General features: G+C 46.4%; 5 protein-coding genes across 10 annotated transcripts; 3 read left to right on the forward strand and 2 right to left on the reverse strand.

Annotated features, from left to right (window-relative positions):
* Positions 1-7,562: 7,562 nt before the first annotated feature.
* On the reverse strand, positions 7,563-16,712 carry ndufb9 (NADH:ubiquinone oxidoreductase subunit B9). The gene is made up of 4 exons (XM_080007371.1): positions 16,557-16,712; positions 13,863-14,055; positions 8,588-8,701; positions 7,563-8,217 (listed from the first exon to the last, which is right to left on the reverse strand). Exons 1-4 carry the CDS (start codon positions 16,643-16,645, stop codon positions 8,086-8,088), a joined length of 528 nt encoding a protein of 175 aa, XP_079863497.1. The 5' UTR covers positions 16,646-16,712; the 3' UTR covers positions 7,563-8,085.
* Positions 16,713-16,851: 139 nt separating this feature from the next.
* Positions 16,852-30,841, forward strand: tatdn1 (TatD DNase domain containing 1). Its single transcript, XM_080007357.1, has 12 exons — positions 16,852-17,661; positions 22,229-22,294; positions 22,564-22,613; positions 22,737-22,800; positions 23,688-23,831; positions 26,590-26,632; positions 27,113-27,198; positions 28,290-28,330; positions 28,685-28,761; positions 29,613-29,683; positions 30,009-30,135; positions 30,571-30,841. The coding sequence occupies exons 1-12, from the start codon at positions 17,640-17,642 to the stop codon at positions 30,668-30,670; spliced, it is 891 nt and encodes a 296-aa protein (XP_079863483.1). The 5' UTR covers positions 16,852-17,639; the 3' UTR covers positions 30,671-30,841.
* Positions 30,842-33,577: 2,736 nt separating this feature from the next.
* On the forward strand, positions 33,578-54,729 carry rnf139 (ring finger protein 139). Its single transcript, XM_080010210.1, has 8 exons — positions 33,578-33,858; positions 35,434-36,089; positions 44,053-44,200; positions 45,259-45,365; positions 45,541-45,792; positions 49,666-49,899; positions 50,860-51,063; positions 51,673-54,729. The coding sequence occupies exons 1-8, from the start codon at positions 33,696-33,698 to the stop codon at positions 52,036-52,038; spliced, it is 2,130 nt and encodes a 709-aa protein (XP_079866336.1). The 5' UTR covers positions 33,578-33,695; the 3' UTR covers positions 52,039-54,729.
* Positions 54,730-55,323: 594 nt separating this feature from the next.
* Positions 55,324-80,070, forward strand: tmem65 (transmembrane protein 65). Of its 6 annotated transcripts, XR_013844165.1 has the most exons (10): positions 55,324-56,070; positions 56,209-56,698; positions 76,400-76,444; positions 77,013-77,080; positions 77,461-77,515; positions 77,906-77,948; positions 78,763-78,868; positions 79,035-79,166; positions 79,486-79,607; positions 79,709-80,070. XR_013844165.1 is itself a non-coding variant. In XM_080000777.1 (9 exons), the coding sequence occupies exons 2-8, from the start codon at positions 56,470-56,472 to the stop codon at positions 79,143-79,145; spliced, it is 657 nt and encodes a 218-aa protein (XP_079856903.1). In that variant the 5' UTR covers positions 55,324-56,070; positions 56,209-56,469; the 3' UTR covers positions 79,146-79,166; positions 79,486-80,070. The 6 variants fall into 6 exon arrangements, 4 of the variants coding, with proteins under 4 accessions (XP_079856903.1, XP_079856904.1, XP_079856901.1 ...); XR_013844164.1 differs by having other exon boundaries at positions 79,035-79,607; XM_080000777.1 differs by having other exon boundaries at positions 79,486-80,070.
* Positions 80,071-92,544: 12,474 nt separating this feature from the next.
* LOC307241385 (uncharacterized protein) lies at positions 92,545-100,370 on the reverse strand (the record flags this gene model as incomplete). Its single annotated transcript, XM_080015448.1, has 4 exons — positions 100,075-100,370; positions 96,535-96,924; positions 94,425-94,841; positions 92,545-92,726 (listed from the first exon to the last, which is right to left on the reverse strand). The coding sequence occupies exons 2-4, from the start codon at positions 96,812-96,814 to the stop codon at positions 92,545-92,547; spliced, it is 879 nt and encodes a 292-aa protein (XP_079871574.1). The 5' UTR covers positions 96,815-96,924; positions 100,075-100,370.
* Positions 100,371-144,179: the final 43,809 nt, after the last annotated feature.

Here is a 144,179-nt window from a genome sequence, read left to right on the forward strand (position 1 = left end):
TTTGGAGGAGATGAGCTGCCCACTGCGCTTCTGCCCCAGCAGCTGTTTAGTAACCTGAATGGGTAGTGAGTTTCATGCGGAAGATGTGGCACAGCTCTGAGAGAACGGCCCTCTCCTCCTTAGTCGTTTCCTTGTAATGTGGCCTCAGGGTCTTCAGCTCTTTCCTGAGCTGGTGGATCTTGGTTAATCTGTTGATCATGGTGTATGGGGCCTTTGCTACTTTCCTTTCCTCCAGCCTGAATCTCTCCGCTGCTCGGAGAGACAATGAAGGTGGTCATTGATTGCTGGCCCCTGTCGGCCTCCGCCTTGGCTATTGCTCCCAAGATTAATCAGCGTCTATGTAGAACTGGAGCCACTCCTCCTCCTTGCTAGCTTGGGGCCACTTGACCTGACAATGTTCTGAAATGCTTGGGGCCGTGGCTTATGTCACCTGGAGGTTCTGAGCACTGTGGGTTGACTCCAGGCCTGGCTCCTCCTGCATCTCACCAGCAGTTGCTCCTGTGCGCTGTGACACTTGCACCGTCTGCACACACCCCATTTTGGCCTGGTGGATCTTCAGGCGATGCGGGTTCTTGCAAACTTTGCTGAAAACACAACGGAACGCGGTTGTTAAGTGAGGAACGTGGTTGTTAAGTGAGGAGAACCTGTATATAAAAAAAATTTGAAAAGCTACTACATGAAGCATGTTGGAGAATTCTCACTGCGTGGTTGGTGAGGTAAACCCTGTGTCGCTACGGAAAACAAACTGAGAGTAAACTAACATTGTTTATTTTGCAGAGTAAAGAGAGATATACAGACACACTTAAAAGCAGTGAATGGCTGTAACCTCTGCCTTTGCTTCTGCAGAGGAGAGCCTTATACTGTGAGGGGTTGTGTGTCAGTGGTTAGGTGTAGGTTAGGTTAGGTGTCATTCAATAGACGGGTGGCACAGTGGCGCAGTGCATTGCACTGCTGTCTCACAGCAAGAAGAATGCAGAGGCCTCATTTCACCGGCCACCATCCAAAGCGTGTGTGTACATGTGTTGTAGTGTGGTGTGTTGCATGATAATCAAAGATTCTTCTTTTTCTTATTCTTCTTGACAATGCCGCCCAATCACATATCACCTGGCGTTTCCCTCATACAATTACCACCATGGATCTGGCCAGTTGCTACCACCAGGTCCTTGTGACAGAACATGACAAAAAGAAGACTGACTTTAGCATCCCTTTCGGCCTATTTGAGTTTCAAATGATGCCCTTTGGGTTATGCAATTCTCCCAGAACTTTACAATGACTGTTGGTGCGGATGTTTGGGGACCAGCATTGTCGATCACTGTTGCTCTATCAGGATGACATTGTTGTTTTCTCCTCCATCGTAGATGAGAACATCAGCCGCTTGGGCCTGGTTTTAAGGCGCTTTGAAGAGGGAGGGACTCAAAGCCAAACTCGAGAAGGGCCAGTTCCTAAAAAAAGGAGGTACAGTACATGGGGCATGTAATCTCTGCCATAGGGGTCAGTGATCCAAAGAAGATCGCTAAAGTTGTTGACTGGCCAACCCCATCAAATGTCCCCGAACTAAAGTCTTTCCTGGACTTCGCAAGTTATTATAGGCGGTTCGTGGAGGGATTCTCCATCAAATTGTGGCAGATCTAGTCGGGACAAAGAAGCGGCGGGGCAAAGGGATTGCCTTACAAGGGGCATGGACTGAGCAGCGTGAACAAAGTTTTAAGGGCCTTAAAACAAAGGTTGTGTCCTCACCTGTGCTAGCCTATGCTGACTGTCTTCTTCCCCTCATCTTAGAGGTGGATGCAAGCCATGGGGGGTTGGGGTCTGTCCTCTCTCAATGGCATCAGGGAAAAGTCAGGCCCATCGTATACGCAAGCCGAAGTCTGCACCCGTCTCTAAAAAGAACTACAGTTCCATGATACTAGAGTTCCTGGGGATCTGCCAGGCCAGAACTGTGTTGTCTGGATTGACAATAACCCATTGAGCCACCTACCAAACCCCAAGCTAGGTGCCACTGAACAATGCTGGATGTCCCAGTTGCCTGCCCCCATTACACCATCCGTTACTGTCCGGGACACACAAACCAGAATGCTGACGCCCTGTCCAGACAATCCAAATCATCAGTCACAGTGAATCTACAGGCCCACTCCCGAACCCCCCTACCTATTACCATACAGCAAGCTGCACATGAGATACCAGCCCTTGATGCCCTTCCAGAATGGTCAAATGCTGACTTGACCTACAGTCTGCTTGTCCATCTAATGGTGCTTTCATTTCTTGCTGGAAGGAACAGCGAATGCCTGGGCACATTGTAAGGCCTTCCTTCTGAAACTCTGGGTTTATTGAGGCAATAGGAATGTCTCATGTTAGAGGACGGGCTGCTGTACAGGGTACAGAAGGCCTGATGGAGGTAACCAAGTCCACCAGCTGTTACATCCATAATGTCTGAGGGAGGAGGTTTTCCACCAACTACACCACAATCGTGACCATCAGGGAAAAGAGCACACCACTGAGCTGATCTGGCAGAGGTGCTACTGGCCATTTATGGGGCAGCTGATCAAACGTTAGTGCCAACTGTGTGAAAGATGCTGTCTCTTGTGAGAGAAAAATGCACATGATCAATCTTGTGAACGATGTTTTACATGTTTTATCTCTAACAATAGTCTTTTGTATGTTACGTAACTTTTAAAACACATTGCTTAGTTTTTTTTTTATAAATGAGATTCAAGATTCAAGATTTTTATTTGTCACATACATATACTATACATACATATAAATGAGTCTCTGGAGGTGGCAGGGTGGCCCAGTGCATTGCACTGCTGCCTCACAGCAAGAAGGTCCTGGGTTCGATTCCCGCCTGGGGTGCTGTTGGCACCGTGCTCCGGTGGGTTATCTCCCAAATAGGAGCCTTTCTGTGTGGAGTTTGCATGTTCTCCCCGTGCTCACATGGGGGTTTCCTCCACCTAACGTCAGTAAGAACCCCCCCCAAAAACATGCACCCATCATGGTCTGACCAGCGATGGACACTTATCACCTGGTCCCCGGGCGCGTCCACGTACGCTGCCCACTGCTCCTGCTGTGCCCCCAGAGGAAGGACAAGCCAGGATGGTTAAATGCAGAGCCCTCATTTCACCGGCCGCCATCCAAAGCATGTGTGTGCGTGCATGTGTTGTAGTGTGGTGTGCTGTGTGACGATTAAAGATTGTTCTTCTCTTCTTCTTCTTAGAGTTTATATTAGGGGATGTTTTCTAAACAATGCCTATTGTCATATTGTAAAAACCAATTACCACTCAAACTTGTGTGGAGATAGTGGTAACTCGCCAGAGCACTGTGTGTGTGTGTTTTATAGCAAAGTCAGACTGTACCTGTGACCTCAGTTTGACTGTTAAACCATTGTATGAGCTCCTGACTTATTTGATTTAATTATTGTCAATCAATATTACACAAACTATCATCAGTATAAAGCCCTCTTTGTCAGAAGTAAGAATAGACTGGTAGCAGAACACTTCTTTGGAGCAGCTCTGAATCTTTCCCTTTATTCTGCAGAATAAATATGTTTAATACTCTTTTGTTTTCCTGTAGCGGGCAGATTAACCCCAACCACCACACAGGAGAATTTCTCCAACACTCTCCAAGGACACCCAGCCTCGGGTTAGGGCCCCTATGTGTCATTTGTTGGCATCCAAGCCTAACCAGGTATTTCTCTTAGAACACACTAAGAATAGGAGAGAACAAGTGCTGGTTTTACCCAACGTATTGTCCCAGTTTACACAGGCCGTCCCCACCCAGCCCAGAGAGCATCGACTGTGGTGGAAATATAAGTATGGAGTTCCAGCCAGACTCCATTCTGAGCAGGACCGAAACTTTGAGAGCGCACTTAGGGGCAGTGGCTCGTTTGGCAGGAGCTGAACTAGAATAGAGAAGTAAGATGTCTCCTTTCCTCCACTAGTCTGGGGGTCCACCTTGGGCAAGTGATAGTACCCCCCCACCCCCCTTAGCCCCCCTGCCTTGGTTTACAGGCCGGGCAAGAGTATGCCAGGGGCAGGTGGGGCTCATAGCCTTGGATGACCTAGGAGAAGGACACTCTGAACTAAAACCAGGACTGTGAGGAGTTGCACCCCACAGTCCTTTAATCAGCATTGTTAAGCCTACCATGGAGTACAAAGTCATCCCAAACCCTATACTTCCAGCGGCGGGAGTCCGCAGGAGCATCGCAGCGGACTGTGGTGCTGGTCCTCCTCCCGGAGGACAGCATGACGACAGGACCTCAAACCCTGGGAATGTCCCAGGGAGGGTCCTGTCCGGTCACAGCACCCCGTCCATTTATAATGGGGACCTTCAACGCATGCACAGTCAGAGAATGCGGGAGGTTGGAGGAACTCTCACACTGTGTGGAGGGCAGAGGAGTGGAGATCCTGGGAGTCCAGGAGCACAGAAGGGTGCATGCCGAAATCGTCATCAAATACTGCAGGGTTGACAGTTACACCTTCGTCACCTCCTCAGCGTGGCGAAACGAAGCCCAGGCAGCAACCGGAGGTGTAGGGCTGCTGTTGAGCCCCCGGGCACGCAAGGCGCTCCGGAGAGTCCACCGTTACGCAGAGCGGATCCTCACTGCTGAATTTGTTGGCAGCCCAGTGACAACGACCATGGCAGTGTATTCACCCACCAACGTGGCTTCAGCCGAGGAGGCGGAGAAGTTCTACGGGGACCTGGCAACAGCAGTCCGTAGCGTCCCAGCTCACAACTTCCTTGCGATTATGGGCGACTTCAATGCAAGACTCAGTCAAAGTGATGCACCTTACACCTTCCATGATGACACAAACCGGAACGGAGCATACCTTGCCGCCCTACTCCTGGAACAAGATCTACTGGCTGCAAACACCATGTTCAGGAAGAGAAAAGGCAAAAGATGGACCTTTCAGGACCGGCCCACTAGCGTCAGCTTGACTACGTTCTAGTGAGACGGAAGTGGAGGAACTCCATCTTGAATGCGGAACCCTGTAGCACCTTCAACTCTGTGGGTTCTGACCACCGGGTGGTATCCATGAGAGTTCGGCTGAGCCTCAGGACCCCAAAACCGAACCCTAGGGTGCGCCATGACTGGAGTGCATTCTCTACAAATCCTGAGCTACAGGCCAGATACACAGCAGTAGTAAGGGACCGCATTCACATACATGATGTGAAGGAGGAACCGGGTGCAGGGTACATGAAGTTCATGGAAGCAAACGAAGTGGCAACATCGAGGTGTGTACCGGTAATACAGAAGACCAGAAGCCCCGCAAGATCAAAGCATCCAGATGTCATGGCAGCACGTCAAAAAGTAAAGGACGCAAGCCACGCATTGGGTCAAAACCCGTCCACAGAACAACGTGAGACCTTGAAGGAGGCCAAGCGTCTTCTCTTTGCCGAGTATGAAAAAATTACAGGTGAGGAGCTGATGCAAAAAGTCCGCAGAGTGGAATCTGCCCAGGGAGAATAACAATATAGCGAATCATGTAGGGTGATCAATGAGATGTGTGGAAGGAAATGACCGAAAGAAGGACAGGTGGCAGGAAACAGCCCAGAGGAGAGTGACCACTTGGTTAACTCACTTCAGGAACCTCCTTGGCACACACCAGGCAGTGGAAGGTGCTGAGCAGGAAATACCTGCAGTCCTGGGGAATCTCAACATCGATGACGGCCCTTTTACATCGCAGGAATTAGCCAAGGTCAAAGCCTCCCTGAGGCAGGGGAAAGCGGTCGGACCTGACAGCATTCCCCCAGAGGTTATCAAGAACTGCAATCTAGATGACGTCATCTTGAAGGTCTGCAACCAGGCTCTAATGGAAAAAGTTATGCCGGAAATATGGTCACTCTCACACATCATCCCGGTACCAAAATCTGGAGATCTCTCAAGACCTGACAATTACCGTGGTATCAGCCTGACCTGTATCATTGCAAAAATGTTCAACCGCATGATACTAAACAGGATACGGAGTGCTATCGACCCTCACCTCAGAGAAAACCAAAACGGGTTTCGAGAGGGTAGAACCACCTTAGCCCAGATCCTTGCATTAAGGAGGATCATTGAAGAGTTAGAGGAACAACCTGGCTGCGGTGATGTGTTTCATCGACTTAAAGAAGGCCTTCGACACCATCCACAGAGGAATGATGTTGAGAATACTCAAGGTCTACGATGTTCCTCCCAACCTACTCCGTGCCATAGGGACCATGTACACGGGAACGAGAGCCCAAGTGACAACGCCGGACGGTAACAGCGAGTAGTTCAACATCCAAACCGGAGTGCAGCAGGGAGACACCCTAGCCCCCTTCCTTTTCATTATACTATTGGACAATGCTCTGAGACAAGCCATCAAAGGAAGGGAGCCAGAGCTCGGCTTCACAATCGCACCCAGAAGGTCCACGAGACACCCAGCAGAAACCCTGACAGACCTGGACTACGCTGATGACATCTGCCTGCTATCTAACAATGTGAACCAGGCACAGGATCTCCTGACCAGAGTTGAGCTAGAGTGTGCTAAGGTCGGCCTCATGCTAAACGCAAAGAAAACCGAGGTCATGACCTACAACTTCCCCCAGGAACGCCCACCCCTTATAACAGAAGGCTCAGTGCTAAAAGAGGTCAATGACTTTAAATACCTGGGCGTGTGGGTCAGCTCCACGGAAAAGGACCTTAATGTGAGGAAAGCACTTACCTGGAGAGCACTTACTGGCATGACCAGTGTGTGGAAATCCAACCTCCCCCGACACATCAAGATCAGTTTCTTCTCTGCCACCGTGGAGTCTGTTTTCCTATACGGCTGCGAGTGCTGGACACTAATAAAGGCCCTGCAGAAGTCCCTGGATGGGTGCTACACCACAATGTTACGTGTGGTACTGAACATCAACCAGGACCAACACATTACCAACCAACGTCTGTATGGGGCACTACCCAGTGTATCAGAGAACATAGCAGTAAGGAGGATGAGACTAGCCATTGCCACCGCCACCGAGAACTCCTGGCCAAACAGCTTGTACTGTGGGAACCAACACACAGGCAATGATATAGGGGACGTCACGCATCTACCTATGTGGACGTGCTGAGGAAAGATGCTGGTGCGGAAAGCACAAAGGAGCTGGTCAGATGTATGGAGAACAGGGATGACTGGAGACGCCGATGAAAAGCTGGTCTGCGGATGACGTAGTGAGATTATCCAGCAGCTGTGTGCTGGATAATCGGGCTCGGGCTCTGCCGTCCCCTAGGCTACGTGGTCCCCTGAGCTATGTGGTCCCCCTGGCTCCGTGAATTTGCTAAGCCAATGCAATAAAGACCCAAAGTAGTAATCATTTGTTCAGTGTCTCTTGGGAACAGGTTTGAGTTTTAAAACTTCCTATTTTTAACAACATTTTCTCACCATACCGTCTTCATGTCATCATATCGAGATGGCTTTAAATATCGTTTAAAAAAAGGTAGTCATCAAAGGTAGTTTAATTGAAGAAACTATTTTAGGAAACTTCACATGAACTAGCCGTGTCATAAAACTTCCCACCCCAGTCAATGGAGGCCCCCTGCAGTACTTGGTAAGAAGGAATGAGGGTTGTAGGGTTCAGCAGATTTATTCGTTCACTGGGAGTGGTTGTTGTACAGGGACAGCTTTTCAAACTCCATTTCCACTCCAACACAGGAAACTCTTCACACTCGGACCTGTACCTGCAAACACCCGGAAACTCCAACAACAGAACTAACGTTCACCGACGTAAACGTCTCACACAAACACTGTAACTGTATGATAGTCGGAATGACCGCCTCCCCCCACCCGGAAAATTAAATGGCACCATACAAGATGTTCTCTTTTTATGCCATCATCCTCAGACATTTTTAGTATTAATGAGAGTTTGTCCATATAAGGGCATACTCTCTAAGTGAGGGCAATGTTCTCCATATGAGGTGATATTCTCCATATATGGGCATATTCTCCATATATGGGCATATTAACCATATGGGGTGGTTTTCTCCATATAAGGGCCTATTCTCCATATAAGGACATATTCCCCAGTTACTGACATATTCTCCATACATGAGGTTTGGGGGGGGGGGGGGGGTGTGCCGCAGCAGAGTGTTTATGTGGGCCGCTCCCTGGGGCGGGTGACTGTCTCCCACCACAGAGGGGGGAGGTCGCCCTCCTTGCGGGCCGGAGGGAGGGCCTCTGACCTAGCGCCGCCTGCCGGGGTCTCGGCCTCCAGTTGAGCCACCTGCCAGACGGGGAGGAGGAAAAACCATCAGAATCACCTTTGTCTCAGTGGGCAAGAGCATCAAGGTTGGAATAATAACTATAAAATGTTAAGGTGCTTTATCTACGCAGAAACAACATGTCAACAAACAGGCAACGAGGTCAGTGTTTACAAAGATTAGGACATAGGTCCAGAAGGCTAGAGCGGGGGAGTAGGTGACGGCCTGTCGGTCTGACACACTGCTCCCCAGCTGGCGCCCAACCGCAGTTTGGACAACATGCTACACCGGGATGCAGGGAACCGCAGTTTGGACAACATGCTCCAATGGGATGCAGGGAACCGCAGTTTGGACAACATGCCCCACTGGGATGCAGGCAACAGCAGCGCGCACCTCTCTGTCCCAGCTCTGCTCCCTCAGCTTCTTCCACTGCTCCCTCTTGGAGAAGTAGTCGGGGTACATGGCTTTCTCAGAAGGGTGCCAGTGGTCCAGGACCCACTCGGGGACCTGCAGTGGGAGGAAGGGGCTTGTTTTAAAAACAGACGACACTTTGATCGGGGGAAGAGGGTCAGGAAAATTTTCCAAAATATCATTCAAACAAAGAAAATAGTATGATTGTCCATTAGGTTGTAATGAGCCTGAATTATGTTAAATGGAAAAAAAAAAAATTCTTGCAATACTGTAGATGTAGATTATTGCTAAACCATAAATATACAGCGAAAAAAGAAATTGTTTATTGTATATTTGCTCAGTTTTTATCGTTATTTTTTTTCCATTTTCAGGTTTATATTTATTGTTTGAATCATTGTTTATTAATTTTCAATGTTGTTAGTTTTATCTTTCAGCCTCGGTATTAGGGCCGGGAGATATATATTAAAATCGCAATATGACACAGAATATCGTCTGGGATTCTTGTTCTGGCAAGATCAAGATATAGTTAAATAACGTCTTTTAGGGTGCATTACAGTAAATTATTGCAATTTCCTGTGTTCTAATCAACGCCGGTGCCTGCTTGGTTAAAATATCCACATTACCAATCCTTGTTTTTCAAGTATTTCTTGTATGTGAATATCTCATAAAAGCACCAACAGTCATAGCGAGACATATCGTTAAGTTTTCTACCTTGACGACGGTAACTAAGTAGTTAAGTTACCGTAAGGAGGCCTGTTGTTATTTTGTTCTGTTTACATTTTTATTGTTATTTGCAAATCTCAGCCGAAGTTACCAGCAGGTTGGTAACTTCTCAAGTGCTACCTGTGAAAAAGTTAGTCAGGAGCTCTGCAACAATTAAAAAAAATAATGACAACAAATTAGATAAAAAAAAATTCTGAACTTAAATGAACATTAAAAAATAAATGACAACAGACGGGGTCATATTAAAGTCTGGTCGTTAAATTAAAAGTGCAGGTTTTGGTGTTTCCGACTCGCTGTCGGAGAGAAGAGTTGCAGACTAGTCTGCAGACATTTTGTCCATCATCCATCTTTTATCTATCATCTATGAATCTACTATCCCTATAACTATTACAGTGGGGGAAATATTTATTTGATCCCTCACTGATTTTTGTAAGTTTGCCCACTGACAAAGAAATGAACGGTCTATAATTTTAGTGGTAATTTTTGGTGGGTTTATTATAACAGTGAGAGACAGAATATGAAAAAGAAAATCCAGAAAATCACATTAAATAAAATAAATAAATTAATAAATTATTAAATTAATAAATTATTTTGAAATAAGTATTTGATCCCCTATCAAAACATGACTTAGTACTTGGTGGAGAAACCCTTGTTGGCAAGTACAGAGGTCAGACGTTTCTTGTAGTTGATGACCAGGTTTGCACATATCTCAGGAGGAAAGTTGGACCACTCCTCTTTGCAGATCCTCTCCAAATCTTTAAGGTTTGGAAGCTGTCGCTTGGCAACTCCAAGCTTCAGCTCCCTCCACAGATTTTCTATAGGATTAAGGTCCGGAGACTGGCCAGGCCACTCCATGACCTAAATGTGCTTCTTATGAGCCACTCCTGTGTGGCCTTGGCTGTATGTTTTGGGTCATTGTCGTGCTGGAAGACCCATCCACCACCCATTTTTAGTGTCCTGGCTGAGAGAAGGAGGTTGTCACCCAGGATTTCCCGGTACAGTGGTAGCTGGACTTAGGACGGTCATTGGTTCTATAGAACGCTCGTGTGTTAAAACAGTCGTATGTCCAAGCAGTTTTTAATATCAACGATGACATCATGAAGGGTGAAAATAAACAAAATACACAAACACAGTAAATATGAAAGAAATAGCTGACTGGCTGACTGGCCACCGACTGCAAATTTCCACGGTTGTATCTTGGAGCAGTCGGTCGCAAGTCGATACAAGTTTTTGCGACTATCGCTGCTGGTATCTTGGATTAGTCGTAAGTAGATGCAGTCGTAAGTCGAGGTACCACTGTACATGGCCCCATGTGTCTTTCCCTCGGTGCGGTGAAGTCGACCTGTCCCCTGAGCAGAGAAACACCCCCAAAGCATAAAGCTTCCACCTCAATGCTTGACGGTGGAAATGGTGTTCTTGGACTCGTAGTCAGAATTCCTCTTCCTCCAAACACGGCGAGTCGCATTGATACCAAAGAGCTCGATTTTGGTGTTCATTGGCAAGCTTCAGACGGGCCTGTACATGTCCCTTCTTGAGCAGGGACCTCACGGGCGCCGCAGGATTTTAATCCATTACAGCGTAGAGTGTTACCAATGGTTTTCTTGGTGAATGTGGTCCCAGCTGCTTTTTGATCATTAACAAGCTCCCCCTTTGTAGTTCTGGGCTGATCCCTCACCTTTCTCATGATCATTGATACCCCACCAGGTGAGATCTTGAGATGAGTGAGATTGACGGTCATTTTGTGTTTCTTCCATTTTCGAGTTATCACGCCAACGGTTGTCTCCTTCTCATCCAGCTTCTTGCCAATGGTCTTGTAGCCAATCCCGGCCTTGTGCAGGTCTACAATCTTGTCCCTGATGTCCCTAGACAGCTCTTTGGTCTTGCCCATGATGGCGCGGTTGGAGTCTGATTGGTTGATTGATTGATTCTGTGGACAGGTGTCTTTTATACAGGTAACAGGTTGAGACAGGTGTCTTTTATACAGGTAACGAGAATTAAGAAAAGATTTAAGAAAATTAACACTTTAAAATTATTTTAATTAAGAAAATTAACACTAAAATTATAGACTGTTCATTTCTTTGTCAGTGGGCAAACTTACAAAATCAGCGATGGATCAAATAACTATTTCCTCCACTGTATCTATCAATTAAATTTCAACCATCCCTACACCTATCTATCCAGCTACCCATCTATTATCTATCCATCTTTTATCCAGCTATCCACCCATCCATCCATCCATCTAGATATCGATTCACCCACCCACCCAGAGCGGGTCGTCTAGTAAGTGGGAGGTTGCCGGTTCAATCCCAGGCTCCTCCTGGTAGCGTGCTGATGTGTCCTTGAGCAAGACACTTAACCCCCTAACTGCTCCCTGGTGCCTCTACATGGCAGCCACTGCTCCGAGATACAGTGGGGCAAAAATAATTTAGTCAGCCACCAATTGTGCAAGTTCTCCCACTTAAAAAGATGAGAGAGGCCTGTAATTTTCATCATAGCTACACTTCGACTATGAGAGACAGAATGGGGGGAAAGAATCCAGGAAATCACATTGAAGGATTTTTAATGAATTAATTGGAAAATTCATATTAATATTTGGTTGCCTACAAACAAGCAAGATTTTTGGCTTTCACAGACCTGTAACTTTTTCTTTAAGAGGCTCCTCTGTCCTCCACTCGTTACCTGTATTAATGGCACCTGTTTGAACTCGTTATCAGTATAAAAGACACCTGTCCACAACCTCAAACAGTCACACTCCAAACTCCACTATGGCCAAGACCAAAGAGCTGTCAAAGGACACCAGAAACAAAATTGTAGACCTGCACCAGGCTGGGAAGACTGAATCTGCAATAGGTAAGCAGCTTGTTGTGAAGAAATCAACTGTGGGAGCAATTATTAGAAAATGGAAGACATACAAGACCACTGATAATCTCCCTCCATCTGGGCCTCCACGCAAGATCTCACCCCGTGGGGTCAAAATAATCACAAGAACGGTGAGCAAACATCCAGAACCACACGGGGGGACCTAGTGAATGACCTGCAGAGAGCTGGGACCAAAGTAACAAAGGCTTCCATCAGTAACACACTACGCCGCCAGGGACTCAAATCCTGCAGTGCCAGACGTGTCCCCCTGCTTAAGCCAGTACATGTCCAGGCCCGTCTGAAGTTTGCTAGAGAGCATTTGGATGATCCAGAAGAGGATTGGGAGAATGTCATATGGTCAGATGAAACCAAAATAGAACTTTTTGGTAAAAACTCAACTTGTCGTGTTTGGAGGAGAAAGAGAACTGAGTTGCATCCAAAGAACACCATACCTACTGTGAAGCATGGGGGTGGAAACATCATGCTTTGGGGCTGTTTTTCTGCAAAGGGACCAGGACGACTGATCCGTGTAAAGGAAAGAATGAATGGGGCCATGTATCGTGAGATTGAGTGAAAACCTCCTTCCATCATCAAGGGCATTGAAGATGTAACGTGGCTGGGTCTTTCAGCATGACAATGATCCCAAACACACCGCCCGGGCAACGAAGGAGTGGCTTCGTAAGAAGCATTTCAAGGTCCTGGAGTGGCCTAGCCAGCCTCCAGATCTCAACCCCATAGAAAATCTTTGGAGGGAGTTGAAAGTCCGTGTTGCCCAGCGACAGCCCCAAAACATCACTGCTCTAGAGGAGATCTGCACGGAGGAATGGGCCAAAATACCAGCAACAGTGTGTGAAAACCTTGTGAAGACTTACAGAAAACGTTTGACCTCTGTCATTGCAAACAAAGGGTATATAACAAAGTATTGAGATGAACTTTTGTTATTGACCAAATACTTGTTTTCCACCATAATTTGAAAATAAATTCTTTAAAAATCAGACAATGTGATTTTCTGGATTTTTTTTTCTCATTTTGTCTCTCATAGTTGAAGTGAACCTATGATGAAAATAACAGGCCTCTCTCATCTTTTTAAGTGGGAGAACTTGCACAATTGGTGGCTGATTAAATACTTTTTTGCCCCACTGTACATCCCTTACTAGGATGGTAAATGCAGAGAAATTGCAAATTTCCCCGATGTGGGACTGATAAGGGTTTATCAAAAATCTATAATAATAAATAATTATAGTAATAACCGGCTATCCACCCATCCATCTATCTATATATCAATTGATCCATCTATTTTATATCCATCCATCCATCCATCTATTTTCTACCTATCCATCCATCCACCTACCTATCTATTATCCAGCTATCCATCCATCCATTGTCCTTCCATTCATCGATGTATCGCCCAAGTGTCTTTAAGCAAGACACTGAGCGCCTAACTGCTCTCGGTGTGCAGGCGTGTGCCTTGCATGGTTGCCGCTGCCATCGCTGTGTGAGTGGATGAATGTGAGGCATATACTGCGGTCGCAAGATGAGAAAAGTGCCATATAAAATTGCAGTGCATTTACAAATTTTATCTATCCATCTATTACACTATTTTACATTCCTCAATAATATATCCATCCATTAGTTTATCTGTCTACCTGTTTAAACCCAACAGCAGCTACTTCACCTTGTAGCACTCGTATCTCTCGTAGGACGTTCCCCCGGGGGAGTCGGGGAAGAGGTAGGGCTGGGGATGCTGGTTGGCCCAGAACTCTTCCTCCCCGGCCTTCAGCATCATGGTGGCCTTGACCAGGTCCTTCTCCTGCTTGTTGTCGTCAAAGCGGCCTCGCAGGACGCACGCGTAGAAGCGGTACTTGTCCCTGAAGAAAGCAGGTCAAAAAGTAATATTTGGTATCGTCTGGAATACTGGTTCCGGTAACCACAGTGATGTAGTTAAATAACGTTTTCAAGGAGCTTTTAATGCAGTTTTCTGCACTTCAGAGACTGTTCTAGATTTTTTGATCAATGCTTTGTGAGTGTAAATATCATATGAAAACAACAATAATCATACAAAAGTGATTGTAAAATTAACAATATTTAGTCATTCATCAACATTAAAAGATATACCAAAAAAATATCGCCCAGCCCTACCATGCAGCACAAAACAAGTTGTTTTCATTGATCTTTCAGTGGCTGAATAGGGGTAGATGGAAATCTCAACAAATGAGGAAAGGGCCAAAGTTGTCAAATAACAACCTATTTTCCCCGAATTTGTGCTCTGTTCCATTCCAAATATTAAACCGATGCGTATATACATGTGTATTTATTCTGAGGAGTGTAATGATCCAACTCTCTGTAATGGAAGTAAAACTAATTAACAGGTGAAAAGGAGAGGAAAGGGTCAAATCTGGTACTAAAAAAAAAAAAGAGATAACTCAAAACATAAAAAAATATTGAATCCTGAAGATATTAGGGACATAATAGAAAATGTAAATGGTAAACAAACTCAACGCCTCCAACGTAATTGGGTACTACTAATAAACAGTAATAAGTAAAACAATAATTATAGTTATAATGATAATACTGTAGCGCAGCGAGGGGGAGATGGAGAATGACTCGGACGAGTTGTTTCAGTGGTAAAACAAAAATGTGTTTATTTAACAAACACTTAAACAACTCCTGATGAACTTCGCCAGGAAGCACGTCTTAGCCAAAAAATACACCCCGTTCCCCCTGGTCACCTCACCTCACCTTCTCCCCCTTCATCCAGGGGCACCCTGGGAAATGCAGTCCACCAGAAGACCGGGAGATGCGCTCCACTGCCCCCACCGAGAGGTTAGCTGTCCTCAGCAACCCATGAATCAAGTACAAAGTCCCGTGGTTGTCGGGGAAGTGGAGGCAACAGAGGTTGGAATGGTCGCACAGGGCTGGTCCCCAAACTCCAGACACCTCCCTGGTGGAAGCCATGGGCCGGGAGGGAGTGAGCCGGTCAAGGTTGAGGGCCACCACCCGGTTCCGTTTGACCGGCCGCAGTCTGTACATCACGTCCCACAATTGTTCCAGCACCGAGCAAGGCCCAACCCACTGGCTCGACAGCTTGGGGGAGAGGCCCTTCTGTCTCTCTGGGCAACGGGTGCAAAGTATGTTAGCCGGCAGCGCGAGCCATAGGCCCGCTTCTGCCGGGACTGGGCGTGCGTCAAGGCCTGCCTGGTGGACCTGTGCACCTCCCGCAGCCTCTCGCAGAGGTTGTGTAAGTAGCGCCGACTGGGCTCCCCCTGCCCTGCCTCTGGCTCCGGGGGCGGCCTCAACACCAAGTCGACCGGGGAGTGCACTCGGTGGACTCTTGAACTGCCGTCCGGTGCACTCACAGGACCAGTGGCAGGTGGAGGTCCCAGTCTCGCCGTCGGCGGCTAGTCAGGAGCGCAAGCTGCGGGGGGCTAGCGTAAGGTTGAAAGGCTCCCCCAGCCTATCGCTTTGTGGGCGCAGAGGCGTGGTCCTGGTTTTCTGGACTCCAGGCCGCTGGCAGACACAAACGATACTGTAATGCCCTCTCAATGGCTGGCCAGTCGTTACCCCGGCTGCAGGTCTTTGAGGAGTTGTGGCGCTTTTCCTTCCAGGGAGAGGGCAAAGTGAACAGCGGTTTCCTCTGACACCCAGGAATTAAGTTGCGCAGCCAGCCAAACCTGGATGAGGTGGGTTTCAGTGGGCTCCTCTCCACCAAACTACGGCAATTTAGTGGCGCTCCACTCAATGAGGACCCCATCCTCCGCCACTCTTGCCCATCGCAGTCTAGCGGCGGGATCCTCGGCTCCCCTTCTCCCGGGCGTCGCAGGGGTGGTGACGTTCGATTCACTCGCCGTCGGTCGCGGGGCGCTGGACCCATCTGGTAGGTCGCCGTCATCTTGCCCTCCGCGGGGATGCAACTCTCTGCTCGGCGGCCCCGGGGCTGAGCAGCCCCTCCCGTGTCCGTGTCCGTGGCCTGCGCTCGCCGACTTGTGGGCGCTCGAGAAATTCTTCTATCTCCCTGACTGTGGACAGTTCTTAAATCCCTCCAGATCCCCCTCACCTCTTCCCCCTCCACCCCGGGGCACCCTGGGTAATGCAGTCCACTATTACCCCCGGGACACTAGAATAGAAAGTAACGTTTTTTCCCCACGTTTCTAGGCATTTGGGATTTTAACCCGAAAATACAATAAAAAAAAACCCAAAACAAACCAAAACATGTTACTATGAGCTCAGCGCGTTAGCCTTCCGCCCCGTTCAAAGTCACCTGGCTAGCGCTTAGCCTTCAGCCGCTGGCGGGCACAGCGGGCCGCGCGTCCCCTCTTTACAACACCGCCCCGGCCCCTCCTCATTTGTCCCATTCGACCCCGTAGCTCACCGGAAGATGCACCACGACTCCAGGTGCCGCAGGGACTTCTTGTAGAGCCGCAGCACCTTCTGCTGGTGGGTGAGATAGGGCGCCGCCATGTTCACCGTCCGCCCGTCACCTTCCTCTGTCCCTCGCGGCGCGGTGCATCCTGGGAGCTCGGGGAGACAGACCCGCTTTACGCGTAAGAGACGCGCAGGCACATTTTGGGTCCTCAAGATTCAAGATTCAAGATTTTTATTTGTCACATACATGTACATACTTTCATACATGTACATACTTTCATACATGTACATACTTTCATACATGTACATACTTTCATACATATACATACTTTCATACATGTACATACTTTCATACATGTACATACTTTCATACATATACATACTTTCATACATGTACATACTTTCATACATATACATACTTTCATACATGTACATACTTTCATACATGTACATACTTTCATACATGTACATACTTTCATACATGTACATACTTTCATACATGTACATACTTTCATACATATATGCAGTGAAATGTAATGAATAGAGAGGATTCAAGGTCCGAGGTTCATTAGTCACATACATGTACAAAGGGTTATGTGGAGGAAAAGTAAAGAAGCTGATATTATTATATTCAATAAAAAAACACAATGATAAATGATACGTATTTACACGTTTATATTGAATGTGTAGCATCAGGTTTATTGTTCACGACCAAATCTCATCATTTTTTGTCATCTTTGGCCTCTTATTTGACATTAACCAGGGAAATACTACATTTATTAGAAATCAAACCAATTCCCAATCGACTCATCTTCGAGCTCGTGTTTAGCTTTATTGCGCCGCCTGCTTTTCGGATGATTGTGACCTTGACGTTTGCGTATGTCGGTATCCACGTCGTTCCGCGCACCCCGTCCCCCTCGTCGACTCCGAGGTGTCCTGGACGTCGCCGTCATGTCCTCCGCTCTGCGTCCAGTTCCCTCCTCGTCGTCGCCTGTTTCTCAAGGCGTCCACCATCAGCTGCGTTTCACTTCGCACACGCGCCTCTCCTGCGGCCCTTACGGTAGCGGGCGTCGGGCGCTCGGCAGCTGCCATGGCGTCGTGGAGGTTCATCGGTAAGGCTCGTCCGCGCCGACGCGGAGTGAACACACGCGTTGAAACAGTACCGCACGTCGACGAGCGCGGCGTGGCGGCTTTCTGCGCTCGGTGACGCGCCGGGCGGTCCGCTGCGTCGCTCGCCGGACCCGGGGCGCTTTGGCGTCACATTAAGGTGGTCATCCGCGACGCGCGTCCAGCCGAGGCGACCGCCCTCTTTCAGGAAGCGACCTTCCTTCTGTTTGAAGTCAACCGTCGTGCTCGTCGTCATCGTCGTCGGGGTTGTCGTGGTGTGTGGTCATCGTCGTCGGGGTCGTCGTGGTGTGTGGTCGTGGTCGTCGTTGTGTGTGGTCATCGTCGTCGTGGTGTGTGGTCGTGGTCGTCGTGGTGTGTGGTCGTGGTCGTCGTGGTGTGTGGTCATCGTCGTCGGGGTCGTCGTGGTGTGTGGTCATCGTCGTCGGGGTCGTCGTGGTGTGTGGTCATTGTCGTCGGGGTCGTCGTGGTGTGTGGTCATCGTCATCGGGGTCGTCGTGGTGTGTGGTCATCGTCGTGGTGGTGTGTGGTCATCGTCGTCGTGGTGTGTGGTCATCGTCATCGGGGTCGTCGTGGTGTGTGGTCATCGTCGTCGGGGTCGTCGTGGTGTGTGGTCGTTGTGGTGTGTGGTCATCGTCGTCGGGGTCGTCGTGGTGTGTGGTCGGGGTCGTCGTGGTGTGTGGTCATCGTCGTCGTGGTGTGTGGTCGGGGTCGTCGTGGTGTGTGGTCGGGGTCGTCGTGGTGTGTGGTCATCGGGGTCGTCGTGGTGTGTGGTCATCGTCGTCGTGGTCGTCGTGGTGTGTGGTCATCGTCGTCGGGGTCGTCGTGGTGTGTGGTCGTGGTCATCGTGGTGTGTGGTCGTCGTGGTGTGTGGGCGTTGAAACGGTGGTCGCTCTGCGGCGAGGCCGACGGTGCGTTCCATTTGAATCGGGAGAGGGGGAGCTTCCGGCTTCCCCAGGCCGGACGTTTGCGCTGGGGCGCCGGGTGCAGCGGTGAAGCGTTTTTGGGCTTGAGCAGTTATGCCGGTTATGAATTCGGAGCCGGGCAATACCGCGAAACCTGACTTCCGTCCGGTACCGGGCAGGTGTCGGGCAGAATCGCCGATTCCAGGGGTGATCTGGGATCCTCCATTTATGTCGTTCCACTTCTGGCTTTGACATTTCGGCCATGTTCAGCCATGTTTTAGGCTGGGATTGGAATGTGTGCCTATATATCACTACAATTAGCCAACGTAGTCATACTGAAGCTTATCGTTTCCAGAATAGCTTAAGGCACATGGGGAAAACTCGCGGCCCGCGGGCCGGATCCGGGGCCCGCCACATCATTTTATGTGGCCCGCGAGAGCTTAAAAGGGCTTGAAACCAAAAAAGGACATCTTCCACAACGCACATCCAGTTTGTAACCCGCGCACATTTCAGCATTTCTGGAGCTTACAGAGCTCCTTGCGCGTAGTCACCGGGTGTCGCGGCATTTCACTGCATGTATGTATTACCGTACTCACATGTATGTGACAAACAATCCCTTGAACTGGAACTTGTAATAACGGCATCCTGCCGCTGGGTTGCAGCGTTTCCATATCTGCCTTCACCTCGAGCGGTTTTCTAACAAGTGCAGGAGTTGGAAAAGGTCCTGCAAACAATCCCAGAATGTCCAACGAGAGAGAAATTCATGCAGGGGGAAGACAAGTGTCGTGACAGATGGGAAAGTGAAAACGTGTTTGTGCTTGAAGGAGAACGGGCGGTGTGTCTTATGTTACGAGGCGGCGGCGCTGACGGAGGAATACAACCCACGTTGGCATTTTGACACCGAACACGGAGCCAGGTTTGATAAATTCAGCCTCCGAGAAAAAACATAAAATTGTCCAGGAATCAAGAGGCAGACGCTGCGATGGCAGCGGAACATGTTTACAAAAGCTTCGGCCACAGATGATGCCGCAGGGAGAGCTGGCTTCACGGGGGCTGGAGAAACCTGCCACCTGTTTTTCGGAGGCTGCAATTTTTGAAGCGGGAAAACCCTTATTGTTATTTTGAGTGAATTACATGTTCTGCTCTGTATGTGTAGCAATGTATTCCATGTGTTTACAGGTGTATGTGTTGATGCAACCAAATGTTTACTTTCATCAAAACCATCTCTCATGAGTTGGGCGTACGCCCGCTGCAGGGCCGTCTGCAGACATGTGTTTTTGTAAAATGACACATCTGTCACACATGTTCTGAACGGCTCACAAGTATTTGTTGTACCATAGTTCTGCCTCTTAACTGTGACAAAAAAGGTTTGAACAAAGTTAATGTAATAACTTCTGTTTGATGATATCTGTCTTTGCTATTCACTTGATGGAGTAATGTGGGTTTGTTAACCTGATAGATTCAAGGGATTTATGTTATAATAACACGGAGCAATGTGCTTACATATATTTTTACATTTATGTAAACGCATGTACAATATTTGTACACTTGAATAAATAATAATCAAATGCAGAGACAGTTTTTTAAAAATATGTTAAAGAGTAGTGATGAGAGCACAGATGGGTTCAACCGCAGGGCATCTCTGCCTGAAGCACCTCCGACAGTGCCATTGGGTCGGCTGCCAGGTCGTCCGCCAGGGGCCACCCTTCGCTGGTGTTTGGCTCCTTTAAACCCAGAACACCTCCAGGTGGTGGAGCCGCGACCGGGACGTCTCCCTGACGCTCCTTGCAGCCGACCCTAAGACCCTTGCTTTCCCCACACCTTGTCCTTTCTTTGGAGCCAGAGCCAAAAGCTCCCTTGTTCAGCCTCCTCTGCCAGGTCTTTTGTGGCCTTCCTGAGTTTGTTTGTACCAGTGTAGGTTGGTGGGTAGTGTACTAGTGTAGGTTGGTGGGTAGTGTACTAGTGTAGGTTGGTGGGTAGTGTACTAGTGTAGGTTGGTGGGTAGTGTACTAGTGTAGGTTGGTGGGTAGTGTACCAGTGTAGATTGGTGGGTAGTGTACCAGTGTAGGTTGGTGGGTAGTGTGCTAGTGTAAGTTTTGGGTAGTGTGCTAGTGTAGGTTTTGGGTAGTGTACTAGTGTAGGTTGGTGGGTAGTGTACTAGTGTAGGTTGGTGGGTAGTGTACCAGTGTAGGTTGGTGGGTAGTTTGCCAGTGAAGGTTTGTGGGTAGTGTGCTAGTGAAGGTTTGTGGGTAGTGTACCAGTGTAGGTTTGTGGGTAGTGTACTACTGTAGTTTTATGGGTAGTGTACTAGTTAGGTTTATGGGTAGTGTACCAGTGTAGGTTTGTGGGTAGTGTACTAGTTAGGTTTGTGGGTAGTGTACCAGTGTAGGTTTGTGGGTAGTGTACTAGTTGGTGTACTAGTTAGGTTTGTGGGTAGAGTACTAGTTAGGTTTGTGGGCAGTCTACCTTGGATGGTTACCACATTATGGCTTATCATCAAAACCTGGATCCACAATATGAATGGGATTTTCACTTCTGGAAACTGACTGTTGAGCTCTATTCATGCCATGTTTACTTATCACCTGTTTATTCATGTGGTACTCATGTTCTCTCTAAATGCTGTTTCCTAACATTTAATCCACACTCACTTTTGAAGGGTTCTAGTACTCATATTTGAGTAACTAGTTGCTATTCCCACAGTTCTTAGTAACTTCAGTTTTTGAGTTTCATCAGTCAAAATGGATTAGGTACTAGTCATTATTTAATAGGTACTAGTAACTATTTCAACAGTAACTGTACTAGTTACTATTGGAAAAGTTACTAGTAACTCAAACGTAATACTACTTTGTAGTAGTGCCTTTTCCCATTGTTACAAGTAACATTTTTAGTTTTACCAGTCAAAATGTATGAGGTACAAGTAATTATTAGATACTAGTAACTATTTCAAAGGTTACTGTACTAGTAACTATTGGAACAGTTACTAGTAACTAAAACATAATACTACTTATTCATTAAGAACTAGTGCCCTTTCCTGTTGTTAGTTTTACTTTTCATTGACTTATTTTGGTTACTAGTAACTATACAAATGAGAACAGATATCTTGGGTATTTACTAGTGTGTACTTGTGGTTGCTGATCCACTCTGTATATGTACAGTATGTGACAAATAACCTCGTGAATCTGGCTCTAATTAGAGTTTAACTTTTATGAGCTTTCCTTTTGGGTCCTCAAAGGAAGTTCAAAATGATTGTTTTTTTCTCTTTTTTATTTTTTTACCTCCATTTTGTTTTTTCTGTTGTTTTGTAAAAATTTCCCCCCAAAATAAGTACATATGGATATATAGACAAACCACACCAATCGTGTGTATTTTGTTATGGTTTGAGATTTGCACCTTTTCTCGGCGAGCTTTTAAAGGTGCAGTACGTGCTGCGCCTTAGAATGAGGCGTTTTTTCATCCGCGCGGGGGGCGGGTGCGCCTTCTTAGAGGCTGCCATGCTGCGCCGCCGTGTTTCTACAGGAGCCCAGAACGGACAAAAACAAACGCCGGCTCTCCACGGGGCCTTCGTTTTTTTTCCGCGGCCACAGTCGTAACCCCGCAGTAAATACTGCTCGCCCACGCAAAACCTGAAACCATCCTCTTTCCTCCGCAGATATCGGCGTCAACCTGACGGACCCCGCGTTCCGGGGCCTCTACCGGGGGAAGCGCAAACATGAAGGTGGGAACCGCGGGGCGGAGCCAAAAAGCAAACCGCAGCTCCGGGTCCAGACGGAGCTGCTCCGTTGTTTATCTACGTCGCAAGACTCGTGTAAAAAAAAAAAAACACAAACAAAAAAAAAAACGACCGGTTTGGGTAAATGACGACCGGGTGTCACGCAAACGGAACGCGACTGATTTGCACGAATATGGACCTGGTCCAAGGGACGGAGGGCCACAAAGCCCCGCGGATCCTTCTGAATCTTCTCACTGCTTATGTCACCCCCGCAGATGATTTTGATGAGGTCGTCGACCGGGCCGTGCAGGTCGGCGTCCAAAAGGTGCGGTTTGGTGGAAAAAGAAAGTCAAATATTACACACATTTATTTTTATATATATATATTTCTATTTGTGTGTGTGTGGTTGAAAGATCTGAGCGTAAATGAAGTGTTGTTTGTTCCACAGTTTGTGATCACAGGAGGAAACCTTGACGACAGCAAAGAAGCTCTGAAACTAGCACAGAGCAGAGGTACACAACCACTGCCTTGTACATACACTATACTACTTACTGATACTACTGCTAACTGATACTACTAATTACTAATACTACAAATTCCTAATACTACTGCTAACTAATACTACTAATTACTAATACTACAAATAACTAATACTTTTAATAACTAATAGTACCACTAACTAATACTACCACTAACTGATACTACTACTAACTAATACCACTACTAACTAATACTACTATCAACCAATACTACTATCAACTAATACTACTGCTAACAAATGCTACTGCTAACTAATACTTCTGCTAGCTAATACTTCTGCAAATACTAAAATATTACGAGTATTTTAACATGGTAACTGCAAAATGAAGGGTTGAGTTTTGAGATGACGGCTTGAATAAAGTGTTTGACTTTATTCAAGCCAACGTCATCTCAAAACTCAACCCTTCATTTTGTGAGGGTTTGCATCGTTCCCTTGCATCATATTTTATTTGACCAGATGATATCATGTATCATATTTATAGATGATATATGATATGATGATATATATGATATATCGCAGGGATGGCAGCTCAGGAGGTAGAGCTTGTGGTCTAGTGATGTAAAGGTTGCTGGTTGGATCCCAGGCTCCTCCTGCTAGCATGCTGTAGTGTCCTTGAGCAAGACACTTAACCCCTCATTGCTCCTGATGGCTGCGTCCGTCGCTGTTTGAATAATTGTAAGTGGCTTTGGATAAAAGCGTCTGATCAATGTAATGTAATATAATAATAATAATCATGTATCATATTTATAGATGATATCATGTATCATTTGTATATATGATATCATGTATCATATGTATATGTGATATCATGTAGGTGTAGGGTATACCTGTGATGCTGCTGTGGCCCCGCCCCTCCAGGTGCGTTCTACAGCACGGTGGGCTGCCACCCTACGCGCTGCTCTGAGTTTGAGCAGAGGGGGGCGGAGCTGTACCTCTCCCAGCTCAGCGACCTGGCAGCCCAGCACCGCGGCAAGGTGGTGGCCGTGGGCGAGTGTGGACTGGGTGAGGACATCTTATATAGTATACTGTATATATAGCTTATACTGTATAGCTTATTATATATATATATATATATATATATATATATATATATATATATATATATATATATATCTCTTATACTGTATATCTTATATATATATATATCTTATACTGTATATCTTATATATATATATATATCTTATACTGTATATCTTATATATAGCTTATACTGTATAGCTTATATATATATATATATATATATATATATATATATATATATATATACATACAGTGGGGCAAAAAAGTATTTAGTCAGCCACCAATTGTGCAAGTTCTCCCACTTAAAAAGATGAGAGAGGCCTGTTATTTTCATCATAGCTACACTTCGACTATGAGAGACAGAATGGGGGGAAAGAATCCAGGAAATCACATTGTAGGATTTTTAATGAATTAATTGGTAAATTCCTCAGTAAAATAAGTATTTGGTCACCTACAAACAAGCAAGATTTCTGGCTTTCACAGACCTGTAACTTTTTCTTTAAGAGGCTCCTCTGTCCTCCACTCGTTACCTGTATTAATGGCACCTGTTTGAACTCGTTATCAGTATAAAAGACACCTGTCCACAACCTCAAACAGTCACACTCCAAACTCCACTATGGCCAAGACCTAAGAGCTGTCAAAGGACACCAGAAACTAAATTGTAGACCTGCACCAGGCTGGGAAGACTGAATCTGCAATAGTTCAGCAGCTTGTTGTGACGAAATCAACTGTGGGAGCAATTATTAGAAAATGGAAGACATACAAGACCACTGATAATCTCCCTCGATCTGGGGCTCCACGCAAGATCTCACTGCGTGGGGTCAAAACGATCACAAGAACGGTGAGCAAACATCCCAGAATCACACGGGGGGACCTAGTGAATGACCTGCAGAGAGCTGGGACCAAAGTAACAAAGGCTACCATCAGTAACACACTACGCCGCCAGGGACTCAAATCCTGCAGTGCCAGACGTGTCCCCCTGCTTAAGCCAGTACATGTCCAGGCCCGTCTGAAGTTTGCTAGAGAGCATTTGGATGATCCAGAAGAGGATTGGGAGAATGTCATATGGTCAGATGAAACCAAAATAGAACTTTTTGGTAAAAACTCAACTTGTCGTGTTTGGAGGAGAAAGAAAGCTGAGTTGCATCCAAAGAACACCATACCTGCTGTGAAGCATGGGGGTGGAAACATCATGCTTTGGGGCTGTTTTTCTGCAAAGGGACCAGGACGACTGATCCGTGTAAAGGAAAGAATGAATGTGGCCATGTATCGTGAGATTTTGAGTGAAAACCTCCTTCCATCAGCAAGGGCATTGAAGATGAAACGTGGCTGGGTCTTTCAGCATGACAATGATCCCAAACACACTGCCCGGGCAACGAAGGAGTGGCTTCGTAAGAAGCATTTCAAGGTCCTGGAGTGACCTAGCCAGTCTCCAGATCTCAACCCCATAGAAAATCTTTGGAGGGAGTTGAAAGTCCGTGTTGCCCAGCGACAGCCCCAAAACATCACTGCTCTAGAGGAGATCTGCACGGAGGAATGGGCCAAAATACCAGCAACAGTGTGTGAAAACCTTGTGAAGACTTACAGAAAACGTTTGACCTCTGTCATTGCAAACAAAGGGTATATAACAAAGTATTGAGATGAACTTTTGTTATTGACCAAATACTTATTTCCACCATAATTTGCAAATACATTCTTTAAAAATCAGACAATGTGATTTTTCTGGATTTTTTTTCTCATTCTGTCTCTCATAGTTACAGGCCTCTCTCATCTTTTTAAGTGGGAGAACTTGCACAATTGGTGGCTGATTAAATACTTTTTTGCCCCACTGTATGTATGTATGTATGTATGTATGTATGTATGTATGTATGTGTATATATATATGTATATGCATCTTATACTGTATAGCTTATATATGTATATCTTATACTGTATATCTTATATATATATATATATATATCTTATACTGTATATCTTATATATATATCTTATACTGTATATGTTATATATATATAGCTTATACTGTATATGTTTATTATCTTATGCTGTATATGTTTATTATCTTATGCTGTATATCTTATATATATATACTGTATCGTATATACAGTATATTATACAGTATATCTTATTTCCTGTATCTTATATATCGTATACTGTAAATCTTATATATATTTTACTGTATATCTTATATTTTGTATACTGTGTATATATATTTTACTGTATATCTTCTATATATTTTACTGTGTATCTTAGTTTACAGATATTCACTTTAAAGTGTAAAATACAAAGACACTGAACAGTTGAATGATCGGAAGAGTCTGAAAAGTTGTCAATTTTGGCCTTAAAATTGTATTGTTGTTGCTGTTTTTTAATCAGTTATTTCATTTCCTCCGGATCCTTGTTTTAAAAATCTAAATGTGTAACTGTAAACTCCTGTAAGCTGTAAGTTCCCCGGGTGGGAAAAGTCCACAACAACATTTTGCAAAGAAGGAAGTCAGTGGTACTCAGGCAGAGAAAAGGCACAAAAGCACACGCTCTGAATCTCACCACTTCAACTTCCCTCTTTCGTCCAAGTCTTTCGGCCTTTTAAAACTCGCCTGGTGTCGTGTTTCCCGGCGCCGTGAGTACTCGACGCGTACGACAGGTGCCCGACGCCGTTCACCGGCGGCGTCGGCTACACGTCACCGCGACGAGGCTTTGGGTGACGAGGCCGCTCTCACCTGCTTCCTTCCTGCCGCAGATTTTGACCGGTTGGAGTTCTGTCCCAGGGAGACGCAGCTGAGGTGAGTTTGGCTTCCGGGTTTCCTCGGTGATCCGCGGCCAGAGGGGTTCCTCGCCTCTTCTGGTGCAATTTGGGGGATTGGGGAGGTCAGTTTGCCAGAGCCACCAGGGGGGAGGCTCGAAAGCTGAAACCGAAAACAAAAAAGAAAAGTTGTTGTCAAGTTATTAAAAGACTTTTATCGTTCTCCTGGGGGGTCAATTCGGGAAAAGGAAACCCTTTACTCTCGGGGGCAAACTCCCAAGGTTTCCATTTGTCTGTTTTCGTTGTCGGGTTTTCTGACGTCCGTTCCAGAGCTCAAACACGTCGCTTCACTGTTTTGTTTTTTTTTGTTCGTTTTTTTTCCATGTGGCGCCAGAGCCATGCCGTACCAAAAAAGACGTTTTACCCGACCAGACCGTGGATGGTTGTTTTTTGTTGTTTAAGGTGGTCGCCGCGCTGGGCGTTGTGTGTACCTGCCCTCATCCTTGTCCCCTCTCGCCAGGTTCTTCGAGAAGCAGTTTGACGTGGCCGAGGAGACGCGGTTGCCCATGTTCCTCCACTGCCGCAACGCCCACCACGACTTCCTGCGTAGGACACCGCTGCCGCATACGAGAACAGTACCCCCAACGAGCAGTGCCGATGGAACGGTGTAGAAAGATCCGTTCTTCCCCCGCGCCGGTCTCCGGGGTCCCCAAAGCGTGTATTTGAAGTCTGTTTGCTAAGAATCCCCGCCCGGGATGATGCATTCTAGCCGTTATGACATGCCCCCACGGGGCTGGAGGGCCGTGGTGTCCCGGTTGCCCCCGGTAACCTCGTTTTTGCGCCGTTTTGTCCTAACAGTGTGAAGGTCAGGTCCTTAGCGAGCCGAGCTGAAACAGCCCCCCTTGGCACATCAGGACTGGGGCGCAGCGCCTGTCAGGGGCACGTGCGCGTACTGCGTTTATCGCGGGCGGTGTGAAGCCGCATGTGTCGCCAGGACGCGCCCTGCCCCAGACACGGCACTCAACCCGAGACAAATTAGTTTTGAGCCACGTTTGTTGACGTTATCACCGAGGTGTTGTTCCATCACAGACAACCAACCTTGCCTTACTAACCAACCTTAATGAGAACTCATTAAGGTTGGTTAGTAAGATAAGGTTGGACCGACTGCACCGACTGCCACCGACCTGCACGGACCGCCACCGACCTGCACCGACCGTCACCGACCGCCACCGACCTGCACCGACCGCCACCGACCTGCACCGACTGCCACTGATCGCCACCGACCTGCAACCGACCGCTACCGACCTGCACCGACCGACCACCGACCGACCAACTGCCACCGACTGCTACCGACCTGCACCAACCGCTACCGAACTGCACCGACCGCTACCGACGTGCATCGACCGCCACGACCTGCACCGACCGCCACTGACCTGCGCCGACCACTACCGACCGCCAACAACCTGCACTGACCTGCACCGACCGGCAACAACTTGCATCGACTGCCACCGACCTGCACCGACCGACTGCCATCGACCTGCACCGACCACCACCGACCTGCACCGGCCGCCACCGACCTGCACCGATCTGCATGCACTGACCTGCATGCACCGACCACCACCGACCTGCACCGTTTGTCGTGGTTGATGGTGTTGATTGTTCAACGTTTCTCTTACTTTTTTTGCCCCTTCCTGCAGAGATCATGAGGAGGAATCGGGATCGCTGTGCCGGAGGAGTGGTGAGAGGCTTTTGAAATGGGGAGTGAAATGCCCATCGGACAAAAACCTTCCCTGAATTATGGGGTGGATGTGAACGCTCAAGTTTGGGTGGGGAAAAAGAGGAGATAAAGGAAAGTCAAAGTTATTCCAGGACTTTTTTCCGAGGGTCTTGCTGCTGCAACATTTATACTTTTCAAAGGACGGAGTGCTCCTATATTGTTGTATGTTTGTTATTGGATTCAAGGCTAATCTACAACAGGGGTCAAAGGTCAACGAGTCACGTATGGGCGGGGACGTTGATGCTTTCAGAATAAAAGCCCCTTCCACGTTGAAGTGCTGCATGTAGTTTTATCTCATCGTGTCTTATCTCCTAGGTCCACTCCTTTGACGGCAGTGCAGAGGAAGCTGCCGCCATCTTGGATCTGGATCTGTACATCGGCATCAACGGCTGGTGAGGAAATGACGGGACTGTTTTTATTATTATTATTGTTATTGATATTATTATTATTATTATTGTTGTTGTTGTTATTATTATTGTTATTATTGTTATTGTTATTATTATTATTGTTGTTATTGATATTATTGTTATTATTGTTCTTATTATTGTTCTTATTAGGGGTGTTCTTATTGAATGATGCGTTCATGTACTAGGACCGCGTCACCTTGACTCCACCCGACTGTGGTAATGAATGATGCGTTGGGACTGCGTGGGAAAACTAGAAGCTGTGAAATTGTAATTCGTCACAGAAAGACGTTGATTCTTTTGGGATTTGTTGGAAATTGAACCCGAATAAAGAAGTCACCGCTAAATGACGTAGCTTTGCTTCGTCAGCTTCCCTACATACATCCACTATTATCGAAAATAAAATGGACCCCGTGTATCGCTGCCTTCAGCTTTCTTTATAATTGTTATTAATATTCTTCTTATTATTATTTGTATTGTTTTTTTATTATTATGATTATTTTTTATTATTATTGTTATTATTTTATTATTATGATTATGAATTCTAAATCCCATCTTTCAAAAATCTGTCACATTGAATACAATTGTATAACATGGTGAGCTTTGCATTTTTATTATTACTGCATTTTTAGTTCTGTCTGTCTGTATGTCCCTGTCTGTCTGCTGCTCTGCCTGTCTCTCTGTATGTATGCTGCTCTGCCTGTCTCTCTGTCTGTTGCTCTTTCTGTGTCTCTGTCTGTCTCTGTCTGTCGATCTTCCTCTCTGTATGTCTGCCTGTCGTCTTTTCCTCCCGCTGTCCGCCGCCCTGTCGGATGCTCCGTCTGCCACCATGTCTGTAGCTCCCTGAAAACAGAGGCCAACATTGAGGCGATGAGGTCCATTCCGGCCGACAGACTGATGATCGAGACAGGTGAGTGGTTCCTGCTTTGTTCATTCATGTTCACGTCCAGGTTGAACTGCGGGGCTGCAGCGTCCTCTCCGCCGTCTGCCCAAGTCTTCCGCCGCAGTTCGTCTGTGGCGCCGCCAGTTAGCGTTAGCGTTAGCATTAGCATGCGGGCGGAGGGACAGGGAGCGAGGCCGGGAGCCCGTCACGGCGCTCAGTCGTTCAGGAACGACTGAGCGCCGGAGCCCGGGGTTCCCCACACGCGGCGGAACATCTTCGTCTCGTCGGTTCCATTTCTAGGTTTCGTCGCCCGGGCGTGAACGTTTCAAACGATGAATTCTTCCTTCTGCAGATGCGCCGTGGTGCGGCGTGAAGAGCACGCACGCTGGATCCAAACACGTTCAAACCACCTTTCCCACCAAGAAGAAGTGGGAGGCGGGGCACTGCCTGAAGGACCGCAACGAGCCCTGCCACATCATGTGAGGCGTCCAGACACCCTGAGAGCTCATGTCACAACAACATTTACTTTGAAATGTTCAAAATATAATCATATATATATATAAAATATCAAGTTATATATTACAATAACACATCACAATAAATTAAATATATAATAAATCACAATAAGACATGTTGCAATAAATACAATTCATTAAACATGATTTTGATATTTTATTAATATATAATATATATATTAATATATAAAATGTATTTTAAGTCACTGAAGTATGTGAATAATATTTTTTATATTTGTTTTGTAATAGTATTTATTTTTTAGATAACCGTTATTTAAAAAATACTTAAAAAAATGTATATAAAATGTAATTTTAATTAAAACTCAAATTTGATTTCTGGGCGGAGCTTGGACGTGAGAGATCATGAAATCCATAAGTGTGTGTTTGTGCGTCCTCCAGACAGGTGTTGGAGGTGATGGCGGCCGCCAGGGAGGAGGACCCGCTGGAGCTGGCCTCCACCCTCTTCAGCAACACCCTCAAGGTGTTCTTCAGCCGTTAAAGGGACATTCCGCCCAATGGTGCCAGGAGGCCGTCGAGGGACTCACATCAATAATAATAATTATAATAATAATAATAATCGGTGGAATTTGAGGTTCAGCCATGTTGGAAACCAAAAATAAATATGGAATGAATGAGTGAGTGAACAAATGAATAAAACAATGAATATTTTTCAAATCTCCACTTGTGCATATTATGATTGTAATACATAATATTTTGAATCGTTTAGTATAATAATGCAATGCTATGATCTTCCTTTGTATTTTATTTGTTTTGATGTTCTTTTATGAGACGTTGGAAGAGTCCGAGGTATGTTGGGGACTTTTAGAAAAGTAAGCAGTGAAGCCAATGGAGAGAAAAGATTTAAAAATAAAATCCCCATTCTCCACAGAAGCTTCTCGGGGAAAAAAGTATGGATTGTGATATATATAAATGATACTTATATGTTACGTGGTACATTTGATTAACGTGTAAGGTTATCAAAACAAAGATAAAAACGTAATATTTTTTGGAGAAGTGCACATGAAACAAAATGAAAGGTATGAAAACAAATGAAACAAACCTGCAGCATCGGACGGAGACTGCGCGACGTGTCAGAACCGAGTGTTGAGTCAGGAAAGGCGATGGAGCCAAGGAGACATCGTTCAATAGGTTAAACATCCTTTCCCTGACCAAACATCTGAGTTTTGTTGGTAAAAACAAAGTACAGGAAGTAAGTGTATGTACACTATTTATTTAACTACACTTCAGTGGTGGAAGAAGTACTCAGAGCTTTCACTTTGAAGTTAACAACATGGCTCCAATAGAAAAGTAGTAGATGTTGAAAGTACTTCAAGTTTGAACAGCAAAAGTAGTTAATATTCAGTTCTATAATACTTCATGAAGTAGGACTGAACCTGAGTGCTCAGCCCACCCTGACGCGTCCTTTGGTTTGATACACATATATAAACCCTCATTTTAATAACATACATGGATATAAATTCATATCTTCAAACGGTATATAAACATAAATGCAGATAATTTACCTTAAATAACTGGAGTGTGAGGTAAGCTACTTTGTTACTTTTGGTTACTAGTATGAATAATGGCAATAATAATAATAATAATAACAATAACAATAATAATTGTATTCATATGAATATAGACATGAATAAATAATAATAATAATAATAATTCTTATTATTCAACTAATTCAGTTATACTAAAGATGGACTTAACAGACAGTAGTGAAAAAACAAGACCCCGCCCCCCACCCCCAGAGACGCGCAGTGACGTCGTTCGCAAGAACCTTGACGTACTATGACGTCACCACGTCGCGCTTAAAAGGGTCCCCAGCAACTTCCGGGCTGCTCTCCTCTCGCGCAGCCACACCTCCGTGTCAGACTTTTTTTTTTTTTCATTTTTTATTTGCTTTTCGTTCCGCAACAGGGAGCGGACTAGACAAAAAAAACAAGAATTTACATAAACTAGTAAAAATAAATTGTACACACAAAGAAAAGAAAAGAACACGGGGAAGTACATTTCCACAGTGCAAGGCTGATTATTCCTAAAATGTTTGAGGACAGGGGGCTTTCAAACTATGTATATTTAATTTATTAATTGTATTATATTGATTATTATTTATTAATATTAAATCATCTATGATGTGTTATTATTTAATATTCTTTATATTTTAATATATATTTTTACCTTTAAAAATAAATATATTTTTATTTTGTTGACGTGATTAAGCAGATATTCTGTTTTCATATTTTCTAAGAAAACAACCAAATGTAATTGTACTATAGCGTAAATTTGGAATTGTATTCATCCTCCCCAAATTTTACGAGATCGTCACAATCAAAACACGAATGTACAATCAGTCTATAATGTCTTTTATGGGCTGTTTGTCATTGATGCTTTTAAAGTGTACTTTTTTGGTCCCTCACTTCTAAACAGCGTCTGGAGAGTAACCCCTCGGCGCCCGGCCCGGCCAGGCCCCGCCGGCCCCCGCCCGGCCCCGCCCGGCCCCGCCCGGCCCCGCCCGGCCCCCTCCGCCTTTCAAAGCACACGCCCCGCGGACGGAGCCTCGGGTCGGCGTGTTCTTTTGGGCGTGGCAACTCTTCCGCTTTGTGTCGTGTGGCTTCCCCCGCCCACAAGGGAACATTTTAAATGCGTGGGTTTCAATTTCGTTGTATTACGAATAAAGGGGGCGGATATTGTTTTTTGTCAGTTTCTCTCATTGAACGGTATATCCTCAATTCAAGGTTGGGGGAGGATGGGGATTTAGAGTCATATCCTCAGTACAATTTAACTGGATATGAATATCAGCGTTTGCGCACCTGTGTATCCATCAGCCAGTGCGGTAAACTAAAACTAACCTAACCCAATATTATGTTTATTTTAATTATGAAATGTAAAAAAAAGACATACGTCATTTATAACAGATATGAATTATAATAAAAAATTATTAATCTATGCACATGCAATCTCAGCACGACGCACAGGTGACCGTCAAGGCCGCGCCCCTTTGGCCACGCCCCCCCGTCAGCCTGTCACGGGGGGCGTGGCTCCGCGGGTCAGGGTTTCCCCACGCGCAGTGATGGAATGTACAGAAGAAGAGGAAAAAAAGAGTCGTTCAACTTGGCCGCTCTCCGCTCGTTTGATTCGGCCGATTCAGTTCGCTCCACAGTCATTTGTTTCGGTGAATTTTAAAGTGTGAACCGGTCACACTCTGTATCGATCATACTGAATACATTCACCTTTTTCCCACATTTATTTAATCTTCAGTATTTTCAGTTTCTCTCTCTCTGACTGAGTCAAAACGAACCCGGATTCGGACTCTGCGAACCGTCCGGAGGGCCGACTCCCAAACTCCTCGTTCGTTCGCAGTGAACGGCTCGTCCCCGGGTCTTGCGTCACACCCGGCTGCGCGGCGGAGCGGACATGGCGGGCCGCGGAGCCCCGGCGCAGTAACGTCTGCTCCTCAGCCCGTACACGGGGGAGACGGAGTCCTCCAGGCCCGCGTCCCTGCGCCCGGAACCCGCATGGCGTCCGCCCAGGTCCGGATGGGCCAGCAGGCGGTGGCTGTGCTGGACGTGGCGCTCCGAGTGCCCTGCATCTTCATTATCGACGCCATCTTTAACTCGTACTATGAACCTGGCGCCGGGTGGGCCGGCACGGCGGGGAGGATGTTCGTCAGAGTCCTGGGTAAGAGGCTTGGAGTGGCGCCGGAGGCCCCGGTCTGTCGGGCACCTCGTCCCGGGCTGTCGGGCACCTCGTTCCGGGTCTTTCTGTTTCGGCCTATCGGTGAAAGCCGGATTTGTGCTGCGTTCAAGTCCCGCGGAAGCGTTGGGAACTCCGAGCTCCAATCCCGAGCCGGTAAAGCCAAATAAAAAATATTGTAAACACAACACATACGTATGTAGTGATATATGTATAATAAAATACACGTAATGTAATATACAGGTACATTTGAATTAGATATATATACGTTACGTAGAGAAATGGATAGATGACTTCCTATTTTCTCTATTTAGTAGAGATAAAGATAAGCATGTGTAAACATACGATGCACCACGTCCACAATACAGTGCTCTGTTATTTAAATAATGTTATGTATCATAGCATCTGCACCGTCACCTTTTGATGGATGTTTGACTGAACGTCGACTTAAACTCCTCCATGGCGGGTGCGACTGTTTGGCTGAGGTCACTTCTAAGTTGTTGTTGCGTGTCACGCCGTGTTTCCCACGTGACTCGAACGCAGCACAAGCGACCCGCCGGCCGTGCTGGTGAAGGGGCCCGAGGCCGCGTTTTCCCCCCGTTCCGTCAAAGCAGCCACGGTCTGGCAACCGTGTTTACATTACATTACATTACATTGATCAGATGCTTTTATCCAAAGCCACTTACAATCATTCAAAGAGCGACGGACGCAGCCATCAGGAGCAATGAGGGGTTAAGTGTCTTGCTCAAGGACACTACAGCATGCTAGCAGGAGGAGCCTGGGATCCAACCAGCAACCTTTACATCACTAGACCACCAGCTCTACCTCCTGAGCTACCATCCCCTATCTAATCTGTTTATTACGTCACGCTATGAAGGCCCCGCGACAGAGTCGATATGTTTTCAAGTCAACGTACAGGGACACGAACGCGCTGATTACGTAAGGGTCGGACCGGAGACGTGCCCGCCGCGTCCTTTTAAAAAGGCTTAAAAATCCAGGTTGTTTTTCAAACCATCATTTGGTCCCGAAAGGCAACACATAGTCTCACGTTCGAGTGGAGGATTTCTAAATTGAGGCGTCGACGGTTGAGAGAATGACTCCGTGTATTTTCCCTTGTGTCCAAATAAGTCCCGACGTGTAGCTGCACCTCCGTGTATGACGTCATACTCCCCTGCTCTCACCTGCAGTTGTGTTTACAAAGTTGTCGTTGGATTCATTGCAGTTGGTAATAACTCACCTTATCAGCCTGTTCCAATAGGACTTTGTGGAACCATCATCATCATCACCACCTCTCCTTCCACTTATACTGCACTAACCTGCAGTCGATACATCCTACCACCTGATACTGACTCATAGTTGATGTCCTCTTTTTAACTTTTTAACTTATCCTGAGCCTAGAATATATTTTTAAATATTTTTTGTATATTTTGTTATTAAGCTTTTGGTATTTGCCTATTTTATTTTCCGTATTGTATTTTCTTTCAGACTTTGAAGCTTTTTTTCATCTTTGCTAATTGTCTCTACGTGGTCTGTACATGGTCTGTACTCCCCTCTCCCCAGGCGTCCTCCTGTCGGGCGTGGTCCTGGTCCTGTCCCAGAAGGCCTTGATCAGGTTCTACACCTTGTCCCTGGCCGTGATGCTCGGCGCCATGGCCGTCCTGGTCAACTACTACGCGGCGGCGCACACCGACTTCCACGGCGCCTACCAGCAGGCGGCACTGGGCCTGCGCCTGCTTCCCCGCAGCGGCCCCGCCATGTGGCTGGGCGTGGGGGCCGTGCAGCTGGCGCTGGGTGTGGCCCACACCTTCCTGCTGGACCTGCACTCGGTGCTGGCGGCGCTGGTGGTGGCGGACGTGATGCTGCCGCTGTGGGGGGCGCTGGCCGGGCTGCCCGCCGACGTGAGGCGGCCGCTGGCGGTGCTGTCGGGCGCGGCGCTGGCGCTGCACGGCGCCGCCTGCCTGGCGCTGCGGCTGCGCGGCCTCTATTACTCGTGCCGCTATGTCTACCTGCTGCTGCGCCACATGTACCGCATCTACGGCCTGCAGTTGCTGCTGGAGGACACCTGGAAGAGGATCCGCTTCCCCGACGTGCTGCGCATGTTCTGGATGACGCGCATCGCGACGCAGGCGCTCATCCTGCTCTACGTGGTGCGGGCCGCCAGGAGGGAGGAGGGCGACCCCGCCGGCAGTCCCCCGGGGGGCGGAGCCGACGCACAGGTAGGACACCGTGAGAGGGCAGTGCGGAGCTGTCCGAACCAGGGAAGTGTCTAAAGTGATGACCGAGTGAAATCTTACTTACAAAATGTAAATATTTGTTGATTAAATAGCGGGGAAGGTTTTTTTAGGGGGGGGGGTTGTTTAAATTGCACAAGCGGTGCTTCGAGCAGCGTTGGGGTTTGACGTTGGACCCTTGTACCAACTGCAGAGTTAAACAAAGTGGGGCTGGAGTGGGGGGGTGTATGAGTATGGCGATTTGAAACAGGCTGACGATCTGCAAAAAGATCGGACTCGAAGCTGTTTGTTGCTTTTTTAAAGGTAGAACCGGAATTCAGTGAAACTTAATTGGAAAATGAAATGGGAGAAGGGGACGGGACCCTGACGTAGGACCGTGGCCAAACGGAAGAATGTTTCTCCAAAGAATTCAAGGTCATTACTTTATGACAGTTTGATGGACGGGCGATCAATTAATGACCATAAAGACCGTGTTGAGTTCATGCCAGAGTTGTGGACATCTTGGTTGTAAATAATAATAAGTTGCAGTGATGCTGTTGATGTTTTTGAAATCTGAATTTTTGGACATTTGATTGTGCCATTGTTATTCTAATGGCTCTTATCAGGGTTTATTTGGGCTCAAAACAGGGATTAGATGGTTTACCTGATTTCTTAGGGGGGGTGGGATACACGATAGTATCGTGATTTTATTTATTTATTTTATTTTTAGATTTCCCCCACGATTGTATGGATTCTCTGACGCCAAGTATCAATAATGGTTCCATTGACGTTTAGTGCGGTGAGATATCCGCCGTGTCCACACTCATGTGAACACACTTAAAAAACTTTGTTTCGGTGTCAAATGTTTTCGGGCCCGGTGAGCTTTTTCGAAAAGTTGTCCGACAAGGAAACGGCGGAAACGCCGCTTCCATGTCCGGAAGACGCCGTTCAGAGTTCCCACAATGCAGCGACGCCTCAACTCACTCAACGCTGCGGAGGCGTACGGACGACGTCAACTGTACGGAGTCAAATCGAGCTGGAGACGCTTTTCAGCTTTGAATGGACACACATGACAAACATGGGCTTCAAGCCAACGTTGCTGAGCGCACCTGAGCAGACTGGGCCTCGCCTGTCGCTCGGCGGCTCCGGACACTGTGATGATGGCGTTTTTCTAGAAGCGGAGGAAATAAGACGTGTTTGAAACTTTTTTTAATGCTGTCAATAATATATTGCAGTATCGCATCGCAAGACGTAAAGAATCGTATCGGGACCCAAGTACGTGGCAATAATATGGAATCTTGAGACTCCTCGGGACTCGCACCTCTAGCGTTTCGATTTGAAAAGTGGTTGCTTGCTCCACAGTAGAGTTCACAAGCTTTGAAGTGGCAGGTATAAAGACACAGCGTCGGAAGTGATTGATTTGTATGATAAACGATTGTTATCATTCGGTGCGCTTACGTGCACGCGAGTGATCCGATCACAGTGCTCCGGGTATTGCTCGTGGCCGCAACTCACCTGGATTGCCTCCACCCGGTGGAGCTGGGAGGGAGCCCGCCTGGTTTTCTTCCCCGTCGTTACCTTGTCGCGGCGTGTGAACGCCGTCACCCGGGTGGATCCAGACTGTGGTCCAGCCTTTCCACTGCACAGCTTTGACTCGGGCCGGGCCGATATATTGGTGGGCCGATAACATAGCAACAATACTAACAACGTGTCGATTACGCACATTTGAGTATTTTTCAAGCTTATCGAGCTTGTGCGTAATCACCGGGTGTCATGACATTTCATTGCATATATGTATGACTGTATGTGTATGTGTGTGACAAATAATCTCTTGAACTTGAACAAGCAATACAATTGCTTGAATAAGCAAAACAATAGAATTAAATAAGCGTGTGCGTACTTTGCGGTCAAGGACACGGGGCAGAGCGCAGGTGCTTTATTACGGTAATAATCATTTGTGTTGCTGTTAACTGAGTTAATTATTTAAACGGTTCTACCTGATTTTATTTAAGTTGTCTGGACCCAAATGGCGACGCAATGAAGAAAGTGTCGGAGAGGATTGTAAACCGGTATTACCCGGAGGGTGGAGCAAGGTCAATATCCCGACTACGCCACTCGCCCTATTCTGAACATGTAAACACAGCATGTCAACACCTTCAGGGCCGGACTTTGAGCTTTTCAAGCCCCTTGTCCTCCAGGCCACCCGGCGACGCCGCTCGCCCCGTTCTGAACGCCTGTCACCGTCTTCAGGACTTGACGTGAAGCTTTTCATGCCAGGTGGATTTCGGGGGGTGGGGGGGGTTACTTGGCACTTCGTTGGTCACATCAGACGAGTGACTGAGATGTTTGACCTGCGCGGTAGCCAAATTGACTTCACTGAAATGGAAGATGGAGGCCTTTGAAAAAGAATAATAAGGAAACCCAACAGGGATTTAGACAATTATTATAATTTTCAACAATTGTCGTCTTGAGCGTGGCTCAGCGTCTGACGGAGCCTTGAAATAATCAAACTGTGACGCTTTCTGCAAGGAATACAGTGAAGTTACTCAAATAAACATTTATAAAAGCATGTGAACGTTTTATTCGAACTATTCAAACATAAAAAAAAAAAAAAAAATCAATTTCAAAAGAACGTCTCCTCTATTCAAAAAGCGGGAGATCACATTTATTTTCCACTTGCCTACTACTTGTCCCGGGCGAGCGGACATGCGGACGAGTCTCAATGTCGAGCCCTGACCTTAAACCTATTCTTACCGGAACCCAAATTATTGAGCAGAATCTGGTATTGGGTTCATATTCAACGCACTGAGTGATCCTTAATAGCGGTCCATGATTAATCGGCCGGCCGATTAATCGTACCGAAATCTGGCTTTTTGAGAAAATCGGCATGGGCTGATGCCTGCGCTCACGGGGCCGATAAACAAAGAGATGTCTGCAGACTAGTGTTGTCAAATATATAGATGTTTCTATACATGTCGATTCTGGATATTCAAAACTCTTTGAATACTCATTTTCCGCACTGTCGATACCAGTTTCTCGCGCTCTCTAATCTCCGACAGCGAGTTGACTTACACATCGCTGCAGTGCCCACATAGCCCCGCCTCCTCTCACACACTCACAGTGCCGACTGAGCGCAGCAGAGAGATGACGTCATCAAGTGGCGACTCTTACTTTCAAAGGGACAGTGCAGGCTTTTCTCAGTATTTTCAGTTGTTTTTTTTTGTTTTACTTAAAATGGATTATTAAACACAAATGAATATCATTTCACATTAATTAGGATTTGGTGACATTTTTAACCAAAATAATAATTTTACCTTATTTAACAATTTAACAAAAGTGTCTTCTAAATGATTTCTATTTAAATGAAGTGCACTGCAGACAGAGTGCAGATCTACTTAAGCAAACAGGGACAATGCAGACAATAACATTAGTGTTAAATAAATGTTCATTTCAGTTCAGCAATTTTGTGTCTCATTTGTTATTATTAAATTGTTGTATTTTATCAGATGCAAAAAAAAAAACAAAAAACAACAGCATGATTTGGGCGTTATATATCGGCCATCTAAATGCCACTCTCTAAATATCGGCACCGGTCATTGAAAAGCGTATATCGGTTGACTACTAATCCTGAAATGCTGCAATGTTCTGACTCGCTGGTTATTTGCCACACACAAAAAAACCTCCGCTACAAAGCTACATAGAAACACAGAAATGTCTCACGTAAATATAAAAAACAGACTGAAATAAATCATCACTTAATCATTTGAAGTGTGCGTGCGCGAAAGCTGCATGCAGCCTGTTACGTTGCTCCTACTTTTGAGTCTGCTTTTTAACTTTCTTAACTTTTATTCTCTTTTGTTCGTTCTGTTTGTTTTCCACTCTAACTCTGTGAAGTCCTGCTCTCTCTAACAAAGTTTTTTTTTAGAGAGTTTTCGTGATTTTTTTTATTTTTATATTTTTTTATTTTTTTCGTGTTGTTTTTATGATGCCGCTTCCACCGGGACACGCTGCCTTTGTTTACTCCGGAGAACAGCTGATCGCGCTAATGCCGGCCGGCATGGTGGCCAGACCAGCTGATCTACCATCTGAACTCTGGAAGAAAACACACCGGGGATGCAGAGGAGGGAAGCAACGTCGGGGGAAGAGGGGAGGGTCGAGACGGGACGGGCTTATGGAGAGGAGAAGATTTAAGCCGTGTCTCCCCTCTGTTGTTATGGGAAACGTACGGTCTCTCAGCAACAAAATGGACAAGCTAACGGCGCTAATGCGGAGCCGCGCAGAGTACCGGGAGTGCAGTCTGATGTGTTTCACTGAGACATGGCTGCAAAGGGACATTACGGACCAGAACGTCTCTGTCGATGGCTTCCACACTGTCCGGGCGGACCGGGATTGTACCGAGAGCCGTAAGCTGAAAGGCCGGGGGCTTGCCGTCCTATTTAACAGCAGATGGTGTAATCCTGGTCACATCACCATTAAAGAACAGCTCTGTACCCTGGATGCTGAACTGCTGGCCGTTGGACTCCATCTATACTATCTGCCTAGAGAGATCTCGCATGTCATCATCGTTGTCCTGTACATCCCTCCCTCTGCAAACCCAACATCTGCCTGCAGCATCATACACACCACCATCTCCAAACTTCAAACTCAACACCCCAGTGCCCTAATCATCATGTCGGGAGACTTTAACCACGTCACCATGAACAGAGTTCTGCCGACTTTCAAACAGTACGTGAGCTGTCCTACCAGAGAGGAGGGGACCCTGGACCTGATGTATGCTAACATTAAGGATGCATACATCTCCTCTTCTCTCTCCCCTCTGGGCAGGTCAGATCACAACCCGGTTCACCTCAAACCCTGCTATGTGCCTCTGGTGAAGAGGAAGCCTACGACCACAAGGACTGTTAGGTGGTCGGAGGAGGCTTATGAGGCACTGCAGGACTGCTTTGTAGTGACTGACTGGCCTGCACTCTGTGAGCCCCACGGGGAGGACAATGATGAGTTCACGGAGTGCATCACGGACTATATCAACTTCTGTGTGGACTGCAATGTCCCTGCTCGGACTGTCACCTGTTACGCCAACAATAAACCATGGATCACTAAGGACATTAAGGCCATCCTGAACGAAAAGAAGAGGGCGTTCAGAGATGGCAACCGTGATGAGGTGAGGAGAGTGCAGGGGGTACTCAAACTTATAATCAATGAGACAAAAGACAGTTATAGGAGGAAGCTGGAGAAAAAACTCCAGCAAAACAACATGAGGGATGTGTGGAGTGGCATGAGAACCATCACTGGGTTCCAGAAGACTGGTGGCATGGGGTTGGAGGGCCGTGCGGACCGGGCCAATGAACTGAACCTATTTTTCAATAGGTTTGATACTGCGGCCCATCCCCCACAAGTCTCTGCTGCTGGCTGCTCAACAACTACTGCCACTTTATCTCCCCCTACTCCTCCTCCTTACAGACCCCTTGTTTGCTCCTCACCGCCTCAATTCACACCCACCTACTCCACCCCTCCCCCCTGCTCTACACCATGTCCTGCACAACCTGAGGACCCCACCCCTCCCCCAACTGTCACCTCTACAGTGTCCTTCACGCCTGACCTGGTGAGAAGACAGTTGACGAGACTCCACTCCAGCAAAGCTGCAGGCCCCGACGGTGTATTTCCCAGGGTGCATAAAGCCTGTGTCCCCCAGCTGTGTGGAGTACTCAGCCAAGTCTTCAGCCTGAGCCTGCACCTCCAGAGGGTCCCTGTGCTGTGGAAGACGTCCTGCCTCGTTCCTGTGCCGAAGACGCCGCGTCCCAGCGGCCCTCAGGACTACAGACCGGTGGCTCTGACGTCCCACATCATGAAGACCTTCGGGAGGCTCGTCCTGGAGTGGCTAAGGCCTATGGTCAGGCCTTTCACTGATCCACTGCAGTTCGCCTACCAGCCCCGCCTGGGAGTTGAGGACAGCATCATCTACCTGCTGAACAGAGTCTACACTCATCTGGACAAGCCGTCGAGCACTGTGAGAGTCACGTTCTTTGATTTCTCCGGTGCTTTCAACACCATCCGTCCGGCTCTTCTGGGTGAGAAGATGGCTGCGATGCTGGTGGAGGCCCCCATCGTGTCCTGGATTGTTGATTACCTGACGGGCAGACCACAGTATGTACGCCTACAGAGCTGTGTGTCTGACAGAGTAGTCAGCAACACTGGGGCCCCACAGGGGACTGTCCTCTCTCCCTTCCTCTTTATCCTCTTCACCTCAGACTTCAACTATTGCACTGAGTCCTGCCACCTTCAGAAGTTTTCTGATGACTCAGCAATAGTTGGTTGTATTAAAAAGGGTGATGAGAGTGAATACAGGACTGTTGTGGGCAACTTTGTCACCTGGAGTGAGCTGAACCATCTGCAGCTCAATGTGAGTAAGACAAAGGAGCTCATAGTGGATCTGAGGAGGGCAAAAACACCCTTGACCCCTGTTTCCATCCAGGGGGTCCCTATGGACACTGTGGAGGAGTACAAGTACCTGGGGGTGTACTTCAATAACAAGTTGGACTGGACCAGAAACACCGAGGCAGTCTACAAAAAGGGCCAAAGCCGACTCTACTTCCTACGGAGGCTGAGGTCCTTTAACATCTGCCGGACGATGCTGAGAATGTTCTATGAGTCTGTTGTGGACAGTACCATCTTCTTGGCTGTCACATGCTCGGGCAGTGGGCTGAGGGTCGCAGACAACAACAGACTAAACAAACTAATCAGGAGGGCCAGTGATGTCGTAGGAGAGGAGCTGGACACCCTGACGACTGTGGCAGAGAGGAGGATGCTGTCCAGGCTTCAGTCCATCTTGGACAATGTCTCACACCCTCTCTACGACACACTGGCCCAGCAGAGGAGCACCTTCAGCAGAAGACTCCTCTTACCCAGATGCACCACAGTGCGCCACAGGAAATCATTCCTGCCTGTGGTCATCAATCTCTACAACGCCTCCCTCAGAGAGTCAGACACTGTAACCTGACCTCAAAACACGGACTTCCACTTCTGCACCTTCTTCTTTTTGCACATTTTAACTGCACATTTTACACTTTACCATGTGTATATAGATATGTTTATATATATATTTATATATAAATATGTTTCTTAATAATTATTATATGTTGTATGTAAATATGTTGTATGTAAATATGTTGTATGTAGATTTGGAGCTGTAACAAAAGTAATTTCCCCCTGGGATTATTAAAGTATTTCTGATTCTGATTCTGAAATACACAAGTGTGTGAAGTAGAAAGATGGATGTTGTTTTGATTGACTGGGTTGCCTTGCTAATTCTTCCTCACGTCTGGCTCTTCTAGAAACCAAATCCTAAATTGTTCTTTTTCTCGTGATGTCCATGGATCAGTCAGAACAACACTTGACGGGTTTGGTGAACAGCACCTAACCAGTTTATTGTTATTATTAGTAGTCTGTGTATAATAGTTGCTTGCGATGGGTCCGTCGGGGCGTGCTGCTGTTTGTTGTCGTATTTTCCTGTTAGTGTTTACATTGCATGTGGTACATGTAGTGGGAAAGCTTTTAAATGTCATTTCACGACATATATGTATGCTTGTATGTACGTGTATGTGACAAATAAACTTCTTCAGTCTACTGTGGCGGTAATATCTGGGGCTTTGAGGGCTGTGAAGCATGCTGCAGCACCACAGTCTTCTTCTGGTACTGCGTGTACGGTAACCATAGCCTAACAGTCCGGCATCAGCTGGCGGGACAGCCACAGTGCACCAATAAATACACAAACCGCCTATGGTTGTATCTACAGGGCAATTTCACAGAGGTGGCTGAGGCGGTTTGAAAAACACTTAGGCGGCCCGTCGAAGACATTTAGATACACGAAAAACCCTGCTTGTATTCAAAGATTGATTTTATTGGATTGATTTTGTTTTTAAAGGCATGTATTTTGATTTGATTGACAATGTGGTCTCCGTGCTTCTGGCAGGGCTCCCTGCTGAGCTGGGAGGTGCTGTGGGAGCTGTCCAGCAACCTCATCATCTCGGGCTGTGACTCCACGCTCACCGTGCTGGGGATGAGCGCCGTCATCTCCTCACTGGCCCACTACCTGGGCCTCAGCATCCTGGCCTTCATAGGTACTTTCTAAGTGTGCCCTGCAAACTGTGCTTCAGAAAATGTTTGTTGCTCAGTGCCTTTTGCTAAGTGCGCTTTGCTAAGCGCATTTTACACTTCACTAAGTGTGCTTTACAAAGTATAATTTCCAACGCCGATGTAGAAAGTCTCCATCTCTCATTACGTTTCTGATCAGCTCAGTGTGACATTGCTCATTGTGACATCAAAGCCACCTGGTTCACCAAAAGCGAGGACTATCCAATAAAATAAACAGCGTGTGGGATTTCACCAGGAAGTAAATTATACAGAGAAGTGACACAAGAAGTGATCATTGTCAGTGGCAACACACCAGGTTTTCAGCACAGGTTAATTATTTGCCGAGTTGACAAGACAGACCATTAAATTAGCAAATAAAAGGACGAAAGTTGCCAAAACATTGGCTAAAAGAAACATGTGTGTTTTGAACTAAGTTTTACTAAGTGTGGTTTACTAAGCATTAGGGTTGCCGTGGTTACCGGTGTTACATGCTGTTCAGGCATACACCCATTAGATTACCTGCCCACTGTCATTTTTCTGATATAGAAATAAAACCGACTGAGTATCAGCGTCCATGTTCATGAGCAAAAAAAGTAATTTGTAAAATACTAGGCGTGTTAACAATAATTAAGTGAAAGTGTCGCTTTGTGCATGCACGGCACAGTCTGCTGAGTCACATCTCACCTATCATGGGAGGGTTCTGGATCGGGACCGGTCTCCCTCTCCATGCGTCACTTGTGGCAATGATCCCCATCCGCTGCTCATCGCCGTTCCTCTCAATAACACATTGAGAACACTGTGGGGTTTTTTTTTTTTTTTTTTTTTTTTTTTATGTATTTTATTGTACTCCGTTTGGTTTTACTTTTTATTTTACCCAGAGACAGAAAATGCAGCACCAGTGGGAAGATGTGCTCACTGTGGCATCCCTACTAAGCGTGTTTTGAACTATGCGTGTTTTTCTAAGCTTTTTTTTTTTTTTTTTTTTTTTTTTTAAGTGAGTAATCAAGTAAGTGTGGGTCGTACCAAGTCTGTGTTCTTGCCTCAGGCTCCACGGAGGAGGAGGATAAGCGTCTGGGTTTTGTTGCCCCGGTTCTGTTCTTCATCCTGGCACTGCAGACCGGCCTCAGCGGCCTGGACCCCGAGGAGCGCCTGGTGAGTCGCCCTTTGTTTAATTAACCATACGTTTCTGAGCCGAAAATTCAGTCACGTTTTAAAAATATAATCTGTGCAATGATATTTATATGGTCCAACTGGTTATAATCTAGTCTAACTGGTTATGACCTTATCTAAACTGTCTATGATCCAGTCTAACGTGGTGTTCTTTCAGGTGCGTCTGAGCAGGAACATGTGCCTCCTGCTGACGGCCATCTTGCACTTCATCCACGGCATGACGGACCCGGTCTTGATGGCGCTCAGCGCGTCGCACGTGTCGTCAGTGCGGCGCCACCTGCCGGTGTTGCTGGTATCGCTGGCACTGTTTGTCCTGCCGGTGGCACTGTGCCACGCCCTGTGGCACCACTACGCCCTCAACACCTGGCTGTTCGCTGTCACCGCCTTCTGCGTGGAACTCTGCCTCAAGGTGAGGCACGGGGGGGCTGAGGGGGTCCACGGGTCTGTAGGTCCAAGGTGTGTCTGGGGTTCTAAGGGGTTCAGGGGTCCAAGGCGGGGTCTGGAGGTCCAGGGGGGGTGTCTGGGGTTCTCGGGGGGGGGGGGTCCAAGGTGGGCTCTGGTGGTCCAAGGCGGTGTCAGGGTTTCTGAGGGGGTCAGGGGTCCAAGGTGGGGTCTGGGGTGTGAAGGGGTTAGGGGTCCAAGGCAGGTTCTGGAAGTCCAAGTTGAGGTCTGGGGGGGGCGGTGTCAGGGGTCCAAGGTGGGAGGGTCCAAGGTGGGGTCTTGGGGTCTGATGTCGTCAGGGGTCCAAGGCGGGATCTGTGTGTGAAAAATATTAGGGCTGTCAATTAAGATTTTTAATCACATGATTGTCCAGTTAATCGCGTGAATGGCAAATTCAAAGCACATTGTTTATCTTCAAAATCTACCTTGAAGGGATATTTAATACATACATTCATGTAATACATTAAACATATATAAAAGAACTGAGTACTCAACATTGGTCTCAACATACTTATCAACATCAGAGTGCACAAATATACTTGCTTTATGCAAATGTTAGTTTATTGAAAATCAATTAACAACCCAAAACAATGACAAATATTGTCCAGGAACCCTAAAAGGTACTGCTTTGGTGCTCCCTAAGCGTCATCGGATGTCCCGCCCTCTGTCTCTGAGCCAATCACGGGGCACACAAAAAAAAGTATTTTATTTAAAACTAAAAAAGTGTGCTGACGGAAAACTTGCATGATGGAACCATTCAGGCATTATGACAACATTTGGCTTCTGCCGCCACACCCGGACGGCGCCACACACTTAAGGCAAGGCACATCCACCTTTACCCTGCTCGGAGGACGGCTTTTTTAGAAGCATTTTTAACATGTTTACCGAGTTCAAGCTTCAGTGAATGAAAGTTTACATCTTCAATTTTGCAAATATGTTAAGCACATACACACAGATCAGACAGCGACTTTTCCGCACTATTGATATACCAGTGCCAGCTGCACTTTCTCTTCTGTCCGACAGCGAGTTGACAAACACACACACCGCTGCAGCGCCCACATAGTCCCTCCCTCCCCCCACTCCCTCATAGTAATAAGATTGCATAATATATATATATATATGTGTGTGTGTGTGTGTGTGTGTGTGTGTGTGTGTGTGTGTGTGTGTGTGTGTGTGTGTGTGTGTGTGTGTGTGTGTGTGTGTACGACACACTGTCTCACTGTCGGGGGGGGCTACTTGCGGGGCTGTGTGCGGTGGCTTTTGTTGCGGGTTTATGTCGTGGCAAGGGTGTTTTCCCCGCTTCTTCTTCTTTCGTATATCATCAGATGGCCAACTCAGTGTCATATAGCCACGCCCTCGTCTCCAGTCCTAGGTCAAAAAGGCCAGCTTCTGAGGGTGGGCTGTATAGGGGGCAGCTGGTGATTATGTGCTCGGCAGTCTGTTCAGGTTCGCCACACTCACATGACGCACTGTCGGATAGGCCCCACTTCTTTAGAGAGGACTTGAAGCGCCCGACGCCAGTACGCAGGCGGTTCAGCGAGGTCCATAGGTGGCGTGGCATGTCTTCTCCTTTTACACCTCCTCCTGGGTCCCGGATGTATCGTTGGATGCGGGAGGGCGCAGCTGACTCCCACGATTGTCTCCAGGATGCTGCCAGCCAGGCGTCCTTGGACAAGTCGTCAGGGATCGACTGTAGCATCTCTTGTGCTGCCTTGTTGTAGGGATGGCGAGACTTGAGCCTGCATGGTGGTGCCGGTGTTGTTGTGGCTTTGTGTAGGATGTGCCAGTCGTTCTTCTGGGCTTTCCTTGCCAGGGCGAGGGTAGCTGCTTCCCGTCGGAGACTGGGTGGGGCGATACCAGCTAGGACTGGCAGGTAGGACACAGGGGTGGGTTTCAGACAACCAGTTACTATCCGGAGGGCGCTGTTGATGACAGTATCCACCTTGTTCGCATGTGGACTTCTGCTCCAGGCAGGGGCACAGTATTCCGCTACGGGTAGGACCAGGGCTTGCGTGGATATGCGTAGGGTCTGGGGGGAAGCTCCCCAAGTCGAGCCTGCAAGGCGGCGGATGAGCGAGACCCTTGCGGTTGTCTTGGCCTTCACTTCATCCAGGTGCTGCTTGTAGGACAGCGTCCGGTCCAAGCATACGCCGAGGTACTTGGGGGCTTGCTGGAACTCCAGGCGGATGTTGCCAACATGCACGTCCAGTTCCCTTCTTGCCTCCCGGTTGTAGAGGTGGTAAGCTGCAGACACTGTTTTGCCCATGCTGAGCTGAAGGTGCCACTTCTGGAGGTAGTCTGCCAGGATGCCCATGTCTCGGTTGAGGCCTTCTTCCATAGTGTTCCATGTTGGGCATCGAAGCATGATGGCCAGGTCGTCCGCATAGCCGTACTTCTTGGATGTTGTGTCTGGCAGGTCGTGAATATAGATGTTAAATAACATTGGAGAGAGGACAGAGCCTTGCGGGACACCGTTCTTCAGCCTTCTGAGCCTGCTGGTCTGGCCATCGCTGGTTTGTAGGATGAAGCTATGGTTAGATAGCATCTCCATAATAAATCTCACCATGTGCCGGTCCGGGATTGTTCTCAACAGTTTCAGGTGTAGTCCACGGTGCCACACGGTGTCATAAGCGGCTGTCAGGTCCAGGAATACTACTCCAGCTTTCTCATTATCTTGGAAGCTGTCCTCGATGTCCTGGGTGAGTAGCGTTACCTGGTCCACCGTTGACCTGCCTCTGCGGAAGCCGGCTTGTTCCGGTGGGAGTTGAGGGTCCACCACTGGCTCAATGCGGCTGTGGATCAGCCTCTCCAGAATCTTGTACGGGACACAGAGCAGGGATATGGGCCTGTAGGACTTCGGGTCTTCGGCGGGTTTGTTCGGCTTTGGCAAGGCTATGATGGAAGCACGGCGCCAGGTCTTCGGGAGCTTGGACCTCCGGAAGCATGATGAGAAGAATGTGCGTAGCCATTGAGATGTTCTTTCACTTTGGTGCATAACAAACTCTGGGTGGATATTGTCTCGACCTGGTGATTTGCCCAGCTTCAGTTTTTTAATTGCTGCCTTTAGCTCGGCTGCTGTGAAGTCTCCTGAGAGATTAGCATCAGCGCTGGCTGCTCTGGAGAGGGATGATACCTCACACGATGTCAGTTGTGCGAAGTTTTTGTCCGCATCAGGGAAGCGACCATTTTTCAGGAGCTGGGAAGCAATAGCATCTGCAGTCACTGGACACCTACGAGGTGTTGTTTCCCCGCTCTATATCTTGTTCTCCAGCTCCATCGCTAGCTCTGTTAGCCCTTCTAGCCGTCCAACCCATAGGGAACAATAGGAAACCCATGCCAAAGATAATGCTAGCTCGTTAGCTGTCGAGTTTAACTAAAACCTTGACGTGGATTATTTATATTTTTATATATTGAAATACATTTCAATTTTTTAATCAAATTCATTAAATTACGATTATCAAAAGTCACAGAGGACGGAAACAAGTTATAAGCATTTATATTGAAATTTTAAGAAAAACCAGTATACCGTGATATATACCGTTACCGTCTGGGCTTCAAATTGTACCGTGCTATAATTTTTAGGCCGACCTCCCAAATCTACTCTTGAGTAGCGAGGACCACTACTTTGTACTTTTACTTAGTACTAATTTTACATCAGTAGTTTTACTTGCAGTTGAGTACAATTTCAGCAATACAACCTAAATACCTAAATACATATTTCCAGCACTCTGTGTGTCACAAAATGTTGAATAAATTAAGGACGATGTCAAGATTCGACGTAAGAGTCGTGAGGTTGGCTGCGTTTCCCATGGTAACCGCAGTGTCTCCCTCCGACCACTAGGTGGTGGTGTCTCTGACGGTGTACGTGCTCTTCATGGTGGACGGCTTCTACAACGTGCTATGGGAGAAGCTGGATGACTATGTGTACTACGTGCGCTCCACGGGAAACGTCATCGAGTTCCTGTTCGGCGTCATCATGTTCGGAAACGGCGCCTACACCATGATGTTTGAGTCCGGGAGCAAGATCCGCGCCTGCATGATGTGCTTGCACGCCTACTTCAACATCTACCTGCAGGTAGGGCCGCGGCGGACCACGCCACCACACAGTGGAAACAGCACGTAGGGGAGTGCGTGAAATACACTGAACGGCGGTTTGTTATAAGAGACGGCTAAATTAAAAAAAAAAAAGAAAAGGAAAAAATATATATATATATATATATATATATATATATATATATATATATATATATATATATATATATATATATATTTATATATATATATTTAAATATGATTCTTTTCATTTCATTTTCACTTCTTTTTTTTTTTTTTTTTTTTTAGCAGACGCTTTTATCCAAAGCGACTTACAGTTGTTCAATCACCGACGGACGCAGCCATCAGAAGCAATTAGAGGTTAAGTGTCTTGCTCAAGGACACTACAGCATGCTAGCAGGAGGAGCCTGGGATCCAACCAGCAACCTTTACATCACTAGACCACAAGTTTGATAGTATGGTTATCTTGGCTTTAAAATAGTTTTAGCCTGAATAATTCTGAGAAAATTTGTTGAACAATAACAATAATAATGTTGTGAAGGTTGCAAACAGTTACGATGTTGCAAACAGTTACAGTGTTAAACAGTTACAGTGTTAAACAGTTACAGTGTTAAACAGTTACAGTGTTAAACAGTTACAGTGTTAAACAGTTACAGTGTTAAACAGTTACAGTGTTAAACAGTTACAGTGTTAAACAGTTACAGTGTTAAACAGTTACAGTGTTAAACAGTTACAGTGTTAAACAGTTACAGTGTTGCAAACAGTTACAGTGTTAAACAGTTACAGTGTTAAACAGTTACAGTGTTAAACAGTTACAGTGTTAAACAGTTACAGTGTTAAACAGTTACGATGTTGCAAACAGTTACAGTGTTAAACAGTTACAGTGTTAAACAGTTACAGTGTTAAACAGTTACAGTGTTGCAAACAGTTACAGTGTTGTAACGAGTTTCAGTGTTCTGAAGCTCTCTGCTGCCTCCTGCAGGCCAAGAACGGCTGGAAGACGTTCATCAACCGCCGCACGGCCGTGAAGAAGATCAACTCGCTGCCGGAGGCTCGGGGGGCGCGGTTGCGGGAGATCGAGGACGTATGTGCGATCTGTTACCAGGAGTTCAGCAGCTCGGCACGCGTCACGCCCTGCCACCACTACTTCCATGCCCTGTGCCTCCGCAAGTGGCTCTACATCCAGGTAGGGGCCCCAAAACTCCCCGATACATACAGATAGGGGTCATTTGTGTTGTTTACATGTCCGAATTGAATTTGAAAATTTTAAAGGACATTTTGGAAGTTGTGCAGCAATGGTCATATTGAATGACGTTACGTTACGTTATTGATCAGACGTGTTTTCATCAAAAACAGTTGTGCAGAATGTCGCAGCATTTAAAACAAGGATTTTGATTTAATGTTTTTATCTCGCAGATATGTTTTAAATAACTTGGCTTTTGAGACACTGGAATTGGATTTACCTAATTTCACATGAGCTAGGCTAGATGAACCCATCTGCAGCCATGCATCGGGCTAACACATTTAGCATGAGACACTGGAGGGTGGATTTCCCTTATTTCATGAGGCTAGTGGCAGATCGCATCAGCTAGCCTAGCTGTTTGGAAATCCACCTTCCAGCGTCTTATGCTAACCGTGTTAGCCAGAGGCATGGCTGCAGATGGCATCAGCTAGCTTAGCTGTTGGGAAATTAGAGCGATGCAATTTTCAGTGTGTCTGTTGTTTTGTTATTGTATGATGATGTCATTATTACAAAAGCTTCATAACGATAATATATTGACCCCGCCCCCTCCAGGACACTTGCCCCATGTGCCACCAGAGGGTCTACGTGGATGACGACGCCCACGACCGCGCCCCCTTCTCCAACAACAACGGGGGCTACGCTGGACCCCCTCCACAGGATCCCCCCGGGGGGGAAGAGGAGGAGGAGGACAGGGGGGAGGAAGAGGAGGAGGAGGAGGAGGAGGAGGACGGAGAGCCTTCCCCGCTGGCCGACCAGCCCCCAGTGGACACGGAGGGCACTTCGGAGGGAGGGGTGGGGCCCGGTGGGGCGGAGCTGCAGGAGGACAACGACAGCATCGAGTACGATGAGGACGAGTGGACGCAAAGCGGCGGCACGGCGGCAGAACAAGAATACCACGACGACTCCGACGCCACTTGAGAGGGAGGGATGGAGAGAATAATATATATTTAAGTTAAAAAAAAAAACAAAGAAAAGGAAAAAAAAAAAACAACAGTTTCAGCTTCTTAATTTGTTTTGTTTTTGGATGAAAAAAGAAAAAACTTTCCGGGAGGTTTGGTGTGGGTGGGGCTGCTCAATCGGTGGCTGGGGGCCCAAACGAGGCCCTCGCGTCAATGTGGAACGGTCCCTTGAATGAGATAGAAAATGTTGAAAAAAATAAAAATAAAAATAAATGGTGGGCTCCACCCACTGGGGCCTCGGCCAATCACAACGTACGTCACTCACTTCCTGTGAAAGTACTGATCAGTGATGAAGTGATTATTATTATTATTATTATTATTATTATTATTAATAATAATAACAGTAACAATAATAATAATCACTTCACGAAACTATGGTGTGTTTGATGCCTTTTTCACGATGGTCACCACGTCAGATCGGGCGTCGGCGAGGATCCGATGCCTCTCCGTCCGCACCGCCCCTCATCCTATTGGCCGACGCACCTGGAGGCGTGGTCGGCTCCGAAGAAGAGCAGGCACCTGACACGACCCTGCTGGACCCCGGCGTCGCTGCCTGCAGCCGTGTCTGTTCGGGGCCCGGCCAAACGGGCTGAACGTGTCTGGGAATGGACAGCAGCAGTACACGCGGACATGGCTGAGGTCTCGTTAGAGCCGGGGCGGTTCAGACGCGACACGTCGGGTCCGGCCAGAAGCCGTTCCCCTCCGGCCGCGTGGTGTTGGTACGACGTCAGGGCGGGCGGCTTGAGCCGGGGGCTGCGTTTGAAGCAGATTATGAAAAGCTGAAACCCGCGTTGCGTTTGGGGAAAACCCACGGAAACTCGGCGCCGCGTCAGGCAGGAACGACGGTAATTGTTAAAACACTGTCTTAGGGGATATTTAAACCGAACGCCAGAGGAGCAACATGCAGACGTAAGTGCACGGTGTTTGGAAGTTTTGTAACTTTTGCTGCGTTTCACAGAACTCGGGAAAACTGCAATACCTACCTAAAATGACTAAACTGGACCCTGTGTATTGCTGTCTGCAGCTTTATTTATTATTATTACAAGTATTATTATTATAAGTATTATTTTATTATATTTATTACTATTGTTCTTTTTTTTTTTTTTTATTATTATTATTATTATTATTATTATTGGCTGGAAACACAGGAGCAGGCAGGGGAAAATTTTAATAATCAAAGTAAAAAAAAAAAATGTGGTTTATATTGAGATCAACGTGAGAAATACCCTGTTAAGGAGAAATTGTTCAGAAGTAGCCGCAAAAATTTGTTTTTCCAAAAATATGCCAGAATAATATCCAGAAATTAGGAGAAAAAAAATGTAGTTCCAAAGATAAATAAAATGTGGTGTTTGTGCATTTTCTTTTAACTTATTTTAAAGTAGCGACACTGTTTCAACAAGATGAAAAGTAAATTCATATAATAAAAATCTATATTATTAATAATATTAAATGTATATAATGCAAGAATTTTAAAAGTAGCCACACTGTTTCAACAACATAAAAATAAGGTATAAGAATTTATAACATAATACAACGACTTATAGAATATTAAGAAATATTAATAATAATTATGAATCATTTTTTCGGAGCCCAGAGCTGCTAAAACGCCGACAATCTGCCCCAACAGAAATGGATTAAAGCTCCTGAACTGGATCCGCGTCAAACATGTCGGGTAATTTAAGATAATTAAAAATTGGTCAACAAAATATTCTGCCATTTTGACACAGGCGAGAAAGTTCCGGGTGAAGTTATGTCCCCCCCCGTGCGTGCGTGCGCTCTGGAAACGTCTTCGAGCTGCCCTCGGCGTTCCCCCGAGCGGCCTCCAGTCAAAAGGACAGGATGTGCTTGGGTTTGGGTGACTGCAGGAGCCGAGGTGTCTGTTAAAAAACACTGAAATACAAAAATGAAAACCCCAATCAGTTCAAATTTCCAAAAGGAAAAGGCCGCGTCCGCGCCCGGCGTCCTTTGGGCGAAGCAGACGACGTGTGGTGCGGTCGGGGAAACAGCAGATGGGCCCGGTGGAACGGACGGACCGGGTCGGACTGGAACGTCGGAACGGACAGACCGGACTGGACCGTCGGAACGGACCGGACCGGACTTTTGGAACGGACCAGAACAGCCGGACCGGACCGTTGGAACGGACCGTTTCTAGTTTTCAGTTTTCTTTTGTTGCTGTTTTCCATTTGCTTTGGTCGCGTCGACAAAGATGACTTAAGTTGCGTTGGATTGAATTGGAGCGGTGAAGGGTTGGAGCCAAACCTCCGGCTGGACTCTCTCCAATTTTCGGGATTCGGGCTCTCCGACGCCGTCCAAACGTCCTCTTTGCGGAGCCGTGGAAGATTTGGTGTCGGGCCGTATTTTTTCGGGTGCAGGACGGAGCTCAATTTGGAAAGTTTCAAAAAGTTTGCCCGTCGTCTCGTCGGCTTCCATAGGATCCCACTTTGTTGTTTTTACTACTTTTGGTGGGAAATGTAATTCCAAACAGACTTTTTTTTCCAGCGAAAGAATGAAAAGCCGAGATTTGAATTTTTGGGGTTTTTCTTGGCGATGAAGGGTGCTGATGATTGTTGTCATTGTCATTGTTGTTATTATTATTATTATTATTATTATTATTTTATTATTATTATAATAATTATTGGGTTTGATAGTTGCGGAGGCTTTTTTAAAAAGGTGAAAGCGGTTTATTTTTGCATTTTGTTTTAAAAAGAGATTTATGTAAATAAAATAATCTTTATTGCTTTTCACGACACGTGCACTTAAGTCGTTCATATTTAAAGTTTTATGTCAAACTCTGGAAACACCACATGCAAAAAGAGTTTGCTGTATTAGACACACGTGTACATTTACCGCATACACACTGCTACACCATCCTACAGTCATATTTTGGGGTAGTTTTCAAAGCGACCTGCGCCAGGTTCAATTGGTAACATCAGAAAAGCCGACTTATTTTGAGCAAAACATAAATAAAAACAAATTACGGATCCGGAGGCTCGCGGCAGGAAAACAGATTCAGGACCGGTTGAGGTGGCGCTGTTTCACCGCTCGGTACCCTGTTCGGGCGCCGTTCGAGCCAAACGTGTAATAACTGATATTTAGACTCATATCAAATGGTAACGATTTAAAAAACAAAAACAAACAAACGAAACTTTTAATTGACATTCTAATCACTTCAACCGCAGCCACGTCATTTGACAGGTGCATTGTGGGAAGTGGAGTTCAGCCGGGGCCGCGGGGGCGGGGCCTCGCCGCCGGACTCCTGCTCAGACCGTGCGGAGACGCTCCGACGGGCGGCGGCGCTTGGGGGGCGAGAGTAACGCCGCCGGTATCACCGAGTTTGTCTTTTCTCCCCCCGACGCCACCACACGCGGACGTGAGCAAACGGCAAAGCGGCCGGTGCTGGGAGGAGCCCGCCCGGGGAACGTTCCGTGCGCGGCGGCGGCGGCGGACGAACAAGCGGAGGGAAGTGGCGCCGCGCTGCCTTCGAGTCGAGTGGGAAACACGGAGCGAGCGGCTCCTCCGGTGAGCTCCGGATTTGTTGTTTTTGACGTTAACGGTTTTTTTTGCCGTCAATCAAAGAGCAGGGGACTTGAAAACGACACAAATAAGTGAAGTGGTCGTTGTTTTCGTCACTTTGTTAATCGACAGATGTGGCATAAGTACAATGAATTGACACGTTCCCTCAGTCTCAGCAGAAGGCCTGGGCGCGACGTGTCCGCGGGTCCTTAGAAGGACTTCAGACGTCATCTCGGTTTGACAAACACTCCGCTTTTGGAAGTGACGTCATAACCTTCGCCTTGAAGCGGGAGCTCTCGATGCAAACGCCAACGTTTCCTCTCCCCTGACATCGCTGTCTGACCTCACTGCTCTAATAAGCGCGCACAGCCGTCCCTGTTTCTTGGCAGCGCTGACCCCTGACCCGTCGGCACCGACCTCCAGGGGTGATTCGTCGAAACAATAAAACATAAGAAGGAAGAATCTTCACTTCCCTTCGGTGTGTGCTCTTCATTTGCTTTTCATTTGCCCTTCATTTGCTTTTCATTTGCTCTTCATTTGCTCTTTATGAGGCCGCCTGCGGACACCCGACTTGGAAGTTGACGTCGATGCTCATATTTCCCATTTCCCCTCGCAGGACGTGAACGCAGCACGACGCCCACCCTGAGCTGAAAGCCAAAACTTTCAACTCGGTCTCGAGTTGAAAGTTGAGCTGCAGCCGGACTGAGCCACAATTGCAGGGCCCCGGGGCCCGCCACACCGCCAGGCGGCCGCATGGGAGTCCGCTGCTGGGCGATCTGAAGGAGGGGAAAAAAACAAAACAAGAAAGGGTAAAAACAAACTTTAATTCAAAGACTTTTCATAAAGAGAGAAAAAGAAAAAAGGCAAATCCTCCAGGATGATGAAGCTTTGCCTGCGGGGGGCCGCCCGCGGCTCCCCGGCCGCCGCTGCCCCGGGGCCCCGGCGGCCCGCGCCCTCCCGGGGGTTGGGGACGCGCAGCAAAGAGCCGTGGGAGCCGCTGCACTCCCCGCAGAGAGCCAGGGAGTTCATCTACCGCCTGCAGCCCCAGGAGAGGAGCTGCCTGCTGGGGGAGCTGCAGAGCTTCCAGTCGGTGGCCGTGGCTCAAGGTGAGAGGCCCGTGTGTGTGTGTGTGTGTGTGTGTGTGTGTGTGTGTGTGTGTGTGTGTGTGTGTGTGTGTGTGTGTGTGTGTGTGTGTGTGTGTGTGTGTGTCCTGGGGTTTTGTGGTGTCATGGAAAATGACGAGATTGATTCAAGATTCAAGAGGTTTATTCGTCACATACATGTACATACTTTCATACATATATGCAGTGAAATGTAATTGATCGAATGAGGGCATGGATGACAAAACATAAAAAAAACATAGAAGAATAATAATAATGTCAGGGCTGGACAAAATGCACCAAATCAAACATGGCTATACATAATGTTGGTGCTTGTCGTGTGTGTGTGTGTGTGTACAGGGTGGGTGTGTGTTTTTTCAGGGCGTGGTTTCTGCCTTGACTCATCCTTCAACTATTTTCACGTCTCTGACAAAAGCATTCAGTCAAGAGGTTCAAAGAAATGCGAGAAATGCTTCACGTTGTGTGTATGAATGAGGGCGTGAATGAGCGGGTGAGTGAGCGTGTGAATTGATTGGGCTGTGAATGAAGGGATGAACGCGTGAGTGAATAAACGGGGAACTGAATGAGTGAAAGGATTGGTGGATGAACGAATAATTGAATTGATAAAGGAGTGAGTATAATGTGGCAGGTGAGCTGATGGTCAGACTGAAGATCTTCAGAGGCTTAAAAATAAAATCAACTTGTTGTGTTAGTGTTTTAACCTTCTCTTTATTTAGAAGAATAATCTATGTTATGTCTTAATTTAAATAATAATAATAAATATAACGATAATAATAAATAACGCTGCAGGCAGCTATGCACAGAGTCCAGGTTTGTCCCATTGGTCACAAATTAAAGTTTTCCGAGCTTGTGTGAAACGCAGCATCACTTCCTATTGAGCCAAATTACAATTTTCCCAGTTCCCCTGGAACGCAGCGTGGGCTCCCTCTCGACCGCAGCACGCCTTGCCCCCCCCCGTGTGAAGGCCCCCCCAGAACCACATGCTGCGTCTATAAGGAATTGGATGATGTCACAAAGCCCCGCCCCGCCCCGCCACCCCAGCCTGCTTCCGCGGCGCCGGCGCTCTGCTACGACCGGTCGATTGGTTTGGTCAATGGTCGAACGGTTTTTCACTAATTGCCGCTCCAGTTGTAAATTTAACGTGGGTCGAGCTTGGACCACAAAATGTCTGAGCTGCCCCAAATCTAACGTTGCCTCGTTCATGTCCGTGGGTTTGGGGGTTGCGAGGCGCCAGACACTTTGGCCGGAAAAATGCGAATGAGAAAAACAATAATCACAGTGAAGATGATGATTATAATAGTAATAATAATAGTAATCAACATAATAATATAAATAATAATAATAGTAATAGCAATCATAATAATAATAGTAATAATAATAGTAATCATCATAATAATAGAAATAATAATAGTAATATTAATCATAATAATAATAGTAATAGTAATCATAAAAATAATAGTAAAAATAATAATAATAGTAATAGTAATCATAATAATAATATAAATAATAATATAATAATAGTAATCATAATAATAGTAATCATAATAATAATAATAGTAGTAATAATAACAGTAATAGTAATCATAATAATAATAGTAATCATAATAATAATAGTAATAGTAATCATAATAGTAATAATAGTAATAATAATATAATAGTTATCATAATAATAATAGTAATAGTAATCATAATAATAATAGAAATAATAATATAATAATAGTAATCATAATAATAGTAATAATAATAGTAATCATAATAATAATAATAATAATAATAATAGTAGTAGTAGAAATAATAATATTAATAATTATAATAATAGTAATAATAAATATATCTGCAGGCAGCAATACACAGGGTTCAGTTTAGTCGTGTTAGATATGTATTACAGTTCTCCGGTTTCCGTGCAACGCAGCACAAGTTACAATTTTTCTATGTTCCCGAGCACTCAGAGGAACCGTAGATTTATATCCCGTTGGTTCATGACGTGACATTTCACTGCATATATGTATGACCGTATGTATATGTATGTGACAAATAATCTCTTGAACTTGAACTTGAACTTGACAAAGTGACTTTGTTCTCAACGTATTTAGGATACGTCAATGTTCTTCACTTTCCAATGAATTTGTAGCGGCTCATCAACATTTCCTGCTGCAGCCGCCGAGAACACGAATGAAACGTTGACCCCGACCATGTCTTTTAAGTTCTGCGATCGTCGCGTTTAGGGAACTTTTAACCCGAGAAATGCCGAGAAGATGAAGAAGAAAAAAAAGGCGTCAGAACATTTCAGTTGTGTTACATTTACATTTAGTCATTTGGCAGACGCTTTTATCCAAAGCGACTTACAAGGGAGAATAACATTCAGCTACATTGCGACAGAGATTAGTGTAACAACAACATTGGTGTAACAATAAATACTGCAAGGTGGTGCAAAGTAATTGTAGATTAGGACAGGAGGTACTCACTGAAGAGCTGGGTCTTCAGGTGCTTCTTAAAGACAGAGAGGGAGGTCCCCGCTCTGGTCATTTTTGGCAGCTCGTTCCACCAACGTGGAACTACAAATGAGAATAGCCTGGATTGCCGTGGCTGTATGGCCGGCAGAGCCAGGCGACGCTCATTTGACGAGCGCAGCATCCGGGGGGCAACATGTGCTCTTACAAGAGCATTTAAGTAGGCGGGAGCATTCCCAACAATCACTCTGTAGGCCAGCATAAGAGACTTGAACTTGATGCGGGCGGCTACAGGTAACCAGTGGAGCTCGATGAGCAGCGGAGTGACATGTGCCCTCTTTGGCTGGTTGAACACCAGTCGCGCCGCCGCATTCTGTATCATCTGAAGTGGCTTCACCGCACAGGCCGGCAAGCCTGTTAAGAGGGCATTGCAGTAGTCGAGACGGGACATCACCAAGGTTTGTACCAGCAGTTGAGTGGCATATTGGGTCAGGTACGGCCTGACTTTTCGGATGTTGAGTAGTGCGAAGCGGGAGGACCGGGAGACTGCGGCAACATGGTCCGAGAATGTCAGTTGGTCATCAATAATGACACCAAGATTCCTTGCAGCCTTGGTAGGAACAAGAGATAGAGAGTCGATTTTAATATCAATGTTGTGATAAATACCTTGTTTGGCCGGGAAGACCAGCAGTTCCGTTTTCGCCAGATTTAGTTGAAGATGATAATCCTTCATCCATGTGGATATGTCAGCGAGACAATCCGAGATCCGCGTCGAGATAGTAGGGTTGTCTGGCGGGAAGGACAGATAGAGTTGAGTATCATCCGCATAGCAGTGATATGAAAAGCCATGTGAGCGGATGATCGGGCCCAGTGAGGTGGTGTATATGGCAAAGAGGAGGGGTCCTAGCACCGAGCCTTGGGGCACCCCTGTGGTGAGGTTGTGAGGCACAGACAGCTGGCCTTGCCATGTCACACTGAACGAGCGCCCAGTAAGCTAAGATTCGAACCAGGAAAGTGCACTGCCCGTTATGCCCATGCTTGAGAGTATGGACAGGAGTATGCAATGATTGACAGTGTCAAAAGCAGCTGATAAGTCTAGCAGAATGAGGACCGAGGATTTGGCAGCAGCTCTAGCAGTTTTTAAGGCCTCTGTCACAGACAACAGGGCTGTTTCAGTGGAGTGACCACTTTTGAAGCCAGATTGAAGTGTATCAAGAAGGTTGTTTCTTGACAGGTACTCTGTAACCTGTCTAGAGACCGCCCTCTCTAAGGTTTTGGAAAGGAATGGGAGGAGAGAGACCGGCCGATAGTTTCCTACTTGATTGGGATCGAGTGAGGGTTTTTTGAGCAGTGGTGCGACCCGAGCCGCTTTGAAAGCGGAAGGGAAAGTGCCGGAAGTTAGGGAAGAATTAATCACATGTGTGATTGCCGGGGTGATAGTCGGTGATATGGCTTGAAGGAGGTTGGATGGGATCGGATCTAGCGGACAGGTAGTGGGACGGCTACATGTTAGTAGTTTAGATACCTCACTTTCAGCGAGGGGGGTGAAACCAGGGAACGATGAGCCTAGGGCTGGAGAAGACAGGTTGTGAGTAAGTTGTTTAGTGAATTGGCTGCTGATGGCTGCCACTTTGTTAGTAAAAAAGGAGGCAAGGCAGTCGGCAGTGAGGTTAGTAGCTGGGGGAGGTGGTGGAGGGTAAAGCAGAGACTTGAAGGTGGCGAATAACTTACGTGTGTCTGTGGCACCGTTGATCCTATCGTTGAAGAAGGCCTTCTTGGCAGCAGTGATGCTGGAGGAGAAGGAGGACAGCAGTGTCTGGTAGCTAGCAAGATCCTCAGTTGTTTTGGATTTGTGCCATTTCCTCTCGGCTGCTCTGAGGTCGGTGCGCGTTGTCCGGAGGGTGTCACTCAGCCAAGGGTGCGACGGGGTTGATGGAGCAGGTCTGGTGGATTGTGGACACAGGCTATCCAGACATGAGCTCAAGGTGGAGCAGAGGAAGTCAGTGGCATCATTAACCTGCAGAGAGGAGAAAGTGCCGTGGGGTGGAGGAGAAGAGGAGAGCACAGAGGAGAAGTGGGTGGGAGACAGGTTGCGGAGATTGCTGCGGATAGTAACCATGGGTGGGGAGGTGGGGGGTTGTTTTGGTAGCTGGACATTGAAGTGGATGAAGAAGTGGTCAGAGAGATGAAGAGGAGTGACCCATAGGTTGTCGGTGGTACAGCTCCGAGCAAGAATGAGATCAAGCTCTTTGCCAGCCTTGTGAGTCGGTGGAGTCGGGATCTGTCTTAGGTCGAACGAGCGAACCAAAGACAGGAAGTCAGCCGAGCTCGCACTGTCCAAGTGGATGTTCATGTCTCCGAGGACGAGCATGGGACACTCGTGCTCAGGGATTGATGACAGCAGGGTGTCAAGCTCATGTAGGAAGTCACCTAGTTGTCCTGGTGGACGGTAGATGACGACCACATAGGCTTTCACCGGAGCAGTCACCAAGACGGCGTGATATTCAAAGGAGGCAAAGTTGTTTAAAGGCTGCAGTGGATTAAATTTCCATGTGTTGGAAATTAGCAGGCCAGTCCCACCACCACGGCCAGATGGTCTGGATGTGTGGGAGAATGAGTAGTTAGTGGAGAGTGCAGCCGGGGTTGCGCTATCTTCCGGTTTAATCCAAGTCTCAGTGAGAGCAAGGAGCTCTAAGGAGAGTTGGTTGGCATGACCAGAAATGAAGTCTGCCTTGTTAACTGCAGATCGACAATTCCACAAGCCAACAGAGAAGGAGGTCTTTGCAGAAGATGTTTGCTGCAGGGACCTGAGGTTACCCGGATTGCATCGGCGTATGGTATAACGACGCTTTCTGGGTGACCTTGAAGTTGTAGGGATGCGGTAGTAGCACATTTTGTATGGAGTGAGAGAAAGAAGGCAGATTTGCCTTGTTCGGTGTCCTTGCTTCGGTTGACGTGCAGAGGTAGACGTGCGTCTTCACACGAGAGCGACTACAAATGGGCCAACGCTTGAAGCTAACGCTTCAAGGGCAGGACCATAAATAGGTGATAGAATACAGCTGCTCGTGTGATTAGGGTTGCACCTGGCTAAGAGCACGCCCACATAAGAGAGGACTTACCTGAATAGGGGGTGTGTCTGGAACACAAGCTTGTTGGCAGATCAGCAAATAGCAGTGAAATGTACAGAGTCAATCCAGTAGTCCAAGTTGCAATATTACAATACGAGCAGTGATACACTACACAGCAACCTCAGCACTAGAGCTCGACTCAGAGTTAGTTTGTAGTGCAGGGTATTTATCCCTGTCCAGCGGAAGGAGGACACGCCCAGAAAGTTAGACAAAGGGTTTACTGATTAGAGGGAGTTGCTTGGCTCACACCCTTGCTGATGGCTGAGCAGTTAGCAGCAGATATGCCGGTACTACCCTGAAACCAGCTAGGACAAAGTAAGTGCCAAATAAGACTGAACCAGCAGTAATAACAAGAAAAACAACAGCAAGGGACAACAACAAACGACAACAATAAAACAGATTTAGTCAGTAATGCACTTCTATTGTGTGTTAGTTCCGAATGGGTGGTGGTGTCATCGTACGGGACAATGCTGGGTTTGTCGGGCCGCCGCCTTCATCTTGTGTCATGTGACGTTTTGATAACTTGCAAAATCGCGTGCGTTTGCATATCGAGAGAGGAGATGACAAGTCGAAGCACGTAGCTGCTGCGTTGAGCCGCTGTCCAAAACATCCGGGCAAAATGATCAAGCAAATATCACGGTGTTTGTGAAGATCACACCACAATTAACAAGTGCGTATTATTAAAATGCCGACCTTAAGTCGCGTCAAAAAGGGAGGTCTGCTACGAGGTTGTGGAGTAAACAGTGTTTAAAAGCGTTTTGTCATGTGGAGACGGTCCTCAGGAAGCTCCTTTTTTTTTTTTTTTTTTCTTTTTTTTCCCCCCCCTCCATAGAGCCGGCTTGACATTTGCTATATACCCGTTGCTCATTGTGTTTTTGTGCCGGGCCACGCGCGGCGACACACATCGTCATGGTAACCGGCGCGTCCAGGTTGGCTGGAGGGCCGCTGACATTACGGTCGTGTTCATTCGTGAGTTGGAATGTGTGCGCGTTTTGGCACGTGGTCGTCGCCGCCGTCCTGACTTCCGCCACAGTCAAGGAGTACTTCATTGTACTTTTTCTGTTCATAATCTGTAATTGTAGCGTCCGGCTGAACAGATGACTTGTCTGTAGTGTCATGAGGACCACCTTTATGGAACTTTGAACATTCGTTTGGCGTTAGATTAGTTATGGAAGAACGTGAGTTGCTGAGTTGAGCCATAGGAAACTGTTCATACAGGAAGTTTCTCCAAAACAACTGTTTATTTTTTTACTTTAAAGCAAATCTTTTCATTGTTATGACTCACCTCGCTGTGTGTAAGTACACATGCAGTCTCAGTCACGTGGGGTGTGCTGTGCGTCAACTATGACACGTCTAAGGTTTTACGTATTTACAAAGGTTTAGGAATGTAGTCGAACTTACGCTATTACTTCATGACTTCTTTCCTTGGATTACATTTTCAATCCTTCCTGGATCTTGAACTCATCACTCAGCCGCACAGTGGAGTGGACCCGACCCCCACGTGGTCACCAGTTTTTGTGGACTCGTGTTTTTTCCACAAGTCCGGCAAAAGTAACGGAGACCAAGTAAAAGTACAAATCCAGCAGACCCACAGACGTGGACCAGGCCAGGAAGTACACAAACAGACACGCCTCGTTTGGAGCCTCTAAAACCGCTGCAGAGCGACGGTGCCCAAGTACATTCTGAGAAGCTGCACATTCATAGTAACCAGGACAACGACGTCACAAAGCCTCTTGTTCTAACGAGGACGATGGCGTCACAAAGCCTCTTGTTCTGAATCTCATCTGGTTCCATTTGCTGCTGCTGTGGGTCCAAGTGTTTTGTTTTTTTTTGGTTTTTTTCCCCACTAATATCTGCTCCATAGGTGGATCGATTTGGATCAAACTTGAACCACGGGATGTTTGTGACGTCCCTGTTCAAACGGCACCACGGCCTTGTTCCAAGCTGCTGTGGTTCTCTCCACTCCCTGTCTTACCTCTCTTTCTCTCTCGCTCACTCTTCACTCCCTGTCTTACCCCAATCTCTCTCCACTCCCTGTCTTACCACTCTCTCTTTCTCTGTCTCTCTCTCTGTCTCTCTCGCTCTTTCACTCCCTGTCTTACCTCTATCTCCACTCCCTGTCTTACCTCTCTCTCTGTCTCTCTCTCGCTCTCTCTCCACTCCCTGTCTTATCTCTCTCTCTCTCCACTCCCTGTCTTACCACTCTCTCTTTCTCTGTCTCTCTCGCTCTCTCTTTACTCCCTGTCTTACCTTTATCTCCACTCCCTGTCTTACCTCTCTCTGTCTCTCTCTCGCTCTCTCTTCACTCCCTGTCTTACCTCTCTCTCTCTCTCCACTCCCTGTCTTTCCACTCTCTCTTTCTCTGTCTCTCTCTGTCTCTCTCGCTCTCTCTTCACTCCCTGTCTTACCTCTATCTCCACTCCCTGTCTTACCTCTCTCTCTGTCTCTCTCTCGCTCTCTCTTCACTCCCTGTCTTATCTCTCTCTCTCTCCACTCCCTGTCTTACCACTCTCTCTTTCTCTCTCTCTCTCTCTCTCTCTCTCTCGCTCTCTCCACTCCCTGTCTAATCTCTCTCTCTCTCTCTCTCTCCCTCCCCCCCCCACCTTTCCCTCTGGACCAGGTTCAAACGCTGCTGTGGTTTTGTATATTATGGTCTGTCGCTGCTCTGTCCTTGAACACCTGATAGGCCCGCTCTGTTACAATAAGATGGTGATGATGAGGATGGTTATAATCTTTACACGCAGAGTGTGTATGGCGTCTCCCGGCGGATTCAATTAAAACCGACACCGAGCGACAACCTGCCGCTCTGGCTCCGAATTAAAGAAACCACACAGAGGATTTATCCTGAGAGCAGGAGGGAAAAACTGAAATACAACTATAAATAACTGTAGTGTAGCTGGATAGAGCTCCTTTAGCTGAAATATAGCTTTATATTACTGTAATGTAGCTGGATATGACTGAAATGTACAGCAGCTGGACACAACCAAAGTATGGCTGAATGACTGTAAAGTATGTGAATGTCACTGGTGTACACGACCCGGGTGACTCGTAAAGAGCCCACTCTCCAAACAACTTCCACGACGCGGAACTCGTCAGCAGATTTTCAGAATACGCCTGGGGTGGCATGTCATGCATATGCACGCAGGCAATCTGGGTACAGGTAAAATGGGTACAATGCCGCATTTGGGCTGAGTCGACAAGCGCCGATGTAATTTCCAGGACCTGGCTTTCCAAGTGTGTACCGGATGAAGAGGTGGCGTTCGACGGCCTCCATGTTGACCCTTCTGACCGGCGCAGGAAAAGCGGGGGCGTGGCCATCGATGTTAGACCCAGTCTCGCTGCACGGGTCACGCTCTGATCTGCTATGAAGCAGTTTGAAATCTTAGCTCTTTTGATTCGTCTGGTGGAAAGTATTTAGCTGTTGTTGGTGGCTATACCCCCCCACCCCCCCGCTACCATTGACTACTCCCTTTCATGCAGCTCTTCTCTCTGTTACATTTGAAGGAAATCATCCTGGGAGGTGGTTTTAATTGGGATTGGCTTTCACCAGTCCCTGGTGATTTTAAAGCTCAATGTTTGCCTTTTAACCCAGCACAAGTCAGTGAAAGCCCCGCCCGTCTTAACCCCCAGATGTGGAGACAAATCACCTCTTATCCATCTTTTAATTACCAATATGCCGCAAAAATATTCTGCGACAGGCGTCTTTGCCAATGATCTCAGCGATCACTGTGTGGTTGGTGCTATTCGGGACACCAAAATCCTCCGTACTTAGCCCCGTGTTGTTCAGAAATTAAAACTTAAGCAGTGTGGAGGTTTTGCCTACCACACACCACCCAGGTGGTGTTTTCAGGGACCTCCAGCACAGAGACACAGACGATGGGGTTTCAGACACAGTTTATTGTAGAGAGTAGGAGCGATGGAATCAGCCCAGGAGCAGATGGACATGTGTCATGACAAGGGCTCTTCTCCTGAGTGAGTGTGGGGATGGGGGTTTTAGCTGTTGCTCGTTAGACCAACCAATGAGTAACAGGTATGCAAACACGCTGAACCTGGGTCCCCAATTACCTAGACCCAGGACCGGTGTGGCACCACCAGCACTTAATGCAGCAAGCCTTCCTTCATGATTAATTACATTTTAAATGGGACTGTATTTTACTGGGATTATTCCAGTACGAGAAAAAAATGGCGAGACCGAGTCTGCAAAGACGAGAAACTGAAACACGTCCAGTCTAAACGGAGACAGGTCGTTATATTCTTAAATTTTATTATTTTTCTTCTTAAAATGCCACTCAGACCCCAGACGTGTCTTTTACAGTTATGGGTGCGGGGCTGAGCCGAAGGGAGCGAGCGGACAGGGAGAGGTAGAACGGGTGGAGGACGTTCCTTCTCCAGAGGCAGAGAGTGTAGACAGATTGAAAATGATCACACTGATTTAGTAACATCGGGTTAAGGGTTATTGTGTCCGGGGACGGGGGCTCTGTCAGCGGAGGGAACAGGGTCCGTCCAGCAGGGGCGGGGAGAAGGGGAGTGAAACGCTGGTCTAAAAACCGATTCTGTCGCCTAGTCTCGCGCTAGCATTAAGTAATGTATCCCAAACAGTCATCATGTGGGAACAGACTCCATACAGAACTTATCCGTAAAGGAGGCCGCTGTGGGAATGACTACCTACTGTACTGCTGGATTACCAGATACTTTTTATCCAGCAATGTTGCCGATTCCATGTGGGCTTTATTTTAGTAAAGGTCATTGAGAGGCTGGTGACCAGACTGGTAGAGCAGGTTATCTAGTAATCAGAAGTGTCCTTGAGCAAGCCACTAAACCCCCCAACTGCTCCCTGGGCGCCGCCCAGGTATGCTCCTAGATACATCAGTTACTAGGATTGTACTCTGTGCAATGACAATTAATGAATCTAATATAATAAGCAATACATAAGCAAAACAATGTTTTATCTCCTCACCAGTATGGTTTTAGGAAGCAACACAGTACAGCTACTGTTGCCATGAAAGTAGTGAATGATATTGTAGAAGCCTTGGACGCCAACAACTGCTGTCCTGCCCTTTCTATTGATTTGTCCCGGGCGTTTGATACTGTTTATCAGAGAATATTAGATATGAGCCTGTCAGAACAAGCTGTTGGTTGGTTCTCAAACGACCTCTTGAACCATTAACTATGTGTGCAGTTCAGTGGTCTTTTCTCCAGCTTTCTTAATGTCGCCCAAGGTGTGCCACAAGGTTCAGTTTTAGGACCCACCATTTTCGCTATTTACCCACATCACTGGGTAAATGATGTTGGTCAAAATATGAATGAATCTGTACATCTTTATTCCGATGATACTGTTGTTTATTGTTGTGCAGGCACTGTTACCCTGGCATTTGAACATCTGCAGTCTGCATTTGACACTATTCAGTCGCACTTGTTCCACCTTAAATAAGATAAGATAAAGATATTTCATTAATCCCCAAAGGGAAATGCAGACAAAACCAAGGCCAATCTTTTACTACTAGATGTTCTTCCCTGCATTATGTCTGTACAAGGTACTCCTATTCAGACTGTGACTACTACAAATATATAGACATCACAATTGATGAAAGCGTATGTGGGTGTGTGTACATCAATCAAGCTTCCATGCCAAAAAAAAAAACTGGCCCACACTAGTGTTTTTCGGATCTTATCAGAGGTTGACAATGAGAGACCCCACACATTACTATATATCATGATCAATTCAAAACTTTTGTTCCTATCGTGGGTGGAGTGCAACAATTTGGCCCAAATGTTACAACACACACACACCACTGCAGTGCCCACATAGCCTCGCCTCCTCTCACTTATTCACTGTCTCCACTGTCTCATTCATTTGTTATGGTGTAATCTCATTAAAGATGGCAAGTGCAGAGCCTCCAACCCGGGTTTTGGAAGAAAGCAGCAGGAGTGCTGTTTGGAAATACTTCACATTTGAGGTAAAACTTAACGCGGCTGTACCATGCATTCATTCCCGGTTTCCTGTCTTTTTATTTTGTCTATTTATTTTTCTGTGTTTCCTTACTTGTATGATACAACATTTTTAAACACAACATGGTTCCTTTTAGTTTCGGTTCAATAAGAGAAAGGAGCGCACAGCGGAGTGCGGATCATGGGCCCCAGATGCATTCCGATCATGGAAATCCTCTACCTTGATGGCCATTGATGGTTTAAAAAACAAACAAAAAAATCACAGCACATAAAAAGGGACTATGGACATCAGGGGGCAGGTTCTTGGGCACCCTCATCATTTTTTTATTTGAGTTCAAGTTCAAGAGATTATTTGTCACATACATATACATACGGTCATACATATATTACATTACATTTCATTTAGCAGACACTTTTATCCAAAGCGACTTACAATTGTTCAAACACCGACGGACGCAGCCATCAGGAGCAATGAGGGGTTAAGTGTCTTGCTCAAGGACACTACAGCATGCTAGCAGGAGGAGCCTGGGATCCAACCAGCAACCTTTAGATTACTAGATGACCAGCTCTACCTCCTGAGCTCCTGTCCCGCCGTATATGCAGTGAAAGTAAGGGAACTGCAGAGGTAATGCAGACATTAACATCAGTCTTAAATTAATGTTAATTTTCTGTCTCATTTGTTATTTCTTATTAAATAGTTGTATTTTATCAGATGGAAATAAAACTTCCAAAATTAAAAATATCGGCCATATCAGCCTCTAATTACCGTCTTCGGCCACTGGAAAAACACATGTCAGTCAACCACTAGCGCTGCCATTTTGCACTAACCCGTCACATGAGTCACTCCTCCATTATAGAAAAATTCACACTCACCTACTTGCCGCTTGCTTTGGCGTCACTGTCGCTCAGGCGCACAATCTCATTGGCTGTTGGAAGTTACCGTTGAGGCTTTGACGTGCACCTACCAAAAGATTTTGGAAAGACTCACCCAGATGAAATCAAATATTTTGATTGATTGAATCGTGACCTGGCCGATATGGATCGTATGGAGACCGATTTGAGTCTTGCACTTACACACATCAATGACAGCTCTGGCTCTACAGTACGACCACCCTGGAACACCCTGGAACACCCTGGTTAACCCTGGACTACCCTGGAACACCCTGGATCACCCTGGAACACCCTGGTTAACCCTGGTTAACCCTGGACTACCTTGGATCACCCTGGAACACCCTGGGTCACCCTGGCCTACACCGGACTCCATGTGAAATCGTGGCCAAATTGGCCTTGAAAATCCCATCATGTGGGCCCAGCTTAACAGATTCTATTCACCAACAACCAGAGTCCCAGTCATGGAAAGCCACACAAGATTTGACACGGTGTGATAACGCCAGATAGCCATAATAGAAAGAACAAAGTGACGGAGGCGTGAGCACGGACTGTACGCATCGCAGCGCAGTTGCAGGCAGAGGGGGCGGCGTTATTATCTTCTGTCTAACTGCTGCTTCGGGGCTGTTTATGACGTTGACCTTAGCCCTACTCTACTTATTTACCGACTGGAGAGAAGATCCGTTTGGAAAGAATGTCGCCTGCTGACATTCTTTTTACGGCGGCAGATGTCGACCAATAAAGCTCTGCCCAAATATGGACTTCCTGGTCCAGGGAGAGGTCCGTATGGTCCTCACAGTGTGCGTGCAATTGTTTTAATGTAAATATTTTAATCTGTACTATGAATTCCAAAACTATTTTACAGATGGCAAATGTTAAATGCGAACATTCCTCAAAATGTGTTTTCAGCGCAGGAGAGGAAAACATGAAAATTACACCTGCATCCAAATCCTACTAGTACGCTATGACAATTAGTGTTTTACATGTCCAAATAACCATAGTATGCATCAAATAGCGTGTGAAAAGCACCAGGATGACACACTACATCTCATGTAATATAGTATTCCAACCCTGCACACGACGCTGGCGACAATTCCAACAATGCATTGTGTGAGGGCGTGACCCCAAGTTCCACTGCGATGTCGTCGTGACAATGTGGTGAAAGGAAGTGGAGCGGCACCATGATGATGCTAAAGTACACCAGAAGGTACAGATACGGTACAGTTGGCTCACGGTTCGGTATGTATCGCGGTTTTGGCACCTTTGTGTTTAACATTTTTTGTTTGACATTAAGAATATCAAGGCAGCGGGAGGAGGATTTAAGATGTTGTGTTATGGCCTCCCAAGTTTTTATGGTTGATCGGATCAGGGTGTCATGGTATTTGAGTTGATTTGTAGTGGACAGCACATCTCCTGTGCCCGATATGGCGGCCCTGGCTGCGCTTTCTGAATTTTACTGGTGAAGGAGGCGAATTCATTGCAGGGTTTGTTAGCCTGTCGACATACAAGGCCTCTGCATAGTCGTCGTTTTTGGCGATGATGTCAAAGAAGAAGGAGCATCTTGCATTTCAAGATTTTAGAATTGAATTGATTTCCAAGCTTATTGACTAGGACTCAAGAGAGGGTAGGTGTGGAAGAGAAGTCCTGGATAAATATACCACGGGTGTTGTCAGTGATATACCGTTTTGTGATGACCTCTGTTTGAACATTTGTGTGCACGGAGGTAGTACTCCCAAAATGTGCAAGATGTTGCTCTCTCTGACCTTAGAATGTTCAGACCCCTGAAGATGATAAAGTCCAGGGCGTGGCCCTTGTTGTGTGAGGGCGTGGTCACAGGCCGAGTCAGTCCATAGTTATGAAGAACACGACACGGTTCTTTGGCCCCTTTGTCCCGGGGGTTGTCAACATGGATGTTAAAGTCAACAACAATAACATACACGGTCAAAGTCAATACACATCATAGACGGCAGTTTAGCAAGGTCATCACAAAAGCTTGCACAGTGTCCAGGTGGTCTGTAAATATTTGGGGACATCGCTCGAGAGGAGGAATTCAACCGAAGAGCCGCATATTCTTCCGGCGAAGCAAAATGTCCATAAGATATCTGCTTTCCTACGAGGGAGTCATTAAGCAGAACAGCAACTCCACCTCCTTTCTGACGCACTCCAGCTTCGCGCATAAAACCGAAGTTGGGCGGGGTCGACTCGACGAGGACAGCCGCGCTGTCGTCTTGGTCTCACCAAGTTTCAGGCAAAAAACATAAAATTGAGGTTGCGCTTGACAATAAAACCATCAATTAGAAAGGTTTTCCGCGGGGACCCCGGTGGATTCAATAGGAAGCGTGGACGTACTCCGCGCCCATGCGCCCGGTGGACTCGCACCGTGACACCGCGGTTCACGTGTGCGTATTTAACCGCAGGGGGCATACCGATAACATACCGTGTGCCGTTGCATCCCTAGTGGTACTATGTTGTCCACAAGTTCATATGCAGGACAGGTGATGATAGACTGGTGCACCTCTGGTGGTTGACAAACGGCACATTTTGACTTTCTCCACTGGAATACTAAAGAACGGTAGTACGGCTGTGTTCCACGTGATACGTATTTTGTATGCGGGACAGGTCATGACAGAATGACCTCCTCTCGTGGTTGAAAATGACATATTTTAAATGTAACTCTTTTTTACTCTGATACTAAAGTACTTCAGACGCTCTTAACCTGCAGTTGGTTCTGAAGCCCTGCGGCTGCTCCTGGGTTGCCATGGTGATGGCAAGGTTTGTCTCTCTCACTCTCCCGCTCTGCTTTGATGTGTTTTTTTATTTGATCGTCTTTCTGTCCAGCTTCCATACGAGCGCGTATCGCTTGCGCAGCTGATTTCACGTGTAGTGCCGCTGAGGACAGTTTTCCAGTTTTCCAGTCTTTCCAGGACCTTCTCATCGGGGCAGATTAACGGACTAGAACCAGTCACCAGCTCGACTGGGGTGACTGTTTCTGAATGACATCATATGAATAATAAATACAAATAAGAATAATAAAATAAATAATTCTTATAAATTATAAAATAATGGAAATGTGTGAAAGTAATTCCAATAAAATAATAAAATAAAAAATATCTACAATCAATGGTAAATATACTGAATTGCAGGTTTTCCCCAGTGTGAACTTAAATGTTATGTCCTTGTCCTGGGTGGGATATATTTCTATTTGGATGGATGGATATTCATTTATTTTCCTCAGGCTTGGTGACCACCGTTGGCTTCCCCCTGACTCTTTGGACGATTTCTTAATGGATTCCAAAGTTCAAAATGTTCCTTCCTGCGCAGGGAGCGCCGTCGTGGCGTCTCCACCGCCTCCCTCCCGCCGCGTCTACGTCTGGACGTCTCTCTCCCGAGACGCCGCCTCTGTTCTCCGCCGCTGAAATCCCAGGAAGAACCCCCCCCCCGTTGTGACCGAGGGGATCTCGTCCTTTCGACTGGAGCGTCCCGGCTGCGGAGGGCGAATCTGTTTTTAGCTCCGGAGCTGTAAGAAGAGCAGCTCCTGCCGTGACTAGTAGACCGGAAAAGAAAATAAAATAAAAATTGAATGGCTCAGCGTTTAAATGCACTTCATTTGAAGGGGCGTTTAAAACGTGCAAGCTGGGCTTCTTAATGTTCGGCGGACACAGGTCGTAAGAGACAAGAAACAGGTCGTAAGAGACTAGAAATGGGAATAAAGAGACTAAAAACAGGATGTTGTGTCGCTTCCTACTGGCAATCTGTAGCAACGTTACGCTCTGGGTGTGCTGTGGCGAAAGTAGTTTTAAATAATACTTTAATTCTGTGCCGCGCTTTAATACTTGAATAATAATAGAGACGTGTGGGGCCAGAATGTGAGTTCCCTGTTTGATGTCTGAATGGTTTGCCCCATTGGCCTGCATGTCACCCCAGTGAGGGGCTGCAGCAGAGTGGTACCTTCCTCCACAGTCAAGTGCAGCAGACTGTTCCAGTCTGTGATGGAAACATTGGAGCCGTTGTACCCAGTGTGTGTTGCGTTGCTAAGGTGAGGCCTGGACAGCGTGTAGCATCCGGGCACCTGAGACGTCCAGCTCCGTGTGGCGTCGGCGGCGGTGGAGGCAGGGTTTCATTCCTCCCCCCGTGTCTGAGGAGCCTCTGAGCCTTCCTTGAGCGTTCAGAGCAGAGGCGTGGAGGTGCTCCACCTGCTGGTCAGAGTGAGACTAACCACGTCACCTGGACCTGACTCAATGCCTTCCCTCGCGTCGCAGCCTGGAATGACATGACATTATTTTTTTGCCCAATTTGAGTGCTGAGATAGAAATCTTAATTAAAGTGTGTGTGTGTGTGTGTGTGTGTGTGTGTGTGTGTGTGTGTGTGTGTGTGTGTGTGTGTGTGTGTGTGTGTGTGTGTGTGTGTGTGTGTGTGTGTGTGTGTGATTTTCAATATATATACGTTTAAAGTTCTCCTTTTTAGACCAACAAATTCCGCCATGTGCACCTCCTCGCCTCTCCAGTACATTTATCTTGATTTGTTTGTTTTTCGTTGCTACAATGTAACTTGTTGATTTAATTAATGTTAATTAAAATAAGTACATAGGTTTGATATATATATTTTTTTATATTGTGTTTTTATATATATATATATGTATTTTGAAATGGTGTGATACAAATATTTCCAATACGTTTTGCTTCAATGTTTTTCCACACGTAGTAGTGTGAGAACTATGCCAAATACCGAATCATTTTTTGGGGCATAGATGAGGGCGTGGTCGCTTTATTTTCTCGTTTAAGGGGTCCTTGGATGATAAAGCTTGCAGGCCCCCAGCTCTAAAAGCACGCAGGGTCATAGAGTCGAAGAGGAAAAGGAAGAGAGACACTCACGGCATCGGCAGGTCAAGGTGTCGTCTAGATGGAAGATGGGGATTCAGCCATTTTGCCACAAGGGGAAGCTAATTGCAGGGATGAGAAGTGTCACGACTGATGTCGAACGCCCCTAAAAATGACACAATTTATTATTATTTATTTTTATTTTTTTTTTACCTCTGCTGTCAGTATGCTGGACATACAACAGGGTATTTGTACAAACATGTACATGGATAAACAAACATAGCAACAAACATGTACATGGAAAACACATAGAAACAAACCTGTACATGGAAAAACGTGAACATAGAAACAAACCTGTACATGGAAAAACATGAACAAAGAAACAAACAACATGTACATGGAAAAGAAAACTTAGCAACAAACATGTACATGGAAAAACATAAACATAGAAACAAACAACATGTATATGGAAGACAAACATAGCAACAAACAACATGTACATGGAAAAACAAACATAGCAACAAACATTTACATGGAAAAATACACAGAAACAAACATTTACATGGAAAAACAAACATAGCAACAAACATTTACATGGAAAAACACCTGGAAAAAAACATGTCCATGGAAAAACATGAACAAAGAAACAAACATGTACATGGAAAAACAACATAGGAACAAACATGTACATGGAAAAACAAACAGTAACAAACATGTTAATGGAAAAACAAAATTACAACCAAACAACATGTACATGGAAAAACATAAACATAGAAACAAACAACATGTACATGGAAAAACACAAACATGGAAACAAACAACAACATGTACATGGAAAAACACAAACAGAGAAACAAACAACAACATGTACATGGAAAAACACAAACAGAGAAACAAACAACAACATGTACATGGAAAAACACAAACATGGAAACAAACAACAACATGTACATGGAAAAACACAAACAGAGAAACAAACAACAACATGTACATGGAAAAACACAAACAGAGAAACAAACAACAACATGTACATGGAAAAACATGAACATTAAAACAAACATGCACATGGAGAAAACAAACATCAGGCGACAGGATGTATCGAAAAAACAGTCCGTGCACTTGCCCCATGGACCCCGCGGTGCCCTTCTTGTGTGGGATTAAAACGGTGTCATAAGCGTAACACACAATGCACAAATAAACGCAGCATGGTTTGTATCCGTCAATCTGTATCTGCGCCTTTTAATGTACAACACGTAGGTCATCGTCTGTACGTGCATTTCAGTCAAATTGTGATTCGCCAGCTATCTGTGGGTCCTTCTATCTGTGAAGTGGCACGGTGGTGCAGTGCATTGCACTGCTGCCTCACAGCAAGAAGGTCCTGGGTTTGATTCCCGCCTGGGGCGCTGTTGGCACCGTGCTCCGGTGGGTTATCTCCCAAACAGGAGCCTTTCTGTGTGGAGTTTGCATGTTCTCCCCGTGTTCACATGGGGTTTCCTCCACCTCACGTCAGTAAGGACCTCCACCAAAAACATGCACCATCATGGTCTGACCAGCGATGGACACTTATCATCAGGTCCCCGGGCGCGTCCACGTACGCTGCCCACTGCTCCTGCTGTGCCCCCAGAGGAAGCACAAGGTTCAATGCAGAGGAACCATTTCACCGGCACCATTAAAGCATGTGCATGTGTTGTAGTGTGGTGTGTTGCGTGACTAATAAAGACTGTTTCTGTTTCTTCTGGGACTCTTCTACCGCACGCGGCACAAAAAACATTCACCAGCGCCGGGTAGAGCCGGCACTGTCCAGCAGGTGGCGCCGACACGGCGCGCTTGCCTTTACGTTTATCTGCGCATCGTGTTTCAGGAGTTACAAACTTGGCATTTGTTTGTGAGGGCTTCTGAGACCGTTTACACCCCCTAGACGTGGCCTGAGGCTGAAGGGACTGGCCTTCAGCTGCCATAAGCCCAGCGCCCTCTGAAATAAGCCCCGCCTCTTCCGCGCACGGAACTTCCGACTCACGCCAACGGACGAGGTTCTTTTGGGTTTGTTTTTTTTTGTTTTGTTTTGTTTTGGAATATATATCACTGGGACGACATCGAAGGAGACACATTTAGAATAAACGTTGGATTTCACCAGATTCACAATCAATAAATCTATTTTTCGACCAGTGAATCTTGTGTAGTTTTTATATAGAGTTAGTTTTAAACTCTCATTCCTGGAAAATGGTCAGTGTCCATCTGATCAAACTACTTCCTGTTGTTGTGGAACAAACAAGCGCTCTCATTTCCTTTGACATATTACGGGATGCCAAGGCAGTTCCTCCGACGGCCGCCAGGGGCGGGGCCCGGCTGTCGGATGCGTGCCAGCACGACTTGATGAACTTGATGTGAGTGATGGACGTTCCGTCTCGATCGATTCCGCAGTTGATCCGTGATGTTTTGTCTGTTGTTGATCAGAAACGCAGGAGGCTCCAGCGCTGACGACCGCTCAGATCCGATACGGTGAGAGATCCATCATGGCCGATGCTCACACAGAGCCAACGTGGCCGACACTCACTGTATTGTGTCAAATAGTGGCCGAGACCTTTACTTACAGTACCTGAACTGTAACTGGGAGTACCAGGCCTTTATTGAAAGCAATCCCTCTGATTAATAAGTATATTTGATCATATTTGCGTATGAATCTTAAATAAAACTTCTGTTTGGGTGCCATTCCATGCAAACACATGTACGGTTTAAAAAAAAGCGCTTGTCGCTACCTAAAAGTCGCACTTGTGGTTGTAGCAGACGGGTTTCCCTTGAATGCAGCACTTCCTGCTTTGGAGACCCGAGAGCTCTCGGGGCAGGGCTATGCACTCGCATAGCGCCAACAGATCCAACATGGCCGACACTCGCATAGCTCCAACATGGCCGACGATAACATAGCTCCAACATTGCCGACACTCATGCAGATCAACACGGCCGACATTTTCATAAATTCAACATGGCTGGCACTCACCGATCCAACATAGCCGATGCTCAAACAGATCCAACATGGCCGAGGCTCACATGTTGCTGTTTATGTTTCCAGTGCTGCTGCATAACGCGCTCCCCTTCATTGGATTTGGTTTCCTTGACAACGCCATCATGATATCAACAGTAAGTTGCTCTTTCATTCAGCTTAATGTAGTTTAATCTCATTCTAAGCCCAAATGACAGAGCTTTGGAAACTGTTTACTTTTACTTAAAACTCCATTTTAGGCGAGTTTGACAGTTAGAATTAGAAAAGTAAAATTCAATCGAGGATCGAGTTTCTGATATTAGACGTTTTTAAAATTTGCTTTTCATTGTGGTTGGATGTAGTTACATTTGTACAATTTAATTGAGATCAGTGCAGGGGATTGTTGAATGTCAGCGAGAGAGACTTAAGTTAATTGACGTTTATCGTACTCAGGACGTCAATCAAAATTCCACCGCAGTCACGTGAGAAGCTCCGGACCCGTGTTGTAAACACCTTGTTTGTTTTTTTGGTCGCCTAGGGGACGCAGATTGAGATGTCTATTGGAGTCACGCTGGGGATCTCCACCATGGCCGGTGAGATGGACACGCATGGACGCCGGGGGGTGGGGGGGGTTCTGGTGTCGCGGTAGCTCGCACAAGGAAGCGAAGTAGTAACGATGAAGTCGTTGGAATAGAAATGGGGAAAAAAATCAAATGTTGGTACCCAACAAACCTTAAAACAACACCTGCACTTGAGAACGTAAGGTGACGCCTTGTGGGTTATCTTAAATTATAAGAATTGGCTGAAGACCGGCAACGCACAAAACAATACATGCAATGACTCAAAAATGTACAAAATGAATCTTGTCTCTTTCTTTATTTATTTTTTCGCTGGCGGTATTTTCACATTTGACAATAAACCAGAGAAACAAGCTTTCAAAGAAACGATGACCTTGACGTCACACATGCCTCTCCCCCCCACAGCGGCGGCCTGGGGGAACCTGGTGTCGGACTTGGCCGGTTTGGGGTGAGAAGCAGATGATTTGTTGTGGTCCTTCCTCCTGTGTTCTGTGCGGGGTTCGGGCGCGATGACGGCGTGGGGCCCGGGCGGCGGCCTGGTTTTAGCCGCTAGAACCTCCCGCTGTGGCGGCGACGAATGTGTGTGGAGCGTCTCCCACGCGGTTCGATACCGCACCCGTTTTCCCCGACGGGAACAGCTGACCTGACAGCGGAAAATGTTCAAAAAATAAATATGGGAATGCAGATATCGCCGTTGGATTGTGTATCGTGTTTCTAAATAAATAATTGATTTATAAATTGAAAACATAAATTGGCCTTTGTTGGCGAATCCGTCCACATGTGACGAGCCATAAAGTTCAATATGAGTTTGTCCAGTTTGTTGCACGTTAGAGGGAAACAACGCGGCTGACGGTGCCACGTCCAGGGCGTCGCCCTCTCCCCCCGTCTCACTGCGCGTACAAGGGAAACGTGCGTCTTTCACCACAATGTCCAGGAATTCCAAAGACGCGGTGGAGAAAGTGGGAGATGAAACTTTCCCAGGCGGGAAGGGTCTGAAGGGTCTGAAATCTGCTCCGCGGCAGCAGGAAACGGAGTAAATTAAATACATCCCGAGTTTATCTTTGCTTTGTTTGGACAAGAGGTGGCTTTGAGCGGAGCTGCCACGACGTGTGAAATTATCGACAACGATCAATGTGGAAAACATCGCGATACCATTTTTGGCCGTCGTGGGATTGCTTGGTTTGAGTTTTCTCCGACTTTCAGGACGACAGGAACAAGACTTTTTTACACTGTGTGTGTGTGTGTGTGTGTGTGTGTGTTAGCCTAGCGGGCTATGTGGAGTCTCTGGCCTCCAGGCTGGGGTTGCAGGTTCCAGCCCTGAGTCCCAAACAGGTGGACATGTGGCAGAGCAGAGTCAGCGCACACCTGGTGAGACATTTACAACAAACTACATCTGTCTTTGAAATGACTCCATTAAAACTATTTATTATACATGGTTGTATAGTTAAGTGATAGAGTTTGAATTAGTTAAATAGTAAAGTAGTTGTATAGTTTAGTGATATAGAGTTTGAATGGTTCATTGTTGTCTCCTCAGGGAAAGGCTCTGGGAGTGACGATCGGATGCATCCTTGGAATGTTCCCGCTGCTCTTCCTCAGCGACGACGAAGAAGAGAAGGAGGGGGCGGAGCCTAAGAAACAGCCTTAAACACAAGCACACACTCTAAATGTACACACACTACGTGTACACACACACACACACACACCAGGTGTACACACACACACACACACACACTACGTGCACACACACACAGAAACAGTCCATCATCAAACAACTGGAGAGAAACTGGTTCAGTCGTTCAATCTCAGCTGTTGTTTGAGGCCCCTCCCATGTTGAGGCCCCTCCCACTCCCTGGTTCCTTGTTATAAAGTCGACTGAAAGATGGAAACGACGCGGGAGGGAAACGGGAGGGAAAGGGGAGGGAAACGGGAGGGAAACGGGAGGGAAACAGATTTTCCCGACACTAAAGGAAACTTTTGTTTCGCAGCTTTTCCGCTTCCAGCCGTGGTTGAGCGAGAGCTGGTATTGAGGGGGAGAGAGAGGGAACACATTCATCTGACGTGTCCTGGAACCTTGAGAGGCGGGTCAGAGCTGTGGGGGCTGGGTTTTGTAGGTTCTGGCCGATATTAACTCAATTAAATATTACTACATATATATGTGTATATATATATATATATATCACGCATTTTTTTGTTTGTTTTTTTGGACAGTATATCAAATTGTGGACAATTTGACTGTATCAAAGTGTCGGAGCGTTCCCAGAGGCTGCTGGTGTGACGCCCCGTGTCTCCGGCCTCGTGTGCACGCGCTGAGCAGCTGACGTCGGTGGCATCAAGTGACCTCCTTTGTGCGTCTCTTTTGTTTTGATTCGGGCGTCGTCAACGTTGAGTCCTGCGAGAGGCATTTTTGGAGATTCCTCTTTAATTATAATGAAACAAATAGAAAAGGCTCCCGTTAAATTCACCCCTGATGGCCATTGTTTTCCCTGGAATGCAATTTTTTTCCCCCCGAAAAATGCAAATCATTAAAAGGTTTGTGATTTAAGATGTTTATTATTATAGTATAAACTGTTGTTTGTGGTCTGATTTTTATTCTCAATCATCTTCTTGGCGTTTTTGGGCCAAAGGTATCTGGAACACGGCAACCGTAGTGCACACCGACATGGCGGAGTCCTCGGTAGAGCCGGGACGCTTCCCACGCTCTTCGGGTTTGATCGACACCCATCTGGATTTGGAGCAGAAATTTGTTGTGAAAAACTGTTGCAAATTTACCGGATGCTGAGGAACGCGGACGCAACTTGATTAGTCTTGGGAGCCCTTTGTGACATCATCGCTCAAAGTCACATCGTTAAATTTTGAGTCCAAACTTAACGATGTGACTTTGAGCGATGATGTCCATGCAAACGCTGCGTTCAACGGACACTCTGAAAACTGTAACCCCTGCTGCCTTTCACCCAAAACCCCGAAAACTCTTAAGCGGTCACAGAAGGCGTTTGGGCGCCACGGAGAGCGGCGGGAACCTTTTGGAGGCACCGCCCCTTTCCTCCGTGTCCACACTGTAGGAAGCAGGAAGGATCGTAGCCGTTACAACAGCGTTCTTGAGGGACGTCCTTTGCCCCGGCCCCGGGGACGGGAACCACACCAGAGGATCATTCAGGGACCTCATCGCCTCCTGTCGACGATTTTCGGGGTTTTGTGAAACGCAGGGCGGGTTACGGTTTTCCGAGCTTCCTTTAAACACAGCGCCGGCTCAAGTCGTCGGGAGCGGCCGGGTGCAGGTGCGTTCCGGGAGGCGACGCCCGGCCTAGTATAACTTTGGACGATGATGCCACAAGGCGGCGGCGCCGCTGCCGAAACCCATCCCATCCCCTCAACGCTCGTCTACTTCCGGTGAAGAACTGGCGGCGGCTGTTCCACGAGTTTCTGCTCCAAATGTAGATTGACGTCGATCAAACTCGGAGCGAAAACGCGTCTGAAACGTCCCGGTTGCGATGAGACCTCCGCCGTGTCTCGGACACTTTCAGCCGGAAAAACACCAAGATTAAAAATAAGTATAAAAAAAAAAAGTCAGAGCAGCAGTAATATTAATAATAAGATCAACCGTGTTGGTGTGTTGTGCCCAAGCTTGTGTTCCAGATTGGGTTAGACTTCAAATATCTGAGAATTCTTCCCCTAAGGGCTGGACCCCTAATAATAATAATTAATAATATTGTAAAAATAATAATTAATAATAATAATTATAATTATAATAATAATTAATAATAGTTGTAATAATAATAATTATAATAATATTGATCATTGTAATAATATTAATAACTATAATAATAATTATAATAATATTATTAATAATAATAATAATAATAATTAATAATAATAAAACCTCCACCTCTCCCTCTCTCTCTCGCTCGCCCACGTCATGCGAGCAGGCCCAGGAGTGTGAGTGAAGTGGATCTGCTGCTTGAGTGGCTCAGAGAACCCAAAGTGAAATTTGCTTTTTTGATCAACGGTGTTGTCTTCGAGGGCTCCAGTGCGCCAGCAGCATGGGAGGTGAACAGGTCCGGGGCAATATTTTGTCTGTTGTTGTTTTCATTAAAAAAAAACATTTTGACGCCCCCCCCCCACCATGATCCGCTGGGAGCACCTGGACATATTTCTCGGGTTTTTCTCAATAAAAAGGTAAATTCTCAGTTGAGAACCGAGAAGAACATTTGGTGTGAACAACTTTAAGCCGTCTTTAAAGTTGGTCCCGTTATTTGATTGGAATGTATTTTCTGGCGTAATGACCGAAAGAAGCTGGAGGTGAAAGGTGGGAAGAGGTGGAAACTCCAGAGCAGGAAGTAAGAATCCTGCTTCCACCTCTGGGTGGAACATCTGAATTCTGAGTAAGATCACATTTTGAGGGTTTTCGGAGCAACTGAAATACATGATTTTTAGCGTGTGTAAATATTTATACGTAAACTCTTCCCCTAAAATAACTATGAGGCAGTGTGTGTTTACAATCTCTTTAATAATTTGTTTACGGGTGAGAGACTTAGATCAAAGCTCCAATGAGTAGAATCACAGTTTTGGATTCATAAGAACATCAATATTAATTCCCTCCGATTTCCACTGTAATGATGAATTCTTCCATTTTGACCTGCGACCTCCAGAACAATATTTCAACGTATTATTATTTTTTTAATAAGTTGGCTTCGTAAGACTTCTAAGAAGCCGACCTTCCTCCTGAAGGTCACTGGCCTGCAGACACACCCCGGTGAAGTCAGTTTCTTCCACTCGTGTGTTTTTAGTTTAGTACATGAAATTAAAATTTTCGGTAAAGTTGTTTCTGTATCAGCCATTTATCGAAAATGTTTCTGGTGAAATCACAACAGTTGCAACCCTTACAATATATAACATCGCATGTGTTAATCAGAATGTGAAAGCTACATTATGCAATTTGAACAAAGTGTACAAAGGACGGTTGAGGACACATATACAGTGACCTTTCATGCACCACATCGTCGACAACGATGAGAACAAGAGGGTAACCACCGATGCCATGCCTCTAAATGCCCAGACTACCTTCCCACGGAGAACAACCTTCATGCGGGAAGGGAAGAAACGGCGGACCAAGCCATCACTCCCAGACTCTGGCCCACTGAACCCAGCCCGGGATTGGGAAATGCGGGTAGACCGCAGCCAGAGGCTCACCTTCCCCCCCGAAATTGCAGTTACCAACCTGCGCCCAGATCTTGTCCTCTGGTCCAAGTCCTGCTGGCGAGTGTTTATCATTGAGCTGACTGTCCCATGGGAGGAGGCCATCGATGAGGCATTTGAACGGAAAAGGCTGCGGTATGCCAACTTAGCAGCAGAGGCAGAGGGGCGGGGCTGGAACGTGAAGGTGTGGCCAGTGAAGTCGGGCTGCAGAGGTTTTGTGGCCAAGTCCACCACCAGGCTCTTGAAGGAGGTAGGGATCAGAGGGCAGGCCCAAAGGAAGGCGATCAAAGAACTTGCCACTGCAGCCGAGCGGAGCAGTCACTGGCTGTGGCTGAAACGGAGGGACGCAACATGGGCTGCTAAATAATCATGTTGGTGCCACCGTGCGACACACACTCAGGTCTGATCAACCTGGTGGGCCGACCTCGGCAGAGGGTGTCTTGTGATAAATGGCCGAAACACCCAATGAAGCCGGGGCACACAACTGAAGATGTGTCGCATTGGTGGCACCACGTGATCTGTGCAAAAACTCACCCCATCCAAGATGACATTCCCAACCCTCTCAATTGTTGTGCTGAAAATTTAGGGATTTAACAACAAGTCCTATGAAGAATCCTGTATCAGCCATTTATCAAAAATGTTTCTGGTGAAATCATAACAGTTGCAACCCTTACAATATATAAAATCGCATGTGTTAATCAGAATGTGAAAGCTACATGATGCAATTTGAACAAAGTGTACAAAGGACGGTTGAGGACACATATACAGTGACCTTTCATGCACCACATCATTGACAGAGTAAAACTTTAAGCGTAAAGAATCAAACTTTACCGGGTAATGTAACCATAGGAACATTTAAAGAAATTTCGTGGGTATGTGGTGATAAAGCACACTTATTTCTGCCGTATGGGTGGATTGGATGTTGCCATATGGCACAGTTGAAACTTCCTTCTGATGTTTTTATTATCCAGAAGGGACAAAAGCCAGAAGAGGGTAACTCTACAAAGAGTCCATGGTATGGGGTCACATTCTTAGCTGATCATATTGATAATATCACATATACACTCCAGGGTTTTGCAAATGAGACCATAGGAGGTTTTGAATATTTGTCAAACACCCAGAGGAGTCATCGATTGACATTGCTGAAACATGACATGGCTCTTGATTATATTTTGGTCAGACAAGGTGGCCTCTGCGTGGCTTTAAATCTAACCTGAGATGCCTGTCATACGTTGATCGCTGATGTCGCGAATAACATGACTAATGTCATAGTTGTTGAAACTTATAAGGGATGCGTTTGGGCCATCAGAAGGAGCTGGGTGGTCAGCTAATGCGTGGTTGCAAGATAAATTAGGACCATTAGGAGCTATAGTAGTTCACATTCTGGGGGCTGCTCTTCTATCACTGTGTGTGATGTTTTGTTTTTGTACAGTGTTGTTGACATTTGCTAAGGCCATGATATTGAGATGGGTAGGAGTTGTAATGCCGGGTGAAAGTGTTCAGATGCCACTATTGGGTGGTAAGAACGTCAGTGAAGATGAGGAGGAAATAGTGACGAAGGAGAAGCTAACACTAGTAGAGAAATACCCATTAAAAATATCTGATTCCATCATAGACTCAACACTATTGTTAACTAGGAAAATGCATGGAGAAAGGGGGGAAAATGAAAATTTTAATCATATATTGGAATAATGTTAAAGTATAATGCAAAAGTGAAATTATTATACTGTGTTTGATGTTTTTGCAGTATACTGGCAGTAAACTGGCTGGTGATTTTTCTTTCAGGACCAGTCTGAGGGGGGCTGTTTCCAGAGATCCTAACAGCCTAATGGACTTGAACACTCAAATATGAAGGATGGGGATGAAAATGGACGACAGACCCTGAGTGAGGACATCATAATCAGGAGTGTCGAGTGAAAATATCATCAAAAGTTGATGGTGTTAAAAAGCAACAGTTCAATACATACATGTGTCCTGCATGATTTTATAATATTGAAATTTTTTTATTGCAATGTAACCTGTATTATTGATGAATATTCTGTACGCTACACTAGATATTTTTAGAAAGACATATTACTTCGATTTAGTATTGTTTTCTTTGGAGTTTTCTGTAACAGGGTGAAGTGAATACATTGAGACCTCAGGTGTTTTCTTTTTTTTGCGGTCTTGTGTGCCTGGATCCTGAACTTCCTCACAGGCCGCCCCCAGGTGGTCAGGGTGGGGAAGCACATGTCCAGCTCCCTCACCCTGAACACAGGATCCCCCCAGGGCTGCGTCCTCAGCCCCCTACTGTACTCCCTGTACACACATGACTGTGTGGCCAGGTCCAGCTCCAACACCATCATCAAGTTTGCTGGCGACACCGTGGTCGTGGGCCTGATCACCGACTGCAAAGAGAAGGCCTACCGCCAGGAGGTGGCTGACCTGTCACTCGGGTGCCAGGACAACAGCCTCCACCTGAACGTCAGCAAAACTAAGGAGCTGATTGTGGACTTTAGGTGAGGATTACAACCGAGGACGCACATTCCCTTGGTGATTAATGGGACTTCTGTCGACAGGGTGAGCAGCTCCAAGTACCTGGGAGTCCACATCACAGAGGACTTAACATGGACTGTTCATACAGACACTCTGGTGAGAAAGGCGAGGCAGCGTCTCTACCACCTCAGGCAGCTGAGGAAATTCCGGGTCTCGGTGAGGATCCTCAAGTCCTTCTACTCTGGAGCAGTGGAGAGCATCCTGATAGGCAACATCACTGCCTGGTTTGGGAACTGTACTGCCCAGGACAGGCGGGCCCTGCAGAGGGTGGTGCGTTCAGCTGAACGTACCCCTGGAACTACCCTCCCCCCCTTGCAGGAGTTATACACCAGGAGGTGTAGTAGCAGAGCCCATAGGATCATGAAGGATCCTCATCACCCCAACAACGGACTGTTTCAGCTGCTGCGGTCAGGCAAGCGCCTCCGCAGTCACGCAGCGAGAACAGAGAGACTGAGACGGAGTTTCTTCCCTCAAGCCATCAGAACTGTCAACGCTGACCTCACCAGGGGTCCTCACTGAGCCATGCACTAGGCTCCACTACCTACTGTACTGTATGTAGCATACTGTACCGCATACTGTGTCACTGTTCAGGGTTGTTCGTGATGCCGTATTGCTGCGCCGTACTGTTGTATACTGTGCTGTATTATCCCAAACACTACCTCACACTATTCACATTCACATGCCACTTTAATTCACATGCCACTTTAAATGCACATATCTGTATATACATAGGCATATTCCTTCAACCTATTCCATTTTATTTCAATTTATTTTTATTGTATTTTATTCTTTATATTTTTATCTTATTCTATAAGTATTCCACTTACTGTATTACGTTTTAGGAGTCAGTTAGTCGGTCTATTAGAAAGGAATTTTCTACTTTTTATTTTATTTTATTTTTTATTTTTTCCTAGGACATATTGTGTGCTATCACCGGGTGCGTTGCATTACATTTCACTGCATATATGTATGGAAGTATGTATATGTATGTGACAAATAAAAAATCTTGAATCTTGAATCTTGAATGTAACATCCTATTCAGTTTTCTAAACCATTCTTCTCCTTCTGTCAATTAATTTGGAGTGCCAGGTGGTTGCCTGGGGCAGAGGGACTGTGAGAGAATTTTCCTGTCTAGATTGTTTGATGGATGTACTAAGAAAGGAAGCTGCCGGATGGGTTTTTCGCTGTCACACTCCACAAATTTACTGTATTGCTACGACTAAGCATGGTCAGAAGGGTACATTGTAATCACTTTGTTTGTCATTATGTAATTTCTATTGAGCCAATTAACATCATAAGTTTATCACTTCTCTTTTTGGAGACTTTGTGTAGTCTCGAAGGGGGGAAATATGAGGTGTCTGGAATGTTTGGGGTGAAGAAGGTCACTGGGTTCCCAAGACAGAGCCCATTGTATAGTGTAAATACTAACATACAGTATGTTGCTTCTGATATGGTGCTTCAATTGTTACACAGAGAACGTCAACATTAGTGTCCATTAGGGACCCCTGTGAGAAGGGAAGTGGAAGGAAGGGGCACTTGGAGAAGAGAATGGGAAATGTTTAGATGTATGTCAGACAGGTGCTGAACTGTGACCTATGTAATGGAACCAGATGTGTGATGTTATGTCTGTAGAGGTATATAAGACAACCTCTTGATCCATTCGGGAGAGAATGGATTTGGCTTCTTTCTCTCCCAGAAATCCATGGCAAGTCTGGTTTGATGCTGTTCTTCCTTGTAATAAACTTAATATTATAATCAAGTCGGCGTCAGCAGCGATTCCTTCTTCATCTGCACATCCTCGACAACAAAGAAACTACAAAGACCTTGGAGTTCTCATTCTACCACTGGAGGAGAATGGAGGAGTCCACTTTCTGGCCACACTGTTATTGCTGTCGGGATGCCTTGGGGATTCGGCTGCGTGTGTCATCTTGTCTGCTGCGGTGTGGTGCGCCTTGCCTTGGTATGGGCCAATCCCTTTCACACAGGTGAGCACACATTGCCAGGATCTGCCTCAAACCATTACCCTGAATCCACTCCTGATTGTGTCTGGCTCTTTGTTCAGTTTTGGTAGTTGTAGCTGTAATTGTCACAGGAAGAGGCCACACACTGTAATTGTTCCAAATGTTATTGATTCAAGTATGTTTTGTCAAATACATCTTTGTTTCTATGTTTCACTTGTGATGACTATCTCCTTCTTGGAGAAGCAATGAACAGTCAAATTGATCAGAAGAAGGTAAGATAGTCATCTGAAGAAGGGAATTGGTGGCCGCCATAAATGTAGAAAAGAAATGCTGTGCTCTTGCCATCCCGCAGGTAATCCAAAGTTGTTTTTGGAAGTCTTTCTTGATAATAAAGATTGGGTTTGCAGGTTGAGAGTTTGAACTCTACTTGCAGATGGGCTGTTGAGGTGTCTGGGAATGAGTAGCGTCCCAAGACAGTGCCCATTGTATAAAATAATAATTATTAACAGACGATGTCAGGGGTCTCAAGAGAGAGACAGAGCCCATTGTCAGGGGTCCCGGTGATAAGGGAGGTGAAAACGTGAACGGTGACCTATGTAGGGGAATCAGATGGTCAACATTGTATCTGGCTTAGCATAAAAGCGCCTGCCTGAGTGTCATTCGCCAGAGAATCCATCCGGCTCGGTTCTCTCCTGGGCATCCTAGGAAAGTCCAGTCTGATGCTGTTCTTTTGTAATAAATCTATTATTTTACTCAAGTCAGCGTCAGCGGTCTCTCCTTCTTCATCAACACATCAAATTCATCAAGAAACTACACTGTCCTGGATGCAATGGGACATTACAAAGAAGGAACACGGTGTCAGTTATGGACAGTCCATGACCAGCCAACAAAAAGCCCTTAGCTGACTATCTGGCTGTCTAGGAAGGATGTATACTCAAAGCTATACATAGTTGAGCCCCTTCTAGGTAAGGGTTAGGCAAAACATGAGCCAACCCTCCTTGCACTGCTCCCAAAACCATCCCACAGACAAAGTCAGTGGAAATTACATCTGCAGAGCTGATATTCTGCAGATTCACTAATTATAATTAATCATTGAAGTCCCTGGAAAGTAAATTCAGTGATTTGTTTTGAACCACATGATACATGTGAGAAAGTAATTGCTGAAAACATGTGAGTTGTGGAGACTGTTAAACTGTTTCTCACCATTTTTGTGGGCCAGACTTTTTTGAGCGGGGCAAAATCATGACCTGATGATGGGGTTGGGTGGGTCATACTCTGCATGGCCCCTCCGCCAAACACAATATAAACACCAGGTCAGACCGTCGGATACAGAGCATTAGTGGTGCTAAGCTATACTAACAGCTTAAAGAGTTTAGGATCAAACGCTGTTTTGGGAATAAACACCTGGTGTAAAAGGTGTCTTCAGGGAGACCCTGAACTCATGCTTGGCAGACATCAGCATCACCCCAGCATCTCAGGGCGGAGAATACTGCCTATTTTTCCACAATTCTGTAACAGAATATTATATACTTGCCAATTTTTTCTGAATCATTCACATTTGGCTAGGTGGTTAACACATTTTCCTGTGATGTGGCAAACTCAGAACACAATGTTTTTTCACTTTACAGGTATTTAAACACTTAATGTCAAGTAATGCAAAAAAATTAAATAAAAAAACAGCAAGCATAATAGGATACATACATATATAATGCATTACATCAGAATACATAAAAAAAAGATTACAAAAAGCCTTTTACATTGACTACAGTGTTTCCATTTTGCATTTAAGACTGTGAATAGGCAAAATCCTACCTTGCCCTCGTTTACAATAACATGTTATTCGAACACTATCTTCACAGCACACATTCCAAGCGGGTACTCCCCGTTGTCATAAACAACGGGACACCTGTGACCCACTTTTGTGGACATACAGAGACCTACAGTCTAAAGCGATGACCTCGAAGCATGGAGGGGCATAAGCAGTTCGTCACTTGGACGGGGCAGTATATCAGACAGATAGGGCGAGCACGTCGTAAAGATACGCTCCAGACAGAGTCTTCGGTGTTACATGTCACACCACATATAAACGCCTGCTCTTCCTTCCATCCAGCAGGTCAGGGTGAGCTCGACCACAGGCTGCGTCCTGCCATTCGCTCTCTCCCTCTCCCCTCTTTGCAAAGACTAAAACTCTGTTTCTCTAAAATAAATATACACGACAAACAAATTTGTTCATGATCTTTTATTACAGATTTTGCCACGACAACTGTTGTAAAACCGCAACTGCAGGTCTAGTTAATCTTTCAATGCCATTCCTAGGAGAGATTTTCAAATGTTTGAGCCCAGGCCCTGATCGACTGTGGAGAACCAAGCACTTGAGAGTTAACAGCTTGGATACAAGTCAAGCCCACAGCCTCCTAGCACCACTAGGGGCTGCTTTTCTCTCCTCTGCCACTCCTTCCTCCTGCACCTCCCCACACACCTGAGATCAATCACCATCAGAACCCGCTGTATTTAATCCTCGGCCCTCCATCCACTCATCACCAGATGGTCAGCTAACTTACCTCAGTTGGTCTCTCACCTGGCTCACTCCAAGTCTGAGAATTCAAGTGTTTTGTCTCCGTACAAGCCTGCCTATTTCCCTCTCCACATTCAAGCCTTCCTGATTCGTCAAGCCTTCCCTGTTCCTTGTCCACGGAACCTGGATCCCTCCTTCCCCGTCCACGCCGTCTTGCCTCGCCCTGTCCCGTAGTTCCGTCTTCCAGGACACATCCGCCCGATCCTTCCCGACCGGGTCCCTCCTGTCGTCACCCAACTGATTCGTAATAAAAATTCTTTGGTTACCATCTTTACCAGCTGCCTGTGTCTGTGTTTGAGTCCCTCATAGCCAACAACAACAATGTCCCTTCATGTAAGATGAGGAAGCAATTTATCACCGGTATGAATACGTTGATGTTTTTTGAGATAATTACTTGTATTAAATCTCTTCCCACACTGTTCACAGTGGCACGGTTTACCACCTGTGTGAATACTCTGATGTCTTTTGAGATTACCACTTGTATTAAACATCTTCCCACACTGTTGACAGTGGTACAGTTTCTCCCCAGTGTGAATACGTTGATGTATTTTGAGATCACTACTCGTATTAAACATCTTCCCACACTGTTCACAGCCGTACGGTTTGTCACCTGTGTGAAGACGCTGATGTATTTTGAGATGACTACTTGTATTAAACCTCTTCCCACACTGTTGACAGTGGTACAGTTTATCACCTGTGTGAATATGCTGATGTCTTTTGAGATTACAATTATTATTAAACCTCTTCCCACACTGGTCACAGCAGTACGGTTTCTCCCCAGTATGAATACGTTGATGTATTTTGAGATAACTACTTGAACCAAACATCTTCCCACACTGGTCACAGTGGTACGGTTTATCACCTGTGTGAATACGCTGATGCGTCTTAACAGTTTCTGATCGATTGAACCCCTTCCCACACTGGTCACAGTGGTAACGTTTCTCTCCTGTATGAACACGCTCATGTCGATTGAGATCCCCTGAATGAAGGAAACTTTTGTCACACTGGTTACAACAATGTCTTGGTGTGTCCTGTTTCCTGGTGGTTGCAGGGGTTCCTATTGGCTGAGAGGCTGAAGAGGGGAGGAGACTCTCTGCTCTGATCTCTCCACTTCTCAGCTGTTTGACGTAAAGCTCGCTGTGACTCCTCTTAATGTGCTTAGGACAGGAAAATCCACGAGTCTTCACTGCTGGAAGAACAGAGGGAGAGAAAGAAAAGGGAGCAGATTACAAAGAAGGTAGGTCATGGCAGACTGTCCTTGTTGTGCCATACTGGAACCCCTGAACCTGCTGTACTTTGTCAACTGAGCTGTGCAAAAGTACCAGTGCTGATTTTAGCTCCTAGGTGGCCTAGTATCAAGTTACCAAAGCGGCACCTGTACACTCATATTACTCCCATCATCCAGCTCTAAATTGCTTGCGAACGAAGCAAGTAGGAGGCATTTTGAAGGGGGGGGCCACAAATCTTCAACCTCCTAAAAGCCTGGAAAGGAGGCACCTTGGTGACAACAGTGGTTGAGAGAGATGAGTTGGGTAAGCAGATACCAAATTATAATATTCCAAAATCCGCAGTCCCTTGTGACAGACGTCATAGTGGCAGCTGTGGCCTGTCCAAGGCCCAAGACAACGAAGCAGGTGGGGAGGTTCTTGGGGAAGGCCAGCTTCTACAGACGGTGTGAAGGGGCAGTTGGCAGTCGGCCGGACGGCTCCTCGGGCAGTGGTGGTTTGGGGGGGGGGGGGGGGGGGGTGGTAGAGGGTGTGGCTTTTAATCTGCTGCAGGTGGGGGAGGGAGTGGTGACTCAGCTGTGGATGGTCAAACTGATTGACAGGGGATTTGAAAACTGCCATGTTACTCATCTCTATCTCTTGTCTCACAGCGAAGCTGGGTCCCGACATCCCAGATGACAAAACCATCAATACTGACAAGTAGCGTGAGGGACGCCAGTGGGAAAAGTGAGTGTCAACTATTTCATTTATTAAAAGAATTCTGTTTTTAGTACACAAAATTATATGTACATTTAATATTGTTACATTTTTAATAGAATTGTCTTAATTATGTTAACTTTGAATTCATGGTTTAATGGCCGACATAAAACTATTACACTGATTTTGTTGCAATTGTATGCTCTTGAAAGTAATAATATATTTTTCAGTATTTTGTCATATTGTCATGAATAACGTTGCAGAAATACCCTGAAATATTGTGATATTATTTTCGGGCCATATCGCCCACCCCTAAACCACATATATAACCACAACATACACAACATGAATACATTCATATGGTAAAAGTTGTCTGATGTCGTGTTCAGTGTTTTGATGGACAGGGGGATAAAGGAGTGCTTATAGTGGTTAAGCTTACACTGGGGGACCCTGAAACATCTCCCTGACAGGAGGAGCTGGTACTCGGAGTGGAGGACAAGTGTAGGGTCTTGAATTATTTTCTGTGCCTGTTTGATAAAAACAGCCTGAAGGGTGGGATGTTGCCCGACTCCAATAATCTTCATGGCTCTCTGTATGAGGAATGTAACCTGGGTTTTTAGCTGGACAGACATTTAGGGGTTAAGTGTCTTGCTCAAGGACACTACAGTATGCTAGCAGGAGGAGTTTGAACCACGATTTAACCAGCAACCTTCTTATTAGTAGACGATGCACTCTACATACTGAGCCACTGCCCCCACTTGGTCATTTAAGTGAATGCCCAGGTATCAGTAAGAGCTCACCTGTCCTGTCCTCTGGTCATGGATTACCACTGGAGAGTGGTCACCAATGGATTTGGGGTCAAACACTATCTTCTGTTTTATTAACGTTGAGGGTGAAGTGTTCACCACACCACTGAACAAAGCACTGGATCACAGACTTGAGATGAAGTTGACTATCAGAGTAGTTCAACTTGAGAATTTGGATGGTTGTATCATCTGAGAACTTTACCATAGTAATTGTGTGCATCATCCAGCCAAGTCCTGTATCCATGAAAAAAAAATACACACACACACACACACACACACACACACACACACACACACACACACACAGTTAGGGATATTGGGCTTTCGGGCGAAATTTCAGGATGAACCTAAAATGCACTATAACCTTTACAGGTGAACTTAATTTGACCTTCTCTAAACATTTGAATGCACCAATGTTTCAGTACTTTTTGCACAACTTGCTGTTCTCCAACAAGGAGCTGAACGGAAAAATTCACAACAGGTGTTTGATCCATGAATGGACCAATACATTTCCTGGTTCAATTAGAGTTGGTATTTAAACAGTCCTCTTCATCATGCTGTTCACATGTTGACATCATGACACCAAGACCACACCTAACAACTGATCAACAGCACCTCGCCTGGTGAGGCTTCAAACAGGATGTTGTCAGAGGGAAGTGGCCACTGAGCTTAGAGTGTCACAGAGCGTCATCAGCAGCTTGCAACAGAGATACAGAGACTGGAAGAGTCACAGAAAGGCATAGAAGTGGACGTGCTTTGGCCACATCCCACACTGATGAGCGCTTCATTGTGAACAGTGCCCTGTGCAACCACAGGATGATGCCACTCAACTCCAGACACATTTAAGGAAGGTGAGAGGCACCAAGTGTCATGTCAGACCATTCAAAACTGTTGACATCAGCGTGGTCTGCGTGCTAGACCACCTGCAAGGGCACCTGACCACACCACCAGGCACAGGCATCATCGTCCTGCAGGCGCCAGGGAGCGTTGACACTGGACGAGGGACCAGGGGCCTCAGGGCTGTTCTCTGATGAAAGTCGATTCACGTTGAGCAGAAATGATGAGACGTCAAGGAGAGCGCTACGCATCAGCCACTGTCACCAGATGAGCCTTTGGTGGTGGTGGTGTTACAGTGTGGGCAGGTGTGTCTGGTCAATACAGAACTGCCCTACACTTTGTAAATGGTAGTGACAAGCACATACTACCTGAATGACATCATTCATCCAGTCATTGTGCCCCTGCATGAACAACACAGGCCTCATTTCATCTTCATGGACGACAACGCTCCAGCTCATGGAGGTGGCATCATTAGGGAACGGCTGCTGGAGACTGGGGCACCTCAAATGGAGTGGCCTGCACTTTCTCCAGACCTGAATCCCATAGAAAACCTATGGGATCAGCTGAGTGGCCGTGTAGAGGCTCCTAACTCTGTACCCCAGAACCTCAATGACCTGAGGGCCCTCTTCAAGAAGAGTGGGGGGCCAGGCCTCAGCAGACAATAAGTCGACTTGTGAACAGCATGAGACGTCCTTGTCAAGCTGTAACTGATGCTCGAGGCCACATGACAAGTTATTGAGACATTGACATTTTTTGTTGTGGTAAACCCACCACTGTTGTTGGCTTTTGTTTCAATAAATAGTTTGAGATGAGGAAATCACCATTGCACGCTTCTACTTAAATGCCCTACTTTCATGATATAATATCACTGTAGCTTGAACTCTTTATATTTTCCATAAATGTCACCCGAAAGCCAAATATCCCTAACTTTTTGTGAGTAGTGCATATATAAATAGCAATAGTCTCCTTTTACATTTCAGACTAACTGATAAAGAATCTGAATCCCAGATACTTTGAGAATTTTGCTGTTGACATTGCTTACCTGTTGACACTTATCTGGTCAACAGCTTGGTAGGATAAAAAATAAAAACGAACCTGACTGAGGTTGTCTGGTCTCTTTCCAACCTTCATCACAGTCTTCAGTCTCAGTTTGAGAAGAGTGTGACGAGAAAAGCTGCTCAGCACCAGCTGGTTCTAAAGCAACAGCTGGATCTGAGCTACTGGCTGCTTCTGACACTCCACGATCCTCTCCATCAGCTTCTGTTTCCATCTGTTCAGTTGAGGTGCAGGCAACAGGTTCTGCCTCTCTCTTCACCTCAGTTTGGTTTTGATGAAGCTGGGACCACTGAGCACACTCTACGTCATGTTCAGTCTTCACAGAGAACTCCTCCTCTTCCTTTTTAATTTGTGGGGGCCCTGGCTCCTCCTGGCCCAGACCGGGACTCCACTCCTGCTGCTCAGGGGGAAGCTCCTCTTTACAGACAGAGAGCTGCTGGAGCTCTGGAGGCAACACTGACAAACAGACACAGAAAGATGAGTGAAACAGACCTGCCATCATTGGGAAAATATTTCGAGTACTACAATATTGTAACATGGAGTCTCCATGGCTCTTGACCTGCTGATTCTGATTTTCATTAAATTGTATGTTCATAATAAAACATTGACGACTAAATAACATTACATTGTCTTACGATCATTTTGAGTTTATATCTGTGATCAGAGAAATCAATTCTCTTAATTCTTCATTTGGTCTCATTGGGTTTATCTACTGTACCTCAATGACAAATGTGTTGCATGATCTGATCACACTCATGTGACAGGACAGCTGCACATACTGACCACTGCAGCAATTTTAAGTTACCACAATAGTGAGATTACTGATTTGGACACTGTTTATTGTTGTTCATTATTCATAATGGAACTCTCACTGAGTTTTAATAGGACACAACATATAACTAACATGGAAATGTTGAGTTCAAACTTCAAATGAAAGTTTCTTTCACTTTTAAGTGCAAATATACCTTTCTACTATATGTATATGGTACTTGCATTCCAAAATAAATTGCAATCATTGATCAGTGTATTTATATTTTATTAATTCGACCGAGAATTGCGTCATTGGTAAACAAAATGCGTGCAGGTTGGCAGGTCTGAAACCACAACATTGGTGCATTCTACTATATAGCCTTTGAATTGAGTTTCCTAATCCTTGAATCTCATCAAAATGCCCCAAAATTCTAATTTAAATCTAATCAATTTATAATAATATGATACATGAGACATTTTAATAACTACTTACACTTAATTAATTACACTCAGAATTGTTGCAATTTGAAGGTGAGATACAAAACAGCTTCCTGTTTATTACATATTGGGGTGGAAGAAAAAGTAGAGTGTGCAAATACCACCTGTTTCCATTTTATTTCTCGTAAAAAATAAAAAATAAAATGAAGATGATGCGCGCCCCAGCGATGGGGTGCCCGGGATCGGTGCGCCAAAACAGTGTGTTTCAATTTTAGATGTAGGTTATTTCATTTCATGTCTCCTTATGGAACGAAACAAGTGGTACGGCATGGAACAAAATCCTGCATAATGCGGACACTTTCTCTGTGATTCTCTCCCCGATCACCCCTCTCCAGGCGTTACACGTTGGAAATGATCTTCACGAGTCTACAAGTCGTGTCCCATTCCTCCGTATCCCGACACCATACGGTTTTAGCTGTTTTATTTATTTATAAGAAAACAAATACAAGTGTATATATTGTAATTGACCAAAACCAAAAAACGCTGTGCGCAACCGTGAGTAATGGGTCCGCTTTCTCCAACACTGCCCCCCCCCCCAATGACTATGCAACGATGAACAACGATAAAATTGTGTATGGTGATATTTGGGCGGGGTCCAAGCCTAGCCACGACACGTCAATAGCGCAGCCATCTTGCTGCAGTGTCGCACTGCTGTAGGAAGAGGTTGCAACTTGCACTGTGTCATACCAGGTAATATATAGTAATTATTTCATATAACTGCATAAAACATTTCATACATAAATCTCAAATTTCCCCCATGCTTTCCGACTGTGGAGTGTACATAGCACCAAAATGATGGCCACTGAGAAAATACATTGTTTATATGGTTCCATATTTATTTTTAATTGCCATGCGATAGACATGATATAAGCCTTTTAAAATATATGAGAAGGGTCCAGACCTGCTCTGCTCAGCTGGACTCCGGGTCTCAGGATGGAAGCCAGCACTCTGTACAGCCTCCGGATCTCCTGCTCTGAGCGCCTCCGTCTGCTCTCCCAGTTCACCACAGACAGTTCAAACTCTCTGTAAACGTCTCCTCCTGCCGCTATCACCTTGTCGCTCAGCGCGTCTCTCACTTCTTCTCCCACCTTCACCTTGTCGCACAGGAACAGAAGCTCTCCCACCGCCGCTGATATTCGCTCTCGTACAGAAAAGGTGAAGAGTTGAAGCCGCTCCGCCATTGTTGTTGTCGTCGTGGAGCTTCTGGTCACGTGTCTGTGTTGGAGGCACCGGCAAAGTGAGCGGCTTTTACTTCCGGGTCAAAGAGCGCTGCTGGGAGCTTCTTGTTGTTCTAGAATGAGAAGAAAATGTGAATGTTTATTTTATGTTTATTGTTTTGAGCATAACTGAAGGATGGCATTTTAATTTAGACTGACGTTAAAGATGGCATGGTGAGGAATTTTTCCCACCTGGTAATAAACTCATGACACCAGCCATAACACCGGACATTTTACAACGGGGGAGCAGAGTGTCCCTGTAATGCACACTGGCAGACACTTTCACTTTTGTAGCTTCAGACTAAGTATTGAAGAATGGTTCGGCATAAATGAGGGAAAATTAACTGTTTTTATTTATGTTTTTAATTTCAATTAAAAAAAATGAATAATAAACAAATAAAAAAGCGAAACGATGGTTACATTACATTTAGCAGACGCTTTTATCCAAAGCCACTTACAATTATTCAAACACCGACGGACGCAGCCATCAGGAGCAATTAGGGGTTAAGTGTCTTGCTCAAGGACACTACAGCACGCTAGCAGGAGGAGCCTGGGATCCAACCAGCAACCTTTAGATTACTAGACCACCAGCTCTACCTCCTGAGCTACCATCCCCATAGAGAACCCCCATGGTGGGCAAGTAACTGGTGTGCTCCCTAACACCATGTAACACCGATAACCACAGCAACCCTAATTGATGTGTAAATGTATATTTCTTTATTTTGACCCCTTTGTTGTTTATTTTCATCTTTATTTCCAATGAAATAAATAAATAAATATACGCTACTGACAAAAGTTAAGGATATTGGGCTTTCGGGTGAAATTTCAGGATGAAGTTAAAATGCACTATAACTTTTACAGGTGAACTTAATTTGACCTTCTCTAAACTTGTGAATGCACATGTCCAACTGTTCAATGTTTCAGTACTTTTTGCACAACTTGCTGTTCTCTAACAAGGAGCTGAACGGAAAAATTCACAACAGGTGTTTGATCCATGAATGGACCAATACATTTCCTGGTTCAATTAGAGTTGGTATTTAAACAGTCCTCTTCATCATGCTGTTCACATGTTGACATCATGAGACCAAGACCACACCTAACAACTGATCAACAGCACCTCGCCTGGTGAGGCTTCAAACAGGATGTTGTCAGAGGGAAGTGGCCACTGAGCTTAGAGTGTCACAGAGTGTGATCAGCAGCTTGCAACAGAGATACAGAGACTGGAAGAGTCACAGAAAGGCATAGAAGTGGACGTACTTTGGCCACATCCCACACTGATGAGCGCTTCATTGTGAACAGTGCCCTGCGCAACCACATGATGATGCCACTCAACTCCAGGCACATTTAAGGAAGGTGAGAGGCACCAAGTGTCACGTCAGGCCATTCAAAACCGTTGACATCAGCGTGGTCTGCGTGCTAGACCACCTGCAAGGGCACCTGACCACACCACCAGGTACAGGCATCATGGTCTTGCAGGGGCCAGGGAGCGTTAACGCTGGACGAGGGACCAGGGGCCTCAGTGCTGTTCTCTGATGAAAGTCCATTCACCTTGAGCAGAAATGATGGAGACGTCAACGATGTTGGAGACATCAAGGAGAGCGCTACGCATCAGCCACTGTTGTCACCAGACGAGCCTTTGGTGGTGGTGGTGTTACAGTGTGGGCAGGTGTGTCTGGTCAATACAGAACTGCCCTACACTTTGTGAATGGTACAGTGACAAGCCCATACTACCTGAATGACATCATTCATCCAGTCATTGTGCCCCTGCATGAACAACACAGGCCTCATTTCATCTTCATGGACGACAACGCTCCAGCTCATGGAGGAGGCATCATTAGGGAACGGCTGCTGGAGACTGGGGCACCTCAAATGGAGTGGCCTGCACTTTCTCCTGCTTGCACTGCTGCCTCACAGCAAGAAGGTCCTGGGTTCGATTCCCGCCTGGGGCGATGTTGGCACCGTGCTCCGGTGGGTTATCTCCCAAATAGAAGCCTTTCTGTGTGGAGTTTGCATGTTCTCCCCGTGCTCACATGGGGTTTCCTCCACCTAAAGTCAGTAAGGACCCCCACCAAAAAGCATGTGCATGTGTGTGTGTGCAAGCATGTGTTGTAGTGTGCCGTGACAAATAAAGACTGTTTCTGTTTTCTGAATCCCATAGAAAACCTATAGGATGAGCTGAGTGGCCGTGTAGAGGCTCCAGAGTTACAGCTTGACTCTGTACCCCAGAACCTCAATGACCTGAGGGCCCCCTTCAAGAAGAGTGGGGGACCAGGCCTCAGCAGACAATAAGTCGACTTGTGAACAGCATGAGACGTCCTTGTCAAGCTGTAACTGATGCTGGAGGCCACATGACAAGTTATTGAGACGTTGACATTTGTTGTTGTGGTAAACCCACCACTGTTGTTGGCTTTTGTTTCAATACATTGTTTGAGATGAGGAAATCACCATTGTATCTTCTACTTAAATGCTCTACTTTCATCAAATATCACTGTAGCGTGAACTTTTTACATTTTCCATAAATTTCACCCGAAAGCCAAATATCCCGAACTTTTTGTGAGTAGTGTGTGTATACACACACACACACACACACACACTAACATTTTTTGTTGCATATCTAAATGTGTTATTTGTCTTTTGTCTGGTCTCTGAACACACACACGATTTATGAAGCTGATAAGTGTTTAGTCTGCATATGTCGTACATTTGATTATCGATGAATAAGGCTCTGAATAATAGGAAATATTGAGGAGCAACATTCAGATGATGAACTGGACACAATGCACTTGAGATGATTATTATGTGACACAACAAGGAACGTTCAGTTCTGGCTTTTGGCAACAATGACCAAACCGTGTGAGACTGAGATGAACTAAAAGGAAATAGAATTGAGATAAATGACAGAATAGTTTGTAAACTGCCACCGCCTTACTGTAAATATAATGACATCATGTAATAAACTAGTCCAAGTCCAAAACACTACATACTATGTGCTTCAATAATAATATGGACAATGTGTAAAACTATTATAGGATCATTCCATGAGTGACTGTCCCTTCTCATATCTGTGTGTGTGTGTGTACAACAAACTGAGACTTTAATGCCAAGTGTTGGTTGAAGGTGACATAATGTAAAGGAGTAAAGCGCACTCCACTGCAAGAAAAGTCGTAAAATCCGTGTTAGAGCAATAAAAAGTAAATAAAATCAGTGATCAAGACTGACCTGACCTGAGCTGAGCTCCAAGCGCCGCTGTCTGGCTGCGGGACTCCCCGCTCTCCGGTGGCCCTGCTCGGTCTCCCTCTGCAGGACAGGTCGGGGCTCCGGGGCGGCCTGCTAGCATGCAGCTAATGCTAACGGAAGCAATATAGCGCTGCTTGTTGTGTGGAAATGAAATGAAAAAGCCAAACGATCAACAAGTGAATGAAGCTTGTTGTAAACGTGTGTAAGCGTCTGAACGTTGGTAGAGATCAAAACAAACAAGTAGGGATGGAAGCTTGGTTCACTCTGCTGCAGCTGCTGCTGCTGCTTTAGTGTTTGTTGTCGGTTGGCAAAGCAGCTTCGAGGCGCATTACCACCACCAGCTGCACTGGAGCAGGAGACTGTGCAGGAATTACAATGAAATGAAATGAAATCAAATGAAATCAAATACAATAAAACAAAATAAAATAAGTTAAATTACACGACATGAAACAAAATAAAATTAAATTAAACGAAACTAAATATAACAAAACAATATAGATTTAATGAAATTAAATGAAATTAAACAAAAGGAAATAAAGTCAAATCAAATAAAATCAAACAAAAAACACAAAATAAAATGAAAAAAAATAAAATAAAATGACATTAAATGAAAAATAGAAAAGAAAAACAAAACGAAACAAAATGAAACGAAATTTAATAAAACAAAACAAAATACAATCGAATTTACAAAATAAAGTAAAGAAAAATAATAACATTTTAAATAGTAAATAAGGAAAATAAAATAATAAAAACAAATCGAAACGAAATACAATTTAACACAATAAAAATGGAACACAAAAGTTGAATAAAATAAAGTATAAAAAATTTTATCTGGAAAAAATTAAAATAAAATTCAATACAACACAATAAAATAAAATAAATTAAATTAACTAAAATAAAAAATGAAAGGAAATAAAATGAAATAGAAAATAAGATTAATAAAACAAAATAAATTAAAATAAAATAACACTTATTTCAAACTTTTTTCGACTCCAATATTTTTTGTTTTACTTTACTATTACTCTACTCACTAATGTTTGATGGAGCATGATTAATTATTGCCATTTGCGGCCCGTTCTGTCGTGGAAACAGTCCCCGTAAAGCACACATGCGACAAATGAGGACGTCAACTGCCGTGATCCCCCGCTACTCCTGACGTCATCAGGCGCCCCCTGTGGTCGGCTGAGCCAACGCTCCGTGTAGATTCAGCAAATTTTAGTACCTTCTTTCATTTTACGACACCATGTCCTTCAAAAACTCATCAGCTGTGATCTCTTATGACCGCAATGCACTGGTGGATACATAAAATTCCCTGAAAGAACAACTTTGGGACATTTTATCCGCTGATCCATTACATTTCACTGCATATATGTATGGAAGTATGTATATGTATGTGACAAATAAAAATCTTGAATCTTGAATCTTGAACCACTGGAGATTCTGCGCGCAAACATTATCAACCAAGAAAATAGCAACAATGGAGTCGCTGTTCCAAGGGCGCGCTGATGGAGGAACCACCGGGCTAAGCAAGGCGGCATTAGGATCAGAATGAGGACGCAACTTTATCATCCACTTCTGCCCAGCATCCTTCTTGCCAATGTCCAATCCTTGGAAAACAAGATGGATGACCTCCGGGCAAGAATTACATTCCAAAGGTACACAAGAAACTGTTGTGTCCTCTGCCTGACGCAGACATGGCTGAATCCGCTGGTGCCTGATCAAGGCATTTGTCCAGCCGAGGCCTTCTCTTCGTTCCGCACCGACAGATCAGGAGAGTCGTGGAAATCAAAGGGTGGAGGCCTCTGTCTCATGACTAGCTGGTATAACCCCAACAACATCAAGACCCTCCCCCGCTCCTGCTCGCCAAACCTGGAACAGCTGACCATCTCATGCCAGTCATTCTACCTCCCTTGGGAATTCAGCACGGGTATCATTACAGCCGTTTATATATTCCACCGCAAGTGGACACTGACACAGCACTGTCGGACCTGTATGATGTGTTGTGGGGACTTCAAAACAAACATCCCGACGTGACTGTAATGGTGGCTTGGGACATTAACAGAGAGAACCTTAAAAAAGTTCTGCCTAATTTCCATCAACACATCACGCGTGCCACCAGGGGAGAAAGAACGTTGGACCACTGCTACACACCTTACAAGAACAGATAAAACCCCATCTCACTACCTGCTTTTGAGAAATCAGACCACGCCACCATCTTGTTGATTCCTGTTTACAAGCCTAGCACCGTAAGTGGAATGGTAGTGACGAGGGACGTAAAGCGGTGGTTCAGGATGCTCTGAGTGACGTAGACTGTGATATGTTCCAATATAGTTCCAGTGATGTCAGACAGTATACGGCAGTAGCTGTGAGCTTCATCGCCATGATAGCAAACAGCATCGTTCCCACAGTGTTAGTTTGGATATTTCCAAACCAGAAACCGTGGGTTAATAAATCCATCAGCAGCGCTCTGAATGCTCACACGGCCGCTTACAATGACGGTCTTGTATCCGTAAATATGGACAATTACAAAGCGGCGTCATATAAACGGCGATGGGTGGTGAAGGATGCTAAACAGACATACAGAGACACAGTGGCGCTAGAGATGGAGCAACGAGACGCCAGGCACTTTTGGCAGGGGCTGCGGACTATTAATAACTACAAGAGCAGCTCCTCCCCAGCCACAAGTGTGGACGCCTCCCTAGCCAATGTACTGAACTCCTTTTATGCACGGTTTGAGGCTGGCAACAACACTGCTAGCTCGCGGGCTATATTGGAGTTACACTCTTGCGGATGACCGCGCACTCTCAGTTTCTGAGAATGACGTCAGGAGGGCTGTGGTGCATGTGAATTACAGGAATTCTGCAGGCCCAGATGGCATATCTGGGCGAGTACTGAAGACTTGTGCTAACCAGCTAGCCCTGGGGCTCACAAGGAGATTAACACCTCCCTGGCCAAGTCGGGGTCCCCCCCTGGGACTGCTGAATCACTGTTTGAAAGTGTGTTGTTGTATTGTTCTCCTATTTTATTTAATACATTTTGTTCCAGTAAACAGAACGAGAGTCTCAGTATTGTTCCTGATAGCAAGGGTTAATCTCACCAGCCACACAGTGGAATTTCCATGAGAATTATTTGGATGGGATATCTGCTTTGAATTTGCCAGATACAGATACAGTCCTGGACCGACCATATCCGTGGACTGAACTGTACGAAATGAGAGTTTATTGACGAGAAAGAGCTGCCTGGACATGACAGCAGATCTGGCAGAGATAACACAAGATCCCAAATAAATTTAGGTGGGAACACATTGAGACTAAGGCAAATATTGACCCCTTGGGCTGACGGGCGCCACTCACATGTTATGTGAGTAGGAAGGATTGTGGAAACGGCACTCTCTGTCCCGTGATCAGACACACTCTTTTTTTTTTATGTTTTGTTTTTAGATCATTTTATTGGAGGTGCTGGTGGTCTAGTTTTTCGCATCTTGATTTCAAGCCAGATTCTTGAGGTTTTGGTACGCAGGGGGAGAGCTGGGTCCGATTGCCACTGGTTGGCTTTTGCTCTTTACATAATTTTGTTCATTTTTGCCAGGTACTCTAATAGGGTAATTGTGTATTTATCGTAAAAGTAGAAAAAATGTCTTGAGTGGTCTTATCAGTTTCTAGGTGTGTTACTTAAAACATATGTGATTCAAACCACCTGGCCAGTAGATTGCACTGGAACAAGTATGGATGATATGAATTCAGAGTGATTTTGTCAGTGTCTTGACTACTCTCTCCAAAACTACCTGGCTGATAAATCACAATGAAACAAGTGCATGCATAAATGCACAACACATAATCACAAGCATGGGGTGTGTGTGTGTGTGTAACAATGGTAGCTCAGGAGGTAGAGCTGGTGGTCTAGTGATGTAAAGGTTGCTGGTTGGATCCCAGGCTCCTCCTGCTAGCATGCTGTAGTGTCCTTGAGCAAGACACTTAACCCCTAATTGCTCCTGATGGCTGCGTCCGTCGCTGTTTGTATAATTGTAAGTTGCTTTGGATAAAAGCGTCTGCTAAATGTAATGTGTGTGTGGCAAACATAATATGTATCAGCTGAGCAACTGCTCATAGGGCAACATTGTAAATGTTTAGGAAATATCGATTGAGATATGTCATTGGGATTGCTGGAAAAGAATATTCATTAAAAGGTCTCAAATTATTTGGAAATTAGAAACAAAGTGTGTGGGAAATAACGTGATTGACTAACTCTCCTTTTTTACGGATTCCATTATTCCCTGAGATGCGATGGACGAACACTGACTTCCGCCGAAGCCACTATGAAAATAGAATGGATAGAACCAGCAAGATGCATGGTCATTAAACATGGGGATGACACTGTACAACAATTAATGTTATGTGAATAACGATGTTTTCCAACTTACCGAAGTCTTAGTTTAAACCAATGAAATAAATTAAAGGGAAAGCTGGTTTAGTATGAAAAGTGAAAGAGAAATAGAAAAGGAAAAGTGAATTGAAAAGCATATGTGGTGTGGGTAGAGTAAGCACAGCATAGGAAGGTCGCAAAAACAATTTAATGCCACTCATTAGCGGTTAACACCCACAGGTTAATGTGCCAGCAATACACAAGCTCTTGGATGACCCGCCACCCTATTTACAACCGTAAGCTCAAATTTCAATTCCAGCCCCGGCTCCGCAACACACTGAGGCGGTGGGCCCCTGAGACCTAGCGACTTCCACCCCTCTTAAAGAGAGAGAAGTTCTCTCTCCAAAAGCAGCTGACCTAGCGTTTTGCGCCTCCGATGCTTCTACATCCAGTTCATCTAATCTGCCTCCTTCTAGGCCCTGTTCAGCTTCTCCACAAAACCCCCAACAAGGATACAGAGTGAAAAGCGGAGAAAACTTCTTGCTGTCACCAACAAGGACCGATATTCCAGTGTGCAATGGTTACCTCCATTCCAATGGAAACAACAGAACACGTTTTCCCCATGGTGAAATGTGCCAATCCCCAGGTGGACGGAAATCCGGTGCTGCCCTACTGGCCGTGGAATGTACAAGAGACAGCCCTGGTGAAAAAAGATCTTCCCCCGGTTACTGTAAATGGCGTTAGCTATGCTAGGCTTAGGATTAGGATGGCAAAACATAATTGTGGGATGGGGTGACACTGCAGTTTTGAATCTCGCTGGTGACTCTCCATACATGACTCAGCTTGATAATGTATTAGGACGAATTGTCGCAGCCCACCCCACTATCATGATGTGGAACAAGATTAGAGCTTGAAAACAAAAAGACGATGAGGGTCTAGATGATTGCCTTAAACGCGTCGTGCATCTCTTCATCCAATACAGTGGTCTCAGACAGCCTCCTGGAGATGACCCTAGCCCATAGGAGCGACAGCTTAAAAAATGCTTTATTTCAAGGTCTACAGCCAGAAATCAGAAAGATGGTCTGCAGCACCTGTATAGGGTAAAAGGGCGTTCACCTTGCCGAGTTGAAACGGCACGTAATTTATGCCAAAGACCATCATAATAAACAGAAAGCAGCAAAAAATGTGGCAGCTGATAACTTGCTAATGGCTCAACTGTCTTGCTATTAGAGGAACCCAAGGGGGATGCAACAAAAGACCTGGCAAATGAGAATACGTGCCAGACTAGAAGGGCTGGGGAATGCTAGTGAGCGTATGTTTGTATGCTAATACCATAACGAACGGACATTATGCATGCTCCTGTACTAACAGGAAGGAGTTTGGAGAGGAAGGCGCATGGAACGAGGACAAAGTCACTGTTTACTTCCCATAAGAAAGAGGAAGAGTTGGGCGCCATGAGCAAGGACGGTGTCCCAAGGCTTAACTGGGAGAAAACAATAACCCCGCCCCCACAACAAACACACCAGATGCCTTCAGATGCCTCAGAAGACCCCAACCTAGAAGACACATTCGTCCTCCCCATTCTGGCCCCTGACGACAGATGCCCGACCATCATTCTCCAGATAAATGGTGAGCAAATACCATTTCTTGTTGACTCTGATGCAAGATACTCAGTGTTCTGCATCAAATATAGTCCACCATTATCGTGATGCCAGACCGCCATTATAGGAGCAGCAGGACTAAGAATGGTGGAGAGTTTCACCGTACCTTTAGATGTAATGGACAATAAAGATGAAACACCACAACACAGCTTCATACTCTCCAACTGTTCACCTGTGTGGCCGAGAGCTGATGGGTTTATTACCATCGTGTGTACAGAGAGCCGTCTTAAAATCTTGCGCGTTAGGGAAGATGCAGGATATTCCATGGTTCTGTGTAGCCCAAAAGCACCAGGTTATCACTATGCATGGAATTTACAGAAGAGCGGTCTGTACAACGTTCTGTCAGTAAAGAATTAGTAAGAAAAGCTAAGGAATTGTGGAAGCACAGCGGACATTTAATGGACCCCTCAGAATTGCATTGTACTGCCAGAATTGGTGATGGAGAGGATGAAGTGTTTGAGAAGAAATGGTTTAGGGAATGGGAATGCTCTACTTAGCATAACATTGTGCGTTAACAGTTCGATTGACCCCAACACAGGGTGTTTGCTATGACATTTATTTATTTTATTTTTTAAACCTGTGCTGTCAACATGCTGAGCATGCAACACAGATTATCTGTTCCATTGAAGAAGAACAATCTTTAATCGTCACACAGCACACCACACTACACTACAACACATGCACATGCTTTGGATGGTGGCCGGTGAAATGGTTCCTCTGCATTTAACCCATCCTGGCTTGTCCTTCCTCCGGGGGCACAGCCAGGAGCAGTGGGCAGCATTCGTGGACACCCTTGGGGACGAGTGTCCATCGCTGGTCAGACGATGATGTGTGCATGTTTTTGGTGTGGGTCAATAACTCTGTCCTGTGGACATCTTGTGGGATGACAAGAGCACAGTTTTTTGTTATAGGGAACTGCCACCAATTGGTGAAATATTTTAGCGTGTTTGGGTCTATAAACAACTACTCACTACTCCAAGAGGGGGAGATTCACCACAGCGACCAGCCACGGCCACAGAGCGGCCCACCATGCACCTCCGCCCTTGCCGGGCAGCTCCGTGCCCCCATCAGGCCCCTGGTCAGCCCCCGACCGCCACGCAGCAGGAGATCAGAGAACAGAGGGCAGCAAAAAAACCAACACACTAGCCGCAGGCACCCCCAAGGAGCCCCCACCCCCATTGCATTTTGGAAATGCGGGTCATAGAAAAGGTGTTGTTGCAAATAAGATTCCAAAGGTTGATTTACATTTAGCAGACCCTTTTATCCAAAGCGACTTACAATTATTCAAACACCGACGGAGGCAGCCATCAGGAGCAATGAGGGGTTAAGTGTCTTGCTCAAGGACACTACAGCATGCTAGCAGGAGGAGCCTGGGATCAAACCAGCAACCTTTAGATCACTAGACCACCAGCTCTACCTCCTGAGCTACCAACCCCCATATAGCGTTGATATCGGTGGAAACAGCAAGGTATTGTAACGCTGGGGTACTGTGTACGTGTGTTCTGTTGCTTTTATTGAGGGAGGTGTCACTGGTTGGGGATTGGCTGCAGGTTCTGTTCTGGGGGAGAGAGAAAAAAGGAGGGAAGCGAAGGGGGTGGTTGTGATTGTTGGTGGTGCGCTCGGGGAACGAAGTAGCTGAGAGACACTGCACCGCATCTATCATTTACCTTGGGCTGGCCACCCTGTTATTTGTGTAGTTTAGTTTCTTGATGGGTGTGATGTGTTGAAGAATGAAGGAGTGACCGCTGACGCTGACTTGAATAAAATAATAGTTTTATTACACAAATCAGCATCAAACCAGACTTGCCATGGATGTCCTGGGAGAGACGCGAGCTGGATGGAATCTCTGCCAAGTGACGCTCTGCATTCGCTTTTAAAGTTGTACAGAGATAACATACCACATCTGGTTCCAACCCATAGGTGCCCGCTCAGCCTCTGTCCTGTCATAAATCTAAACATTTCCTCCTCTGGTCAAGCTGGAGGAATCAACAAAATTTCTCTCCCATAGGACCTCTGAATAGACCCATTGTTGTCTTCGCTCTTCGTATGACATCGAGGCAATAAATCTAATAGTAACATAGTTACTATTTTTATGGTTATACTTTTATGGTGGCACGGTGGCGCAGTGCATTGCACTGCTGCCTCACAGCAAGAAGGTCCTGGGTTTGATTCCCGCCTGGGGCGCTGTTGGCACCGTGCTCCGGTGGGTTATCTCCCAAACAGGAGCCTTTCTGTGTGGAGTTTGCATGTTCTCCCTGTGCTCACATGGGGTTTCCTCCACCTCACGTCAGTAAGGACCCCCCCCCAAAAACATGCCCCCATCATTGTCTGACCAGCAATGGACATTTATCACCTGGTCCCCAGGCGCGTCCACGTACGCTGCCCACTGCTCCTGCTGTGCCCCCGGAGGAAGGACAAGCCAGGATGGTTCAAAAGCAGAGAATCCATTTCACCGGCCACCATCAAAGCATGTGCGTGTGTGTGTGTGTGCAAGCATGTGTTGTGTGATAAATAAAGACTTCTTCTTCTTCTTCTTAATATTATGACGGCACTATATCTCAGCTCTGGGAGCTCAGTGACCTATTCACCTCAAACCTTCCAGACACCTCATTTGTTTTAATCCAGTGCCCTCAACCTCGGGTTAGCTGTACGTCAGTACGTGACTGACAGGGAAATAAATCTGGGCTCAGTGTTTGAGTTAGCAACTTGGATCTTGTCTCCACGCCTCGTCTGTCAAGCTACCCCGCTAAACGTCACAGTATCTTTCCCATTTCATGGTAGGTAAAGATAAAGTGTCTGTTTTTAATAAAAGTTTGTATATTCTGGAAAAGGTTTTTTTTAATGACCTCGATGAGTAAGATGTTCAATCATCGGAGATAGTTGTAGGATGTTGTTTGTCAATTTGATTTTAACTTTTAGAGACTGCTTTAGTTTAAGGAATTGAAAGAAGCCGTGGCCACCGATTTTATACCTTTGGGTTAAGGTTGGGAAGGATTTAAGCAATTTGATTTAAAAAGTGTGTTCCAGGTGAGTAATTCCTTGTCTTTTCAAGACCTGAAGATTATTGGTCTGTTTTTATCCAGAAAATCCTGGAATTGCCAGATTGGGGTGAAATAATTTGGAGACAGAGTGTGAACACTGAGTTTGTGGAATCTCCGCCAGGCTGACAGAGTCATTACGATTAATGTGTTTTTAAGGCTATTATGTTTACTTATTGATTCAGCAAGGAACGGGAGATCAGATATTGATAAATTCTGACATTATGTTTGTTCAATCTCTCGCCATCGATGCCCCAGTTGTTGCTCTGGTTGTAACCATTTAATCATAAATTGAAGATGGTTGGCGGTCATTGAAAATATATAGTTTATTTGGATGGATGGGGTGGCTTAAGTAGCCATACCTGATGCTCATTGGTTGGGCTTACGAGCATCAGGTTAAAAAAACCCGTCCACACACTCACAGGATGGGAGCCCTGTGTCATGACATGTTCCATCTGCTCCTGGCTAATTCCACCTCGGCTCATCTCTACAATAAACTGGTGTTATCAACCCCCCTTCGTCTGTGTCTCTGTACCGGAGGGACCTGAAAATGCCACTTGGGTGGTGTATGGTGGCGAATCTGCCACACTGGCACTTGAGCAGGGACTCTCCGACATGGAGAAAGGACATAGAAGGGCCGCCCGAAGACGCCCTCGAGCCACCAGTGTTTCGACGGGTTGCCCCAGCACCCACCCTCTCCCAACTGGCAGGAGCAGCACCTAGGGGGTCTGGCGGAGCACCGGGGTAGAAGCAGCGCAGCAACCACCCACAGATAACCGCTGGCAGCTAGCTTCTCCACCCAGCAGGCATTGCCGAGACCATCCAGCAGCCCAGCAGCTAGACCAACCCCCTCTCAACTGGCGGTGGCAGCACCTGGGGGGTCCGGTGGAGGACCAGGGGAGAAGCAGTGCAGCAACCACCACAGGTAACTGCTGGCAGCTAGCTTCTCTGCCCATGAGCCACCCCCAGGACCATCCAGCAGCCCAGCAGCCAGGCCACCCCTCCAAACAGCCCTGGCAGCAGCCAAGTCCGGCCACGCCGTCACCAGCAGCGCAGCAGCCCGAGGCCCCACACTCCAGAAAGGAGGAGGGGGCAGTCTGTTGGCGCCGTGGTGGAAGGAGGCCAGTCGACCATGCTGCTCCAGGGAACTCAGGTCCTCTGGGAGGGGACCTGTCAATTTTTTTTTGGACATTTGTTTGTATGAGGTATGGAAACCCTTTTTCAGATATGGGAACCCTCTGAGTCTGGTGTTTTATTTATTCAAGGTATAGCAACCCTGTGTCAGTCTGTAGGTTCAGGTATAGTAACCCTGTGTCAGAGTCTGTTTCAAACATTTTTTTTTCATTTTTGTTCTCTGCTTGGGGGGGAGTAGGCTTTGGCCAGGAATCCTTCCTGGCCTCAGTTTGGTGTTGGGGGTATGTGGTGGATGGGGTGGCTTAAGTAGCCACAGCTGATGCTCGTCGGTTTGGCTAACAAGCATCAGGTTTAAAACCCTGTCCACACACTCAGTCAGGATGGGAGCCCTGTGTCATGACATGTTCCATCTGCTCCTGGCTAATTCCACCTAACCTCATCTCTACAATAAAATGGTGTTATCAACCCCCCCATCGTCTGTGCCTCTGTGCTGGAGGTCACTGAAAACGGCACTTGTGTGGTGTATGGTGGTGAATCTGCCACAGACTTTTTACCACCTCACTTTGACAGATAAAGAACCTGCCAAGGGTGTTTGGGTTGGTTTTGTCGTGGTATACAAATTGACTTTTTATTACAGAGTAACAAGAAGCCGAGCAGTTCTGCAGAATAAGCTGATATCTTCAATGTCACACACTTTTATTCCTTTGTACACGCCTATTCTTGGGGCTCCCCTTCCATCATCCACCTCTCAGGGTCCTGTTTCTGTATTGCCTGCCACTACCACTTTTTAACAGAGCTCCTATTCTTCCTTCTTTGATAATTTCTTTATTTTAATGGTGATTGACCATGTGTTCAAGAGGCCCAGCAGCTGTCTCCTCAGCTGTATTTGCACCACAATTAGGTTTCCCTTCATGACAAATTGAACATTGATAATAGGCATTTAGATCTTATACCATATGTTTGTACTATATATTCCTCCTCTTTGGTGCTTAACAGAGCACCACAAAAAGAATTGCCAAGCATGTGAGTAAACATCACCTTGGGAAAGTTCCCAGCGGTCACTTAGCCTACAGCATTTCACTACAGGGGTGCATATGATATGTATCACAAAAGGGTTCATATTTGGTTATCAGAAAAAACTGTACCCATAATACTCACATATTGTTTGTGATGGAAAATTATGCAAAAAACATGTAGTGTAGTATGAACAGTATGATGGGGGTGGTAGCTCAGGAGGTAGAGCTGGTGGTCTAGTAATCTAAACGTTGCTGGTTTGATCCCAGGCTCCTCCTGCTAGCATGCTGTAGTGTCTTGAGCAAGACACTTAACCCCTTATTGCTCCTGATGGCTGCGTCCGTCGGTGTTTGAATAATTGTAAGTTGCTTTGGATAAAAGCCTCTGCTAAATGCAATGCAATGTTATTTTGGTAAAGTTAACATCATGTAGAGGAGTCCATGTTGGACCAGGCCACAGGACAATACTGAAGACTGGCTGTAAGTCCGTAGTCGCAGTCCATCCATAGTGTAGTGCACTTGTGGGGCAATGACCGCGTCAGTGTGGGAGTGGGTGCAAGGGTCATACCTGTCCATAACACAAAATCAGTCCTGGCTCTGGGGTTCAGCCAGTGTCAGGGGTAAGAGAAACATTCCTCATCAGGTGATGAAAGTAATCCTCATATAGACCATCTGTGCATACTTTATGCGTGAAGCCTCCGTGTCAGGTCCAAATGGCCACACGCAGTCAGGGTGCTTGTAGGGGCAATCGAGGAGTCCCAAGTGACCATTGCATGGCATCCCTTCCAGCGTGACAATGTCCTTGTTGGCCAGCCACTGGATGGGCTAGCACATGCTGGTCCAGCATAATGATCATCTTCTGGATAGCCGTCTGGACGCCTACTTGGGTAACTATCATTTTGGTTATATAAGACCTTTATAATGGGATGAGAGCGCAGAAAATTATACAAAATACTACAAATCCTATTCCTGCCATCACTGCTATCTTGGCCAGCCAAATTAGCCAGCCAGTATATAAGTGTCGCGTATCTGCACCTGCCCATGCACTTCTGCCCATACATTCCATTGTCCGTCTACTGCCCTTATAATCATGTTACCCCTTATAATCATGTTACACCCAAGATTAGTTATTGCCTCTAAACTTCTTGTTTGATCTTTCACCTAAAGACACAGTTTCCTCTCTGTTACTTTTTCGTGTACTGAAACAGGTCACAGGACTTCCTGAGGCAGCTGTGCTGGGATCGGTATAAGTATTCTAACGACGTTTCCTGCCATCTGTTATACCACACGCTTGTATCTTGATAACAGTTTACTCCTTGAAGCAGCTGTAGCATGGGATAGCTTATAGTCACCCTTTTGCATTGTTTGGTTGTCAGGTCAGGTCGTCCATGATGATTGTGGAGAGGTCCTCATTCGGGCCTCCTCCACAGTCGTCCCTTGGGCCGATTGAATCCGCCAGGCCCTGCAGCTGATCAAAAGCAGTCTGAGTACGATCAGAGCCTAAGTTCAAGTTCAAGTTCAAGTTCAAGAGATTAAGGACTGGACTGGTTCGGCCCGGGGCTCCCCTTGGCCAGGACTGGTCTCGGGCTCTCCGGAAACTGAACCTGATTCCTCCTCATGTTGTGGTCTGAATCCCTGTCATGGCGCCCTTGCACAGTGGTGAGGATGATACCATGCGGTGTGTCCTTCTACCTGAATGGCTGTTGGAGTCGCTCTGTCCACCTTGTAGGGACCCTCCCTCCTTGGCTCTTTGTCGGGCTCTGGAACCCTGCATTTCTCTTGTTGGAATATCACTTTATGGATAGCAGTTAGTTCCCTGATATATTATTTTATTTCCAATTGTTCCAGCAGTGGACCTTTGTAGGGTCCTTGGAGCACCGGTACAGGCATGGTTCGACCCGTTAGCTTCTCATGCGGTGTTAGGTGGGTTATTCGGTTAGCTTGCATCATACAATATAATTTATAACAAAAACAACTGGTGATAATACATGTGTGTAGCATTTTTCTTTTTCTTGTTGTGCTTAATAAGCAGTTGTTGCTGTCGCAACTAAAAAAGGTTCAAACGTGGGCCAATAAAAAGTCTGGATCTCTGGGCGATGTTTCTATCTGTTCTGGCCTCAAAAAACTTAGAAGAAAAAACACTGGAACCCGACAGGTTCTCATTAGTGCCAATGGTAGTGCATCCACCCAATTCAGTTTTGTGCTTGCACGTATCTTGTTTATTTTTGCCTTTAGCGTTTCATTCACTCGTTCAATCACTCCCTGTAATTGCGGGTGATACACACATTCTAGCCTTTGTTTTATCCTCAAATGCTATAGCACCTGTTTCACTGTTTTTTGAATGAATGATGAACCATTATCTGAGCTAATCTCAGTTGGAATGCCAAAACTTGGCATCACCTCACTGGTCAACTACTTTATCACCGTTCCTGCTCCTTGGTCTGCTGAGGGAACCACTTCCACCCATTTGCTAAACCTGTCAATCATCACCATCAAGTATCTTTTCCCATAGACTTTCTTAATCATGTCTACATAATCCATCACCAAATGGCTAAATGGAGCATCTGGGGTTGGAATGTGTGGCAATGGTGTGGTGATCCTTTTTCATACACGATTTTTGGCACATGTTTTGCATTCAGACAGACACTGGTCCACTATTGGCTGTAAATAGGGGACCAATATCCCTGTTTTCTGATTTTCCAAATTACCTCACCCCTGGCACCGTTGTAAAACCCATGTGCGCAGTGCACTAAGAGCCTCATTGGTAGTGCCCACAGCCAATGCTGTGGGCACTACCAATTGCCCATCCTGGGCACTCCACAACCCATTCTCTGCTTGTTTTGAACCCCTCTTGAGCCACATATCAGGCTCGAGTCGAGCTCTAGTGCTGAAGTTGCTGTGTAGTGTATTACTGCTCTGCTTATCTAGTATTGTAGTATTGCAACTTGGACTACTGGTTTGACTCTGCACATTTCACTGCTATTTGCTGAATTGCCAACAAGCTTGTGTTCCAGACACACCCCCTATTCAGGTAAGTCCTCTCTTATGTGGGCGTGCTCTTAGCCAGGTGCAACCCTCATCACATGAGCAGCTGTATTCTATCACCTATTTATGGTCCTGCCCTTGAAGCGTTAGCTTCAAGCGTTGGCCCATTTGTAGTCGCTCTCGAGTGAAGACGCACGTCTACCTCTGCACGTCAACCGAAGCAAGGACACCGAACAAGGCAAACCTGCCTTCTTTTTTCTCACTCCATACAAAATGTGCTACTACCGCATCCCTACAACTTCAAGGTCACCCAGAAAGCCTTGTTATAGCATACGCCGATGCAATCTGGGTAACCTCAGGTCCCTGCAGCAAACATCTTCTGCAAAGACCTCCTTCTCTGTTGGCTTGTGGAATTGTCGATCTGCAGTTAACAAGGCAGACTTCATTTCTGGTCAAGCCAACTACCTCTCCTTGGAGCTCCTTGCTCACACTGAGACATGGATTAAACCGGAAGATGGTGGGACTGGCCTGCTAATTTCCAAAATATGGAAATTTAATCCACTGCTGCCTTTAAACAACTTGAGGGGATGGTAGCTCAGGAGGAAGAGCTGGTGGTCTAGTAATCTGAAGGTTGCTGGTTGGATCCCAGGCTCCTCCTGCTAGCATGCTGTAGTGTCCTTGAGCAAGACACTTAACCCCTAATTGCTCCTGATGCCTGCGTCCGGTGTTTGAACAATTGGAAGTCGCTTTGGATAAAAGCGTCTGCTAAATGTAATGTAATGTAACTTTGCCTCCTTTGAATATCACGCCGTCTTGGTGACTGCTCCGGTGAAAGCCTATGTGGTCGTCATCTACCGTCCACCAGGACAACTAGGTGACTTCCTACATGAGCTTGACACCCTGCTGTCATCAATTCCTGAGCATGAGTGTCCCATGCTTGTCCTCGGAGACATGAACATCCACTTGGACAGTGCGAGCTCGGCTGACTTCCTGTCTTTGGTTCGCTCATTCGACCTGAGACAGGTCCCGACTCCACCGACTCACAAGGCTGGCAAAGAGCTTGATCTCATTCTTGCTCGGAGCTGCACCACGAACAACCTAAGGGTCACTCCTCTTCATCTCTCTGACCACTTCTTCATCCACTTCAATGTCCAGCTGCCAAAACAACACCCCAACTCCCCACCCATGGATACTATCCGCCGCAATCTCCGCAACCTGTCTCCCACCCACTTCTCCTCTGTGCTCTCCTCTTCTTTTCCGTCCCACGGCACTTTCTCCTCTCTGCAGGTTAATGATGCCACTGATTCTCTCTGCTCCACCTTGAGCTCAAGATTCAAGAGATTCAAGATTCAAGATTTTTTATTTGTCACATACATATACATACTTCCATACATATATGCAGTGAAATGTAATGCAACGCACCCGGTGATAGCACACAATAAGTCCTAGGAAAAAGTACAAAAATAAAATAAAATAAAAAGTAGAAAATTCCTTTCTAATAGACCGACTAACTGACTCCTAAAACGTAATACAGTAAGTGGAATACTTATAGAATAAGATAAAAAATATATAGAATAAAATACAATAAAAAATAGATTGAAATAAAATGGAATAGGTTGAAGTAATATGCCTATGTATATACAGATATGTGCATTTAAAGTGGCATGTGAATTAAAGTGGCATGTGAATGTGAATAGTGTGAGGTAGTGTTTGGGATAATACAGCACAGTATACAACAGTACGGCGCAGCAATACGGCATCACGAACAACCCTGAACAGTGACACAGTATGCGGTACAGTATGCTACATACAGTACAGTAGGTAGTGGAGCCTAGTGCATGGCTCAGTTAGGACCCCTGGTGAGGTCAGCGTTGACAGTTCTGATGGCTTGAGGGAAGAAACTCCGTCTCAGTCTCTCTGTTCTCGCTGCGTGACTGCGGAGGCGCTTGCCTGACCGCAGCAGCTGAAACAGTCCGTTGTTGGGGTGATGAGGATCCTTCATGATCCTACGGGCTCTGCTACTACACCTCCTGGTGTATAACTCCTGCAAGGGGGGGAGGGTAGTTCCAGTGGTACGTTCAGCTGAACGCACCACCCTCTGCAGGGCCCGCCTGTCCTGGGCAGTACAGTTCCCAAACCAGGCAGTGATGTTGCCTGTCAGGATGCTCTCCACTGCTCCAGAGTAGAAGGACTTGAGGATCCTAACCGAGACCCGGAATTTCCTCAGCTGCCTGAGGTGGTAGAGACGCTGCCTCACCTTTCTCACCAGAGTGTCTGTGTGAACAGTCCATGTTAAGTCCTCTGTGATGTGGACTCCCAGATATCTGAAGCTGCTCACCCTATCGACAGAAGTCCCATTAATCCACAAGGGCGCATGCGTCCTCGATTGTGATCCACGCCTAAAGTCCACAATCAGCTCCTTGGTTTTGCTGACGTTCAGGTGGAGGCTGTTGTCCTGGCACCAGAGTGACAGGTCAGCCACCTCCTCGCGGTAGGCCTTCTCATCGCAGTCGGTGATCAGGCCCACGACCACGGTGTCGTCAGCAAACTTGATGATGGTGTTGGAGCTGGACCTGGCCACACAGTCATGTGTGTACAGGGAGTACAGTAGGGGGCTGAGGACGCAGCCCCCTACTGGATCCTGTATTCAGGGTGAGGGAGCTTGACATGTACTTCCCCACCTTGACCACCTGGGGGCGGCCTGTGAGGAAGTCCAGGATCCAGGTGCACAGCGGAGCATTCAATCCTAGCTCCATCAGCTTGACAGCCAGTCTGGTGGGGACTATGGTGTTGAAAGCTGAACTATAATCAATGAACAGCATTCTCACATAGGCCCCCTTCTGGCCATCCAGGTGCGTGAGCGTGGTGTGCAGTACCTGGGAGACCGCGTCATCGGTGGATCTGTTCTGCCGGTACGCGAACTGCAACGGGTCCAAGGTGCGGGGGAGGGAGGCGCAGATGTAATCCTTAATCAGCCTCTCGAAACACTTCATGACCACCGAGGTGAGGGCCACCGGACGGTAGTCATTCAGGCAGGTTGGAGAGGCGATCTTCGGGACAGGAACGACGGTGGACCTCTTGAAACAGGATGGGACCACTGATTCAGCCAGGGAGATGTTGAATATTGTGGTGAACACCGGAGCTAGCTGGTTAGCACAGGTCTTCAGTACTCGTCCAGATATGCCGTCTGGACCCGCAGCTTTCCTGGTGTTCACCCGCATCAAAGCCCTCCTGACCTCGTGCACGGACACTGAGAGTGCGCGCTCATCCCCAGCGGTGTAGCTCCAATTAGCCGGCGAGATAGCGGTGCTGCTGCCAGACTCGAACCGCGCATAAAAGGAGTTCAGTTGGTTGGCCAGGGAGGCGTCCGCACTCGTGGCTGGGGAGGAGCTGCTCTTGTAGTTTGTTATTGTTCGCAGCCCCTCCCACAAGCGTCTTGTGTCCCCCCGCTCCATCTGCAGCTCCACGGTGTCTCTGTACGTTCGTTTGGCGTCCCTCACCGCCCTCCGCAGATTGTACGACGCCGCTTTGTAATTGTCCATGTTACCAGATACAAGTCCGTCGTTGTAAGCGGCCGTGCGCGCATTCAGAGCGCAGCGGATGGATTTATCAACCCATGGTTTCTGGTTTGGAAATATCCGAACTTTCACCGTGGGAACGATTTCATCCGCGAGCGTAGCCACAAAACTCACTACAACCTCCGTAAACTCGCTGACGTCACTTGAACTCGCTCGGAACATGTCCCAGTCTACGTCAGTCAGAGCGTCCTGAAGCGCAGCCTCTGATTGGTCCGTACACCGCTTCACTTCCCACGTCATCACCAGATCCCGCACGATCAGAGGCCTGTAACACAGGATCTGAGGCTCGGAGGTGTCCCAGTCGGCCGCAATACAGACAGGCGCCGGTCTGTATGCGGCGTGCTCGCTCCTCGGGGGAGATCCGGGAGCGACCAGGTTGCATTGGCTCGGCATCGGAGAGAGTCGGGGGACTTCTGAGGCGCCCAAGAGTAGCGGGCGCTGGAGACCGGGGTGTGGCCGCCCAGGCGGGAGGCACGGACTGGAGGCTCGCCCCCTCCCTCTCGTGCTGGCGCTCCCGTAGCCGGTTGTCCAGGCGGATTGCGGTCTCTACTAGTTGGTCCATGTCCGTGGGCTCGTCCCGCCGCGCCAACTCCTCCCGCAACTCGTGGTTCAGGGCGCGCTGAAACACGTCCTGCAGGGCTCCGTCATTCCAGCCGCTTTCCGCGGCTAGAGTCCGGAACTGGACGACGAGGGAGGCGACGCTACGGGAACCCTGGCGGAGGGAGAGGAGTCTTCTGGCGGCCCCCTTGCCGCAAACTGGATGGTCGAAGACTCTCCTCATTTCGCGGGTGAACAGATCCTAGGAGAGATGCTCGGGGCCCCCCTAACTCCAAAACGGGGAACCCCAGCCGAGAGCCACCCCTCTCAGGCAGGAGATGAGGAACGCGATGGGGGCACTATCGGAGGCGTACGACGACGGCCGCTGTTGGAAAACCACCGCGCACTGCACAAGGAAGGCGCGGCAGGAGCCGAAATCGCCGTCGTAAGGCGCTGGAGCCGGAACGTGGGGCTCAGGGGAGACGAGAGAGGCACTGGGAGCCCTGGTGGAAGAAGGAGGGCAGGTCGGAGGAGCAGGGGGGGCCACGGGGGCCGGAGGACCCTGCAGGCTGCTGACGGCCGCCATGATGCCCAAGCAACACTCCTTGGTCCAGGAGTGCGCGGCGGAGCCCTTCTGTGTCGGCTGGGTCCATGTTTTCCTGGCCAGACCGTACTGTCACGACCAGAACTGGGAGGGACCCAAGCGGCGTCTCTAGACAGGTTACAGAGTACCTGTCAAGAAACAACCTTCTCGATACACTTCAATCTGGCTTCAAAAGTGGTCACTCCACCGAAACTGTCACGACCAGAACTGGGAGGGACCCAAACGCACGACACAGGGAGACAGGAGGCAGACAAGGGATGTTTATTAGCCGGGACGTTGGAGCTGGCCGGGGGGACCCGGTCGGGTGGGGATGGAGCAGGGCAGGGCAGGGATGATGATGACCAGATCTGTCTCCGGGGGACCCAGGAGCGTTCCTCCGGGCCGTATCCCTCCCAGTCCACGAGGTACTGGAATCCCCTCCCCCGGCGCCGCACGTCCAGCAGGCGCCACACTGTGTATGTCGGGTGGCCGTCGATGGTGCGGGGGGGTGGTGGGGCCTCGGCGGGGAGGGAGAGAGGGCTGGAAACCACTGGCTTGAGCAGGGATACATGGAAGGTAGAGTGGACACGGAGGGAGGGAGGGAGACGGAGGCGTCGGCACAGGTGTTGATAATTGACTCAATGGGAAAGGGGCCAACATACTGGGGAGCGAGTTTTCGGGAGTCCACCTTGAGGGGCAAGTCTTTTGTGGAGAGCCATACCATCTGTCCGGGGACGTATGTAGGTGCGGACACACGGTGCCGGTTTGCTTGCCACTGGGACCTGGCAGAGGCCCGGAGTAGGGCAGAGCGGGCCCTCCTCCACGTCCTCCGGCAGCGACCAATGTGGGCCTGGACGGAAGGTACAGTGATCTCAGCCTCCTGGGCAGGGAACAGCGGGGGTTGGTAGCCCAGAGAGCATTGGAAGGGCGACAGGCCGGAGGAGGCGTTCACCAGGGTGTTGTGGGCGTACTCGGCCCATGGCAGCTGGTCGCTCCAGGAGGTGGGGCTGGTGGTTGTCAGGCAGCGGAGCATGGCCTCCACCTCCTGGTTCGCCCGCTCCGTCTGGCCGTTGGTCTGGGGGTGGAAACGGGAGTAGAGACTGACCTGTGCCCCCAGGGCCGAGCAGAAGGCGCGCCAGACCTTGGAGGTGAACTGGGGTCCTCTGTCGGACACCACGTCTGCCGGGATGCCATGGCGGCGGAACACCTCGGCCACCAGCAGGTCTGCGGTCTCCCTCGCTGATGGTAGCTTGGGCAGGGCGAGGAAGCGGGCCGTCTTAGAAAAGCGGTCCACCACCGTGAGGATGGAAGTGTTGCCCCGGGATAGTGGAAGACCGGTGACGAAGTCCAGGGCGATGTGGGACCAAGGACCAGTCAGGATGGGTAATGGGCGGAGGAGGCCGGAGTGGGGTCGGGTGGAGGTCTTGGACCGGGCGCAGGTGGGACAGGCCGAGACGAAGGACCGGGTGTCAGGGAGCAGGGTCGGCCACCAGAAGTGCTGCCGGACGACGGCCAGGGTGCGGGTGATCCCGGGATGGCAGCTGAGACGGGAGGCATGGGCCCACTGCAGAACCTGGGAGCGTGCGGAGTCAGGGATGAACAGGCGGTTAGGAGGTCCGGTACCTGGGTCGGGCTGGTGCTCCTGCGCTTGGGTGACGAGGGACTCGATCTCCCAGGTGTGTGTGGCGGCAAGGCACAGGGGTGGAAGGATGGGTTCAGGATCCCCTGTCTTCTCCTCTGGCGCGAACACACGGGACAGGGCGTCAGGTTTGGTGTTCTTGGTTCCTGGGCGGTAGGATAGGGAGAAGTTAAACCGGCCAAAAAACAACGCTCACCTGGCCTGCCGGGAGTTGAGCCGCTTCGCCGTCCGGATATAGGCCAAGTTCTTATGATCGGTCCAGACGACGAAGCGGTGGATTGCTCCCTCAAGCCAGTGGCGCCATTCCTCCAGGGCTAGTTTGACAGCCAGTAGTTCCCGGTTACCCACGTCATAGTTGCGCTCGGGTGGTGTGAGCCTGCGGGACAGAAAGGCACAGGGGTGGAGCTTACCATCGGTTGGGGAGCGCTGAGAAAGTACTGCTCCTACCCCCGTGTCTGAAGCATCCACCTCTACCACGAACTGGAGGTTGGCGTCAGGCTGGGCCAGGACTGGGGCCAAAGAAAAGCGGGTCCTGAGGTCGAGGAACGCGGCCTTGGCCGCGGGGGTCCACTGGAAGGCCACTGCGGTGGAGGTAAGGGCTGAGAGGGGAGCAGCGATGCGACTGAAGTTACGGATGAAGCGGCAGTAGAAGTTTGCAAACCCGAGGAACTGTTGGAGCTGCTTCCTATTGGCTGGGGTTGGCCACTCCACCACGGCGGCCACCTTCTTGGGGTCCATCTCCAGCCTCCCTCGGCCAATGATGAACCCTAGGAAGGAAATAGATGGAACATGGAGGACACACTTCTCAGCCTTAACAAACAGACGGTTTTCCAGGAGGCGCTGCAGCACCAGGCGTACATGCTTTACGTGCTCGGAGAGGGATTTGGAGAAAATCAAGATGTCGTTGAGGTAAACAAAGACAAGTGAGTTGAGCATGTCCCAGGGGACATCGTTAATTAGGGCCTGGAAGACCGCTGGGGCATTTGACAGACCAAAGGGTGTGACAAGATACTCAAAGTGTCCGGGGGGGGTGTTGAATGCGGTCTTCCACTCGTCCCCTTCGCGGATGCGGACCAGGTGGTAAGCGTTTGGAGGTCGAGCTTGGAAAAGTGGGTGGCACCCCGGATGGGGACGAAGACTGAATCCATCAGGGGCAAGGGGTACTTGTCTTTGATCGTGATGTCGTTCAGTCCCCTGAAATCAATGCAAGGACGGGGGGTCTTGTCCTTCTTCGCAACAAAGAAGAACCCTGCGCCTAGCGGAGAAGACGAGGGGCGAATAATCCCGGCAGTGAGAGTCACGGATGTAAGTCTCCATGGCCTCCTGTTCGGGCCGGGAGACGTTATACAGGCGACTGCAGGGGAGGGGGGCGCCTGGCAGGAGGTTGATTGCGCAGTCGTAGGGGCGATGAGGTGGTAAGGATAGCGCCCGCTGCTTGCTAAAGACCGGAGCCAGGTCCAGATATTGCGACGGAACCAAGGGCAGGTCAGGGCTCTTGGGGACCCCCGGCGGTGTGCCCGGCGGCGGGGTTGAGGCCGAGCGGAAGCAGTGGGCATGACAGTGTGTGCTCCAGGAGCTCACGCTGCCCGATTGCCAGTCCATCTGAGGGTTGTGGGTCTGGAGCCAGGGGTACCCCAGAACCACAGGGTTCAGTGGGGAATCAATGAGGAAGAACCTTAACCACAAGCTGCTACTCTCCGGCAACCACCAGACTCACGGTGGTTGCCGGAGAGTAGCAGCTTGAGGGGAGCTGTCTGGTGGGTAATCCAGGTCAGATGTGACCCGTTGACCTCGAGCGGTGCGGGGAGAGGGACGGGTGTCAGCCCTAGCTGGCGTGCTAGTCCCTGGTCTTTAAAACTCGCTTCCGCCCCGAAATCTATGAGAGCGGAGGAAGAGCGTGTTATATCTCCCCACGAGAGGGTAACTGGGAGCAGTGGACGGGAGAGAGGGTTGGCGCTGGAGCGACCGGAACGTAACCCTACCGAGGAGTCGCCCTCTCGTGGCAGGACCGGGCAGGTGGCTCGGAGGTGTCCCAGTCGGCCGCAATACAGACAGGCGCCGGTCTGTATGCGGCGTGCTCGCTCCTCGGGGGAGATCCGGGAGCGACCAGGTTGCATTGGCTCGGCATCGGAGAGAGTCGGGGGACTTCTGAGGCGCCCAAGAGTAGCGGGCGCTGGAGACCGGGGTGTGGCCGCCCAGGCGGGAGGCACGGACTGGAGGCTCGCCCCCTCCCTCTCGTGCTGGCGCTCCCGTAGCCGGTTGTCCAGGCGGATTGCGGTCTCTACTAGTTGGTCCATGTCCGTGGGCTCGTCCCGCCGCGCCAACTCCTCCCGCAACTCGTGGTTCAGGGCGCGCTGAAACACGTCCTGCAGGGCTCCGTCATTCCAGCCGCTTTCCGCGGCTAGAGTCCGGAACTGGACGACGAGGGAGGCGACGCTACGGGAACCCTGGCGGAGGGAGAGGAGTCTTCTGGCGGCCCCCTTGCCGCAAACTGGATGGTCGAAGACTCTCCTCATTTCGCGGGTGAACAGATCCTAGGAGAGATGCTCGGGGCCCCCCTAACTCCAAAACGGGGAACCCCAGCCGAGAGCCACCCCTCTCAGGCAGGAGATGAGGAACGCGATGGGGGCACTATCGGAGGCGTACGACGACGGCCGCTGTTGGAAAACCACCGCGCACTGCACAAGGAAGGCGCGGCAGGAGCCGAAATCGCCGTCGTAAGGCGCTGGAGCCGGAACGTGGGGCTCAGGGGAGACGAGAGAGGCACTGGGAGCCCTGGTGGAAGAAGGAGGGCAGGTCGGAGGAGCAGGGGGGGCCACGGGGGCCGGAGGACCCTGCAGGCTGCTGACGGCCGCCATGATGCCCAAGCAACACTCCTTGGTCCAGGAGTGCGCGGCGGAGCCCTTCTGTGTCGGCTGGGTCCATGTTTTCCTGGCCAGACCGTACTGTCACGACCAGAACTGGGAGGGACCCAAGCGCACGACACAGGGAGACGGGAGGCAGGCAAGGGATGTTTATTAGCCGGGACGGTGGAGCTGGCTGGGGGGACCCGGTCGGGTGGGGATGGAGCAGGGCAGGGCAGGGATGATGATGACCAGGAAATGGGGTCCAGGATCCGGGTGGAGAGACGGGGAACCAGGCTGGATGGAGATGGACGGAGAGCCTTGGCAGGTAAACCGGGCTGGCTGGACTTGGAGAGACAGACTGGGTCGACGAGAGGAGACAAGCGGGTAAGGGGAAGGCGAGACAACAAGACATAAACTAGGAACTAGGAACTAGGAATAGGAACTTGGAAGGGAGCCAATAGTGATACAACTCGGGGAAAGCTAGTTGACGGTCTGGCAAGGAATGGCTAGGAAGCTGGGGCTAAATACTGTGCAGGTAATTGATCCCAGGTGTGTGCAATTGGGCTTGAGTAGGGAGCTGCAGATGGGGCAAGGGCGGCCTCTAGTGGCGCTGGGAGGCCGTGGGCCTAACAGAAACAGCCCTGTTGTCTGTGATAGAGGCCTTAAAAACTGCTTGAGCTGCTGCCAAATCCTCGGTTCTCATTCTGCTGGACTTAACAAATCTTACCTTACTGGGCGCTCGTTCAGTGTGACATGGCGAGGCCAGCTGTCTGTGCCTCACAACCTCACCACAGGGGTGCCCCAAGGCTCGGTGCTAGGACCCCTCCTCTTTGCCATATACACCACCTCACTGGGCCCGATCATCCGCTCACATGGCTTTTCATATCACTGCTATGCGGATGATACTCAACTCTATCTGTCCTTCCCGCCCGACGACCCTACTGTCTCGACGCGGATCTCGGATTGTCTCGCTGACATATCCACATGGATGAAGGATTATCATCTTCAACTAAATCTGGCGAAAACGGAACTGCTGGTCTTCCTGGCCAAACAAGGTATTTATCACAACATTGATACCTGTAGCCGCTTGGTTACCTGTAGCCGCTCGCTTACCTGTAGTCGCTCGCATCAAGTTCAAGTCTCTTATGCTGGCCTACAGAGTGATTGTTGGGAATGCTCCCGCCTACTTAAATGCTCTTGTAAGAGCACATGTTGCCCCCCGGATGCTGCGCTCGTCAAATGAGCGTCGCCTGGCTCTGCCGGCCATACAGCCACGGCAATCCAGGCTGTTCTCATTTGTAGTTCCACGTTGGTGGAACGAGCTGCCAAAAATGACCAGAGCAGGGACCTCCCTCTCTGTCTTTAAGAAGCACTTGAAGACCCAGCTCTTCAGTGAGTACCTCCTGTCCTAACCTACAACTACTTAGCACTACCTAGCAGTATTTATTGTTACACTAATGTCCCTGTCGCAATGTAGCTTGAATGTTATTCTCCCTTGTAAGTCGCTTTGGATAAAAGCGTCTGCTAAATGACTAAATGTAAAATGTAAATAAATGCCAGCCTTGTCCTGCATCCTTACAATGCCATCCAGGTTTGGTGCTGCTTCTGGGATTACCTGGTGTCTGTATTCCTGATAGACTCTTTGATGCCTGTTTTGCTGCCTCATCCGCCTCATTGTTTCCCAAGATTATATAATAATTTCCCTTTTTATGCCTGACACCTAACTATTGCCTCTTGTTTTGATGGCAACAACGACGTCATCAGATCATAAATCTGGATGTCATGGAGTATCGGTGTGCCATCTGTTTTCTTAACCCTCTTTGCTTCCAAACTGCTACAAACAGATGACAAATGCCATGTGCATACGTTGAGTCTGTGTCGATGTTCACTCTCCGACTTTTCCCTTTGTGACATGCAACTTCAATTCTGCCAAGTGTGCTGAGCATTGTGGCAGACATGCCTCAGGTATGGATCTTGACGTACTGTCCTTCAGCTTGGCGATGCACCACAGCGAAATCTACATGATTACCAGTGTGATCTTTAAACCATTGTGATCGTTGTAGATTTGTCATAAGCATATTGGGTAGCTGTCAATCCTTGGTAACATGGAGGGTAGCCCTCGGCTACTCCATCCAGCACTAGAGTAGGGTATTGGCTGTTTGTGACATCCGCTGCATGTCTCCTGCATCAATATCACTGAAACATAGCCTCCGTCCCGGTTTGCAACATAAAGGTGAAAATCTTAAGTGTAATCGGGATTTGCCAAAGCACTAGCGTCTTGCATTTCCTGCTTTATGTTTTCAAACGCTGCCTCTGCATCAAGATTCAAGATTCAAGATTCAAGATTTTTATTTGTCACATACATATACATACTTCCATACATATATGCAGTGAAATGTAATGCAACGCACCCGGTGATAGCACACAAGAAGTCCTAGGAAAAAGTACTAAAATAAAATAAAATAAAAAGTAGAAAATTACTTTCTAATAGACCGACTAACTGACTCCTAAAACGTAATACAGTAAGCGGAATACTTATAGAATAAGATAAAAAATATATAGAATAAAATACAATAAAAAATAAATTGAAATAAAATGGAATAGGTTGAAGGAATATGCCTATGTATATACAGATATGTGCATTTAAAGTGGCATGTGAATTAAAGTGGCATGTGAATGTGAATAGTGTGAGGTAGTGTTTGGGATAATACAGCACAGTATACAACAGTACGGCGCAGCAATACGGCATCACGAACAACCCTGAACAGTGATACAGTATGCAGTACAGTATGCTACATACAGTACAGTAGGTAGTGGAGCCTAGTGCATGGCTCAGTTAGGACCCCTGGTGAGGTCAGCATTGACAGTTCTGATGGCTTGAGGGAAGAAACTCCGTCTCAGTCTCTCTGTTCTCGCTGCGTGACTGCGGAGGCGCTTGCCTGACCGCAGCAGCTGAAACAGTCCGTTGTTGGGGTGATGAGGATCCTTCATGATCCTACGGGCTCTGCTACTACACCTCCTGGTGTATTTACATTTAGTCATTTATCAGACGCTTTTATCCAAAGCGACTTACAATTGTTCAAACACCGATGGACGCAGCCATCAGGAGCAATTAGGGGTTAAGTGTCTTGCTCAAGGACACTACAGCATGCTAGCAGGAGGAGCCTGGGATCGAACCAGCAACCTTTAGATCACTAGACCACCAGCTCTACCGCCTGAGCTACCATCCCCAGTGTATAACTCCTGCAAGGGGGGGAGGGTAGTTCCAGTGGTACGTTCAGCTGAACGCACCACCCTCTGCAGGGCCCGCCTGTCCTGGGCAGTACAGTTCCCAAACCAGGCAGTGATGTTGCCTGTCAGGATGCTCTCCACTGCTCCAGAGTAGAAGGACTTGAGGATCCTCACCGAGACCCGGAATTTCCTCAGCTGCCTGAGGTGGTAGAGACGCTGCCTCGCCTTTCTCACCAGAGTGTCTGTATGAACAGTCCATGTTAAGTCCTCTGTGATGTGGACTCCCAGATATCTGAAGCTGCTCACCCTATCGACAGAAGTCCCATTAATCCACAACGGCGCGTGAGTCCTCGATTGTGATCCACGCCTAAAGTCCACAATCAGCTCCTTGGTTTTGCTGACGTTCAGGTGGAGGCTGTTGTCCTGGCACCAGAGTGACAGGTCAGCCACCTCCTCGCGGTAGGCCTTCTCATCGCAGTCGGTGATCAGGCCCACGACCACGGTGTCGTCAGCAAACTTGATGATGGTGTTGGAGCTGGACCTGGCCACACAGTCATGTGTGTACAGGGAGTACAGTAGGGGGCTGAGGACGCAGCCCTGGGGGGATCCTGTATTCAGGGTGAGGGAGCTTGACATGTACTTCCCCACCTTGACCACCTGGGGGCGGCCTGTGAGGAAGTCCAGGATCCAGGTGCACAGCGGAGCATTCAATCCTAGCTCCAACAACTTGACAGCCAGTCTGGTGGGGACTATGGTGTTGAAAGCTGAACTATAATCAATGAACAGCATTCTCACATAGGCCCCCTTCTGGCCATCCAGGTGCGTGAGCGTGGTGTGCAGTACCTGAGAGACCGCGTCATCCGTGGATCTGTTCTGCCGGTACGCGAACTGCAACGGGTCCAAGGTGCGGGGGAGGGAGGCGCAGATGTAATCCTTAATCAACCTCTCGAAACACTTCATGACCACCGAGGTGAGGGCCACCGGACGGTAGTCATTCAGGCAGGTTGGAGAGGCGATCTTCGGGACAGGAACGACGGTGGACCTCTTGAAGCAGGATGGGACCACTGATTCAGCCAGGGAGATGTTGAATATTGTGGTGAACACCGGAGCTAGCTGGTTAGCACAGGTCTTCAGTACTCGCCCAGATATGCCATCTGGGCCCGCAGCTTTCCTGGTGTTCACCCGCATCAAAGCCCTCCTGACCTCGTGCACGGACACTGAGAGTGCGCGCTCGTCCCCAGCGGTGTAGCTCCAATTAGCCGGCGAGCTAGCGGTGCTGCTGCCAGACTCGAACCGCGCATAAAAGGAGTTCAGTTGGTTGGCCAGGGAGGCGTCCGCACTCGTGGCTGGGGAGGAGCTGGAAGGAGGAGCTGGAATCACTATCCCATATTAACTGAGCTTTCAACTCTGTCTGACCTGCCTTTCTCATCAACTCTCTCAGTGGGGCTGTTTTAAGCGCGTAGTATGATCCGAACTAAATCCTGTCATTCCTAGAAATGTCATCATCTGTTTCACGGTCTGTGGTTTCGATGCTATACTAATTCCTTACAAATGGCTTGGGCCTATTGCTTTTGTCTGATAAACTATTGTGTGCCCTCGGTATTCTACCGTTGGCTGACAGTACCGCAATTTATTTTGGGAATCTGTGTGCACTCCTTCGGCCAGTATTTTGAGAACCATCATCGAATCCTTATGACACGCAAATCATCGACGTATAGAATCAAGGTGGCGTTTATCATAACTTCCTCCAAATTTGCCCCCAGCATCTGATTAAATACATGTGGTGAGTGTTTGAATCCTTGGGGCATTTGCGTATATGTGCTCTACTTTCCTTTGTGTGTGAATGCAAACAAATGTTGGCTTTGTTGTGCCAATGGTACACTAAAGAATGCTCCAAAAAGATCTATCACTGTGAAATATTTGGCATCAGATGGGATATTTATCAACAGCATATGCGCCTCTGCCTGTTGGTCTTCAACAATCTCATTCACTGCCCTCAGTTCATGTACCAGCCTCCACTTCTGCTTGTCTGTCAGAACTGGGAGCAAAGGAGTATTGCAACAGCTCTGTGTTTCTATTACTACTCTTGCCATTTTCAACCCTTCTATTGTTGTTTCAATACCTGCCTCTGTTTCTGGCTTTATGTAATATTGTGGTCTCCAGGGCAATTTTGTGTTTGACTTTACCCTGTACCTTTTGTCTCTCACTCTCTTTCTTCACCAGCCAAATACAGTTTTTATTATTTTATACTTCACCCGTTCACTTATACCCAGGCAAACCCTCTAGAAGTGCACTTTCTTGAGGCAATATCGCAGAACCTATCAGTCTATCCAAGCAGATGCTTATGAGACTTCATTCCTTAAGGCGGTATCATAGACTTCAGTTTCTGTCTGACCAAGCAGCCCCTCACTATAAGAGGCTGTATCTCAGAACAAAAATGCACTTCTAACCAAGCAGAACTTTAACAAGACTTATCATCTTAAAGCAGTATCTCAGAAGTACAACTTATTCTAACCATTCAGAACCCCAATAGAAACTTCTCAAGCAGTATTTTAGAGACCTGTCTGTTCAGTCCTTTACAGTACTTTTCCTCTAATTTGTACCCATAAAGCAGTATCCACAGGCATTTAAAACACATGCTCATTCTTTTTCCCCCACAGATCACATAAAAAAATTTGCAACTCAACCATCTCTGCTGCTATAATACAATCATTTAATAATCTGTTCTTTTCTTTGGAGAATCCTACTCACTACTCAGCACCCAAGGTTGGTCGGGACAAACAACCCAAATCTTCTAGCTGAATAGTAAGAATGTTACTTACCTGTTTTTGGAGTGGCCACTCGCTCTTTCGTGTGGTCCCGACCAGATCTTGCCCAGGGTCAGCAGGGCTTTGGATCCTTCTTTCCAATTCTGTCCATGACACTAATTATATTTTGGTGCAGAGAGTCTTCAAATCTTCAACTTTAAGAAGATGCAGCAGTCAAGATGAGGTTGAGTATACAAATGGACTTTTCATTACACAGCAACAAGAAGCCGAACAGTTCTGCAGAAAAGTTGATCTCTTCAACAATGTCACACACATTTATACCTTCGTACTTGCCTATTCTTGGGGCTCCCCTTTCAGCATCCGCCGCTGAGGGATCCCGTGTCTGTTTTGCCCGCCACTACTATTTTTTAACAGAGCTCCTATTCTTCCTTCTTTGGTCATTAGCCTATTTTAATGGTGGCTGACCGCATGTTTTCCGGAGGCCCGGGGCCCAGCAGCTGTCTCCACAGCTGTCTTTACACCATGAATAGGTTTCCCTTGATAACAAATTGAACAAAAATAATAGGCATGCAGATCTAAACTTATACCATATGTTTGTACTATAGTTTCATTCATGAGGTTGAAATTAATCGGCCAATGATCTGAGATTACAACAGGGTGGATTTCTGCTACTCTAATATTGTACTGTAGTCCATCCACATGCCAGAATCATTTACCTGTTCATTAATTTAACCATTCAAGCTGAAAAAGCAGTCGGAGAAGAATTAACTTCAATCAGCTTAATGTTTCTCCAGAATCATGTGATACTAGACGCAATGAATTCTGCTCAAGGAGGTGTATGTGCTATGGTCGGTGACTTATGTTATACTTACATTCCTGCCAATTCCTGCTAACTGCTAACCATTGCATGTTCTCTAACTGTTGACTATATGGATCAGTCCCACATCAGCTGATCAACTACACCATGGAATTCTTCCACATGCCCACCTGGATAAAGAACTTGGTAGCACAGTACTTCAGCGATCTGCAGATGTGCTTTTCCCTCCAGGATTTCACCACCGGTTGGCAGCGGCTCGAAGTAGTAATCACTATGGGGTGTGCCATTTCTCCAATACTGTTTGTAGCAGCCTTTGAGATAATCCTCATCGGAGCAAGACAAATGGTTGGAGGGATCAAACTACCAACTGGTCAGAGGTTACCCCCACTAAGGAGCTACATGGATAACGTCACCAGCCTCCTTCAGACAGCTGCATGCACATCGAGACTGCTGAGAAGGATGGATGAGTTGATGTCGTGGGCAAGAATGAAGATGAATCTGTGCACCTTATCGAGCTCACAGTCGACTGGAGGAGGGGATTGAAGCCGCATTCTGGCTGGAAGGCTACCATCTACCCAGCAGAGGTCGGATTCCAAGGGTATTTGGGGTTGTCAACCACACGCCTCTTGAGGGATGCAGGAATGACCGGAGGGAGGCAAAAGAGGGCAACAAAGGACCTGGCAGAGGAGGCTGAGAAAGGGAGCTTTTGGCGGAGGAAGGATAGGTGTTGGGGAAAGAACACCAAACCTCAGACAACAGCTGCAGGGGAGAACAACTATCAGCTGCAGGCAGTGACAGGGAGATGTCCCTGTCACTGCTCCGCCACCAGGAGACGTTCCAGAATTCAAGGAGTGAAACGTTGGTGAATGGTGGTTTCTGGCTGATGACCCTCAACCATGGGCACCGGAGGAGGTGTGACAGGCAGCAATGTCCAGCAGGTGATATCATTTTCCTGTACATTTACTGACAATATGAAAAAACGAGAGTGTAAGTGTCAATGTGGCTGGTGACTTGGTATTAAGACAACACCCAACTTGTAGAGGGTATAAAGCTCTCCATGCACAGAGGGACAGAGAGAAACTGTGACATCACAGAGTGTATCGTTGTATTGTTCCCATATTTAGCAAAATACATTTCATTCCAGTTAACAAATGTTTCAGTATTGTTCCAGACAGCAAGGGTTTATCTCCCTGACAATGCAGTGGATTTTCTACGACAAGTACCTGCTAAAAAAAGGAAATATTTTTCCAGTAGCAAATATAAACTATGGCTGTCAATTTACAGTATTTTTTATTTTGTTCATTATAGAAAATAACGTAAATTATAAATTTGACCTGAACCCGTAAAGGGCAGGTTTATACCTGCAAGCCACCCCGCACCCAAACCATGGTTGGTAGTAGAGAGAAGTACCATGTGAAGCAGGAAGTAGTAAATGAAGAAGACGCGAGACTGCAGACATGGCTGCATGCACAGCATTCGAGCTTGTGCCGAGGAACTGTTCATGGTGTTTGAATGGAAAAGTGCCGAAAAGGAGAAAAGGAGCTGGTCTGTTTGCCTGTTCCATACAGAGACAGGAGAGGGGGGTTGAAGTGATGTCCTGCTCAGCATTTTATTACACAGGAACTTACTGAACTATGGAATGGAGTAACGATGTGTAATTATTGTCGCTCATTGCAAGGTGCTCTCAAAATAAACTGCACATAAATACCAATAAAACATGACACTTTATGACACTGCTTTATACAGTGGTAGACCTCTCTTTCATCTTCTGATAATGTCTGAGAACAGTACTTCAAGCACCCCATGGCATTTCACACAGGCCCAAAGAACATTCCTATTTTCCTGATATCCTGCTGAAAGACAGGCCTACTCCTACATTTCCCGGAATATCTGTGAAGACCTTGTGTTCAGAGATCCGGTTTGGCCAACATCAGTCTGAATAACTTGGGACATTTTCTGGACAATGAACAAAGTTCCATTATGAATTGCAAGCCTTGACTCCTGCTGTTCCTTCCCTCCACCAGCGAACATGAAGTGTTTGGCCTCCAAGTACAGCGAATGCACAATTGGAAAAAGTGTTGTGCAGTTGAGGAGCCCAATCAACTGTGCTCCTTTGGACCTGCATTCGGTGATGTCACTGCATCAGACAAAACACCAAACTGAATGACTACAATTGGAATTTATACTCCAACTGAGAGCTGTGGAATGACTGACCACCTGAATTCCCGCTGTAAATGATACCTGTGTGATTTCCATGGGGGGTTGGTTCTGTGTGTTTTCTCAGCCATTGTTTTATCAATCTGTCTATCCTGATAGTACACAGATCATTTAATGTTCTCTAAGAAAAACGTTATATGTTAATAATAGCCCTTCCAAGTTTTAGATGGTCTCAATTTGAACGGGGATTGTAGGTCAGGAGGTAGAGCTGGTGGTCTAGTAATCTAAAGGTTGCTGGTTGGATCCCAGGCTCCTCCTGCTAGCATGCTGTAGTGTCCTTGAGCAAGACACTTAACCCCTAATTGCTCCTGATAGCTGCGTCCGTCACTGTTTGAACAATTGTAAGTCGCTTTGGATAAAAGCGTCTGCTAAATGTAATGTAATGATCGGAAATGCCAAATAACCTCTAATCAGACTGCAGCATGATGTGACTTATAGTTGAATAGTCCCTGGCCAAAAGGTAAGATTAGCAGTTCAAAGCTTAACACATAATATATGTGACTTTTAGGAGTTTGGTAATGTAAATTGACTGTGAGATAATGGATAGTTGATCAAATGTTATTGATCAACGCAAGTTAGGGTTTTATTAAATTGATGACTGCTGAGATCTCAGGTTTATTGTTTGCAGTGAATAATTGGACCTTTGAGGGTAAAAGTAAGAAATAAAATAAAATAAAAATTGGAATATTGTATTGAACGCTAAATTTAAAAATATTTTATTATGGGAATCACATTTTTCCTTACCCTCTCTGTTTGCTTAACTTATTGTTGAAGTTTTGTGGAGCCTCCAGTAATGTTTCTTTTGCTACATTACAGAAATTTATTATGGTTGATTTTGATTTTATTAATGGCAGCACACTGGTCCACTCCCTCTTGAGCTGCTTGACCGTCTCATTCAGGACATCTTCTGCCGTCTTGGCCTCAAGGACACGCACACCTTGTCACCTCTGCGTCTACAGATCTTCCTCGACGTCTGAAGCTGTTTATCCTCCCGCCCACCTTGCACACTTGGTTATCAACTGTCGAGTTATTCAGGATTTTTACTTTCAATGCCTGCCTAAACTCAACTCAGCACAGAAACCAACAGAGGACGCTGGACGACTCCACACGTATTTCCTTCTTTAATTGGGGGATGGTAGCTCAGGAGGTAGAGCTGGTGGTCTAGTGATCTAAAGGTTGCTGGTTGGATCCCAGGCTCCTCCTGCTAGCATGCTGTAGTGTCCTTGAGCAAGACACTTAACCCCTCATTGCTCCTGATGGCTGCGTCCGTCGCTGTTTGAACAATTGTAAGTGGCTTTGGATGAAAGTGTCTGCTCAATGCATTGTAATGTTAATTAGTAAATCAGAGAATCATGAAACAGAAACAGTCTTTATTAGTCACGCAACACTACAACACATGCTTGCACGCACACGCACATGCTTTTGATGGTGGCCGGTGAAATGGATTGTCTGCTTTTGTCCTTCCTCCGGGGCCACAGCCAGGAGCAGTGGGCAGCATACGTGGACGCGCCCGGGGACCAGGTGATTATTGTCCATCGCTGGTCAGACAATACACTTATTACACATACACACACATGCTTTGGATGGTGGCCGGTAAAATGGGTTTTCTGCATTTAACCCATCCTGGCAATCCTTCCTCCGGGGGGGCAGCCAGGAGTGTTGGGCAGCATTCGGAGCGCGGTGCTAAAAGCACCCCAGGCGGGAATGGAACCCAGGACGTTCTTGCTGTGAGGCAGCAGTGTAATGCAGTGCTACCGTGCCACACGGGTGATGGGGGTGAGTGGGGCGGCGTTCTTCCTGAGGTCCACAATCATCTCCAGTGTCTTCACAGCGTTGAGCTCCAGGTTGTTCTGAATGCAACAAGTCACCAGATGGTCAGACTCCCACCTGTAGGTGGACTCATCCCCACCAGAGATGAGCCCAATGAGGGTGATGTCGTACTCACATTTTAGGAGTTTGACTGACTGGGGGCTGGAGGTGCAGCTGTTGGTGTACAGGGAGAAGAACAGAGATGAAAGAACACAGACTTGAGGAGAACAAGTGCTGATGGGCCGGGAGTCAGAGAAGTGTCTTTTTTCTTTTTTTTTGGTCAGACAGGAAGTCCGTGATCCACCTGCAGGTGGAGTCAGGCATGCTCAGCTGTGAGAGCTTGTCCTGCAGAAGAGCCAGGATGATTGTGTGAAAGGCAGATCTGAAATCCACAAACATGATCCTGGCGTAGGTTCCTGAGGAGTCCGGGTATTGGAGGAGGAAGTGGAGGGCCAAGTTTGCCGCATCGTCTACAGACCTGTTGGCTCTGTAGACGAACTGCAGGGGGTCCAGGAAAGGGTCTGTGATGGATTTGGGAAAGCACAAGGCGTTCAAAAGACATCATAACCACAGAGGTCAGGATGACGGATCTGTAATCATTAAGTCCTGTGGTCTTTGGCTTCTTTGGGACTGGGATGATGGTGGAGGGTTTAAAGCAGGCTGATACATGACATGTCTCCAGTGAGGTGTTGAAAAGGTCTGTGAACACCGGAGACAGCTGATCGGCACAGTGGGTGGATGGAGAGACAGAGTCTGGTCCGGCTTTTTTGCGGGGGTTCTGCCTCTTGAAGAGCCTGTTGACGTCCCTCTCCAGGATCAAAAGAGTCGTCACTGTGGTTGAGGAGGAGGGAGGCCTCTGAGTTGAGTAGGTCTGAAGAGGTCAAGTCTCTTGCTGTGGTAGGGGAGGTGAGCTGGAAGGCTGGGGCAGGTGGAAGGTGTCACGGGGGATGGTGTCAACATGTTTTATCGCTGTAAAATAAATACATACAAGATGTTTTATCGCTGGAATACATATATTCAACATGTTTTATCTCTGGAATAAATAAATACAAAATGTTTTGTCTCTGGAATTAATAAATACAAAATGTTTTATCACTGGAATAAATTAATCCATGTTTTATCATTGGATCAACATGTTTTTTCGCTGAAATAAATAAATACAACATGTTTTTTCTCCGGAAAAAATTAATACACCATGTTGTATCACTGGAATAAATGAATACATGTTTTATGACTGGACTAAATAAATACAACATGTTTTATCAGATAAATAATTAAATAGAACATGTTTTATCTCTGGAATGAATAAATACATGATTTTTATTGCATGTTGTATTACATGTTTTTTCACTGAATCAACATGTTTTTTCTCTGGAATAAATAAATACAACATGTTTTATCACTGGAATAAAAAAATACAACATGTTTCATCTGGAAAAATAAATTCAACATATTTTTCTATGGAATAAATAAGTACAACATGTTTTATCACTGAAATAAATAAATACAAAATGTTTTATCTGTGGAATAAATACATGCAACATGTTTTATCACTGAATAAACATGATTTATCACTGGAATAAATACATCCCTGTTTTTTCACTGAATCAATATGTTTTTTCGCTGAAATAAATAAATACAACATGTTTCATCTTGGGAATAAATAAATACAACATGTTGTATGACTGGAATAAATAAATACAACAAATTTTATTGCTGAAATAAATAAATACAACATGTTTTATCACCGGTATAAATAAAGACATGTTTTATCACTGGAATATATGAATACCACATGTTTGTTTTTCCCAGTGATAAATCATTTTGATTCAGTGGTAAAACATGTTGTATTTAATTATTCCAGAGATAAAACATGTTGTATTTATATATTCCAGTGATAAACATGTTGTATCTATTTATTTCAGCGATGAAACGTGTTGTATTAATTATTCCAGCGTTAAAAAAACATGTTGATTCAGTGATAAAACATGTATTCATTTATTCCAGTGATACAACATGTTGTATTTATTTTTTCCGGAGAAAAAACTTGTTGTATTTATTTATTTCAGTGAAAATCATGTTGATCCAATGATAAAACATGGATTAATTTATTCCAGTGATAAAACATTTTGTATTTATTTATTCCAGAGATAAAGCATGTTGTATTTATTTATTTCAGCGATGAAAGGTGTTGTATTTATTTAAACCAGCGATAAAACATGTATTTATATATACCAGTAATACAACATGTTGTATTTATTTATTCCAGAGATAAAACATCTTGTATTTAGTTATTTCAGCGATTAAACGTGTGGTATTTGTTTTTCTCAGTGATAAATCATGTTGATTCAGTGATAAAACATGTTGTATTTAATTATTCCAGAGATAATACATGTTCTATATAATCATTCCAGAGATAAAACATGTTGTATTTATTTATTTCAGCGATGAAACGTGTTGTATTAATTATTCCAGCGATAAAAAAACATGTTGATTCAGTGATAAAGCATGTTCCATGTATTCATTCAAGTAATAAAACATGTTGAATTTATTTATTCCAGTGATAAAACATGTTGAATTTAATTATTCCAGCGATTAAAAAACATGTATTCATTAATTCCAGTGATACAACATGTTGTATTTAATTATTTCAGCGATACAAAATCATGTATTTAACTATTCCAGCGATAAAAACATGTGGTATTTCCCTTGTAAGTCGCTTTGGATAAAAGCGTCTGCTAAATGACTAAATGTAAATGTAATGTAAATGTATTTATTTATGCCAGAGACAAAACATCTTGTATTTATTTATTCCAGAGATAATACATGTGGTATTTATTTATTTATTTCAGCGATAAAACATGTATTTATATATACCAGTAATACAACATGTTGTATTTATTTATTCCAGAGATAAAACATGTTGTATTTATATATTCCAGCGATAAAACATGTTGAATTTAATTATTCCAGCGATAAAAAATCATGTTTTTATTTATTCCAGTGATAAAACATTTAGCATTAATTTATTCCACAGACGAAACATCTTGAATTTATGTATTCCAGTGATAAAACATGTTGTATTTATGCATTCCAGCGATAAAACTTGTTGTATTTATTTATTTCATTTACATTACATTTACATTTAGTCATTTAGCAGACGCTTTTATCCAAAGCGACTTACAAGGGAGAATAACATTCAAGCTACATTGCGACAGAGATTAGTGTAACAACAACATTAGTGTAACAATAAATACTGCAAGGTGGTGCTAAGTAATTGTAGGTTAGGACAGGAGGTACTCACTGAAGAGCTGGGTCTTCAGGTGCTTCTTAAAGACAGAGAGGGAGGTCCCCGCTCTGGTCATTTTTGGCAGCTCGTTCCACCAACGTGGAACTACAAATGAGAATAGCCTGGATTGCCGTGGTTGTACGGCCGGCAGAGCCAGGCCACGCTCATTTGACGAGCGCAGCATCCGGGGGGCAACATGTGCTTTTACAAGAGCATTTAAGTAGGTGGAGCGTTCCCAGCAATCACTCTGTAGGCCAGCATCAGAGACTTGAACTTGATGCGGGCGGCTACAGGAAACCAGTGGAGCTCGATGAGCAGCGGAGTGACGTGCCCGTTTGGCTGGTTGAACACCAGTCGCGCCGCCGCATTCCATAGATAATACATGTGGTATTTATTCATTCCAGAGACAGAACATCTTGAATATATGTATTCCAGCGATAAAACATGTTGTATTTATTTATTCCAGTGATAAAACATGTATTTATTTATTCCATAAATAATATATGTGGTATTTATTTATTCCCGAAACAATACATCTTGAATTTATTTATTCCAGAGATAAAACATTTTGTATTTATTTTTCCAGTGAGAAAACATGTTGCATTTAATTATTTCAGCGAAACAAAATTATGTATTTGTTTATTCCAGTAATAAAATATGTGGTATTTAATTATTCCAGCGATTTATTTATTTCAGCGATAAAACGTGTTGTATTTTTTTTCTTCAAGCGCTAAAACATGTTGTATTTCTTTATTCCAGAGATAAAATATGTTGAATTTATGAATTCCCGAGATAAAACATGTTTTTATTCATTCCAGCGATAAAACATGTTGCATTTATTCATTTCAGAGATAACACATGTTGATTCAGTGATAAAACATCTATTTATTTCAGCGATGAAACGTGTTGTATTTTTTTCTTCCAGCAATAAAACCTCTGTATTCATTCATTCCCGAGATAAAACAAGTTGCATGTATTTTTTACAGTAATAAAACATGTATTTATTTATTCCAGTGATAAAAACATGTTTTTATTTATTCTTTTATTTTTTATTGGTGCAAGCATCGAAAACAATCTGGCAATGGGTGACTGGTGAGAGAGGCTTATATAGTAGTTAGATTGCTGATCGGGAACAGCTGTGTGCGCAGGTGAATAGAGTTGGGCTAATGAGACAGGTAAGGAGAGGGAGGGGAAGGTAGAAGAAGGCGGAGATCATGACAGTTCAGAGCTTGATAAAAAAATGATTCGCCTTTCTCATTAAATTACAGTCCATCTTGTCATGTTGTGTTTCTATAATACAATATATAATACAATATATAATATTACTTAATTGGAAAAAGAGAGATAATCTAATGACATCCCATTTATTGCAGTTATTAATAGATGACATCTCAATGGAAAAACTATTGCCAATATCCAAAAGAATGTTGATTAATTTAATGAAATATGGGCGACTTTTATCACTGAAATAACTCCATCATTTAATACTTCCTAGTCTTCCTAAGTCGGGGCAATGTTGTAGTGGTCCTGGGGAGTACCTGCAGCTGGCGTCTGTGTGTTGGTTCAGGGCGTGGTTGTGGGTTCTGGGGCGGGGGGATGGGGGTTCGGGCCAGGGGGTGTGGGTCGCTGGTTCGGGTCTCGGCCCCATGGTGGGCGGGTCGGCGCGCCGCTGGGTTTGCCCAGCCCGCAGGTGGAGTGGCTGGCCTTGTGTGTCCTGCTGCGTCCCGTGGTGGGGGGTGTTGGCCCGTCGTGCCGGGACTAGTTAGGCATTCCGTCTGGTCCTGTCAACCAGGGTCCTGTACCTGAATGGCTGTGCTGGGAGCGGGGCTTACCGTGTGGCCTTCCTCGGTGGGGGGCGGTCTCCTGTCGTCACACCGTGCTGCAGGGGTATATGTCCTCTGGCGCGCTCATGCGCGGGGCGCTCGTCGCTGGGGGGTCGGGCTGTGGGTGAGGCTGCCGTCTCCCGTCCTCTGTTCGGTGGTCCACGTGCTCGGTGGCTGCCACCAGGTATGGGAGGTGGGCGTGCTAGAGCATGGTCGGGTCCGGGGGGGGGGGGGGGGGAAATGCTCCCCGGCCTGCTGCGCCCTTGGATCGATCTGGATGCAATTCGCCTATCTCTCCCAGTGCAAAAACTCATACTCAGCACATACACCACACAATAGGCCAAGGGCTTGCGGGATGGGCGGGGTGCAAGCTATGCTGGTGGGGATGCGGTGGGCAGCTGCCTTCAGGTTCGACTTGCCTGAAGGACTTGCACCCCCAACCCCGCAACTTTTAACTGCAATTGACAACAGCAAACATTGAGCACTGGCGTTCTCCGGGGTAGGGGCGTGGATCTGCAGGCCGGGATCGGGGCCTGCAGTCCCTGCCTTGCGCCGGGTTCTGTACCTGCGGCTGCGTCTTTTGCCTGCACCTGGGGGTTGGTTGTATGTGTGCGCCCATGAGGTGAGGGGTCTCCTCGTGCTCCCTGGAACTGGGTAATGCTCCTCTGGGCTGGGCGTGGGGGTTGCTCCAGGGCCCTCTGGCTTCTGTTACACACACATACACACACACGCACACACAAACACATACAGGCGGTCCCATCACACAGGCGCTTGGAGTGCACCCCAGCACCCTCCTGGTTGCATTCCTCTCCTTTCCTCCCTCATTTTCTGCCATAACTATGACTGGAAGAGGCCACGTAACCAGTTCTAGTTCCAGTTTTCCTGGACCTAAGTCACTGTTTTTCAATACAAGTTGTCGTTCAATGTTCATGTTTTTGTGAAAATGCTGTTTGTTTCTATGTTTATTTGTCTCACCATGGTGATTCTCCCCCTCTTGGACCAGTGATCAGTTGTTTATAAACCCAAACATGATGAATAGTTCTCCAAAGAGGGGGGTTGGTGGTGGCTCTCTAAAACCAAAACCTGTGCTCTTGTCGTCCTACAGCTCGTCACAGGACAGAGTTATTGCAGCAGTTGTTGATGATTTAAGAATAAATAAAGAGTTGCATTGCAGGTTGAGAACTTGAACTCCAATGGCATACTACTATTGTCCTAGTTGCAATGGAACAAATACTTTGTGTTGTAGGCCAAGCATGCTGACAGCACAGGGTAAAAAAAAAAAAGAAAAAGAAAACTGGTTGACTGGAACATGTGTCAACCTCTGACAGCAGAAGGTACATATTAGAAATTACGGACACCACACCTTGCATTCCATCAACGTCCCTTTTGCTGCTGTTGGAAAAGCTTCTCGTTTCTCAAGAGAAGCCAGAGACATAAAGGGAGCAAGCATCACCCAGCAGCTGGAGAGACAACTTTGACCGACCCAACAGCACATCCTCATTCACCACAGAGGATAACACCACGAGACATCTGTGAGTGAATCTAAATGTTTGATTATTATAATATAATAATAATAAAAATAATAATAATAATAAAAATAATAATAATAATAATAACAATTGTTGTTATTATTATTATTATTATTATTATTATTATTATTATATGATTAAACATTTGGTTAAGCATTTTTTAGTGTTCATGAAATTAACGATGGCGTTTAATTGTGTTTTCAGGAAGTAATGAAGACATTCACAATGAACCAAATGATTTCTATCATTTTTCTACTGATGTCTTTTGGTAAATTAAATAACCACTTTATTATTGTTTTATTCATCTTAAATCACAAATAAATGTGAGAAGATACGACTACATAAAACAAATGTATCTTTCTTGACCAAACAGCATCAGTTAACTGCCAAGTTACGTCAACATTGATAATTACTACAACGTCAACCACCACGTTTACCAGCACGGAAACCAGCCCGACAACCGTCACGGATACCATTACTTCCACAACAACTGTCACGGACACGACCTCATCAACGAGCACCACAACGTCAACCGATACAGCCACCTCAACGACCACCCAAACGGTAACCGCAACTGAAACCTCAACGGATACGTCAACAACCACACGAACGTTCACCTCAACATACACCCCAACGACCACCTCATCAACCACTGCAACGGCCACCGCAACGACCACCGCAACGAGCTCCGCAACGGCCACCGCAACAACCACCTCATTGACCATTGCAACGGCCACCGCAACAACCACCTCATTGACCATTGCAACGGACACCACGACGACCACCTCGACGACCACCGCGACGACCACCTCGACGACCACCTCGACGACCACCTCGACGACCACCGCATCCACCGCCACCACTACCACTCCAACTAATTCCTCTTCTACAACCAATACAATGAGTCTATTTTCCACCATCTTGGCTGTTGCAGCAAATGCATTTTATTGGGTTTGTTAAGATGAATTCCATCTTTTCTTTAACATTGTAAACAAAATCATTACGATTAAATGCTGTGATCATTTATTTTGGAATTTTACTTTCAATTATTTGTACTCACCGGCATGATTACTGTGTGTATATTATTATCCTTAAGTCTTAAAGCTGACTGTAACTTTGTTCTAAGTAATGAAGGCATGCATTTATTCCTGAACATAAGATCAATAAAGTAAAATTAACAGTTTTATTTTGGCTTCTTTGGTCTCATTCACGATGATACAAGAGTATACAGTGAAAACGGAAAGTTCACTTTTTCCACGTTTGATTGTTACAGCCCTATTCTAAAATGCATGAAAGTCATTTTTCCCTCAATATTCACTTAATTCTCGACAATCAAAAAGCAACAACAGTTTTCTAGAAACGTTTAAGAATGAAACATGACATTTACATAAGTATTCAGAGCCTTTACTATGAGCTCAGCAGCATCCTGCTTCTATTGAGTATCCTTGAGATGTTTCTACAACTTGAGAGGAGTCGTCCTGTGGTCACTTATTGGTTGGACATGATTTGGAAGGTGCACACCTGCATATATAAGGTCCCACAGTTGACAGTGCGTGTCAGAGAAGAAACCAAGCCCTGGAGGCTGAAAGACTTGACAGTAGACCTGTACGACAGGTTTGTATCTATCTAATAATTGAAAGGCAGGCTATATCAAGAATGAAATCATGAAAGTGTGTAGATTCACATTTTTCATTTAATAATCTACATAAGAAATGTCCCGTTTTGATATTTTGTGCTGCTACAATGTTTCTTGTAAATTGAATTGATGTTAATTGGATACAGTACATTATTTTTATATTCACCTGATCATTGCTAACCACTCCCCCAACACCGACTAAACACGTAAATAGAAATAAATTAAAGGTGATCTTTCAAATAACAAAAATTCCTGAACATGCTCAACTATATATTATGTACGAGGATGTTTTCACACTTGGCTCCAAGTTGCACCTTGGGAGGTGGTTGACGTATTGTGAACACAATGCTGCTTGTCATTACAATCCACCTTTTCCATGATGCTTTAGGTGCTCAAGGCTTACAGCACACAGCAGTAAGAGTTAGAGCAGCACTCAGAAAACCAACCCATAGTGTGGATGGGAAGTGGACTGAGGCCACTTAACAGCTCAAGGGAACAACGAATGGAGACCAGTTTTTCAAGGTTCTGGACGCTGTTCTGTTCCGTTTCTCTCGGTCCACTTTGACTGAACTGACTTTGGTCCTTTAAAACTGAGCTTGTTTGTCTGAGAAACAATGAAAAACTACTCCACCTATAAAACAAGTCCAACAACAATCCACTCAAGAAAAAAAATGAAAAAAATGAAAACTGGTTGACTGGAACATGTGACAACCGTTAGCAGGTATGGAAATTATTTGTAATTATGGACCACACCTGGCATTCCATCAACGTCCCTTTTCTGGTTGTATTTTGACTTGAATATCCTTTCTTTCGTTGTGTGAATATAGTGTTTTCACCTAAAAGCTAAAAAAAAAAAAAAAAACACACTTGCTGGTTGGATTCACTGACTTAATCAGTTTTGGTAATTGGTCAAAAACAGTGGTCCTCTCCCTCAGATTCTCACTTTTTTTTCCAGACCAGGAAAGAGGAATCATGTCACGCGGCTGTTGAACCAAATCCCTGGCTCCTAAACATGATGTGAGTGCCCCACAAGGATCAACATTTGCACCTTTTATTGAACTCTCAAGGTAGCGTATAGTTTCAATGGAGCATTGAATTCCAAAGCATGCCATTTATATTATTGTAAGGATTGCATCAAAATAAACGTCTCAATCTATGATTTTCTCCATCCGATCATTGCTTACCACACTCCCCCAAGACTGACTAGAGATGTCAGTCGAAGTTAATTAAAGGCCATCTTTCAAACAACAAAACCTTGAAAACTGGTTGACTGGAACATGTGACAACTATTGACAGCAGATGGCTTTTATTAGAACTTCCCACAGTTGACAGTGCGTGTCAGAGAAGAAACCAAGCCCTGGAGGCTGAAAGACTTGTCAGTAGACCTGTACGACAGGTTCGTGTCCTGGCACAGATCTGGGGAAGGATATAAAAAAACATGTCTGCAGCATTGAAGGTCCCTAAGAACACAGTGGCCTCCATCATTCTAAAATGGAAGAAGTTGGGAACCACCGACACTCTTCCTAGATGTGGCCCAAACTGAGCAATCGGGGACGAGGGGTCTTGGTCGGGGAGGTGACCGAGAACCCGATGGTCA

This window comes from Zeus faber (assembly GCF_960531495.2).
Source record: "Zeus faber genome assembly, chromosome: 1".
In the NCBI taxonomy this organism is placed as follows: Eukaryota; Metazoa; Chordata; class Actinopteri; order Zeiformes; family Zeidae; genus Zeus; species Zeus faber.

Bases quoted from the DNA above. Each gene is read 5' to 3' on its own strand.
- ndufb9 (XM_080007371.1), bottom strand. From the start codon at position 16,645: ATGGCGGCGCCCTATCTCACCCACCAGCAGAAGGTGCTGCGGCTCTAC. The intron at 8,702-13,862 runs GTGAAGTAGCTG...CTCCCACTGCAG, and splicing joins AGAGATACGAGTGCTACAAG to GTCCCCGAGTGGGTCCTGGA. The intron at 8,218-8,587 runs GTGCGCGCTGCT...CCCGTCTGGCAG, and splicing joins AGCAGAGCTGGGACAGAGAG to GTGGCTCAACTGGAGGCCGA.
- tatdn1 (XM_080007357.1), top strand. From the start codon at position 17,640: ATGGCGTCGTGGAGGTTCATCG. The intron at 17,662-22,228 runs GTAAGGCTCGTC...TTTCCTCCGCAG, and splicing joins GGCGTCGTGGAGGTTCATCG to ATATCGGCGTCAACCTGACG. The intron at 26,633-27,112 runs GTGAGTTTGGCT...CCCTCTCGCCAG, and splicing joins CCCAGGGAGACGCAGCTGAG to GTTCTTCGAGAAGCAGTTTG.
- rnf139 (XM_080010210.1), top strand. From the start codon at position 33,696: ATGGCGTCCGCCCAGGTCCGGATGGGCCAGCAGGCGGTGGCTGTGCTG. The intron at 36,090-44,052 runs GTAGGACACCGT...TGCTTCTGGCAG, and splicing joins GGGGCGGAGCCGACGCACAG to GGCTCCCTGCTGAGCTGGGA. The intron at 51,064-51,672 runs GTAGGGGCCCCA...CGCCCCCTCCAG, and splicing joins GCAAGTGGCTCTACATCCAG to GACACTTGCCCCATGTGCCA.
- tmem65 (XM_080000775.1), top strand. From the start codon at position 56,470: ATGATGAAGCTTTGCCTGCGGGGGGCCGCCCGCGGCTCCCCGGCCGCC. The intron at 76,445-77,012 runs GTGAGAGATCCA...TTATGTTTCCAG, and splicing joins GACCGCTCAGATCCGATACG to TGCTGCTGCATAACGCGCTC. The intron at 77,516-77,905 runs GTGAGATGGACA...TCCCCCCCACAG, and splicing joins GGGGATCTCCACCATGGCCG to CGGCGGCCTGGGGGAACCTG.